The sequence below is a fragment of the Ovis aries genome, chromosome 25, assembly GCF_016772045.2.
Source record: "Ovis aries strain OAR_USU_Benz2616 breed Rambouillet chromosome 25, ARS-UI_Ramb_v3.0, whole genome shotgun sequence".
Lineage (NCBI taxonomy): Eukaryota > Metazoa > Chordata > Mammalia > Artiodactyla > Bovidae > Ovis > Ovis aries.
The window spans coordinates 26,011,956-26,155,383 of record NC_056078.1 but is presented as its reverse complement, the minus strand read 5'-3'; the positions used below and the strand labels follow the sequence as shown (position 1 = coordinate 26,155,383).

Here is a 143,428-nt window from a genome sequence, read left to right as displayed (position 1 = left end):
AAAAACCTCAGCTCTGGGAGTCAGGAGCCTGGATTCCAGTCCCCAGCTGCCTCTAGGTTTCTGTGTGAGCCTTTCCCTTCTAGGGACCTTAGTTCTATCATTTAGTCAAACTGGAAGAACAGGTGTTTTATCATAAGGTCTGGCCCCACGGAGATGCTTGATAAGTTAAGGAAGGGGGAGCCACAGCAGCGGAATGAGAAGCATGGAGGTGGAGGTCTGCCTGGAGGTGGAGGCCCTGCCTGGTACATCCTCACCACACCCAGCGGGTTCCCCCCGCAGTCTGCAAGGCTGGTCCCAGCCAGGTCCCCACACTCTGGAGGAGTCTGGTCTGTGCTGGAATAAAGCATAAAGACCCCTCCTCTGTGTCTGAGTTTCCCATTAGGGCCTGGAAGGCATGCAGGACTCATGCCAGTGAGCAAGGCAGTGCGAGTCCCTGTGCAGAGGTGCACGTGTTCTCCAGCAGAGGCCAGACTGTGGCGGCATCTTGACACCTGCCCCGTGACCAGCGCTTTAAAGCACGCGGTCCCCTTGGAGCCTTACAACAGCTCATGGAACAGACAGAGCAGATAGGGCAGGGATCCCCACTCCACAGATGAGGAGGCTGAAGCCCTGCCGGGTGATGGCCTATGGCCCAGGTCCCCGGAGAAGGAGCAGCCTAGCAGGGGCTCAAACACAGTGCTTTCTCCACCATAGGGCGGCCTCACCTTGCCTGGAAGTAGGTTCTCAGGTCCTATGGGGAGGGGGCACAGGGCAGGTAAGTTGGATGTGGAGAATGGAGGAGGGCCCCAGGCCGATGGGGGGTGGGGGTCACCTCAGCAAGCGGGTTCCCTGGGGGAGAGGGGAGGCAGCCTAGCAAGCGGAGGCCTGGGGCAAGGCCTGGCCCAGTTTCCACTCTGCCAGGGACGTGGCAGACCTGGGGAGACTGGCTGCCAAACACTGAGGGGACCCCACTTTCCTAGGACTCCAGGAGCTCCACCACCCACCGCAGGCCCTGGCTCTACATGGCCGCCGCCACCGTCAGCAGCCCGCCCTAGGGAGCCCCCGTAGCCCTCCTCAGACAGGCCTGGATCTCCTGCCGCTGACCCTTTACTGGAGGACGCAGTGGGGAAAGGGTCCTGAAGTAGCAAAGATGTGGGAGGTTGAGTGGGCTGAGAAGGACCCTGGGAGTGAAGACAGCCCAGCCCTGGGCGGGAAGGGGCTGCCAACTAAGCAGTGCACAGAACCAGCTGGCTCCACCCCTCAAGCTGTCCACAGGGATCAGCTCACCTCCTTGCTAACATCTCCAGACTCTGAGCTTGGGCGCTTCAGGGAGGGGAGGCCCGCGAGGTCCCTGAAATTCCCACACCAAGGACCCAGGCATTCGGAACTCGGTGCGTCTCTGAGGAGCTGACAGCTAGCTCTGACCTCACCTTTCCAGTGAGGGACCTTGGGGTACAACCACACAGGGCTCAGGGATGAGGGGTCCAAGAAACTGACTCCGAGGCTTCGATTTGCCGCAGCATGTCTGCCAGGTGGCCTCCTCAGATCCCTCATCTGTCCAGGAAGGGGGTGAAGAACCTTCCTCCAGGGCTGTTGGCAGAGAAAGCTTTCTACAAAGTGTGAAGTCCATGCAGAGGGTAGGCAGGGACTGCAGAGGGTAGGCAGGGACCGTCGTGGGGGCCAGTCTAGCCACGGACGTGGGGAGAGAACACTTTATGGGGAGGGGCTGTGCTGCCGGCTAGAATGTGCTGTCCGGCCATGCTGACCGAGGCCTGTCCTCCTGTCCACAGATACTGGAACTGCTTTCGCAAATTCTGCAGACAGACTCCTTGAATGCTATCCAGTTTTGGCTACTCTACGCGCCCACCAAGGGTGAGGACGTCATCCTGGGCCCAGGTCCTCATCTGAGTGGAGGCTGCTGAGGGCCGTGTCCTCTGGTTCTGCAGGACTCAGAAGTCACTCGGCTCCCGTCCCATGGCCTTACACGGGGGCTGCTCCTCCTTTTTGGAACCACAAACTAATCTTTTCCAGCTAGACAACATCACTGCCCTCTCCTCCACAGGGTTTCCACGACACTGCTTCTTAGAACGAACCCTCCTGTATGCTGACCACAGGATTTGGCCCCTGGGAGGGAGACAGACAGTCCTTAATCCACCTCTGTGGGAAACACACATACACAGAGATGCAAATACACACACGTAAGAGCACACACGTGTGTGTACACGTTAACGGACACACGCATTCATGCTAATATACGTACATAAGAGCACACGTATGTGTACACAGAAATAGGTATACGCATTCATGCAAACACACACTCATAGCAGCACACACATGTGTACGTGTGAATAGACGTACACATGCACACTGGGATGGTGAGTGGAAAGTGTATCTAAGTAGAGGGGTGAGGGACAATGAGAGCCAGAGAACTGGTTGGACGAGAGAGTGGAGGAGGAAGGGGAGGGAGGCTGGTCCCCAGCAGCCTTCCCAGAGGGCCAGGGGGCATGATGGCAGGTACACCAAGAATAAGGTGCACACGAGCAGGTGTATAAAGGTGTGGACGGCTGAGGCATGCTGCACATATAGGGGCCGGAGAGATGCATGGCCCTCCCCATGGACTCCTGTGGGGCAGAAGAGCTGGAGGCCCTGCTGCTGCCTGTCCCATCCCACAGCAGGACGGGGCCCGAGGTCTTGCCCCTGAGCGTCCTCCCCCCACCTCGGCTGTGCTTACAGAGAAAGACACGGCACTAGGGCTCCTGCAGACCGCGGTGGCTCAGCTCCTTCCCCAGCCCCTGGTGTCCATCCCAGCAGAAAAACTCCTGAACCAGCTCCTGGAAGTTCAAGACTCACTTCAAGAGAGGCACCAGCTACCCTACAGGTGGGTGTCATACCCCTCACCTGCCCCTCTGTTCCTGGAACTGCTCCCCCATATTCAGCCACCTGTCCGCCCAGGTGTGGCCCGAGGAGGCCCAGGGAAGGAGGCCAGAGCCTGGGCTGCCTGTGCCTGCACTGGAGGAAGAGGCCCCACTCTCCCCGGGACCCCTGGTGCCACCTGACGGCTCAGAGGCTTTCTCTGCCAGACCAGACTCCAGAGGCCTGCTGTGGAGGATATCGAGGGGAGGAGCAGGGGAGGTGGTGACCTGCGTCACTTGTAGCAAAACAGAGCTGGATAAGCCACACCCATCAAGCTCTCCAGGAGCTCCTGGGCCTTGGGAAGACATAGCAGAGAAGGAAGGGTCACATACGGCAGGCAGAAGTAACTTTGTGCTGGTACTAAGTCATCCAGATGGCTGAAAGAAGGATTAATGACAAGCTGGGGAAGGGGAAGATGAGGGCAGGCTGCACGCAGCAGGGCCTGAGTGTCAGCCATGGGGCCAGCGATCCTGAGTGTCCAATGTATGTACCTGACACGGCTGGGTGTTTAACACATTTCTAGTCCATGCAGCCACCCATGGAGGCAGTATGGCTTCCCATTTTACAGATGAAAAGACTGAGGCTCAGGACAGTTGAATGACAGCCCAAAGTCACCCGGGTGGGCAGCAGAAAAGCTGGGACTCATATTCAGGCTTGGGCTTCTCAGATGGCGCTAGTGGTAAAGAACCCACCGGGCAATGCAGGAGACGTAAGAGACAAGGGTTCGATCCCTGGGTTGGGAAGATCCCCTGGGGAAGGGAAATGACAACCCACTCCAGTATTCTTGCCTGGAGAATCCCATGGACGGAGGAGCCTGGCAGGCCATAGTCTATGGGGTCACAGTCAGACAAGACTGACACTTCTTAGCATGCATGCAGGCTCAGGCTTACCTAACTTGCCAGCCCAGCAGCACTCAGTCACCTAGGAGCTGGATGGAAAGGCAGATGCCCAGAGACTGCCACACAGTGGAGTCGGGGTGAACATGGAGATGTGTATCTTGAACAAGCAAATGCAAGAGTAGGGCGAGTCAGGAGTGAGGAGGGCTGGGAAAGCCAGGAACTTGAAGCGATAGGTAATGTGAAATTTGGGAGCGGCTGGAGACTCGGCAGACTGAGAAGGAGGCGGCGGGATGCAGTGCTGGCTTGAATGTGTTAAAGGTATAGGTGCTTGCTCTGGCCCCATACTTGGTTTTCTTGTTTAGCTTGAGACCAGTGGAGACACAGTGGTAAAGCAAGCCACCTCCCAACTGTGAGCCTCAGTTTCACTCTTTCAAAAACCCCCTCTCCTAAAGTCATAGAGAAGAAACATTTACATCGGGTGCATCAGAAGGCTTGCAGAGCCTATACAAGATAGGAGCATTACCCATGCTTGTCAGTAATTCACTAGGGTTCCCACCTACAGGAAAGCAGCAGGCCAAGGGAGGGCCAGTGCAGGGGCCTCTCTTACAGCCCCCTAGAGAAGGGCCTTGGTTCCTTGTGGCCACAGTAAGCGACGGTGCTGCAGTTGTTGGGGTCCTGCTCAGGGTGGGGCCATCCCTGGACAGATACCTGCTGGCTCTTCTGCCTTTCCCAGGGGCACCTTTCCTACCTCCCCGCCCGCCCTGTCACTCAGCTGGCTGTCTGGCTCCAGCCTGACCTTCCTAGCTTTCCTTGTGTTGGTTTTAGCCAATCCCCGAAGAAGATGAAGACACCACCTCTATCAAAAAGCGAAAAACCAGGTAAGAGTCCCCACAGCAGGGCACTGGTGGGGGCTCACTGAAGCCCACCACGGCTAGATCCCTTGGGGGATTCAAGGACCCCTCTAGAGATGGGCCCCTGCCCAAAGAAGCTGCTCATTGTATCCATCCATCCATCCACTCAGCAGATCCTTAGTACCCAGGTGCCAGCCTCTGGGAATCACTAGGGGAGAACTCAGAGATGGGTTCTGCTGCCTTGGAGCTTACATCCTAGGGAGAGATGTGCAGACCACAAAGACACCTGAGGGAGACGGTGCCATAAGGGAAATAACAGGGCAATAGGAGAGTCAGAAGGATTGAGTGGGGGGTGGCGGGGGCATGGAGAAGGGTCCATTGAGCCGAGAGGCAGAAAGGATCCAACCCTCTGTCGCAGGGAAAGCCTGCGACAGGCTTCCACTGCCAGGTGTGTGGGTGAAAGAGCAGGCGGGCAGGCCAGGGTGGCTGGACCCTCGTGGGTTGGGAACAGCAGGAGGAAGTGGGACACGTAGGCAGAGCCAGCCCACAGGCTGCGGCCCTCCCCGCAGGGAAGGTCAGGTGTGTGGTCTCATGCAGGCTGCATGGGGTTCACTGGAGGGTTATCAGGGCATGGGGGGGACCCCTCGGGCGGCCATGTGGAGAATGAACTGTGGAGGTCCAGAGGGGATGAGGGAGTAGGGGGCGCCTTAGACCAGGGCAGGAGGGCAAAGGGAGGAAGGTTGCAGGGAGAGAAGACAGGTATTCTTGACGTACACTGCTCTCCCCCCAGACTGTAAGAGGTCCTGTGTGCCAGGGCGAGTGTCTGACATAGAGTAGGCACTGTGCAGACATCTGTGACCTGGATATCGTAGTGACACCCAGATGTAGTAGAGGGTGGAGGTGAGGCTGGGGGAAGGGAGTCAGTCCCTCCCAGGTGACTGGGGAGCCTGAGCAGAAGCCTGGCCTGACCTGGGCACCGGGGCCTGGAGCGGGGAGCAGGGGTCTCCCCAGATCTCCTAGGCAGCTCCCTCACACTCTCCTGCCTGCCGTGTCCCCCCGCCCCATCCCAGAGAACATTGGAAAAGCTCAAGTTCTTCGAGTGCATTCCAGCCAGAACCCAGAAGAGAAAGCGGCAAAGGCAGAGGGCTGAGGAGTTTGCGCCTCGCTCAAGAAAAGCGCCTGAGTTCGAAGACTCCGTCCCTAAGTCCTCATCAGCAGTACTGGTTTTCCTATCACGTGGAGCCCATTAAACTACTGTCTTCCCCTTAAGAGGACAGTTCCACTCTCCCATCAGCAGGAGGTCTCTGTGCTTATGTAGTTTGCTCCGGGAAGGGGGACGAGCTGAACCAAACCATCCCGACTCCCTTGGAGAAAGCCTCCCTGTGTGGGGCTTCCTTGCTTCGGTTTGCTTCCAGAGAGTCAAAGGGCAAGGGGTAGACAGGTCTGCGCTCATCCCTGAGCCAAGGCTCACCGGGCTCTGGGTAGATTAGCGCAGAAGTGGGGAACTCACAGGCCACTTTAGAAGACTCACCCATAGCAACGATTGAATTCCTACCAGACACTGGGACAGGACTAAGGCACTAGCTACTGATGAACACTCTGAATTATTGTGCGCACTTTATATGTGGTACTGTATCTGATGCTCACCCAAAACCCCAGGAGACAGAGATCACTCTCATTTTCTAGATAAATAAACTGACTGTCAGAAAGGTGAATCAGCTTGCCCAAGGCCACATAATAAAGTGAGAACCCAGGAGCCAAACACAACACGTCTGCTTCTAGAATTCCTGCTTCTAGAATTCCTGCTGGACTCTGCTGCCTTGTGAACAGTTCAGTTCAGTTCAGTCACTCAGTCATGTCCGACTCTTTGTGACCCCATGAATCGCAGCACGCCAGGCCTCCCTGTCCATCACCAACTCCCGGAGTTCACTCAAACTCACGTCCATCAAGTCGGTGATGCCATCCAGCCATCTCATCCTCTGTGAACAGTAACTCCCCCAAAAGTTGGGCTTACATTCAGGATGAGCATAGAGTTAGCACAATGGTGGTTGACAAAATCGAAAAGGAAAGGGATATCACATAAATATGACCCAGATGCAGCTGGGGTATCTCTATCCTTTAAGATATAAAGAAGATGGCCCTGACTCTCTGGGAATCCAATGTCTTCCTCGAGATTTCTGCAGGTTTCTTGGTTGGGGCTGGGGGACTGGCATTGAGTATTTACAATGCCGTGGTTACGATGGCTCTGAGCTCCTGCTTCTACTGACTTGGTTCCGTCCACAGGTTGTGGCTCCATTCTACACCCCCAGCACTGCTGCCATTCTCCCTGTGTTAATCCAGGGAGCCCCTTTCACACAAAACTTGCGCTCACCAGGCTTCAATCAAGAAGAGGGACTGGGTGGGGATTTGCTGTAAATCCAGCAAAAAGCTTCATGGCCAGTGTAAAATTGTCCTGTTTTTAAAAGGTCCTTGGCTGCTAGGGATGTTTCCCTGGTGGCAGCATCATATGTGACAACTATGCCCTGGGACTTCCCTGGCAGTCCAGTGGTTAGAACTCCATGATTCCACTGCAGAGGGCACAGGTTCGATCCCTGGTCGGGGAACTAAGATCCCATATGCCCAGTGGCACAGCCAAAAACAAAACATACAGACGAAACCAAAAACTATGCCGTCTCTCTGACTTCCTTCTGCTCTGTCCTCAACCCTTGCCACCAGTTTGCCCCCAGAAAGCCCACAAAAATTTTCCAATTTTTTTTCTTATAAAAATATACACGACATAAAATGAACCATTTAAACCACTTTGAAGTGTACAGTTCAGTGTTTTTTATCTATATTCACACCACTTGCAACTATCACCATCAGCCATCGCCAGAGCTCTTTACATCTTGCAAAGCTGAAATTCTGAAACCCGTTAACAACTCCCTATTTCCCCGTTTTCCCAAGACCTGGCGCTCTACTCTCTGCCTGAGTCTGACTACTCTAGATACACCGTATTAGTATTAGTAGAATCATACATCTGCCCCTGCAGAGTATCATAATTTTCTTATTCTCTGGAGGGTACCTCCCCTTTTAAGTTTCCTAGGGGATTTCCCAGGTGGGTCCAGTAGCTAAGATTCCTCACTCCCAATGCGGGGGTCCTGGGTCCAATCCCTGGTCAGGGAACTAGATTCCGCAGGCTGCAACTAAGAGTTCACAAGCCACAAGGAAGATCAAAGACCCCTCATGCCACAGCTAAGACCTGGTGCAGCCAAATTAAAAAATATATATAATTGAAATATGCAGAATTGAAAACACATATGTAATTTTTAAATGTACAACTATATAATGGAGACACTTGCTATTTAAAAAAATCTCAAGGTATAGCCTCTAAAGAAAAAACTAAGTTTCTTAGCCCATCCTTCATATCTATTTATTTTGCTTTCTCCATCTTGTGTTTGCTTTTACAACTCCCTGCAGAATGCTTGTGTCACTGTATTTAAAGAGAAGACATTCTGGGTCTGGCTTCTTACCTGTGTATTTTGAGGGTAGACTGTGAACAGATGAGATCTTTCTCAGCAGCTCTGCAATCTGTTAGGAGAAAGATAAGGGAACCGAACTGAACCAAGCGCACATAGAAACACTGTGGAAATAAACACACGACATGCTGCTCTGTTGCAAAATCACAGATGGCCAACCTCTGGTTGCCTGGGATGATCTGATCTCACTCAGGGCTCACAGCAACCCGTAGGCAGCTTTCACAGGTAGAAAAATCCAAGGCTCAGAGCAACAGTAACATCAAAATTCACACAGCCAATAAGTAGTGGATTCAAACCCAGGGCTGTGGGCTTCTCAGTCAGTGCCCCTTACTTCCTGCCAGCTGCCATCTCTCAGGCTCACCCCAAGGCCCACTCGTCTCCAAAGAGAGAAGTGGACCCACCCCTTACTTCCAGTCACTTCACTCCTCTTCCTCCTGGTCCCTCTTCCTCCATCTCTGGAATATGGAGCTCAGCAGGGTTTGCTGACTTCCTGGCCCTCTTTAAAGTCCTCCAACAGGCTTGCCTACTTTCTCCATGTTTTAAGGGAGTCGCTGCTGACTGCCCAAGGGGCAGCCAGCTGGGGGAATTGGAAGGTTCCAGACATCTCACAAAGCACAGTTGTCACTGGCCTTTCTGGAAATGCAAGTGGCATCAGGCCGGCCTGCATTATCACTTGCACAGAGCGCGCTCTAGACCTAAGCTCCTGGGCAGGTTGGAGGCCGGGCTGGTTACTGGGCTGTGGTATTTAAGCGCAACTTGGCTTTGCAGAGCTTCTGTGCTCTGCTTAGCAATGCTCTCTGTCTGAGCCCCTGTTTGGTCATCAAGGGGACTTCTGCTGGGTGTCAGTACCCCATGGCCACTTCTGAGTCACTTCTGAATTTTCCTTGGCTCCTGCCGCCCTGGAATTTCTCCTCTCCCTACCTTCTGCTGCTCTGACTGAAGCAAGAAGACAGATTTTCCCTTCCAGTGTTCTCTGCTATTAGGTCCTCCTTGGGATCCAGTCTTCTTACCCACTGTGGAAGCCCCTGTTGGGGTGCCCAGATGTCCCCTGCCCTCCTTCCAGGTGGGCCTGAAACTTAGCTCCATCCAACCGGAGTATCGCATCCCTGGGCACACGGACTGGTTCAAGGACTGGATAAGCATCTGACCCAAACTGGAAGAGACACCGTCTGCTCTTGGGACCTTTTTGCTGAGTGGGAAGGAATGTCGGCTTTTGAGATGACACCGTCAGTGGTCATCATTATTCCCAGAGACAGGGCCAGGGACTCAGGCACACTTGATGAGTCTGACCCTCCCCCATTCTTTCCCATTGCTTGAGAATAAAATTCCTTCTTCATAGAATTGATCGTTATGTACTTTTTTTAAAATTTTTATTTTTACTTTATTTTACCTTACAATACTGTATTGGTTTTGGCATACATTGACATGAATCCATCACAGGTGTACATGCGATCCCAAACATGAACTCCCCTCCCACCTCCCTCCCCACAACATCCCTCTGGGTCATCCCCGTGCACCAGCCCCAAGCATCCTGTATCCTGCATCGTACATAGACTGGCGATTCGATTCTTACATGATAGTATACATGTTTCAGTGCCATTCTCCCAAATCATCCCACCCTCTCCCTTTCCCTCTGAGTCCAAAAGTCCGCTATACACATCTGTGTCTTTTTTGCTGTTTTGCATACAGGGTCATCATTGCCATCTTTCTAAATTCCATATATATCTGTTAGTATACTGTATTGGTGTTTTCTTTCTGGCTTACTTCACTCTGTATAATCGGCTCCAGTTTCATCCCTCTCATCAGAACTAATTCAAATGTATTCTTTCTAACGGCTGAGTAATACTCCATTGTGTATATGTACCACAGCTTTCTTATCCATTCATCTGCTGATGGACATCTAGGTTGTTTCCATGTCCTGGCTATTATAAACAGTGCTGTGATGAACATTGGGGTACATGTGTCTCTGTTACGTACTTTTAATATAAACTTACCATTTTAACCATTTATAAGATACAGTTCAGTAATATCGCTCATGCTCAGTGACTCAGCATCTGACTCTGCAACCCTGCGGACTGCAGCCCACCAGGCTTCTCTGTCCATGGGATTTTCCAGGCAAGAGTACTGAAGCAACCTCCCATTTCTTTCTCCAGGGATCAAACTTGCAACTCCTGCGTCTCCTGAATTGGCAGGTTTCTTTACCACCAAGCCATCTGGGAAGTGATATTAAAGACATGCATATTGTTGGGTCACCATCATCACCAACCACCCACAGAACCCTTTTCATCTTGCAAAACTGAAACTCTATACCTGTTAAACCATAAGTCCCCATTCCCTCCTCCCTGAGACCCTGGCAACCTCCCTTCTACTTTTGGTCTCTATGTATCTGACTGGTCTAGGTATCTCGTATAAGTAGAACCATGCGGTATTTGGCATCTTGTGACTAGCTTACTTCACTTACCATAGTGTCCTCAAGATTCATCCATGCTGTAGCAAGTCCCAGAATTTCCTTCCTTTTTTAGGTTGAATAATATTTCATTGTATGTAATACTCCATTGTATTTATCGATCCATCCCTTGATGAACATTTGGGTCCTTTTGCCTTTTGGCTGTTGTGGACAATGCTGCTAAGAACATGAGTGTCCAGTGGGTACAGTGTTCCTGGGAGGTGTGTTGGCTTCAGTGGCACAGCCAAGACTCAGGTCCCAGGTACGACCTACTGCAGGCTCTTATTCACTAAGACCATCACAATCACTCACTGATTCATTCATACATGCTGCTGCTGCTGCTAAGTCACTTCAGTCGTGTCCGACTCTGTCCAACCCCATAGACGGCAGCCCACCAGGCTCCACCGTCCCTGGGATTCTCCAGGCAAGAACACTGGAGTGGGTTGCCATTTCCTTCTCCAATGCATGAAAGTGAAAAGTGAAAGTGAAGTCGCTCAGTCGTGTCCGACTCTTGGCGACCCCATGGACTGCAGCCCACCAGGCTCCTCCATCCATGGGATTTTCCAGGCAAGAGCATTGGAGTGGGGTGCCACTGCCTTCTCCGTCATTCATACACACATTTATTCAAAACACAGTCTTAGTTTCTGCCCTACACCAGGTACTTCCTGTGACCATCTGTTCTCAAGGACTTCTCTGCTCTTCCCCCCGACCAGGTGGACACACTATATGCAGACAAAGCCGGCAGCCCCCAGACTCTGGATCCGGCCAGCCTCCGTCAGATGCAGCTCTAGTCTGAGACAGCACTGGGGCAAGGGTCAGGAGAGGTCAGCAACACCACATGGCCCCCTGCCTGCCTGCCGCCCAGGAGATGCTCTGCCGCCCTTGGCAGAGATGGGAGCCACAGAAGAAGGTAACCTCACACACTCTGCCCTCTCACAAGAGTCCTCAGATATAAATGGAGGAGCTGGGCCAGATGATTTTGAAGTCTTCTGAGAGCTCCTGTTCTCAAAAGCGCTAGGCTCTCCTGAGCTAAAAGTTCTAGGCTGCTTCACCTCTCTGGGAAGGTTGGTTTCTTTTTCCCAAGATTCTACAAGTGCCAGACTTTTATGTTTTGGCAACTGATTTAAAAATCTTATGCTTCAATATTTTTGCATATCAGGGGGAAAAAGGGCTGCCCCTAACAAGAGGACATCACTAGCCTCCACTCAAGTTGCAAGAGTGTACTGCCTCTGGTGATAAGAGGCAGAGTGCTATCTTTACATGTTGCTATTTTTCATTTTCAAAATAACCCACGCTCATTGCAAATATTTGGAAAACAGAGAAAACTGGGAAAAGTAAAAATAGAGTCAAAACACTAAGGAAAAGTACTAGTGTATTTTTAATGTCTTTTTTCATTCTCTAAGTCATAACGGTAAATAAAAGAGCATCATGGATTAAAATGTGTTTTAAAATCTTACACTCCAGTTATTTCCAGAATCCCAGTACCAAGTATTTCTGGGATTCTATGATTCAAACACCCTAAGATTTCACAATCTTAAGATTCCCTGGCTTCAGGGAGACCAGAGTCCTCTTTTCATGCCCTTGTGAGCTTCCACGTGGGCAGAAGGGGTAGAGAAAGGGTCATCCCATCCTCACAGCTCCCAAGGACCTGGTCAGGTTGTCTAAGCATCTCGTCCATGCCCACACCATCCCTCTAAGGGCCCCTGCCTCCTCTGCACCCTTCCCCGCAACTCACTGAGGGTGGGGCTCTTGTGTTTGCCTCTCATAAAGTGCTGGGGGTGCCAGCTGCTCTGGCGCCTCAGCCACCATGGCCTTGGCAGAGCCTGACCCGTGAAGTGCTGGCTCAGGAGGACCACACTCTTTCGAAACTTCACTCACCCGTGGGAGCTAGACACCTCCAGGTGGGTGCTGCCCACCAGAAGCAAAGGTCTAGATTAGGCTGGCGGGGCAGGGGCTCTGGGCAGACCGAGAGGACTCACCCAGGAGCTCAGCAATTGGGCCTTCCCGAGGTGGGGGTCAGAGGACTGATGGTGGAGGAGGGGGCTCTGCAGGCTGCGACCCACCTCCCCATGAAAGCATGTCATCCTCTGCTAACAGTTAGGGTGGTAGAGCTGGGCCTGGGGACTGTGGGTGCCTTCTCTCTGCTGTTCTCTGTCCAGGCAACACCTGGAGCTTGTCTCTTTATCTGCGGCCAGCTCAGTCAGGCACCTCCAGGCAGAGCATGCAGGAAGCCCTGGCAGCGACTGGGCAGCTCTCCCCTACCGCCACCACCAGCCAGGCACGACAGGCCCAGCCGCCTTCCCACCCCTAGTCTACCTTTCCTGTCCCTGCCACTCCAGCCTATCCCTCACTCTGGGTTAGCAGCCACCCAGCTCTGCCACTGGATGACTCCTGAGAGTGTACATACCTCCTCCCTGGGCCCATCACCCCATCGGCAAAGTTGAGGGTCCAGACAATTTTCAGTCTCCCTCCAGCTACACAAATGCTTGCCCTGGCTCCACGGGACAGGAGTGGGATCTGCTTGCAGGGAGGCCCTACTCCAACTATCCCAGCACAAATACTTGCCTCGTCAACAAAGCTGCTAAAGCAGAGGTGACTTCTCTACTGCAACTCAGGTGTCAGAGTGTGGTTCCCGCTCCTTGAGCTCCTCACCGCCTAGAATCTCTGCGCAGTTTGGGGCACTCCTCAGAATTTCTGTGACTTCCTGGAGTGTGTGGAGGGTGGGGGGTGGCCTGCTCAGCACCTCAGTCTCTGCCCTGCCCCTCTCCTGCTTTCCAGGGCTATGCTCACTATTTTATCTTCAGCTGTGCATCGTTTCATTTTTCTCAATTTCTACCAAAATAAACACAAATCCTGACTCCTGCAAAGTCCTCAGTGTGGGGGTGGACATTCCCCAAGGATTGAGGGGACAATGCCAAAAAATAAACTATTAGACCCATTAAGCAAACTGTATCCCCCAAAGTCCCCACCCAGCCATTCCTCCCTGTCCCCGCTGCCATCTCGGTCTGTGGTTCCCCCACCCCTTCTCTACAACCATTTTTTCTCCCCATTAAGGGTGCTCCCCATGGTTGCAAAGGGCCCCTTCTCCAGCCTCACTTTCCCCAGTGCCCCCAGCAGCACAGCGCTACTTACTCTGTGGTATAAACTCTGCTGCTCCCCTAGAAGGCAAAAGTTGTTGCAGTCATTTGCTTTCAGGACCTTGTTCTCTTCTTTTGGTCAGTGGTGATTGCTTTATCAAAGCCTCTCAAGATTTCCTTAGTGAGCTCCCCTAGCTACATTTAGAACAGCATGAGATTTTCATACATTTGAATTCCAAAGAGTTTTTCCTTTCCTGCAGCACCACACTGAGATAAAGCGCAATCCTGCAATTCGGGCCTCAGGGAAGAGTGAGATTTATTAACCTGCAACCTGATGGAAGCCTCATGCCAGCCTGGCAGTGCCCAGCATGGGTGGGAAGGTCGAGGGGCCACAGGAGGAATAATCTACCCAGGACAGTGAGCTGAGACCAGTACACCCTGAAGCCCCAGCCGTCCCAAACTTGGGTGCGAGGCTGCCTCCAGCACCCCTCTTCTCCCTGCTGCAGTTCCAGCACACCCCCTCCCCACCCCAGCAGAGGCTGCCAGGTGGCTCCTCTATTCAGGAGCCTACGGAACTGGAGGGGCCCCCTCTCCTCACTGCTTACCCAGCAAATGCCCCTCACCTGTCTCGGCCTGACCCAGGAGACTTGGTCCCGTCCCTTCACTCACCGGCCTCCTGGGGGTATGGTCCAGATGCTCCAGGGCAGAATCCCCACCTGGGCTCACATTCCAGCTCTGGATGCCTTCCTTGGGCAGGTCTCTTGACTCAGTGCATCTGTGTCCATGTCTGTAAAGCAGAAGCAAACAAAGAGGTTACTTAGAGAAAGCACCTTACAAACTGGCCCTCTGCCGGTGTCAGACCCAAGCACAGTATCAGCAAAGGATCATCCCAGCTCCTGGCTCAGTCTCCTGCTCAGTATTTAGTCCTTGGGACTCTGGGACCCTCTCCCCCTGCCCATGGCTTCTAGGTGAGAAATCCTTGAACTGTCTCCGTTACCATTGTCTAAAGATTTCTGGGGCTCCTGGAGACATAGAGACTTGGGGGGCTTTCTGCCTTTGACCTCAGCTCTGCCCCCTCATATCAACCCAGAAGCAGAATTTGGCTCCTGCACAAATCACCAGGAGGAATCCAGTCACAATGAGCATTGGGGATTTCTGGAGATTTTGCAGTTTTGTGGGTCCTAGGGAAGAGCTCTGCTGTTAGCCCCTGGCATTCTACCACTAGGTGCCCCCCTCATCTCTCTTCTCCCATTGCCAGAAGCCCCCAGATAATACCCTCACTTACAAACCATCATTCCCAGCCTTCAGCAGTCTTCATGCTAGGGGACCCTTCCCTTGAATTAGCATCCTCCCAATGGATGTTACCAAGGGTTCTCCCTGAAAGGCACCTCCCTCCACCTAACTGCCCAGAAATAGACGAACCACTCCCCCCAGTTCCCTCTGCCCAGGAGGGGACCCCAACCAGCATCCCTGTGTGGCTGAAAGCCTCTTTCACCTGTGCCCTCCTTCCACCTTCTCAGCCCCCACAGTGTGGCCTGGCCCGTGCACACCCCCACCCCTTCTTAAGCTACCTCTGCTCAGGGTCACCCTGGCCACACAGGAAGTTCCTGGATGTCAGCAGCCCGCAGCAGGATAGCCTGCTGGAGACGGACGTTCCTGTGCCCCCGGCCATCCCCAGACCCCCTGAATCTGCAGCATGGGACCCTCACCACCACTCTCCCCTCAGGAGGCTGGGGCAGGGGGAGTGAGGCTGAAAATGGCAGCTAACACTCACACAGCACTTACCGTGTGCAAACACTGTTCTAAGGGCTTTGCATGGACCACAACTATGCATTCAACACAGGCAAAAATAAGCCATTTAATCCTCACTCCAACCCTGTGAACGGAGAAGGCAGTGGCACCCCACTCCAGTACTCTTGCCTGGAAAATCCCATCGGCGGAGGAGCCTGGTAGGCTGCAGTCCGTGGGGTCGCTAAGAGTCGGACACGACTGAGCAACTTCCCTTTCACTTTTCACTTTCATGCATTGGAGAAGGAAATGGTAACCCACTCCAGTATTCTTGCCTGGAGAATCCCAGGGATGGGGGAGCCTGGTGGGCTGCCATCTATGGGGTCGCACAGAGTTGGACACGACTGAAGCGACTTAGCAGCAACAGCAGCAACCCCTGTGAAATACGTATTATTATCCCCATTTTATAGATGAAGAAACTGAGGCTCAGAAAGCTTAAATAACTCGCCAAAGGTCACACAATGAGTGACGGAGTTGGAACTAGAACCCAGGGACTTTTCCGATGGTCCAGTGGTTAAGACTCATGCTTCCAATGCAGGAGGTGTGGGTTTCATCCTTGGTCCGGAAACTAAGATTCCACATGACTCACAGCCAAAAAAAAAACAAAACATAAACAGCAGAACAATGTTGTAACAAATTCAATAAAGACTTTAAAAATGGCCCACATTAAAAAAAATTTTTTTTTAAAGAGGTAATCACAGTAATGTCTCTGTTTAAAAAACAAAGAACCTAGTAATCTGGTCTCTGCTCTTTTCCACAGGAGACTCCTGAGGCCACACCTCTATCACCTCCCCAGGCCTACGCTCTGCCTCAGACAGCACTTAGACCTTTGATGGGACAAAGGGTGGGAAACCACCAGCCCAAGAGACTTGAGATCTGTCAGGAACATACTGCTTGACCATAGGCAAAGCTTGACTCTTGGCCTGGACCCTGCCACCTGGCGTGGTTTGGGAATAGCCATTTGCTCTCTCTGGGCCTCAGTTTACACATTTGTATAGGTGGATCAGACATCTGTACACTGTCTCCTGCTGATAATCCTATATACATGGAAGGCCTAAGCTTCCTCTCACTGATCCAGCCAGTGACAGTCTCCTCCAAGGAGACATAACCTCCAGCTGCAAGACCCAGTGGGCTCCCCACCCCCACCCCTGGCTTCCAGCTGCCTCTTGGTTTCCAGGGCCTGGCTCCTAGGGAGAAGCTCGGGAGCCCTGTGGGGCCCTGCAGGGAGGCAGAGAACCCACCACCTCTGTGCATCCCCTGTTTCCTTATCCTGCAAATACTGCATTTATTAAAAGCAAGTCCCACTGTCACGGGCTTATGGTCTAGGGGGAGGACAGGCCTTATTCAGTCACCACAGAGATCAACGCATAAGTGCACCAAGTTTTCTAAAGCAGAGGCGGAGAAACATTCCCTGAGGAAGACCACCAGGGCCTCAGCAGCCAGAGGAAGGACTTTGGTCTCCTCCCTAAGGGCGATGAGAGCCACCAAATGGCTTTAGTGGGGGCCTCTGTGAGGCAGAACTGAACCAGGCCCCAGCCCAACTCCAGGCTCCCTGCGGGTCTCTTTTATGTTACTATCCATCACCAGAATTTTAGGAGTAACCATAATCCCTCACTGGCTAAACACTTTCATAGACACTGTCTCCTTTGCTCTAAACCAACCTGTGAGTCATTTCATATTCCCTTTTTGCAAATAAGGGAGCTGAGGCTGGAAGGGGGGTGGTGACTGGGCAGCCTGCACGTGAAGCCAAGTGCTGGTGTGGAGCCTGAGCTTGTCCTGGGGCTCTGAGCTGAGGCGGGTGCCCTCTTGCCGCCACTTCTCTGGGATGAGGCGCTGCCAGCACTGGGTGGTCACCTGCTCCCAGGGAGTCCTAGCAGCAGGAACAAGTCCTCCGCCTAGGAGCTGAGGACTTGGCCTGGGTGCCTCTGGCTGTCCTTACAAATCTCTTGCAGCATCATGCAGCCAGGAGTCCCAGAGGCCTCTATTGAGGCCTGTTGGGAGGCAGGGGGTGGAGGGAGAAGGACACAAATAAGAAAAGAAGCGTTCCTCTCCTCCAGCAGCCTACCTCCTAGGTAAGCAGAGACCCAGCACTCAGCACCTCAAAGAGTGATGAGCAATCCTGATAGAAAGAAGTATGCTCATTTTACAGATGAGAATCTAAGGCTCAGAAAGGTAAAATAACCTTTCCAATTCCACCCAGGTGATAAATGGTGATGCTGAGAGTCAAATGGGAGAGGGGAGCGGATGTTTTCTGCAGGAAAACAGTACAGTGTATTTGCAGAGATCTTTCAGAGATGTCTCCCATTACCTTCATTATGTGATTTAATATTTTCTACTGATGCATAGTTTGCATATAGGAGAGTTCACTTTAAAATGAGTGGGACCACCGCAATCCAGGCACCTCTGCGTGTCTAGTCCTCCACAAAGTCCTCCCATGCCCACTCACAGTCCTCCCTCCCACTCCCAGCGCTGGCAACCAGTGGTCTGTTTTATCTCTTCCAAAGTCTCCTATGAAGGGACTCACCTGGTGTGTAGTCTCTGGGGCCTGCCTTCTTCCCTCAGCAGAACGCTCTGCAGACCTGTGCACGTTGATGTGTGCACGTCCATATGAGCGGTTCACGCCTTTTTGTTCTTGAGTAGTATTCCCTTGTATGGATACGTCACAGTTTATCTATCCATCCACTATTTGGTAAATATTTGGGTTGTTTCCAGTCGAGGTCTATTTTGAATAAAATTGCTAAGGGACATCTGCATACAAATTGTTTTGTGGACAAATGTTTCATTTCCCTCATGTGAATACATAAGGCAGTCATCACTGAGTTGTAGGTAAATATATGTTCAACTTTATAGGAAGCATCTGAATGTTCTCCTAAGTGGATGTACCACTTTGCATTCCTACCTAAAAGAATGAGAGTTCCAGATGCCCAACATCCTCCCAACACTTGATGTGGCCATTCTTGTTAATGGTAGCTGTTCTGTGATGTGCTTAGTTGCTCAATTGTGTCTGACTCTTTGCGACCCCATGGACCATAGCCTGTCAGGTTCCTTTGTCCATGGGGATTCTCCAGGCAAGAATACTGGAGCGGGTAGCCATGCCCTCCCCCAGGGATCTTCCCAACCCAAGGATCGAACCCAGGTCTCCCACATCGCAGGCAGATTCTTTACCATCTGAGCCACCAGGGAAGTGCTTAGCTGTTCTAATGGTTATGAAATAGAAACTCTTTCCCATTTAAATTCCCCTTTCCCTAACAATCAGTGATGTTGCATATCTTTTCCTGTACCTATTTGTCATTGTACATTTTCAGTAAAGTGTCCAAATCTTTTGCCCATTTTGTGTGTGTGTGGGGGGCATTGTTTAAGAACTCTTTATACATTTTGGATACAAGCCCAGTATCAGATATATTATGTGAAAATATCTTCTCCCAGCTTGCGTTGTTGGTTGGTTTTTTCCATTGTCATTTTTGGGGTTTTTTGGTTTGCTTTTTGTTTCTTGCTTATTTTTTTTGCCTTTTCATTTTCTTATCACTGTTTTTTGAAAAGTAGAAGTTTTAGTTTCAATCCAGTTCAATCTGTCAACATTTTCTTGTATGGTTTGTGCATTTAGTGCCATCTTGGTCTAACCCAAGATCACAAAGATTTTTTACAAATGTTTTTCCTCTGCAGGGTTTTGGTTTCAGCTCTTACCTTTAAGCTGATCACCCATTTTGACTGAGTCAATTTTCACATATGATATGAGGTGAAAGTTGAGCTTTCTTTCTTTCTATGCAGAGCTTCCACTTTTCTAACATCATTTATTGGAAAGACTATCATATCCTGACTCAATTACTTTGGCATCTTGTCAAGAACTTATGGTTGTGGGGGTCTATTTCTGGATTTTCGATTCTGTTCCATTGTTTTGTGTATCTATTACACCAATGCCAAACCATCTTAGTTAATTTAGCTTCACAGTCAGTCTAGAAATCAGGTAGTATAAATTCTCCCACTTTGTTCTTTTTCAGAATTGTTTTGGATATCCTAGGTCCCCTTTATTTCCATAAAAATTTTATGATCAGTTTGCAATTTCCAAAGAACACCCAGCCTGCTGGAATCCTGAGTGGACTAGCATTACATTTATAGGTCTTTTTGAGAACTTGACCATACTGAGACTTCCTTTAGCTATTCTTACACTGCTCTGAGCGAGGCTTTCTAATTTCCCGTGTACAAGTAGCCTGCATCCTGATGCACTGTGAATCAGAATTGCTTTCTTAATCTGCACTCTCAGACTTGGTCAGAGCCTCAGAGGGTGCTCTCGAGGCTCACCTGTCCTGCCCCAGATCTTCCTCGTGTGCATCCAGCTGAGGACCATGGACAAGAGTGGATGAGTAGGTGCAGGCTCCCCTTGTGCACGGAGCTCCCAAAGATTCCAAACTGTCACCCTAACCTTTAAAAGTGTGTTAAAATTTCAGTTGCATTTTATCTGCTTCTCTGTTGACCACTTCCTTCCATGCTCTGTCTAAGGTAGATGAGCATGTGGAGCCTCTCTCTCCCCAGAGGGACTTGTCACCCTCTGAAATTTAACCCACCTGCTTACCTTGAAAACTCAGCCCCGTTAACAGGCTGAAAGAGGCATGACACTGCAGCTTATCAGCTTCTTCTTATTGTAAGGGTAGGACTGATGTCTTCCTGCAGCTTTCTACATCCTAAGCAGGGTGTGGGTAACTTTTGGTCAGGGCCGTGGCCTGGGTTTCAAGAGCAACAGTCCCCACAGGGATGAAAGGGCTTCAGGGAGACTGGGAAAGCGGCAGGATTCCACAGGGGGAGGCTGGGGAGTTAGAGGAGCCCAAGCCCTGACTCTGGTCTCCTCCTGTGGCACAGCAACAGCTCATCCACCCTCCACGCTGACTGGATCCCTCAAGCCCCATTCCAGGAATAACCCAGGGACCAATGCCACGCCCAGGAGACCCCTCATCCACCATCTCTTGCACTTTCTGGTCACACTGTTTTCACAGGTGAGCAAGGCAAATGCTTTCACTGACATTTCTTCAGATGAGCAGAAGGGCTGAGGGTCCCACAGAACCTTAGAGCCCACAGGCTCCCTAGAGCTGTCTCATCCACACACAGGACTCTGCGGGGTCCTCGAGGCCAGAGGGTCGTCGGGGCTGGTTTCTTGGTCCCTCTTCCTCCACTTGGGCCACTGCAGTCCTGCTTTGAGATGCTGAGCCCGAACAAAGGTTCCCAGTGGTGTAAAAGTTTAAATTCACTGACCCAGTCTAACATCGCTGTTTCTTGTCCTGGCCATGGCAACTGACCAGAGGTCGGTACCTGGAGCACTATGTGAAGGCCTCCGGGGGACGTCTGGGCTCAGTGGGGAAGAGTGCAGTGATGGATTGGCAATATCCGCCATGGGCACAAGGCAGGGCAGCATTGGCATGTTTCCATGGGCTATCCCTGCCCCACGAAATGTGCCAGTACTGCTGTTAGAGCTGGGGTGTTGGAGATCTTAGAGGGCCCCACTCCACCCATACTACCCACCACGGGAAGGCGGCTTGCACCAAGGTCAGGTACCGTCCCCCGAGGCCCATGAGTCCCCTCCTGCAGGCTACACTCGGAGCACACTGGCCTGCAGTATTTCTTACCCCAACAGTCCTGAGTGCAGTTCTGGGGCCTGTGGTGGCATCTCCCTAGGTACCCTGCTACGTGTGACTGGGTCACCACGTACGCACCCCTAGGTCCAAGTGACAGAGTGTTTAGAAGGGCTAGTTTCCAAGGGGAAGCTGTTTGCACAGGGATATAAATGGAGCTTGGACTTGAAAACTAGACACACGTGGGCATGTGAGGTCCCTGGAGGGGGCCTCTGTGCCCTTGCCCTGGGCCCCACAACTGTCAGGGAGGGGCCTATGGTACACTCATTGAAAGGGTGTGGTAATGGATTAGTGATGTCTGTCATGGGCAAGGAGTAAGATGTGGATCCACAGTTTTAAATTATACAGCAACTTCCACATCAGCCCTCCCTGCCCAATAAGACACATCATGTTCCTTCCACCTCCTGTCCGACACCCATGTCCCGTGTGGACTTTTCCAGAGAAAGAGTGCTCACCACCTTGCAAAGAAGCCACCCTCTGTGTGTTTGAACAGCTCTGCTCATGAGCATGTCCTCCATATGCAGACCCCCAAAATCCTCCCAGGTGCTTCCACCCTTTGGACCAAATTCTGAACAGTGACTTGCCTAAGACCACACAGCTACTTGGTGGAACAGCCTAAGTGGGACCCCCAGGCCCCCAGCCCTGCTCTCGCCTCTCCACCAAGGTGATGTCCAGAGGAACCCCTGAATAAGTGTGACCAAGGTGAGGAGGCTGGAGGCCAAGTCTTCCTGTGGCTCTGACCCCTCCCTGTCCACCCGCAACCCCAATCATCTTACCAGGCCAGGACAGTAGAGCTCTGGCCTTGCTGTCCCTTTTTTGCTAAAACGGAGAGAAAAAGAAAAACACACCACAACTTTCTCGGGTCCAAAACAAACACCAAGGACAATGTTAATAAATACATAAAAATTTAAAGATCTCGATCTCAAAGGCACTTGATACAGGTGGGCTGGGTCGCACAGGAATGGTTTCAGTGTGTATCCCAGCTGCCCTGGGAGGGGGTAGGCAGCAGGTGGACAGGGCACCTGGGGAGCTCCTCTAGGGCCTCCATTCTCCAGGGGGTTTCAGGCCGGGGCCCACTGTCCCTATTCCTCTAGCCTGGCTCAGAATGGCCCCTTTGCCCTGGGAACAGAAGAACTGGCCAGCACCTTACGGCCTGCTGAGGGGTCTGGGGGTCCTCAGAGTGCATGCCTCAGATTGAGGACCCTTGGGAAAGGTCCTGGGAACTGGGTGGCTTCCAGAGAGCCAGAGGGTCCAGGGAAGTTACCTGCCATTGGAGGTAACGTGGGGGGCGGGTGCAGCTAAGGCCCTACAGCACAGTGGGCCAGCGTCCCCATGAGGCAGAGGCTCACGTCCTGCCCTGGGGCACCTGGCCCTTGTCAACCGCAGAGTCTGGCTATGGGTGGACTCTGGTCCTCAGCCTTGGAGTCTGGTCACCCTCCTACCCCTACCCAGCACCACAAATACACCTCTGGCCCAGCTTAAGCCAGGGGAGAGAAGACCCCTGACTCTAGCAGGAGTGGTCTTTGATAGAGGGCAACAGCGGATGGGGCTCAGCCTGAGAACTCACATCTCTGCGTGCCCCACCAAGTCACCTTCCAGGCCGCGCTCCCTTCATGCACCAAAGCGATGACCACAGTTGCCATTCCTGGTCCAGCCAGGGGTCTAGCACCAGTTGGGAATCCCCTGGATGGTGAGGACACATACTCGAGGCTGTCCAGAGCTCACTTCTCGGGGGTGGGGGCTGGGGTGAGGTTAGGAGCCCACCTGTAACCTGGAGGCACCAGGGGTCACAGGACATGCCTCCTGCAGTCCAGAGGTGGCCCCCGACACTGCCCTCCCACCAGCACACTCAAGCTGGACTCTGCTCCTTGGCCTTGGCCGGAGGAGCTGTGTGGAGCTCTTGCTACAAAGAGCTGAGTCCGAGATGAACTTGCACGCTAGTCCTGTAGCTGAATTCCCCCAGCCCGCTTCCTCTCAGACACCTGCGAGTGTTCCCTCCACCTTTGCCTCTCTGGGCAGAGGGGCCCAGCAGACAGGGTCTCCACCGGGGTCCTCATAAGTCCTGGCAAACAGATCCAGTGTGGGGCCCGGTGGCCGGGGGTGAGCAAGGGGTGGTAGCAGGCCCTCAGTCCCTGCAGGAGAGACAGACAGGAGCCCCTGAGAGGTTCGGTGCAGTCACCTGGGCTGCTTGCTGAGGTATCTCCGGTTAGGACTTTCCCTGATCTTTTTCTTCCTCATACACCCATTTCACAGGGTGAAAAGTGTCACAGCCCCAAACTAGAACGACAAGAAGGCAAATAATTTAAAAGGCAGTCCGTGCAGGCCCCCGCCCCGCTGTGTGTCCTCTGAGCCAGGGGTCTTGGGGCAGCACAGAGATTGTAAACTTGACTGGTGGGAAGGGCGAGGCGGGGCTCATGTCACTGGGGCTGTGGAGGGAAGGCTGGTGCCTGGGTGCTTCGGGTCTTCCCTGAGCAGCCCTTTGTTTTCAGAGGCTGGGGTAGGGGCCCCGGTCCAGCCCCAGGGGGCACTCGGGGAAGTGCCCCGGAATGCTGTAGGGGTTGGTTTCTGGGGAGCAAAGTAGCTTCGGGTCACGGGGGCGCTTGTGCCCAGAGGTCCTGGGAGCAGTGTGGGTTGGTCTCGCTGACGGTGGTCTGTTCCCGTTGGCCCCACAGAGGGTTCCACAGCATCTGGAGGGGCCACGGGTGCTGAGAAGGGGCTCCCAGGAGTGGAGAAGGGTGGTGGTGAGGCCAGGCCAGGGTCTAGGCTCAAGGCCTTCTTGGTGCAGGACTCGCAGCACAGCCGGTGGAAGCCAGGGATGGAGCAGTAGCGATCGAGCTCTTCTGTCCGGCAGAAGATGGACCTGTCCCGCACGCAGAGCTCCGCTGCACACACAGCACAGGACTGATGCTGGAGGTGCCCATCCGCCAGGCCCCACCGCCTACTCAGTCCCTCATCTCCCACCCTCACCATCTCCCAGTCAACCCAGAGGAATTTGATCCACTCCAGCCAGGACCAGGCAGCTGGGAACGCAGTGTGACAAGCAGCCTAAACGTCCTGCCAGCAGTCAGCACACATGTAAAACACGAAGCCCCCTTACCACTAACTGTGGAATCTAGCAAATCTAGGTTCCATTCAAGGCTCTACCACTTAAAAGCTGCGAGGCCTTAAACTCTTCAACCCTCAGTTTCTTCTGTAAAATTGGAGTTAATGCTGACATTTACCGAATGATAATAATATTATTACTGAAAATAGCATTTTAAAAGTTTCCAGCATAGAGGGCTGCTCACTATATTAGTTTTGTTTGCTTTGGCTTAAATGTCATCTAAAAACGTTTTTGCATTTCTGTGATAACTTCAGGTAGGTCTTTCCAGACAATGTGAAGTCAGGAGCTTAGCTACTTATTTTTGCCAGGGAAAGAGAAAAGGAGGAGAAGGAAGGAGAGAGGGAGGGGACAAGGAAGAAGAGGGGAGGGGGAAGGAGAAAAAGCGAGGAGAGGAAAGGTAGGGTGCAGGCTAAGGGGAACGAGGAAGATTAGAGAAAATGGAAAACAAGTGGCCTCTAGATGGCGCCAGAGTTCTAGGACCAGAGTAAGAGGTCCCCTTCGTTCCAGAGTGAAAGGAAAGGAAACCAGACTCTTGCACCACTTGAGCCTCAGCACAGGAGCAGAGCAGCAGCAAGACTAGAGCCAGGAGGTAACCTGAAGACATCTAATCAGACCCCTTTGTTTTACAGATCAGGTTGCTGCGCTCAGAGAGGTTCACAGATGTGCACGAGGTCACACAGCCAACCAACTGGTCCTCTCATTAGCAGTCAGGGTCTGGGATCTTCCTGCTACTCATCTTGACAGACCCTGGTCCTTGGGACAGTGAGAAAGGGAAACAGAGAAGAAACCTAGGAAGGAGCACCGAACCTAAAGCCTGGTAGGTTCTTGGTCAATGTTTATTAACAGATAGATAGGCAGATAGATGGATGGGCGGGCAGATAGATGGAAAGAGAGGGTGATCTGATGGGCTCAGGATCATGAAGCAGAGAGAAATGACTGCTACTGTTTTTGTTGCTGTTAGCTGACAGCTAGGCAGGAGTGCATACATTATCTCATTTAATTCTCTCAAAAGCCCTATAAAGACAGCTCAGAACTACCACTGCCATCCCCAAACCTTGGAACCAGATATGATTCACAGTTCAGAACTTTGGAAGTTAGAAAAGTAATCTTCACCGTATTCATATTATATAACATCCCCAGTGGGCCTGAGAGGTCACCTTGTAATCCAATATGGCAATGTTTCTGTAACAAAAGAATAACTAATCTCTTGTTAGTTCAGTTCCGATTTTGCTGCCCAATGAGTCTGCACCAGATTCAGGGAGACATTTGCAGCTTTCAGTTACTTTGGAACAGCAGATAAGGAACCATGGACCATTACAAGCTTCACCCCCCGCTCACAGCTGAGGAATCCAAGGCTGTGAGGTGGTGACAGTCACCTCAGGAGGCTAAGGCCACACGGACAGACTGGAAGCTGGGTCTGCTCCACTGTACGACCCATGCTCGTGATGCCAGACACCACGAGGCTGGAAAGGGATAGGGTCCAGAGATATACTTACTGGATGATATCTTGTTGATGGGATCCAGAGGCCCAGACTGTGGCACCCACTGCCCCTCTGGGGTCACAAGTTCCCGGACGTCAGCCTTCACTGTAGAGTTCTGGAGATTTCCTGGGAGGGGCGGGGAAGAAGCTCTAGTACTGGGGGGTACCAGTGGGCTGGGAAGCCAGTCAGGCTGGGCCTCAGGTCTAGGCCAGAGAAGCTGGCCAACCCCCATCCTACCTGGCTCACCTCCGCAGGCGGGCAGGCTGCAGGCCTGGATCGTATCCGGCTTGGCCCCCTCACACTGCCCCAGACTGTTGGCATTGGTCCGGCACACCACCTGCCGCTGCTGGATGCCCTCTCCGCAGGTGACAGAGCACTGTCGTGGGGGGCGGGCAGGCCAGGGTGGGGTGGAGGGGGGGCAAGGTGGGGCGGGCAGGCCGGGGTGGGCAGAGAGACAGAGGAAGGAGGCGGTGAGCTCCAGCCAACGTGCAGGACAGAAAGGGTACAGAGGAGGGTGCCAAGCCTCTGCTTGACTTGATCCTTGACCAGGATGCACAAGGACAGCACTCAACAGCCTCTCCAGGTCAGTGCAGCAACTTCAAATACCCCGCTGCTGCTGCTGCTTAGACACTCAGTCATGTCCGACTCTTTGTGACCCTGTGGACTGTAGCCCGCCAGGCTCCTCTGTCCTTGGAATTCTCCAGGCAAGAATACTGGAGTGGGTTGCCATGCCCTCCTCCAGGGGATCTTCCTGATCCAGGGATTGAACCCGGGTCTCCCACATTGCAGGTAGACTCTTTACTATCTGAGCCACCAGGGAAGCCCAAATATTCCTCAGCTAGGTGGGAAAGAGCCACTGTCCTGATCTCAGAACCCCCGAACCTCCCCACCTCCTGGAGGGGGCCTATGGGACCCCCTTCCGGCACTACCGCTTATGTCCACTGTGTCTAGTTTGTGCCTGGGTCCTCAAATAATTTGTGTATCACCCTGGCACACTCCCTGTTGCCATCCACCAGTCCAAGAGACCTGGGGCAGGTCTATGCACTTGATGATACCTTGTCAAGGGGATGCAGGAACCCAGACTGTAACACCAGCTAAGCCAAGAGAGCTAGATGTCGGGGTCCCCACGGACCCCTCTATCTCTGACATTCATTGACTTTGCTTTCCAAAACCCAGCATGCAGAGACATGCTCAAAAGTATCCTGGCATGGGTGCTAGGAGCAAAAGAACATTGGTGAGGACCACCACACACACCATCTCCAGGACCCACCCCCATGCTCTAATAGATGGGTAGGGTCACTTCAGGAAAAGCAAGGGAGGGGGCCGCATGTGACCAGGCCACTGGGCTTGTTTGTTTTGGGCTTTCTTTTGGCCACTGCACACGGCATGCAGAACTCCCCCAACCAGGGATCAAACCCATGCCCCCTGAGGTCACTGGGTTTTGCGAGCACTGACCACAGCCTCTCCTAGTGGGATGCGAAGGACTTGCTAAGGTCCACTTCGCATACGGGGGCAGGTGACAACCCAGGGAGACGCAGGGGTCACACACCACACAGAACCACGGGACAAAGACAGCTCATCTTCCCAGGATGAAGAGTTACAACACAATAGCTCTGGAATGTTTCCACCAGTCTTACGGGGGCAATGATCTTCCACCAGCTGTCACCTGTTTTCTGTAAGGGGTCCCTTATGGACCAGCAATCTGTCTGTTTTATATTCAAACAAAGCTATATGTTACGGAGAAGAATGTACAATCTGCATGGGTTGTGTGGGGATTTTTAGTTACTTAAGACACGCTGTTTTGGACTCCTCTGGTGGCGCAGTGGATAAGAGCCCACCTGCCAATGCAAGAGACACGGGTTCGATCCCTGGTCCGGGAAGATCCCACACGCCTCGGAGCAGCTAAGCCCGTGGGCCACAGCTACTGACACTGAGCTCTAGAGCCTGACAGCTGCAGCTACTGAGCCCTCGTGCCCTGGAGCCTATGCTCTGCAACGAGAGAAGCCATCGCAATGAGTAGCCCCCGCTCACAACAACTAGAGAAAGCCTGCTGCTAAATCACTTCAGTCGTGTCCGGCTCTGTGTGAGCCCATAGACGGCAGCCTACCAGGTCCCCCCGTTCCTGGGATTCTCCAGCGAACACCCGGTGCAAGCCCCCAAAATTAATAACAAGAAAAACCAAATACTCTGTATTGTGCCCTACTTCAAGTCTACAGAAAGGTATGAGGAAGCTGGTCATGAATGCCTGTTCAAACAGCCCACTAGCAAAGTTAATAAATCAGCATTCTGGCATATTTTCAAATATTGTGCTGTGTCTTTTTAAACTGTACATAAATAGTAGCCCTGTTGGAAGTCTTTTTGTCCTTCATACGTCAGTGCTTTTTCTCACCTTTTTTTCTGAGGTTTATCTATGTTGATAAGCACAGTTCAAGCTTATTTATTTTTCTTGCTGTATAGTATTTTATTACGTGAACAGACCATGGGGGGTTTTTTGGTATAATTTCCTATGGATGGATATATATATATATATATATATATAATATTTCCTGGTATTTTTCTATTATAATAAGCATTATTGTGCTTATCTCTGTGATCAGTTGAGGTTTCAAAAATTATAGTCAAATATACAGACCTTACAATTTACATTGTGACCATTTTTAAGTGCATGGTTCAGTGGCATTGAGTATATTTACACTATTGTGAAACTCTCACCACCCAGCTCCAGAACTGATTCTTCTTCCCAAGCTGAAACTCTGCGCCCATCAAACATTAACTTCCCAGCCCCTCTCCCCCAGCCCTCTGGCAATCACCCTTCTATTTTCTGTCTCTATGGATTTCACTGTTATGGGTACCTCACGTTAAGTAATCATACAGTATTCGTCATTTTGTGTCTGGCTTATTTCACTCTACGTCATGTCTTCAAAGCTCAAACCCGATGAATTTTCAAGAAAACACAAGACCCTGTGGTCCCTGGACCCTTCCCCAGCCTTCTTATTGTCTGCCTTCTCTTTCGCTGACCTGCCAACAATGAACTTGCTATAGAGCTGCCAGAGTGATCTTTAAACCTGAAATCAGAGCTCGTGATACATGTCAAAACCTTTCAAGGTTCCCACTGCTCTTAGAATTACTGCTAAGTTGCTTCAGTCGTGTCCGACTCTGTGCGACCCCATAGACGGCAGCCCACCAGGCTCTACCATCCCTGGGATTCTCCAGGCAAGAACACTGGAGTGGGTTGCCATTTCCTTCTCCAATGCACGAAAGTGAAAAGTGAAAGGGAAGTCGCTCAGTCATGTCCGACCCTTAGCATGGACTGCAGCCTACCAGGCTCCTCCATCCATGGGATTTTCCAGGCAAGAGTACTGGAGTGGGGCGCCATTGCCTTCTCTGAAAATAGCCTCTGGGTATATTAAAAAAATTTTTTTAGAATAACTAACTCCTCATAAAGCCCTGCAGCGTCTGACCCCTGCCCACCTCTCCAAAGCCACCCTACAACCCCTGCCCCTCCCATTCAGCCCTAGTCCCTTTCTGTTTCTGGAATGTAACAAGGTCGTTCCTGCCTCGGGGTCTTCCTATGGCTCATGCCTCAGGTCACAGCTCTGATGTCACCGCCTCAAAGAGGCCCTCCCTGATATGTTATCCTGTTTACTTCTGCTCAGACCCAACTGCAACTTGTACACGCTTTTGTTTCTGGTACTTGTCTCATGTCTCCCTCACTGGACTGGAAGCACCACAAGGACAAGAATCAGGTCTGTTGGAAATGGGTTCTAGGCATTCTTAGCACAGTGTGCCTGGAATGTAGTTGGCGCTCAGGAAATATTCCCTGAATGCAAGAATGTGCTTCAGGGACTTCCCTAGAGGTCCAGGGGCTAAGATTGTGTTCTCCCAATGCGGGGGGCCCAGCTTCCATCCCTGGTCAGGGAACTAGATCCCACATGCCACAGTGAAGATGGAGGATCCTGGTGAGACCCAGCACAGCCAAATACACATAAATACTAAAAAGAATGTGCTTCAATCCGCATATCTAAAACACAGGGATATTAGCCCAGGCCTCCTAGCTCTCAGTGAAGGTCAAAGCAGATACTGAATAATATAGAGGCCAAGAGCAAACCCATGTTCCAGCATACATGGGAGCTGTTGGACTTAGTTTTGAGAAAAATCAAATCAGATGTGGGGAGAGAAATTCAACCAGAAACTCTGCCTGCATGGACAACCAGAACTCTCGGCAGCTCCCCCTCCCAGACCCACCTCTTTCTGGACTTTCCAGGGTAAGCGCCTATTAGCCCAGCCCCTTGCACCCTCTGAGAACAGCTCACCTGGGACCAGGCTCCTGTCCGCCACTGGAGTGGACAGGGCACGCGGAGGCAGGGCCGACGGGCCTCAGGCCGCTCCCCGGGGCAGGCCTTGGCCGGCATGGCCTTGTGAGTACCGTTGGTGAGGGGCAGCAGGCACTGCACCCCCCGAGTCTGCACCCCGAGCTTCCCACAGCTCCGGCTGCAGGCGCCCCACTCCTCCGTCACCCACCTGGAGACAGACAGGGAGAAAGGTAGAGGGAAGGCAGGACTATGGCATACTTTCTCCCAGAGATGCTCCCACCCTCTGAGCCACAGGAGGCAGGAGCCAGAGAGGTCTGGGCTTCAGAATGCTTGGGGGCCAAGCCATCCACCTGACTCTGCAGCCACCAGGTGTGCGGCCTTAGGGAGGTCATTTATTCCCTCCTCAGTTTCCTCGTCTAAAAAACAGGTATGCTGCTGCTGCTGCTAAGTCGCTTCAGTCATGTCCGACTCTGTGTGACCCCATAGACGGCAGCCCACGAGGCTCCCCCATCCCTGGGATCCTCTAAGCAAGAACACTGGATTGGGTTGCCATTTCCTTCTCCAATGCATGAAAGTGAAAAGTGAAAGTGAAGTTGCCCAGTCGTGTCCGACTCTGCAACCCCATGGACTGCAGCCTACCAGGCTCCTCCATCCATGGGATTTTCTAGGCAAGAGTACTGGAGTGGGTTGCCATTGCCTTTTCCGAAAAAACGGGTATAATGCCTATTTAAATCCTGCCACCCTGCATGTCCTTGCACCCTGCAAGCTCTTGACCGCTCTAAGCCACAGTCAGCCCACCTTTACATCAGGATTCTTTCAACACTCCGGATTTTCCTGGTGGCCGAATGGTTAAGACTTTGCCTTCCAATGCAGGGGACACGGGTTCAATCTTTAGTTGGGGGACTAAGATCCCACATGCTGCAGGGCAACTAAGCCCGTGTGCTGCAAACCACAGAGCTCATGAGCTCTGGAGCCCACACTGCAGCTAGAGAGTCCGTGTGCCACAACAGAAGCAGAAGTACCCCAGCCCCCAGGGGGCTCTCGGGACAGTCAGAGGACACGTGTACGTACAGCATGTGGCAGAGTGCATGGCACACGGCAGGTGTGTCATAGATGCAGGCACTGCCACCGTCACTGCCAGTGCCGGCAGAGCTTTGGCTGATCAGCCAAGCTGGTGGTCTCCAAGCATCTTTTAGCTTCAGCCACAGAGCAACTTCCCAGTGGCATCTTAAGCAGATGCCCACTGGAAGAGTTAGACCAAAGCAAAACTGCTCTTGTCTAGAAAGAGAAAATGCAAGACTCCTGTGGCAGGATGGAGGGAGGGCAGCCCCCAAATGCCACCTCTCTGTTTCCTGAGGCATCGTTTCAGCCAACCCTTTCCTTTAGAAAACGACACAGAAAGCCCTCAAACTTCACTTGGCATTTAACACATGAAGAGACAAGCCATGTTTCTGGCGGGGGACCTGCTGAGGGTCACAAAGGCATTAGCCCCACATATTCTGTGACCACCAGGGTCTATGGGGAAAGTGGCCGGAATAAAAAGTGATGCGTCAAAGAAAAGCATGGAGGGCTAGGGGCTGGGGACCATGGCCTGGGGCTGGACACAGGGAGGCCATGGCAGGCTCGAGCACCAGCCACCACCTCCCACCCTGGCTCCAGGCCCCTCCACCCTACAGGGGCAGAGCTATGGGTCAGCAAGGATGAATCGGAATCCCCTTCCTAACCCTGAGAGGACTCCAGGAAGGCAGCAGGGCGGACTTGGTTCTCTGTGATTTCCTGCTGGCCCACTACCCTCGGCCCTGCCTGAGGGTCCCTAGAGAAGCCTGCTAGGGGATGAGGGGGTGCTGGGCAACAGGCTCAGAGGCCAGATCTCGATCCTACACCAATCACGGCTCTTTTCTCCCCTAAGCCCCAAGAGAAGAGAAAAAAAAGCCTCTCTTTTCTCCAAATACCCCCAAGAACATGACCCTGTGCTCAAAAGAGCCAGGGAATCCCAACCAGGGGCTAGACCAGGGCTGGGAGCTGGCAGGCCAGGCCGCGTCCCTGGGCCCCAGATGACTGGCCAGAGGAACTGCTGGATGTGCCCCAGCCTAGGCCCTGGAAGCACTGAGCTCCTCTTCCATGGAGAGAAAGTTGGGTCCACAGATCAGGCCTCAGCCTCCCCACCTGTAAAAGGATGCTGGGAGGGACAGAACAAAGGTGGCATCTTCCTCTTTCTGGGAGTGAAAGCTAATCTAGAAACCTCAGAGGGGATGGATAGGCAAGGAGGGCAGTGCTGGCCATGGGCGGAGGCTGGTGTGTGGGTTCTCTCTGCTCAGAGTCCCGGCTGCAGGGTCTGTGCGCCCCCACGCTCCAGCGCTGGAGGAGCACCCCTCATCCTGAGGTCTGGGCTGCGGGACGTTTGTGTTCAGCCTCCTCGTCCCTCCTCTGGAAGCACTCACCCTGGCTGGGCGCACGGGTGCTGGTTGCAGCGCCGGCGGATCGGCTTGGGCCTCTTCCTGTGGTCGCACAGGTGCCGCTGGACCATGTGGTGATCTCGTCGGCGCCGGCAGCCGTATTTGGTGAACTGGATCCCTGGAAGGAGGGCAGCCAGCTGTGGGGGCTCGGTTCTGCCAGGCCCCCCACTATCCTGGCCCAGAGCCTCAGGGACTGTGAGCTCTGAGTCCCACCTCCCTCTGGGCCTTTGCAACATCTCCTCCCCAAGTCACTGTCTAAGGAAGCCCCCTGACCAGCCCATCTCAGGTGTCCCTGCCACGGTGCAGGTGGGGACGTGGCTCTGCACCACAGCCTCTCCGCACAGAGGCAGAGCCCTTGCTGGGCAGAGACCCCGCCGCAGGTTTGTCTCTAGCACTCCCAGCCCAGCCCCAAGGCCCTGCCCAGGCAGGCTGTCACACCCCAGAGACCTTTATGGAGAAACTGAGGCATGAGCTGGGGACACGGTAAGTGGAGACAGTTTCAGGACCCTGACCCCTCCCGCTCCTCCCCTGAGAGGCCCTGGGTTGCCCCACAGTCAGGCAGGCTGGTACCTCCTCCGCAGGCCTTGGTGCAGGGCGCCCAGCTCTTGAGTGCCCACTCGTAGGTGTCTGTCTCCTCCAGGAGCACGTTGTTGCTCCCGATGAGGGGCAGCAGGTCCTCGTGGATGATGTACTTGTAGGCCAGACTGCTGCGGGGGCCGCTTTCAGCTGGGGGGAGCACCTGAGGGGAGACGGAGGAGGTGGCACAGGACTGGAGGGGGGGAAGCAAGGCCAGCATAGAGAGACCAGAGAGGAGGCGTCACCAGGGAGGATGTGGGGTCAGAAGCAAAACCAGTGGAAGCCAGGAGGGGGCAGCACTGAGTAGGGCCTGGGGAGGACTTTCCGACCCGTAGCCGCAGGGAAACTCAGGCCAAGCACCTACTGTGTGCCTGGCCTGAACAGGCTGTGTGCCCATCGGTGATTCTCCCTCCCACACACCTAAGTTCCAGCAAGGGCAGAAGCCATGTCTGCTGGTCTGTCCTGCTCACGAGAGCACTCACACTGCCTGTCTCCAGAAGATGGTCTATGACAGAGACTCTTATCAGATATATGGCTGCAAATACTTTCCCCCATTCTGTTCAGGTTATCTTCTCACGTTCCTGAAAATGTCTTTCCATGTACGAAAGCTTTCAGTTTCCGTGAAGACCAGTTTATCTCTCTCTCTTTTTTTTTTCTTTCATTGCTCATGCTTTTGGTATCGTATCTAGGAATCCAATCATGAATCTAATCATGATCTATCCCTCTATCTTCTCCAAGGGTTCTAGGGCCTTAGCTCTTATTCCTGGGGCTTCGATCTATCTTGAGCTGATTTGGGTATATGGTGTGAGGCCGGGGTTCGACTTCATGCTTCTGCCTGTGGATATCCCGTTGTGCCAGCATCATTAGTTGCAGAGATTCTTCTTTCCCCATCGAATGTTCTTGGCATTCTTGCTGGAAATCAACTGGCCATAGGTGTATGCGTGGGCAGTAAACACAGGGTGAACAGGAAGCCCATGTTGGATTGAGCTGATATACTGACACCGACTGGCTTCCGACCCTGTCCTCTAGGACCTCCCCAACTAGCGAGTGTCTCACCAGAAACAAAGCATGTCCAGGGTCTCCAGTCAGTGACGACAGAGGCTCTCCTAACCTGCTCTCCTAAGTTAACGATCCCTGATCCACAAGCTCTGGCTTATGGTCTAGGAAGAGGAGGTGTGGGCAGAGGTGGGTCCCAGCTGGGACAGTAGCTGGCAGTGTCAGACAGCACCCGTGAGCCACAGGCCACTGGACGCACTCCCTGGCAGAGTCACAATGCAAGCGGACACCAGAAGACGGCAGAATAACAGGGGGAACTGACCCAGGTCCTCCAGCTCCTCCTGGGCCCTATCTCTGAGCCTGCATTATGGAGGACAGGCTCCCTGAAGCGGGTGCCTCTGATCGGACAGTGAGACAACAGTTTCTTTTTCCCTTCTCACTTCCCATTCTACCAGCCTGGAAATACAGAGGGCACCTTGGCCTTGCGCAGGCTCCCAAAGACACCTGAAGAGGGACAGGAGTGTTGGCTCGGCAGCAGAGATGATGGGTTAGGGGACTGAGCTGGGGCAGCAAGGGGAGCGGGCAGGGTCCACTGCACAGGGCGAGGGCTCACCAGGACAGTGACGGCTTCGGGCAGGGGCCCGCTGGTCTTGAGGCTCTCCTTGGCATCCTCCACCGCGTACTCCCACTCCAGGCCCATTGCGGTGAAGGTCCGGCTCGTGGTTTCCTTGCCCTTGGGGTTGAGGATGAAGCTGCCTGTGACCTGGTTCTTCACCGCTGGCCATGGGGAGAGGGTCACACAGATTTCTATTCCCCTCCACAGGAGCACAAGCCACACCTCGGGGCTTCAAGGCCGTCCCCATGGGCCCCTTGGGGCTCTCTGCCTACCTGTCACTCCGTCCCCACCTGAGCCTTTCCGCACTCAGATGGGTCATCCACTGCCCCCCAGCAGCACCCCTGCCTCTGGACCCTGGTGCACACCATTCCTCTCACCTGGCCTCCCCTTCTTCCTGCTGACAGATCTCCACCCACATTTAAGGTTCAGCACCGTAACAACCTCTATGCTGCTGCTGCTGCTGCTGCTGCTGCGACACTTCAGTCGTGTCCGACTCTGTGCAACCCCATAGACGGCAGCCCACCAGGCTCCTCTGTCCTTGGGATTCTCCAGGCAAGAACACTGGAGTGGGTTGCCATTTCCTTCTCCAAACAATCTCTATAGCAGAGCATAAAGGCTAAGAGTATAGGCTCTGGAGTCAGACTGATCTGGGAAAGTTACTTAGAGTCCTTGTGCTGCCTCAGTTTTACCATCTATAAATTGCGAATGCCCTTTGAGGATAATCACAGTATCCCATACTCACCTACCCTGCCAAGGGGCTCTTGGGACAATTAAAGTTCATATATGTAAAGAACGAGGCAGAGTGCATGGCATGCAGTTGGCACATAATAAATGGTAGGCACTGCTACTGTCATCAAAGCGGCGTCTGAGTTATAGTTGCCATTACAGACATCCTGTCTCTTCCACAGCCTGTCAGGATATCTCCTCTACCTCGGTGTCCCTGGCCCAGAACAGGGCTGAGCATAGAGTGGGTGGATAAAAAATATATATATCTGCAAATATCTACCCCTTACAGTCCCAGCCAGTGAGTAACTCACAACCTATAACCAGAACTGGCTGGCAGACAGGAGGTGTGTAGGCTGCAGACACCCCAGCAAAGGCCCCGGTTCACAGCCTTATTCACCCTGGAAACACCAGGGGTCAGAGAAAGGCTGCACCCTGGGACCCGACCCCCCAGCCAGGTAGGGAGGACAAAGCCTCTGGAGCCCTGGGGTGTCCCTACCTGGTGTAATTATAATATAAGAGCCAGGGATGCAGGGCACCAACCACAGGCTGGTCACTCTGCTCACTGCCAAAGTGCAATCCTCACATGCATTCTGAGGTTGGTGCTGTTATTAATCCAGATGGGGAGTCAGAGGCTCCAAGATGGGCAGGGGTGTGTCCTGGACACGCAGAGGCTGCTGGTCCAGCCCTTGGGAGAGCCAGCCTCTTTGGTGAGCAGGAGGAGAGACGCCCCTGCCCCCCACAACCTCATCTCGCCCAGCTCCAGAATGGCGAGACCCTCTGGGCTAGCACCGAGCATCGCCTTAGGCAGGGCCCTTGTCTGTCCCCATAGCCCACGGCTACCGCTGTCCCCCAGCCCCTGGCTGTCCACCCCACCTGCCAGGGGGTGGTGGGCTGGACTCTCCACCATCCAGGTCCTACCAGCCCTGAGCCCAGGCCCTACGACTGACCTGCTCCATATTTCCAGCAATTCTCTTAACCTCTCAGGGCCTCAGTTTCCTCAACTGCAAAACGGGGTAACAAGAAGGTTGTCACGAGGCTCCAGCAAATGAAGAGTGCCAGCTTCAGGCCCCGCACACAGTGGGTGTTACCAGCCCGGCTTCTCTCCCTTCACTTCCTTTCAGAGACCATGCCCCTGAATTCCAGGAGTGCCAAACGTGTTTGGACAGGGCCTTGGCCTTCACTGCCAAGGCGGCCACCTGTCCCAGGCTTCTCCAGAGAGCACACACCCTGTCAGCACACATGTGCACACACGGACACATGCGCACACACTCACACATATATATTCTGCACATTTTTGCCAGGGTCACTGCGGATCTCACACACACAATGGTCACACAATCTGTGCCAACGACAGGTCTCAGTTCTGCTTCCTTCCCACCCAAGCTCCTGGAGAGCTCTAACCCTCAGGGACTCACCCCACAAATACATAGTGAGCCTGCCCTGGATGCCAGGAGCCTCTACCCCAACCTCCACAGAAGTGCATCTGCTACCTACAAGCCCATCGAGCTAGCTCCCTGGGAAGGCTAGACATCCGCACACGGTAGGGATGGATGGGAGGAGCTGGGCAGGCAGCCCAAGGGGCTGCCGACAGTATGGGACCATCCATAGGGCTGCAGTAAGAGAAGCATTTGTAACCACCTTCTTTCAAGGGTAAACGACCTTCTCTCCCTGCCCCTGTCCCTCCCCAGCCCCTGTGCTGGCACAATTCCCCAGAGCCAGGCAGGCAGGTGTGCAGGGAGATGGCCCAGCCAAAGCCGTCCCATCTCGCAGCCAGAGGTGTGGCTGGCAGGGGCACGCAGCTGGGAGATCGGACACCAGGGTCCAGACTGGCTCATCCTACAGGTGAATGAGGATGCACAAATCACCCACAACCCACTTAGGGCCTCAGTTTCCCCTTCTGCCTACTTCAACTCCATTCAGGTGCCCTCCAGAGCAGGTGAGGAATTTCTACAGCTAGGCTAATGTAGACGCACAGGGAGCGCAAGTTCTCCGGGAGACTTGTTAAATGTTTTCTATTATTTTAATCATAACCTAAAAATAAGAATGTTGGCATTTTTGTAATATATGAACTTTCCCAGAGATGTTACATTTTGTGTTTGTGTTCATGATGAGCTGGTAACAAGCAGTGAGACTTGGTGGCTGTAGTAAGTAAGAGGGGGCTCTGGGACACGCCATGGCCCAGGGATCACAACCATGCACCCTCCGTAAGGAGTCTGAACATAGACAAGTGTGGGGAATCCAGCAGTGCCCAGCGTGTGGGCAGCAGCCTTCTGCCCACCTGCTCACCAGGAGCCTGCTCCAAACCATACTAATGTGCTTTCAATTGAGAAAAAATTTACATTGGTGTGATTCTGTGACTGTGTAATCATCACCACTATCTAATTCCAGAACATTTCATCACCCCTGAAAGTAATCTGAGACCCATTTATAGTCACTCACCATTCCTCCCTCTCTCCAGCCCCTGACAACCATTACCATACTTCCCGTCTCTGTGGATTTGCCTATTCTGTGCATGCTCATTTTTTGATGCCAATTTTAGTTTCAGCAAAAACAGAACGAAGCACAGAAACACACAAAAACCTCCCCTTCTTACATTCATGGGCTTAATTTTAATTCTACTGATTGATTTGGGGGGCTGTCATTTTTAATGTCTTGGTTTTTTAGCTGTATAACTGCTGTACGCATAAAGGGTAGGCATCTAGCTTAGAGATTATATGTTTAAGCATCATTATAATAAGGATAATTGAAGGGTCCCTCTGGTAGACTGCAAAAACAGCCACAGATGCCTCCTATTCCTGTGGGTTCACCTCTTTGCACTGTGAGGTACCACATCTCCCGTTAGGAGATACTCTGCTTCTGCTTCTTGAGCCTGGGTTTGGCCATGGACCTTGTTTAGACCACTCGGCCATGAGAAAGCAGGACGCAAGCAGGACGCTTGCACACCGGGGTTTGCCCGCTCTTGCCACTCCTGAGGACCGTGCAACAGATCCCACGTGCATAATCCCAGGCTAGCCAGCTGGGGACATGACCCTGTCACCCCTGTAACCCCAGCTGACAGCCAGTACCAACCAGGTCCCTACACACCCACCAGCTGACTGCACTTGGGTGAGTGAGTTTCCAGGAGGATGAGTTAGAAGAAGCACCCAGCTGAGCCCAGCCCAAACTGGGGATCCACGGAGCTGATGCTAATAAACACTTGCTGCATGAAGCTGCTAAGTTTGGGGATGATATATTATACAGCAGACATGAACTAATACATTCTATGAAAATGGGTTACCTTTAAAAGGTACCTATGTGCACAAGAAATGAACAGTGGTTGCCCCTGGGGAAAGTGCTCCTGGGGTAGAGGGTGGAAGGAATCTCCCCTGGATCCCCTTTCATACCTTCTGAAATCTGAAGCATGGAGCCTTTTTCCAATTCAACACAAACGAAGAATCAATCAATCAACAAAAAAGCATTCTCTCACATTATTCAAATTCAAGAAATGTCTCCCCTACATTAGAATCTTCTCTTCCATTCTCCCAGCTCCCCCACACCCGAGGGCAGGTCCCAGGGACTGGCTGCCCATCACTTGGCACCCTGTACTCACCAATGTGGTGGGGGACCTTCTCCAGCTCCTCAATCTGGATGTGCCTGGCACCTGCTGGGATCTGCACCAGCTTGAGAGCCCCTGCCACAGAAGAAGTTCCAGAAAAACCATGAGCATCCTGAACTGGGAGCATCATGCCCAGCATCTCCCATCACCCCCGCTCCTCATAGGTACCCAGGAAGCTGTTTCCTTATCTGTAAATAGGAATGGGCCCTTCTTTACAAAGTGCTGAGAGGATCACAGTTTATGCAGCTTAAAATGCTCTATAAAAACTATGGATTCAGTGTGTGTGTCACTTGCTACTATTTCCCACTGTCTTGACCCTCCTCTTCTCTCCTGAGTTTCCCCTTTCCCCTTTCTTCTCATACTTAAAGCCACTCTAGGGATTTAGATGAAACAAGCTGTGAAGACCCAGCATTAGGGGGTCCCCATGATCCTCCCAATCCAATGCCTGAAAACTAACCTTTCTCAGAACCATCAACTTTCCCCCAACAAGGAGAGATAAGGCAAAGCTGAAACACTCCCAAAGGGGAAATGAATCTAATTCAAACTAAAGTGTAAAGGACTAATATCTGGCCCTTTTCAATAGAGGTATGGAGAGAAGTCAAGGAACTTAAAGGACCAGGAGTTCAAAGCAGGAAGCACTTCAGTTAAAAAACAACAACAAATGAAAAAAACAAGGAAAAGATGAGGATAAAAAGGAAAATTGCTAGTCCAGCCTGGGCCTCATCTTTAGACCTATCTCACCCTCACTCCCACCAACAGGTCCAGGCCAAGCAGAGTTCCTATGACCCACAGTGCTGAGCAGGAAATGCTTCTGAGCTCCTGAGCCCAGAAGAGGCACAGCCCACCTGGATGGTGAGGGACCACAGTCAGGGCAGAGGCTCCAGGGTCCCCTCTCCCTGCCTGAACTGTGGCCTGGCTCAAGCAAGGAAGGGCTCAACTAGGGACGGCTCATTCTCTAGGGCCCTGGCTGGACCAGAACCCCACTGCTCCTGGTCATCCGCCACCACTACCTGCTCACCTGCCTGCTTGGAGGCCTTGCCCAGTGTCCCCTTCACAGTCCTGCAGTGGGAGTTGTCGCCACCACAGACCCCACACTTGTCATCGGCCTTCATGGACCCCACTTCCTTGTCACAGCCGACGGGCTGAAATCAGAGATGGGGTCAGCAAAAGGAGGCTTCCACATCCGCACTGCTGCGTGCGGGTTGGCAGCCCCTGGCCCCCTCTCCAGTCCCCAGACATGTAAGGACTGTAGACTGAGAGGCATTCCTGGATGGGACTCTGCCACAAACATGCTATGTGACGCAGTCAAGCTCTGAAACCTAGCCGCGCCTCTCTCCTTGAATGAGGCTGGGCAGTGACCCCTTTCCAGCAGCATCCCAGAGTTACGCTGAGGACGAGACGTGTCATGGGTGGAGAAGGTGAGGTGATGCCTGTCTTCCCAGGGAACAGAAGGAGGAGGAGGCACTGCAGCCCTCCAGTCTCCTGGGGCAGGCAGACGGTGGGTGGTCCAGAGGGGGCCACCTACCACACACTCGCCGCGGGCACAGACACTGTACAGGTCCCGGTAGCTGCAGCGAGTCCCATCATGGACCACCTGGTTCATGAAGACCACGTCCCCTGTGTCCTCTGACTGGCAGATCAGTTCACACTTCTGGGCGTCTGTGGGGAAACGGAACACACTGAGCCGGCGGGGCTCCCAGAAAGTGGGCTGGCCTAGGCCGACACTAGCACGTGGCCGGAACAGGAAGTCCCAGGGGCCAGCTCTGGGCAACGCAGGGGGAACTAGGTGTGGAGCTGGGCATAAAATCCTGCTCTGGCACTTAGGAGCCATGTGACTTTGGGTAACTTATCTGACCTCTCTGAATCTCAGTTCCTTATTACCCCCATCAGTGAAATGCCACATCACGCTGTTAAGAAACAGCAAGAGATAAAACAATAACACCAATTAGCCAACACTTAATGAAAGCTTACTATGTGCCAGACTTCGAAAACCTTTATACATTCTTGATGTACAACGTTAAATGCTTTTTGTGAATTAGCTAATTTAAACCTCTTAATACTCCCCAGGAAGTATGTTCTAGCATTACAGAGGAGGAAACCAAGGACCAAAGAGGTTAAGGAATTTGCTCATGGCCATTCAGCCAGCCAGGAAGTGGCAGAGCCAGGATTCTAACCCAGGCTGTCTGGTTTGGGCCAGACTCTGCTCTGATCTCTACATACACATCACCAGTCACACATATGATAGTGAATCTCAACATGTCTGTGAACAGTGGTCTGGGCTTGGGCTTACAAAATGGAGCAGCAGCGATGGAAGGAAGGAGGTCCTTTCTGGAGCTCCTTTCTAGTTTTAACAATCAAATGTTCTCTGTCTAGGCTATTAATGTCCTATAAAAGTAGGTTCCGGAGAACATATAAACATTTGCTGTGTTTCTTAGAAAAAGGGAGATTGGGGTTTAGCTAACTTCCTGGAATTTGTGTAAAAGTCCTGGGAAAACCCAAAGTCCAACTGTCTCATTGACCTTGCAGCCCTTCTCCACCCCGTGATATAGCAGCCTGTGTGGGTTCTGGATGGATCTGCAAAGCTTCCAAAGCAAAATTTGTCAGGAACCATCTGGCTCCTGGCTCCTCAACCCTAAGGTCCCTGTTGCGCAGTGACATCACATCCCAGCACTCAGGACTTGAGTCTAGAGTCCTAACATCCAGTATCATTTTGGATCTCACACACAGGAGCAGCCATACTTCCAGTGGGACCTGGGCCAGGGGCCGAGGGGTAGGGAGCTTTCACCCTCCCAAAGGCAAGACCCTTACCAGTACACCTCAAGCAAGGGGGTTTCCAGGCAGCCCCGAAAGCCAGCCAGCAGTGGCATGGAGGTGGGAAGCTCCCCAGACTAGGGGGAGTCTAAGCAGGGAGGAGACACTCCCTGCAAGCATGTCCTGGAGGAGTCTGCGCACTGGCAGGCAACACACAGGCCCTCTGAGGTCCCTTCCAACTTGAAGACTCCCATTCTAAATGAGAGCTGAAGGAGGGAGGGTCTTGCAATGGATACTTAGAAACCAGGGCTACGAGGAGGAGGCCCTGGGCTCAGGAGAGCAAAGGCCATTCTGATCAGTACTGCCTGAGGCCGAGGGCTGGCTGGTAGGGAGTGAGCATCAGGTCATGGAAGGATCATGGAGAGGCTGGCCAAGCAAGGGAGATTCAGAGGACAGCTGAAGGTCCTTCCAGCCTGAAGGCACTAAGCTGGCGTGAGTCCCAACCCTTCACTGGCTTCTCTCTGCCGCCATGAGTTACTGTTGTTCAATCACTAAGTCATGTCCAATTCTTTGAGATTCCGTGGACTGCAGCACACCAGGCTTCCCTGTCCCTTCACTCTCTCAGTTTGCTCAAATTCACGCCGAGTCAGTAATGCTATCTAACCATCTCATCCTCTGCCACTACAAGAGACATCACTAAAAAAGCTCCAGAATAGATAGGCACTAGCTTAGCCCCAAAATTCTGACCCTCTGCATGAGTCCCATGGCTTGTGTCCAGGGAAATTTGGAGGGGCTCACAGGTCCCACTGACCTGACTTTCCAATCATTTTCATTAACGCCTGAAACAGTAGTACAATCAGTAAAAACCCAAAAACATGGTCAGTAATAGCATTGAGCTTCTCCGGACACTGGTGATGCAAGGTGAGGAATGCCTGCACCTGTATAGGGCCTTCCGCACACGGCAGGACATGTTTGAAAGCACCCACCCCGCCACCAGCACTGCCTCCAGCCTCAATGGTACTTCTGGGCCAAGTGATCCCTGCTCAAGACATTGCCCTCACATCAGCCAAGAAACAGCATAAGAATTCAAATCCAGGATGATTTTCATGACGATGGTGGGCCCACAATGTATACAGTGCAAAGGTCTGCACAAAGGCATGGGGCAAACCTGGCAACTGCAATGCCCCTTTGGGTGCCGCCACTGCCCCTCCATCTCTATTGGTAGGCCAGGCATAGAAGGCCCTGCCTGGGAACATAAGGACCCAGCAGATGCCCAAGGCCACGGGGCGGGAGGTGGAGGGAACAGGGCCCCACTCACCATCGTCCGGCTCATAGGGGATCCAGCTGTGCTTGGTGTTCTCGTGGACATAGTAGGAGTTGCGCTTGGCACACTGCTGGGCCCGGAAGTCCTCATAGGGCCCCGGACACTCCTCGCTGTTGCAGATCTGGTACTGGAACATGGGCCCTGAGCACATGCGGCCTCCGTAAGCTGGGCTGGGACAGGCATAAAGAGACTGTGCTGACTGGAAAGGCTGGACGGGTGACAGGCTTTCCCATAGCCACCTGGGTGGCTCAGCCCTTTAGAGGAGCATAAAAAGGGGCCCCACTAACTTGGAAATTAGGGGGAAACCTCACTGTGAGGGCTGCTGAGCTCAGAGTCTTTTGGTCCCTTCAGGCATATGCCACCTAATTGTGTGTTTGTGTGATCAGAAGAAGAGAGAATGAAAGAAAGAAATGGGGCAAGAGATGGGGTGGAGAGGAGGAAGACAAGAGGGAAAGACTGACCGCTCCAGCTGGCCTGGAAGAGAAATCAGTCTTCCTCATCTGCGCATATTCTTTCACCCGTTACACAGGACTGACACACAGTAGGCCCCCAACACACGACTCAACCGCTCTCATTTGCAGCCACTTCCATTTAATATCACCATAAACTAAGGAGTGGTAAAGGAGACTTGGGTTTGGAGTGAAAAGATCTAGCTGAATCTACACCCAAGTCCTGCTATGCCTTAATTTCCCCTTTCAAGGAGGGACCATAACACCTCTTATTTTATCTACCTCCTGGTGTGTCTGTGAAGAATAAATTTTAAAAAGGTATCCTTAAGCAATCTGTGCTCTCGTCCCCATTAAATTAAAAGGATTCGGTAAAATTATGGGTACAAAGTATTCAAGGGAACGGGGTTACTGGAACTCTGTACAGAGGTGCTGGGAGGGTTATGTGGGTTTATGCACAGGAGTGCTGAGCACCCCACCTGGCGCAGAGAAAGCGGTCCATACCCTGGAATAATTAGAACAGAGGCCATCCTTCATTAGCGCTTAAACTGTGCTGGGGAGAGTACACATAATATTTCACTTAAGCCTCATAAAAAAAAAAAATAGTTATTTCAGAGCAGTTTAATAAACAGGAGCTTCAATCAAGGGAGTAACTATGTGCCATGACCGGGAGGTGGTTTATCCAGAGTGGGCACCGCTGGCCCTTTCTCTAACCTAGCTTTCATACCCCCAACAGCCTGAAGTTACAAGGCTGTTCTCTTTGGCTCCTACTTGTAAAGGGTCAGTACAGCCATCTGACATGGGAACAGGCTGATCCAGGAGGCACTGAGAGCCCCATCCCTGGAGGTATACACACAGCAGAGTAGGAAGGACTGCTCCTGAAGATGCTGGAGAGAAAATGACCACCACTGAGCCTCTGTGATCCTAGGACCCTACTGTTCTGAGGTCCCCATCACATCACTCATTGCTGTGAGGGCTAGGCTGGCCCTGCCACACAGAGGTTCTGTATCTCTGGTTCCTGGGACCAGCAGACCCACAGGGCCAGACTGGGCAGCCCTCAGCTCCCACGAAGCTGTTCTAAGCAGGCTGCATCAGCTTGGGAGATGGAGGCCATAAAGAGCTGGTGCTCAGAGGTACTGAAACCACTGGAGGGGAACCCCATGGAGAGGATAAAAGGGAGAAATAGATTGCTCCCCCAGGATGCTGAAAAATGGAGGGGGGGAGGTAAGGAGAGGATTTGACATTAGAAAGAGATAAGAAAAATTGAAGAAGTTTTGCCTCATGTAGTAGGAAACAGACTCAGGGAATTTATTCTCCTAAAGCATGGCTAGTGAACAGTGTTTTTTTCAAAGTTTAGCTAGAGGATCAGGGTCACAGAAGGGCTTGTTAAACTGACCAAGCCTTGGGCCCACCCAGACTCTCTGCACATGAGATACTGAGAATCACCGGCTCAGACCCGTTCTCAGATGTCAGACCCAATGGGAGATCTCTGACCGAGGTAGAAGTGATTTGGTGCCTGCAACAATTTTGGTTCCTCATCTACCGGAATATGTGGCCACCTGCAGGGGACCTCTTCTTGGGCCCTGCCCCCCAGTGCCCCCCCACCAAGCCCCTCAGGCCCCTGCCCTGCCCACCTCAGCCAAGTGCACTCACGGGGGATTGTCACAGCTCCGGCTACGGGATCGAACCCCGCCCCCACAGGACCGTGAACACGACCCGAACTTGGTCCAGGAGCTCCAGCCTCCATCCTGGCCATACGTCTGCTCCGGTGACTTCCAGATGCAGTGACCTTTGAAGCACCACTGGGATGGAGCAGAGGGTGTGAGGTCACCCGGGAGCCACTGCCATAGAAAGTGCCCAACTGGGTATTGTGGGTGAGCCCAGAGAAAGGGATGCTAAGAGCACCAGCCTCGGGGTTACACGGAATCCAACGCCTACTGTGCGCTGAATGACCCTCAGCAAAGAATATCCCTCTCAGAGCCCACTCCTCAGCTGGACAATGGGGATAACAGCACTCGCCCCCAGGGCTGCCGTGAGCACTCACACACGGCCCTCCACTAACAGCAGGTGATATAACAATGATGACAGGAGCTGCAATTATTTGGTTTACCACCCCTAGAGGCACAAAGAGCTGATAAGGAAGAGAAGACATAATCTTTCCACACAATCTAGAGTTGGTCTTGGCTCTGGACCTCGAAATCACCATCTGGGACCCCAAGCAGGTATGTTCATAGGAGGGAAGCCAGCTACCCAGGAGGTCCAGCCACACAGCGGAGGGGGTATGCCTCAAGTTCAAGAAGCCCGCGTTTGAATCCCGGCTTGGCCATTACTAGCTGTGTGTGGCTTTGGCAGAGCTTCACCTTGCTGAACCTTAGTGTACTTGCCTGGTAAATGGGACTGTTCTCAGAACTGAAGGCAACCACACTCACAAAGGCCTCAGCACAAGGCCAGGTGCAAAGGAGAGCTCAGTACAGGTTAACTCCCTTCCCTCTTCTTGTTGGGCCATAGGTAAGAAATACAGTAAAGCCGTCCAGGCCATTTGCAAGAGAGAACTCAGTGTTTCTCAGCCTCAGAGTCACTAGGGGAACTTTTAAAACTCCGGATGTCTCAGCTTCACCCCCAGACTGAGTCAGACTCTGTAGGGATAGAGATTTTTAAAAGAAGCTCCACCCATCTGTGAAGGGGCAGGCCATTTACAGATGCGAGTCTGCTGAGGGCCGAGGGTGAAGGGCAGAGGACAGGCCGGTGGGGGCAGCACCCTGCTTCTTCCCAGTGCCCTCATTTGCTTTGACAGGACTCCAAACTTCACAAGAAGCCTAGGAGAGGGATGTGCTTGGTTAGAGGATGGCCCAAGATCACCACACAGAGCTGCGGGGAGAAGCAGGGCCAGCGAAAGAGCAGAGGCGGGGTTTCAGACCTCAGCTCAAGACTCTCAGACCTGGGGACCCCCTGAACAACTGCCCCACCCCCCTACCCCCCCGCTAATCACCCTCTGTTTGAGCTCCACAAGTTCCCTAATCAGCCTCAGCCTCACTCTCCTCATCTATAAAATGGGAGTAAGCATGCCTGCTGATGCACCATGAGACAAGGCCAAACTTGGTCTCTGTAGAAGCTAAAGACTGTGGTCCCAGGGAGGAGAGGGGGTGTGTGTGAGTTCACGTGAGGACTCCACACCCATCTGCCTGCACACAAGGCTCACCCTTGTCCCACACTCCCACGCTGCCCTGGCCACCATGCATTCACATCCACACTGGGTGGAGGGGCAGGTTCCCCTGGGGGCCGGCACCCAGGAAGGCACTGTGCCTGCAGCCCCAGCCCACAGCTACCTTGCCTGGCGCGCACTCAGTCCCGTCCAGCGGGGGCCCCTTCTTGGTCTTGCAGAAGTACGGGTTGTCGGGGTGACTGCACCAGAGCTGCTTGCAGGCCTCGAAGGTCCTGAACTGCGTGGCAAGGGGGACAGGGTCACCAGGCTGGATTGGCCCTCCAGCTCTGGCAAGTGGTCCAGGGGAAGCAACAGTGACAGAGAGGGGGCAGGGTGTGGGTGGGCGCTGAAGCCAAACACTGCCAGGGAGGCAGGAGGGGCCCATCCAACCAGAGCCCCGCACGCCCACCAGCTCAACCCCACCCCAAGTGCCAGCGGCCTCCAGCAACCCCACCGAGAAGAAGGCGCCAGCCACAGCCCACACGCCTCTGCTCTCCCCTCCAAGGCCTCCCTCCTTGCCTCGCAGAGGCCAGTCTGTCACCGAGCGGGGACCAGGGTTTGAGGCTGTGGGGAGGCTGAGTCTGCTGATGCCCCCTGAGCTCTGTGCCTGTGGGGGGCTTGGAGGGAGCTGCCAGTCTAGCCCAGATCCTGCAGCACCCAGACAAGGTCAGGACTCCCATCTCCCTCTCATATAAGGTTGGGTGGTGGTTTAGTCGCTAAGTCATGTCCAGTTCTTGTGATCCCATGGACTATAGCCTGCCATACTCCTTTGTCCATGGGATTTCCCAGGCAGGAATACTGGATGAGGTTGCCATTTCCTCATATAAGGCTGGTAACCTTACATTTTGCATTGTCTAGGGAAGCCTCAATCTCCTTTTCTCTATCATTCTCTGCCAGCCAGACTCATGTCCTACAAACACAGCCTCTGGGCATTGAAACCCCATTTCCCAGATGCTTCTCCACCCTCAAAGCGGAGACCAGGTGTCCCAGCGTGGCCTGGGCCATGCACAAGATTGCCACATACAGGGCCTTCAGGTCCTGCAGAGCTGAGGAGGGGGCTGCGTTCCTGCATGCGGGAGGTATGATGTACTCAACGCACCAGGGCCTGACCCCTTGGGACATCCCCCTTGCCCTGGGATGTCCCCTTCTCTGCGCCTCTGCCTGGGCCCTGCTCAGTGGCTATTTGATTCTCCCCTGGGGGGCTCAGCTGATTGCCAGGCTCCAGGCTCTCCCTGCCTTGTTCTGCAGGGGAGGACAGGGCTCTGCTCCCTTTAATCTATCATCTCAGGCACAGGGCAGAGGATGGAGGGAGCATGCAACTGACCCCCTGGAGAGAGATTACGTGGGACAGAGGAGAACTTCACCAGGGTGGGAAGTCTGCCCCAAACATCCTGCCAAACATCCAGACAGCTGCTGCTGCTACTGCTAAGTCACTTCAGTCACGTCTGACTGTGTGTGACCCCATAGACGGCAGCCCACCAGGCTCCCCCATCCCTGGGATTCTGCAGGCAAGAACACTGGAGTGGGTTGCCATTTCCTTCTCCAGTGCAGGAAAGTGAAAAGTGAAAGTGAAGTCACTCAGTAGTGTCCGACTCTTCGTGACCCCATGGACTGCAGCCTAGCAGGCTCCTCTGTCCATGGGATTTTCCAGGCAAGAGTACTGGAGTGGGGTGCCATCGCCTTCTCCACCAGACAGCAGAGGGTGGCAACTATTTCTCTACCAGCCCAGAGCTAGTACCTGATCTGACACACGGGCCACCTGGCAGATAAACGCCCCCAGTGACCAGCCTGGCCTGCCAAGACCCCCTCGGTGCCCCACCCTGTCCCCATCCTTCCAGGCATTTTCTAGCCCCTGCACACACTGTCTCCCCACCCTTCCATGGGACTAGGTGCGGTGGGGACATAGCAGAAGGTGGCAGGGCCTAGACCCTGGTCATCCTGTATCCCCCTACGGTGGCTCCGTGAATGACCAGCCTGGGACCCAGGAGGCTGGTCTGGCATCCTGGCTAGCAGAGGCCATGGGAACTCACCGCCGAGCAGGTGTGGTACCCGGTGCCAAAGTCGAAGCGACACTGCTCATCCATTGAGTAGTCAATGCCAGGCAGCTCCGGGGGCTGGGGCCAGGCAGGCGCAAAGGGATCGTCAAGGAGACAGTCGTAGGAGCTGCGGGCAGAGGCAGGGAGTGAGCCGGGTAGGGCAGGAAGGCCCCATCTCTCCCTTCACAGAGGAGGGTGCGGGAACCAAGCTGGGAAGGCCTGCAGGGGTGCGCCTGCTGCTCTGCGCTGGTTGCTGCGCTCTCCAGGGAAAATGGACCACCCCACAGGTGCCCCTGCTTCCACTCACAACCATGTCTGGGCTCCGAGGCAAGGCCACCAGGACCAGCCTTAGGCATGCAGCCTGTGGCTTTCTTAGAGGGCCCATTCACCCACCTTACAGAGTTCACGCCATGGCCCAGAATAAGGGCTGGCTCCCAGACAGCTTGAGGGCTCACTGCACTGAGAGACGAAGACAAATCAGCCCACCGTGTGGGACATACGCTGGGCCCCAGCCGATCGCTGCAGAGTTTAGTGACAGTATCTCTGCCGGCACCCACCCAACCCAAACCCACTCTGCGCCCATCCATGGCCTTGAGCTCCCAAATCCAACACTCGTCTTGGGCCTCCACGCCCCCGGAGGCCCAGGAACTGACCAGCAAAGCTGGACTGGAGCGTGCGTCAGGGGCGGGATGGTGCTCTGAGGGGAGATGATGGGGGAGGCGCAGAGGCAGAGGGCGGAGGTGACCTACGGGAGGTAGCGGCTGAGCTCCAGCTTGCTGCAGCGAGACCAGTGGAAGCGGTGGAAGGCGGCCTGCACCAGGGGCGCCATGACACTGCCCAGGCTGGTCTCATCCGCACAGCCGTTGGCCTGGCCGTCATGCTCCATGCCGAGCCTGGAGGTGGGGGAGCAGAGAGGGCAGTCCTGAGTCACACCCCGGAGCCCACCCCTGGGAAGACGAGCAGGTGGGCTGGAGACTGCCCTCACCAGGCTTCAGACTGCGCCTTTTGGCCTCAGTTTCCCCACTGTGCAGTGGGGAGAGCCACCCCACTGGATGGAAGCTGAGGTTCACATTGCCCCTCAGTCGGGCTGAGCTCATTCTGCCTTCCAGCCCCCTCCTCAAACCCTCCCTAACGTCCTCACAGTGTCTGAAACCAGCTCAAGCCCCACTCTGGCCCCGGGACACCCTTCCTGGCCACCCTGCCCAGGGGCGGTCTGCCCACAGCAGGGCCTCCTGCACCGTGGTTAACAACTTTCACACCATGCACTGTCTTCCCTCCAAACCTGGGGCCTCGTGTGCAAGGACCAGTTTCATTCTGTTCAGTATGACTTGGCTTACAGTGCCCTCCCTGTGTACCAGCCTCTTTAGCTTCTTCTAGACCTGGCCTTACAGAGCTACGTGTGTGGTACCCACCTGCCATAAAGATAGTTTAAATGTAAACGTTTGCTCTTTATAGTTAGTGTGCATGCTAAGTCGCATCAGTCATGTCTGATTCTTTATGACCCCATGGACTGAAGCCCGCCAGGCTCCTCTGCCCAAAGGATGCTCCAGGCAAGAATACTGGAGTGGGTTGCTGTGCCTTCCTCCAGGGGATTTTCCCAACCCAGGGATCGAACCTGCCTCGCTTACATGTCCTGCACGGGCAGGTGCGTTCTTTACCACTAGCACCATCTGAGAAGCCCTTTAGAGTTAGTATGTAACACCGAAGCCCAAAGGTTCTACATTCTTACACGTTCCCAGACGTCTGCATCTGGCCTTGACCACTAGACAGACACGTGGGCCTCTAAGCTTGACCTTGTCTCTCTGTAGGCAGTGGCTCTGTGAGTGAGGAGTGCCTCCTGCATACAGGAAGACAAACTTCTGGCTCTAGAATAGGTGGAAGTATTGGCTGCCAGGGCAGGAAGGGCCCTCGGAGATTTCCCCAGTGCCAGCCTCTGTGCTGCAGCTGAGGAAATGAAGGCCCCAGAGAGGAGGTGCCACCCGCTCGGCGAAGGGCAGGGCTGGGGTGAAACCGCAGGGGTAGGCAGATGCGGAGAGGGGCACGGCTGACTGTGGGCAGCAGGCTTGCCCTCGCAGCTGGCCCACTCCTTCCCATGTCCTTCCAGCTGCAAAAAATGGCCCTTCCTCTATGCCTTGGCTGGGAACAGGCAAGTTGGGGGCGCATCCCTTAGCTCTGCCCTGTGGCCAGACAAGGCCAGGAGGCGTGACTGTGACAGCTGTGCGTCATCGCTGGACACTGGATGGTGGATTAATTGTTTTCTCCCAGCACATAGCGTCTTGCATGCTTTTGCGTCCCGTTCTCCACGGAAGCCCTATTTCTAGAACAGGGCCTGGCACACAACAGGTGTTCAAGAAATACTGGTTGACTGAATGAATGAATACACTCTAAACCAAATCCAGGTCCGAGGATCACGTAAGCCAGCCACCAGCCTGGCCCGAGTCCTGGATCTACATGCACCTGTTTAAGATGGACTCTGGCCAGCCCTCCACACGTGAGCATCAGGGAGGGCCTCGAGGGGTGACTGGATGGAGGGACAGAGGCCACCCAGAGAGCACAGAGCTGCCTCTGAGGGGACACTGCCACTGAGCTGCCAAAGGCAGGGCCCCGTCTGGTCTCCCACAGCCCTGGGATTTGGGGGCTGGGCCCAAGGCAGACCCAGAACTGCTCTCTGGGCCCTGGGGCTCCCTCCCCCTCAGGGCAGCTCCTCTGGCATCTCCCAGGAGCCTGGGATGGGACTCAGAACTAGGACAAAACCTCCCATTCCCACAGACCTCCTTGGAGCTCAAGGCACAGTCCACCCTCCCGGGGCCACTTACACGTGGCCGGTCTCATGGGCCACCACAAAGGCCGAGGAGAAACCGTCTTCGTGGTTGAGGGCACAGCTTCTCAGGGGGTGGCACATGCCGGTGACAGGCGCGTACCCTGCCGGGGATGGGGAGAGAGGGCAGAGAGAGGTCACACACAGGTGAGGCAGGACGCAATGAGGTCTGTGCTGAGCCAGCCACTGCAGGCACGTCTGGATCGGATCACTGCCAGAGGGTTCCAGGAGGAAGGAGGATTCTTGCAACGTCTTGCCCTGTATGTATGCAGCTGCAGTATGGCACCTGGTCCAAGCTGCCCCCGCATCCTTCCCTCCTGGCCTGCGGCTCCCTGCGCATGTCAGCCCCTCCTCTAAACAAGGCAGCGTGCCCAAGCCTGCACACACCCAACTTCCAAGCTGCAGCCAGCCAGTCAGTCAGTTGACAAGCTCCACACATCTGTGCAGTGTGACAACTGGCAGTGTGTTAGACACTATGGGGAGAACAGAGGAATCAGGTGCCAGCCCACACCCCCTTCCTACAGCACATCCACACCCGTGAGGGGCAGACACTTTTGCAGGCAGACCAGGGTCAGGAGGTTACTTAGGGGTGGGCCTGGAGGGCTGGAGTTCCAGGAGCTCAGAGGGATGTGTGGGGATGACTGGGAGTCCTCCAGGGAGTGGGTCTAATGGAAGGGGTTGCGGGGACCAGGGAATGGCTTATGAGGGGCCTAGAGCTGGGACTGGGGGAGAGGTGAGAGACTCTGGGGAGGTGGAGGTGGACACGTGGAGTGGAGGACATGGGCAGAGTGAAGACACGACTGTGCAGGCCTCAGGAGACACGGGCAGTGCAGGGGGCCAGCGCACCGTAGCCACGGCGAGGCCAGCACTGGCTGAGCGGCTCTGTGTGAGAGGCTTATGATCCAGGGGGCTTCGTGCCTGCCTCCCCAGCCAGTAATCAGCTGGGAGGGCAGCCTGGGCTGGGGAAGACCTCTGAAGAGGGGGCAATGGTAGAGAACGCTCCATACCCTGGGCTTTCAGCCAGCCAGGACCAGACAGCTATCCTCTGTCTTCAGAACTGCCAAAACCCTTTCCTGAGATGGTCCTTGGGGTATAGAGGTTTCTGGGGTCCTGCCTGTCCTGGAGGTCTGGATGTGCTCAACAGCACACGCGAGTACACACGTGTGGGTGTCGGTGTGCACGTGTCTGGGCAGAAGTGCACATTTGTCTGTACATGTGTGTGTCAATCTGTGTGTGTATAAGCTCACCTTGGGGATTCCAGGGGTTCAGATAAACAGCCCTTTGGGTACAGGCTGACCCTCTTCTAGCACCAGACCAGAAAACACTAAGAAGCCTTCAACTTGGTGCCTGCAGATCCAGTCTGAGTTTCAGCTCTGTCCCCTCTCTGCAGTGGGGCCTGGGCAAACCTTGTTGCCACTCTGGGCCTCGGTTTCCCCTTACAAAAAGCTAGGGGTGGGGGTGGTGATCCAAGCTTCCTGAGTTTGCAGAGGGCACTCAGCCAGCCTCCATCACAGATACTGCATGCATCCCTCAGGCCTTTTAGCAGCCTGGGAACAGAGGACAGCAAGTATACTCCTATTTCCTCCACTCCACAGTGGGGAGAGTCCTGGGGATGAGTAAGCTCAGCTCACTGGGCTGCGGACTCATGGATCAGCAGAGACAGCAGGGCCTTCCTTCCAGAAGTCCAAACTGGCCCTGTTGCAGGTTCCCCATGGCCAGCTTCTGAAGACGGAAGGATACAGTGTGGGCAGGAGCATCTTGAAGGTCACTGAGACCCTCAAGCAGCCAGGTCCCAGGATGGTGAGCACAGGGCCAGAGCCTGATGCCCAGCCAACTGCAGTTTCAACCAAAGCAGCAGGGACCAGAGCAGGACCCCTTCACTCTCCCTGGTCCCTAAGAAACCACTGCAAAGCTTGCCCACCGGTCCCGCCAGGTCCTGCTCCCAAGTCCCAAGGATCTTTTTGTTGAAACAAACCCCTCCAGTCCTCCTAGGGTGGCCCCAGAGACAGCCTCGGCCCCTGCCCTGCAGCTGCACACACCTGGCCATGGCAAATACAGTACCTTGCATACCTGAGGGTCCGAAGTCCTGCCGAGTGAGGAAGACGACGTGATCATGGTGCTCTGCGTGGCCAGGGTCCTGGCGCTGCTGAGAGTGGGCCCAGCGACACACCTGCTCCAGGCTGCGAGAGGGGTTCCCACGCTCGATCAGGCTCAGCGACTGTGGGGCCACAGAGCAGGATGGTTGGTCAGATCCCACAGACCACAACGAGGCTCCCATCAGCAGGGGACACCGAGGCCAGACTGATAGCAGTGCCTTCCCCAGGGTCACTGATTCTGGCTGCCGCAGGCACATAGTCCCACCCTGCTTTGGGGAACGTTCCTTGTGCCAAGCCCGTGTCAGGACCCCTATCTGCTGAGAACTGATGGTCTCTAATCCCTCGACAGTCAGGTGCTGTTCTGAGCCTTTCCTCCCTACATTCATTGTCACTTAATTTTCACAGTAGCCTTTAGAGGAAAACTCTGTTTTTACTCCCACATGCGGGAGAACAAGCAACAGAGCCTGGGGCCCAACCCTCGCAGGGCTTATCTTGGTCACTGTCGCCTCTCCAAGCCCCACTTTCCCCATCGATTCAAGGAGTGGGACCTCCAGGTATAGGGACCAAGGATTGTCCATTTATCTCACTGGAGGGAAATTGTAAGTCCCACTTATCAACCCCAGATGCCTCTGCCACTGAGACCTCATGGTCTCTGGGCTCTGATTCTGGAAATAAAATGTTTCCTAGACACTGCTCCCCCTTCCCAACACCCTAGCCTGTCTGATGCTCTTGCCTCACACTCCATCTCCCTCCCAATTCTGCCTGCTGACAAAGAAGTTTACCTGTCGGTAGCCAACCATGATCAAGCGGACAAGGGCGATGTTTATGTGGACCCCCAGGGACTCATCGTGGTAAATCTCATCCACCTGCAAGAAGAGACGAGTGTATGGTGTTGGGAAAAGCCAGTGTTCGTTAAAGGCCCACTGAATGCCAGGTACCTGACATGTTATCCTACTTCATCCTGATCATGGCCTTATCCAGCAGGCATTTCCACCCTCAGATGAAGAAACTGAAGCAGAGGGAGGCAAGAGAAGCTGCCCAAGGACACACAGCTAATGAGCTGCAGAGCTGGGATTCAAATCCTGGCTGGCTGTATTCTAACACTGAGCTCTCCCCATAAAGCCAAAGTGGGAGGCGACCTGTTCTCAAACCCAGCAACTCAGACTCTCATCTTTTTATATCTCTGAAGAGGCCTTTCAGAAATGCCAGTTAGCTCAGGTCACTCCTCCTCACAGCCTTGTTTACCTTTCCCGTGACCCTTGGCATCATCTGTTTGCTCTGAAATACCTGGGCACTCCTCTAGAGCAAATCCAGAGGGAAAGTGCTCCAGGGCCTTGGACCAGAAGCTTTAGCATCACTTGGAACTCATTCAAAATGCAGTCTTGGGCCCACCTTCTGAATCAGAGTCAGAGCTGGAACGAGCTCCCCAGTGATTCTCAGGGGAATCACTGATTCTCAGGCATTGTCAAGTGTGAGAAGAGCAGCAGTGCATGGGATTACTCCCTTATCCCACAGGCTCAGGGACCTGTGGGGCAGTCCTGGCACAGTTCATCAAAGAACACAGCCCCCGTCCACTCACCTGTTCAGGAAGTCCTGGAACCATGTCCATGACAGATGGACACCACCTCTGCTTGTCCATCTTCAAGGACAGGCAGCTCACCCACTCCTAAAGTTGTCCATCTCCTGAGTGGTCCCACTAGACTACTCCAGCTTTTTTGTTTTAAATAACTTTTATTCCTGGATATAAAATATTTCACTCTAAAAACTTTGAAAAGCAACTACCCTCCCCCTAAAAAAAAAAAAAGGAAAAGCAAAAAGTCAGAGGTGATCAGAGATGGAATAGTAACATGAAGGTCACCTCCTCCCATGTACATCAAAAATCCATCTACATGTGGAATGATTCTCACAGAATATCTACCAAATGTTGGCAGAAGACTCCCAGCCTCTGAAGAGCAAGACAGTCTCATGGAACTGGGAAGGACAAAAAAGAAAGAAAGAAAAAAAAAAAAACTGAGGAAGGAAGCAGAACTGGACCTGTGCCCCCTGGAGGAAGCTATTAAAGAGGGAAGTTTCCTGCACCTGGGAAGTCCCCTCACCAGCAGGGAAGTCAGCTGGGACAGCGGGGAAGCTTTGGAGCCTTGGAAGAGAATGTAGCAACTGGTTTGAAGCAGCTAGAATGGAAAGAAACCTGTACATACGGTCAGTACCATCACTCTGCACTCCGCAGCGTGAGACACGTGGCCACCAGTGTGGACAGGGGCTGGGTGCAGAAGCTTAGGCTTTGGAGATCGGACCTGGGGAGGGGCCTGAGGTGGACTATGAGCAAAGGGGCTAGAGTTTGGTGTGAACCCATCTGAGGGTTTATGCAGAGGAGGCCTGGGCTGCCTTAGAGACCAGGTGCCAGTGTATGGGCAGTGCACAAGAAGAGGGGCAACACTCACCATTATAGCCTTTTTCCCTACATGCGCTCTCAGATGGCAGGACATTACCTACAGGAGCTCCAGGCGTGCGTGTGAGCTGCCATTATTGCTCCCCTCCACTCCTAGACTTCAGGCACAGTCACATGCCTCTACCATCCTCCCCAACACCTTGCCCCAGGCTTCAGGAGCTGTCTCGAGCTACTGCTTTCATCTTCCAGGCTCCAGAAGTGGTCACAGACTCCCTCTGCTCCCATGGCGTGCTCCAGGGGTGCATGTGAGCCGCCACTGCCACAGAGAACCCCATGACCAGGCACCAACTGCTACATCTGCACATCCCCATCAAGGAGATAATGGCCAGCGCACACTGAGGAAAGAGGCAACAGGCATCCCTACTAAAAACAACCCTTGCACCAAAAACAGTAAACCCACACAAGCTACACAGGGATGTTCCCACATATAAACACCCCTCTGAGACCACAGTAGATAATTGTTTCTCCTAAACTTGCAGAATAAGAGAAATATAAGCAAGATGAAGACGCAGAAGAACCATTCCCAGCTAGACCAAGATAATTCCCCTGAAAGAACAAACAATAAAACAGATCTCTTGAGTCTAATAAACATTGATTTCAAAAAAGAAATACTAAATGAATTAAGAAAGGCTACTGACAGAAATTCAGAGTACTGTAAATAGGAACTAGAAACTACAGAGAGGAACCAAGAAAAATAAAGCTCATTTGCTGAGATGAAAGTGAACTAAAGGCAATGAATAGCAGAATAAATAATGCAGAATAACAAATAACTGAGCTAGAAGACAGAATGATGGAAATCACCCAACAAGGACAGTAGACAGCAAAATGAAAAAAAAAATGAAAGCAATATAAAACAACTATGAGATAAAATAAAACATGCCAACTGATACATAATTGGGATTCTAGAAGGGTAAGAAAGAGAAAAGGGGATTAAAAATGTGCTTGAAGAAATTATGGCTGAAAACCTGCAAACCAAAAGACAGAAACAGATATCCAGGTATAGGAAGCACAGAGGGTCCCAAACAAGGTAAACCCAAACATACCTATACAAAGATATAATTAAAATGGAAAAAGTTAAAGAGGATTCTAAATGCAGCAAGAGAAAAGCATAGAGTTAATTACAAGGGAATCCCCATTAAGCTATCACTTGATCTTTCTACAGAAATATTGCAGACCAGAAGGGAGAGGTAAGATATATGCAAAGTCCTGAAAGGGAAAAAAATCTGCAATCTATAATACTCTACCCAACAATATTATCATTTAGAATAGAAGAGAGAAAAATTTTCCAAGATAAGCAAAAACTAAAAGAATATAGCAACACTAAACTTATTCCAAAGGAAATATTAATAAGTCTCTAAATAGAAAAGAAGTAAGAATATACAGGAAAGATGGGACTTCCCTGGTGGTCCAGTGGCTAAGACTCTATGCTCCCAAAGCAGGGAACCTGGGTTCAATCCCTGGTCAGGGAACTAGATCCCATATGCTGCAACTAAGTCCCAGTGCAGCCAAATAAATAAGTAAATAAATATTTCTTTTTTAAAAAAAGAATATATAGGAAAGAGAAAATCACAATTGGAAAGCAAATCACCTAAATAAGACAGTACACAAATTTAAAAAAGAAAAAAATTTCTGTGGAAGCAATGATAACCACAATTAACAGCAAAAGGATGAACATGAAGATGTAAAAAAGGTCATCAAAATCATAAAATGTGGGGGAGGAGAGTTAGAAATGTTGATTTTTTTCATTTCTTAGAATGTGTTTAAGCCTATAAGACTAGCAGTCTAAGGCAAGTAGACATAGGATGGAGTTAATATACTTGAAGAAAAGGGTAACCACAAATCAAAAACATGCAATAGACTCACAAAAACTAAAAGGAAGAGAACATAAGTATAATACAAAAGAAAATCAACAACCCACAAAAGGAAAAACAAACAAACAAAGGGATCGACAAGAAATATAAAATCAACAGGAAAACAAGACTTAAATGGCAATAAATACATATCTATTAATTCAAATGTCAATGGACTAAATGCTCCAGTCAAAAAATACAGACTGACAGACTGGATAAAAAAACAAGCGCTACAATATGCTGCCCACAAGAGACCTCACTCAGGGCAAAGGACACACATAGATTGAAAGTGAAGGGATAGAAAAACGTATTTTTTGCAAACAGAAAATAAAAGAAAGTGGGGGTCACAATAGTCATATCAGACAAAATAGACTCTAAAGCACAGACTATAAAGAAGGGCAGTATATAATGATAAAAGAATCAATACAAGGAGAGGATCTTACACTGGTCAACATATACGCACTTAACATCCAAGCTTGTAAATGTGTAAAACAAATAGTAACAGACCTAAATGGTCAAATGTGTGAAACAAATACTAACAGGCATAAATGGAAAAAAAAAGACAAGAATATGAAAACGGTAGGAGACTCTAACACCCTATTCACATCAATGGACAGATCTTCCAGACAAAAAATCAGTAAGACAGCACATATCCTAAATGATACAATAAAACACACTTAATGGATATTTTCAGGATATTACATTCCAAAAAAAGCACAGAATACAGATTCTTTTCAAGTGCATATGGAACATTCTCTAGGATTGACCACATAAAAGGACACAAAGCAAGCCTCAACAAATTTAAGGATATAGAAGTTATCTCAGGCATCTCTTCTGACCACAATGGCATGAAACTAGAAATCAATCACAGAAAAAAAAAGTGAGGAAAAAACAATTACATGGAGACTAAACAATATGCTACTAAAAAAAACAATGGGTCAACGATGAAGTCAAGGAGGAAAGTTTAAAATATCTTGAGACAAAGAACAAGGAAAACACAACCACACAGAATCTGTGGTATGCAGCAAAAGCAGTTCTAGATGGAAGTTCATAGTGATATAAGCTTTCCTCAAAAGAACGAGAAAAACCTCAAATAAACAAGCTAATCTACCACTTATAAGAATTAGAAAAAGCAAAACAAACGAAACCTAAAGTCAGGAGAAAGGAGGAGTAATAAAGATCAGAGAGGAAACAGAGAGAAAGGAAAACAATCAAACCAAGGGGCAGTTCTTTGAAAGGATAAACAAGATTGACAAACCTCTGACCAGGCTCATCAAGAAGAAAACAGAGAACTCAAATAAACAAAGAAGAAATGAAACAGGAAACTAACAACCAACCTTGCAGAAACACACAAAAGGCCATGAGAATACTATAAACAATTTTATGTCAACAAATTCAATAACCCAGAAGAAATGGACAAGTATCTAGAAACATACAGCCCGCCAAAATTGAATCAAGAAGAAATATATAATTTTAAAAGACCAATCACTAGAGGTGAAATAGAATTTTAAAACTCTCTACAAACAAAAGTCCAGGACCAGATGGCTTCAAGGCAAATTATACCTAACATTCAAAGAAGAATCTATACTGATCCTTCTCAAACTCTTCCCACAAAGTTGAGGAGGAGAGAAAACTCCCAAAGACATTCTATGAAGCAACCACTGCTATGATATCAAAACCACAAAAGACGCCACCAAAAGATTAAATTATGGGCTGGTATCATTGATGAATATAGATGCAAAAATTCTCAACAAAATATTAATACGCTGAATCCAGCAACATATAAAAAATCATATACTACAAGCAAGCGGGATTCATCATCCCAAGTTCACAAGGATGGTTCCATATATACATATTAATCAATGTGTTACACCACTTAAACAATAGACAAAAACCACATGATCATCTCATGATCTCTCTCTACATGGAAAAAACTATTTATGATGAACCCCCAGTGAAAAGCTGATAGTCTTGCTACTAAAATTTGGAACAAGATAAGGCTGCCCACTCTCACCTCTTCCACTCAACATAGTATTAGAAGTCCTATCCACAGTTATAAGAAAAGAAAAATAAATAAAAGATATCCAAATTGGAAGGCAAGAGGTAAAACTGTCATTACATGCAGATGACATGATTCTATATACTCTAAAGACTCCACACAAAAGCTACTAAACCTGATAACTGAATTCAGTAAGGTAGCAAGATACAAGATTAACATACAGAAACTGGCTGCATTTCTTTACATTAATAATTAAATATCAGAAAGGGAATGTAAAAAAAACCAATAACTTTCAAAATCACACCCCCAAAAATAAAATACTTAGGAATAAATCTGACCAAGGAGGTGAAATAATTATATGCTGAGAACTCTAAATCATTAACAAAGGAAACTGAAGATGATTCAAAGAAATGGAAAGATACAAAATGCTCTTGGATTGAAATAATTACTATTGTTAAAATGGCCACACTACCCAATGCAAACAACAGATTCCATGCAATCCTTATTAAACTACCTATGACATTTTTCATAGAACTAAAACAAATAATCCAAATTAAACTTACATGGAACCATAAAAGACCCGGAACTGCCAAAGTAATCCTAAAGATAAAGAGCAAAACAGGAGACAAAACCCTCCCAGACATCAGATAATACTATAGATTTATATTAATCAAAACAGCATGGTATTGGCACAAAAAAGACACACAGATCAGTGAAACAGAATCGAGACCCCAGAAACAAACCCACATACCTACTGTCAATTAATATTGAACAAAGGAGGGTCCTAATCAAGTTTACAAGCTTTTGCACAGCAAAGTATACTATTAAAAAAAAAAAAAGAAAAGAAAAGACAACCTACAGAATAGGAGAAAATATTTGTAAACAATGAGATTGACAAAGGCTTAATTTTCAAAATATACAAACAACTTATACAACTCAACAACAAAAAAACTATTAAAAAAAATGGGCAGAAGACCTAAACAGACATTTCTCCAAAGAAAAAATACAAATAATCAACACACCCATGAAAAGATGCTCAACACTGCTAATTATTAGAGAAACGCAAATCAAAACTACAACGAGGTACCACCTCACAATAGTCAGAATGCCCGTCAATAAAAAGTCTACAAATAACAAATGGTGGAGAGGATGTGGTGAAAAGGGAACCCTCTACACTGTTGGTTGGAATGTAAGTTGGTACAGCCACTATGAAAACAGCATGGAGGTCTTTCAGAAAACTAAAAATAGAATGACCACATGATACAGCAATCATTTCACTCCTGGGCATATATGTGGACAAAACTATAATCCCAAAGATACATGCACCACACTATGTTCATGGCAACACTAATCGCAATAGCCAAGACATGGAAACAATCTAAATGTCCATCAACAGATGAATGGATAAAGAAGATGTGGTATGCACACACACACACACACATACATACACACACATGCATGCACGCACACAGTGGAATACTACTCAGCCATTAAAAATGAAATAATGCCATGTGCAGCAACATGGATGGATCTGGAGATTATCATTTTAAATTAAGTCAGACAAAGACAAATACCATATGATATCACTTACATGTGAAGTCTAAAATATAACACAAATGAATTTATCTATGAAACAGAAACAGACTCAGAGACTTAGAGAACTGGTAGGTTGGTGTTAGTAGATATAGTTCAGTTCAGTCACTCAGTCGTGTCTGACTCTTTGCAACCCCATGAATCGCAGGATGCCAGGCCTCCCTGTCCATCACCAACTCCCAGAGTTCACTCACTCACATCCATCGAGTCAATGATGCCATCCAGCCATCTCATCCTCTCTCGTCCTCTTCTCCTCCTGCCTCCAATCCCTCCCAGCATCAGAGTCTTTTCCAATGAATCAACTCTTCGCATGAGGTCGCCAAAGTACTGGAGTTTCAGCTTTAGCATCATTCCTTCCAAAGAAATCCCAGGGTTGATCTACTTCAGAATGGACTGGTTGGATCTCCTTGCAGTCCAAAGGACTCTCAAGAGTCTTCTCCAACACCACAGTTCAAAAGCATTAATTCTTTGGTGCTCAGCCTTCTTCACAGTCCAACTCTCACATCCATACATGACCACAGGAAAAACCATAGCCTTGACTAGACAGACCTTAGTCAACAAAGTAATGTCTCTGCTTTTGAATATGCTATCTAGGTTGGTCATAACTTTCCTTCCAAGGAGTAAGCATCTTTTAATTTCATGGCTGCAGTCACCATCTGCAGTGATTTTGGAGCCCAAAAAAATAAAGTCTGACACTGTTTTCACTGTTCCCCATCTATTTCCCATGAAGTGATGGGACCAGATGCCATGATCTTCGTTTTCTGAATGTTGAGCTTTAAGCCAACTTTTTCACTCTCCTCTTTCACTTTCATCAAGAGGCTTTTTAGTTCCTCTTCACTTTCTGCCATAAGGGTGGTGTCATCTGCATATCTGAGGTTATTGATATTTCTCCCGGCAATCTTGATTCCAGCTTGTGTTTCTTCCAGTCCAGCGTTTCTCATGATGTACTCTGCATAGCAGTTAAATAAGCAGGGTGACAATATACAGCCTTGACGTACTCCTTTTCCTATTCGGAAATAGTCTGTCGTTCCATGGCCAGTTCTAACTGTTGCTTCTTGACCTGCATACAGATTTCTCAAGAGGCAGGTCAGGTGGTCTGGTATTCCCATCTCTTGAAGAATTTTCCACAGTTTATTGTGATCCACACAGTCAAAGGCTTTGGCACAGTCAATCAAGCAGAAATAGAGGTTTTTCTGGAATTCTCTTGTTTTTTCCATGATCCAGTGGATATTGGCAATTTGATCTCTGGTTCCTCTGCCTTTTCTAAAACCAGCTTGAACATCTGGAAGTTCACGGTTCACGTATTGCTGAAGCCTGGCTTGGAGAATTTTGAGCATTACTTTACTAGCATGTGAGATGAGTGCAATTGTGCAGTAGTTTGAGCATTCTTTGGCATTGGCTTTCTTTGGGATTGGAATGAAAACTGACCTTTTCCAGTCCTGCGGCCACTGCTGAGCTTTCCAAATTTGCTGGCATACTGAGTGCAGCACTTTCACAGCATCATCTTTCAGGATTTGAAATAGCTCAACTCAAATTCCATCACCTCCACTAGCTTTGTTCATAGTGATGCTTTCTAAGGCCCACTTGACTTCACATTCCAGGATGTCTGGCTCTGGATGAGTGTTCACATCATCGTGATTATCTGGATCATGAAGATCTTTTTTGTATAGTTCTGTGTATTCTTGCCACCTCTTCTTAATATCTTCTGCTTCTGTTAGATCCATACCATTTCTGTCCTTTATTGAGCCCATCTTTGCATGAAATGTTCCCTTGGTATCTCTAATTTTCTTGAAGAGATCTCTAATCTTTCCTATTCTGTTGTTTTCCTCTATTTCTTTGCATTGATTGCTGAGGAAGGCTTTCTTATCTCTTCTTGCTATTCTTTGGAACTCTGCATTCAGATGCTTCTATCTTTCCTTTCTCCTTTGCTTTTTGCCTCTCTTTTCACAGCTATTTGTAAGGCCTCCTCAGACAGCCATTTTGCTTTTTTGCATTTCCTTTTCATGGGGATGGTCTTGATCCCTGTCTCCTGTACAATGTCACGAACCTCCATCCATAGTTCATCAGGCACTCTATCTATCAGATCTAGGCCCTTAAATCTATTTCTCACTTCCACTGTATAATCATAAGGGATTTGATTTATGTCATACCTGAATGGTCTAGCGGTTTTCCCTACTTTCTTCAATTTAAGTCGGAATTTGGCAATAAGGAGATCATGATCTGAGCCACAGTCAGCTCCTGGTCTTGTTTTTGTTGACTGTATAGAGCTTCTCAATCTTTGGCTGCAAAGAATATAATCAATCTGATTTCGGTGTTGACCATCTGGTGATGTCCATGTGTAGAGTCTTCTCTTGTGTTGTTGGAAGAGGGTGTTTGCTATGACCAGTGCATTTTCTTGGCAAAACTCTATTAGTCTTTGCCCTGCTTCATTCTGCATTCCAAGGCCCAATTTGCCTGTTAGTCCAGGTGTTTCTTGACTTCCTACTTTTGCATTCCAGTCCCCTATAATGAAAAGGACATCTTTTTTGGGTGTTAGTTCTAAAAGGTCTTGTAGGTCTTCATAGAACCGTTCAACTTCAGCTTCTTCAGCATTACTCGTTGGGGCCTAGATTTGGATTACTGTGATACTGAATGGTTTGCCTTGGAAACGAACAGAGATCAATCTGTCGTTTTTGAGATTGCATCCAAGTACTGCATTTTGGACTCTTTTGTTGACCATGATGGCTAGTAGATATAAGCTATTATATATGGAATGATAGACAAGATCCTACTGTACAGCACAGAGAAGTATATTTAATATCCTATGATAAATCATAATAGAAGAGAATATTTTTAAAAAAGAATATATATATTTGTGTGTATGTGTATAACTGAACCACTTTGCCATACAGCAAAATACAACACTGTAAATCATCTATACTTCAATTAAAAAAAGAAACTCCCAAGTTATAAAAAATAAGAAAAATAGTGAAGTCTATTAGCATCAAGCAGATATATAATAAGTACCATTAACACCGCTTCCTGCCACACATGGGTATGCATGTGTGTCTTTACAAAATTAGAATAATACTGAATATACTTCTTGCAATTTTCTTACTTCACAAAACATCATTCTGTGGATGTAAAAGCACCATCTCTAATGCCTACATGTGATGAACCATCACTTATGTAACTACTCCCTAGAAGAAGCGGCTTCTCCAGGAGGAGAAATGATGTGTTCACTGAGTCAGTGTCAGTACCCAGCAGTGCAGCTACCAGGAGTCAGAGTCCTGGGTTTAATCCCCAGCACTGCCCCTTAGCAGCTGGTTGGCCTGGGGCATGTCAGCTGACTCCTTCAGTTCAGCTCAGTTGCTCAGTCATGTCTGACTCTTTGCAACCCCATGAATTGCCGCACGCCAGGCCTCCCTGTCCATCACAAACTCCCAGAGTTCACTCAAACTCATGTGCATCAAGTCGGTGAAGCCATCCAGCCACCTCATCCTCTGTTGTCCCCTTCTCCTCCTGCCTCCAATCCCTCCTAGCATCAGGGTCTTTTCCAATGAGTCAACTCTTCGCATGAGGTGGCCAAAGTATTGGAGTTTCAGCTTTAACATCAGTCCTTCCAATGAACACCCAGGACCAATCTCCTTTAGGATGTACTGGTTGGATCTCCTTGCAATCCAAGGGACTCTCAAGAGTCTTCTCCAACACCACACTTCAAAAGCATCAATTCTTTGGCGCTCAGCTTTCTTCACAGTCCAACTCTCACATCCATACATGACCACTGGAAAATCCATAGCCTTGACTAGACAGACCTTTGTTGGCAAAGTAAGAATCTCTGTTTCTGTAGAATGGGGACCATAATGGCTGTCATGGGGCTGGCATGTGGATGCTCATGCCAACTCAATATCTGGGGATGATGAGTGAGCACCACAGGCAGAGAGGCCTATGGGTATGGTCAGTGATGGAGCAGAAGTGGAACCCAGCTTCTGACTCTTGCCGGCACGGCTTCCTGGGAGTGAGGATGGAGATTTGTGCCTGACCCTGTTCTCACCACTTTACCCCACCATGCCCTTCAGCTCACGAGCAAAGAACCAGCCTAAAATCCACAAAGGGATTGCTGTCCAGCAGATGGAGGAGTAACGGCATGGCCAACCCTACACATGAGAGTCCCACGGGGATGGGAAGGTTGGGGCGGGGACCAGAGATCTGTTCCTGCGCTGACGCACCCCTCCTGAGCCAGGAAGGACAGAGCCTGGGAGCACAGAGCTGCAGCAGCAGAAGCCCGGGCACCATGGAGCCCCAGCCCACTCTCCCAACCATAAATGCGTGGACTCCAGAGGGGCCAGCATCAGGCTTCCCCCCTGCCCGGCACCCATGTCGGGACCCAATTAAGACCAGAGACAGTGCCTGCTGCAGGACAGCAAGCCTCCCAACCCCCAGCACACATAACAGTGGACAGTGTGATGGGCAGGGGGACCTCCCTCCACCCTCCTCCCCTCTCTGGCAGGAGCAGAGACATCATAGGAGCCAAGTGCTCAAATGCATAAACAAACAGATGACATCCTTTTCCACTGCCTGCCCATGACTCATCCTAGGAGACCATGAACATGTATTCTACCTCACAGGATTCCAACCTGAGGACTCTGATGACTCACTGAAATGATATTCAAGCAGCAGTAGGATGATACAAAGAACCCCAACATCTCAGCCCCTCCAACACTGCTACAGGGCCTTCCTACCACACAAGGGCATGGCTGGTGTCTCAGACCCCAATGATGTGTGCTGTAAGAGTGCAGCCAAGGATGGGGTGATAAGCAATGCACGCTCCACACAGCCACATCTGCACACCTCGTATACACATGTAAATCCACCAGTGACCCCAGGACAGGGAAAGAGCAACTAAGATCCCGCATGCTTCATGCATCATGGCCAAAGGAAAAAAAACTAGAGTACCCAGGCCACTACCTTCCTGCCCTCCTGTCTCTACAAAGTGGACCAGGCAGAGTGCTGCCAGAATCCTGCCACGTGACTCATTTGTGTCCCTCACTCAGCAGGCCAAGCTCGCCAATCAAAGGCTGCAGTGAGCCCTGTTCTAACACTGCATCTCCAGGCTGGCATGCTGAGAGAGAGGGGGCTGCTGTTCTCTGTGCAGGAGGGAGAATGAGAGCCAAGTGTTTGATACAGGTGGGAGGTTGAATGGCACTTCCTGACACAAACTCCCAGTCCCAGGTTACTGTCCTAAATGCAAATACAGAGCAAGCAGGAAGGGACATGCTATCTGGAGAGACCCCCTCAGTGCTCTGGAATAATCTGGACACTAAAGGAACAGACAGGTGTACCAAGCCCTTGGCGCAGACCCCTCATGCTCCTCCTCAGGGGTCAGGAGAGAGGAAGACAGTGAGTGTGGGAAGGAGAGGTCAGACAGGTCTTACCATAGGAGCCAGAATGATCCTTGACTGAGAAGGTCATCAACTCTTCACAGGAGATGGGCAGAGGCTTGATGTAGGGGCGGGGAAGTCAGGAACCACATGAAGCCACCATGAGAGTCCCGAAGTTATTGGCAATCAAGGTAACTGAGGCCACCTCCACATGACGGGGTTTCTTTCTAGCCCATCAAGGCACTCTTGGCCCTTAGAAAGTTCCCCATGCCATGAGACTCACTCAGTCTTCCCGTGCACCTCCCCCACTGGCCTCAAGTCTCCCTCTTGAGTGCATCGGCTCCACTCCTGGGGACAGACAGTGACCACAGTCTCTCAGGAATTTCCCTCCAAGCTCACATCAGTCAAAGAGAATGTCTTACAGGCAGCAAGAGAGAAAGAAGACAAGTCACTCACCAAGGAAGGACCACTGTGTTGGGAGTAGGTTTTCAACAGTAACAAGGGAGACCCTGAAGTAACACCATCAAAGCACCAAGAAACCATCAACCTAGGATCCTGGACCCAGCAAACCATCTTCTAAGAACCATGATGAAATGAAGACATTAGCAAGTAAAAGAAAACTGAGACAGGCTCATGGACCCTACTAAAGGATCCATAGGAAAGGAAGATGGAAAATGAACCCCGTCTCCGAAGACAGCGTAAGTACAAGACTGGATGAAGAGTTCTGAGGCTGTGATAGGTGCATGGTTCAGCAATGAGAGACAGTCTGATCATTTCTTAGATTAAGTAAGGATAATGAAAAGAAAGCAGCTAAATTTTCTCTCTTATCCCCCCTTCCAAAAGTAGGGTTGGCCTTGCCATTTCAGGTCCCCCAGTCCAACTGTCTCTGGGGCTCTGGCTCATCTATACACAACCCTCTTGACCCTTGAGTGGGACCTCAATGGCTTTGATTCAGCTGGAGCTACGCTGACACTCTGCACAGGACAAGGAGGTGGCTGGACATGACTGCCATGCTCAGCAGAACTGCAGAGGCTGCCAGGCACATGGGTTCCACCCATAGCCCTGAGCTGGTGCTGGAGCCCCAGAGAGAGGGTGAGGCTGCCTGAGTGGCCCAGGACCCCAGCCTTCTGGCACACACACAGGGCTGCTCCCCAGCAGGCTCTGGCCTGGCTGTGCACTCAAGGCCTGGCTCTGTCAGCCTCTGCCCCTCACGACTACTCAAATGCCAGAGGTGAGGCCAATGAGCCAGCTCAGGGGAGCTCAGGAATTGCTTCCCATGGTTGTATACACAAGCATGATTGCTCCAAGACACACCCATGGAGCAGAAAACAACACTGTATCTGGTCTCCCTGCTCCCCACACCTGGGCCAAATTCAAGGTCTTCTGCCAAGACTCCCCCAGGTTAGAGTTCCACATAACATATTGATCTGGGATGGCATTGGTTGTGTACCTGAAAAACAAGGAAAGGTCAAGACTCTTTCTGATCAAGGGGAGACAAAACCACAGGAGGGAGACAATGGCTAGAGAGCACTAGGGTTGGAGGGCAACTCTGGTCACTCAACACATACAATGTATCAGGCATCATGCTGAGGGCACTCTTCCAGGGGCAGGAATTATTCTTGTTTCACATGTGAGAAATCCAAGGCTCCAAGAGGTTAAGTAAGTAACTTGCCCAAGGTCACCCAGCTAGAAAGTGGGAGGGCTGGGATCAAATCTTTGTGGCTCTTAGCCACTATACACAGTGGCTATCCAGAACCAGTTTCAGTGGCAGGCTGGCTGGGGTGGTGGTGGAGATGAAGGGAGGAGGTTTCTATGTCCAGTGAACAGTCAGGGATTGTTATAAAAACCCTTTCTCTGCTCTCCTGTTAACCCTGCATGGCCAGGCCTCCCAAGGGCCTTGTAGTCAAGCCCAGGGAGCAGGAAGAAGGGAAGGAGGGTTTACTGGATGGGAGCTCTGCCTGAAGGCAGGGTCAGACTCAGGGTGCCTGCGGCACAAATGCCCATGTTTCAGCCCACGGTTGGATGGGGAGAGCTAAGCCCTGGGGAGCCCATGTGAGTAGGCCTTCCCTTCTGGATCAAGCTGGCAGCTGGCAGCCTTCCCTTCTGGACCAAGCTAAGATGGGCTTCTCCTTCTTGCTTCCAGCAGAGACAGTTCCTGGCCAACCTCATTCCTAGGGACCATTGCTTCTGAGGGGCTACAGAGCACAGTGCCCACCTACTGCTGGGCAGCTAGATCCAGCAGGGCTCCACAGGGAGGGGCAACATGGAAAAAGCCAGTCCCTAGAGTCTCAGGGCCGCCCTGTGCTCAAACAGAAGAGGGCACACACTGCCACCCAAGGGCTGACACAGCCCATACTTCCCAGCATCATCTCCACAAACCCTCCCAGCAACCTGCCTGGAAAGAAGTCATAACCCTTCTTTCCTTTTAAATCAATATACTTCAAACTTTAGAATAGCTTCAGATTTTCAGAAAAGCAGCATGGAGAGTTCAGAGTTCCCTGTGATTAATATCTGCCATGAGTAAGACACATTTGTCACAATGCACAAACCAATACTGACACACTCTGTGTGTGTGTGCGATAATCGTTCAGTCGTGTCCAACTCTTTGTGACCCCATGGACTGTACTCCACCAGGCTCCTCTGTCCATGGGATTTTCCAAGCAAGAATACTGGAGTAGGTTGCCATTCCCTTCTCCAGTGGATCTTTCTAACCCAGGGATCGAACCCAGGTCTCCTACATTGCAGGCAGATTCTTTACCACCTGAGCTACCAGGGAATTACTTACTAACATCCATATTTTTTTCAATGTTCCTAATTTAGGGGTGTTGTCCCTTTTTTGGGCTCCAGGATCCCATCCAGGTCAGCGCATTGCATTTAGTCATTTTAGCTCCTTCTCAGACAGCAAGGAGATCAAACCAATCAATCCTAAAGGAAACCAACCCTGAATATTCATTGGAAGGACTGATACTGAAGTTCCAATACTTTGGCCACCAGATGGGAAGAGTCAACTCATTGGAAAAGCCCCTGATGCTGGGAAAGATTAAAGGCAAGAGGAGAAGGGGATGACAGAGGATGAGATGGCTGGATGGCATCACCAATTCAATAGACATGAGTTTGGGCAAGCTCTGGGAGATGGTGACGGACAGGGAAACCTGGCATACTGCGGTCCATGGGGTGGCAGAGCTGGACACAATTTGGCCACTGAACAACGACTATTAACATCTTCTTTGGCTGCTCCAGGCTGTTTCTCCTTTCGGATGTCCCTCAGAGTTTCCTGGTTTTTGATGGCCTAAATGGTTTCTAGGAATATTGGTTAACTATTTTACAGCCACTCCTTCAATTTGGGTATGTATGATATTCTTTTCATGGTTAGACTGAGGATATGGATTCAGGGAAGAAGACCACAGAGGTGAGCACCCTCGTCACATTATGTCACAAGTACACGCAATGGGACCTGCCTGGTGGTCCAGGGGTTAAGACTCTGTGCTTCCACTGCAGGGGGCACAGGTTCGGTCTTGGTGGGGGAACTAAGATACCACATGCCACATGGCATGGCAAAAAAAAAAAAGAATGTGTACTTCAAACATGACATCACTGTGGATGTGGACCTTGACCATCTGCAGAGAAGCTGCTTGCCAGCTTTGCAGTCACTACCTCCCGTGCCATCAGCCCGGCTTCCATACTCTGCTCTTCAGAAGGAAGTCACTATGCACCATCCACACTTGAGGAGCAGGGAGTTAAAATCCACCTCCTCAAGGGCAGAGGATCTATGTCAGTTATTTGAAATTCCTCTGCAGAGATTTGTTTCTTCTTCTCCATTTATTTATATATTCAATCATTCATTTATCAGTATGGACTTGTGGATATTTATTTTATACTCTGGGTTGTAATTCAACACCTCATTGCTTATTTTATTGCTGGAATTGTCCTAGCTTTAGCTATCAGGAGCTCTTTCTCTTGGCTCCTGTCCTTTTAACACACGCCCATCATTTTTGGCTTGGGGGTCTTGAGGAGTACTTCCTTACTTTCTGGTATTACAAGATGCTCATCTTGGGTATTCTCTGCCTTAATTCTAGAGTCAGCCATTCCTCCAAGGTGCTCCAAGGAACAAGGTATGTTATCCATGTTCTCATGGCCAGAAAAGCAAGCCCAAAGTGATGGAGGCACTTGTCTATGGGCAGCAACCGTAGACAACACACAACTGTAGCAACCACAGTTGAAATTCAAGGCCAGCCCCCGCTCATGTGCCTACCCAGGCCCCTCAGTGCCTCTGAACCTGAAGAAATGCAAGCAGCATTGCTTAAAGGCAGGGGAATAGTGACAGTAACACTTCTGGCCCTTTCTCAATCCTGGGCCCTGGGGCCAGCCCTACTGTCCCTCAAGCTCTAACCTTTCTAGCAAAAGGGCATGTGGTAACTTGCATGAGGCTAGGATGCTTGTCCGCCCTGTTTATGGCTGTAGAAGGCCAAATGGCAGTTTTGGTGTATTGCTACTGCCTGTTCTAGCAAGAGTCTCTTGTTATTCCTGGTGGCTTCATAGGATACTGCAATCCATCAGCATTTCAGATAATGAACTGTTCAGGGACTATCTGAGAAAGGTATGTGAACCATAGTTGTCTGAAAACTTGCTTTGCCACCGTCCAGTAGGATCAAGAAAACACCATGTGGATTCATCTCTGGGCTTTCTATTTTGTTCCATTGATCTATATTTCTGTCTTTGTGCCAGTACCATACTGTCTTGATGACTGTGGCTTTGTAGTAGAGCCTGAAGTCAGGCAGGTTGATTCCTCCAGTTCCATTCTTCTTTCTCAAGATTGCTTTGGCTATTCGAGGTTTTTTGTTTATCCATACAAATTGTGAGACTATTTGTTCTAGTTCTATGAAAAATACCATTGGTAGCTTGATAGGGATTGCATTGAATCTATAGATTGCTTTGGGTAGTATACTCATTTTTACTGTATTGAATCTTCCAATCCATGAGTATGGTATATTTCTCCATCTATTTGTGTCATCTCTGATTTCTTTCATCAGTGTTTTATAGTTTTCTATGTATAGGTCTTTTGTTTCTTTAGGTAGATATATTCCTAAGTATTTTATTCTTTTTGTTGCAATGGTGAATGGAATGGTTTCCTTAATTTCTCTGTTTTCTCATTTTTAGTGTATAGGAATGCAAGGGATTTCTGTGTGTTAATTTTATATCCTGCAACTTTACTATATTCATTGATCAGCTCTAGTAATTTTCTGGTGGTGTATTTAGGGTTTTCTATGTAGAGGATCATGTCATCAGCAAACAGTGAGAGTTTTACTTCTTTTCCAATCTGGATTCCTTTTATTTCTTTTTCTTCTCTAATTGCTGTGGCTAAAACTTCCAAAACTATGCTGAATAGCAGTGGTAAGAGTGGGCATCCTTGTCTTGTTCCTGACTATAGGGGAAATGCTTTCAATTTTTCACCACTGAGAATAATGTTTGCTGTGGGTTTAGCATATACGGCTTTTATTATGTTGAAGTATATTCCTTCTATGCCTGCATTCTGGAGGGTTTTTATCATAAATGGATGTTGAATTGTGTCAAAGGCTTTCTCTGCATCTATTGAGATAATCATATGATTTTTATCTTTCAATTTGATAATGTGGTGTATCACGTTAACAAATCACATTGATTGATTTGCAAATATTGAAGAATCCTGCATCCCTGGGATAAAGCCCACTTGGTCATGATGTATGATCTTTGTAGTATGTTGTTGGATTCTGTTTGCTAGAAGTTTGTTGAGGATTTCTGCATCTATGTTTATCAGTGATACTGCCCTATAGTTTTCTCTTTTTGTAGCATCTTTGTCTGGTTTTGGTATTAGGGTGATGGCGGCCTCATAGAATGAGTTTGGCAGTTTACCTTCCTCTGCAATTTTCTGGAAGTTTGAGTAGGATAGGTGTTAGCTCTTCTCTAAGTTTTTGGTAGAATTCACCTGTGAACCCAGATAAATTCACGCACCTATAGACACCTTATCTTTGACAAAGGAGGCAAGAATATACAATGGAGAAAAAACAATCTCTTTAACAAGTGGTGCTGGGAAAACTGGTCAACCACTTGTAAAAGAATGAAACTAGAACACTTTCTAACACCATACACAAAAATAAACTTAAAATGGATTAAAGATCTAAATGTAAGACCAGAAACTATAAAACTCCTACAAGAAAAATAGGCAAAACACTCTCTGACATAAATCTCTGCACGATCCTCTATGACCCACCTCACAGAGTAATGGAAATAAAAGCAAAAATAAACAAATGGCACCTAATTAAACTTAAAAGCTTTTGCACAATGAAGGAAACTATAAGCAAGGTGAAAAGACAGCCTTCAGAATGGGAGAAAATAATAGCAAATGAAGTAACTGACAAAGAACTAATCTCAAAATATACAAGCAGCTCATGCAGCTCGATACCAGAAAAATAAATGACCCAATCAAAAAATGGGCCAAAGAACTAAATAGACATTTCTCCAAAGAAGACATACAGATGGTTAACAAACACATGAAAAGATGCTCAACACCACTCATTATCAGAGAAATTCAAATCAAAACCACAATGAGGTACCATTTCACACCAGTCAAAATGGCTGCTATCCAAAAATCTACAAGCAATAAATGCTGGAGAGGGTGTGGAGAAAAGGGAACCCTCTTACACTGTTGGTGGGAATGCAAACTAGTACAACCACAGTGTGGAGATTCCTTTAAAAACTGGAAATATAACTGCCATATGACCCAGCAATCCCACTGCTGGGCATACACACCAAGGAAAGCAGAATTGAAACAGACACATGTAACCCAATGTTCATCACAGCACTGTTTATAATAGCCAGGACATGGAAACAACCTAGATGTCCATCAGCAGACGAATGGATAAGAAAGCTGTGGTACATATACACAATAGAGTATTACTCAGCCATTAAAAAGAATACATTTGAATCAGTTCTAATGAGGTGGATGAAACTGGAACCTTTTATACAGAGTGAAGTAAGTCAGAAAGAAAAACACCAATACAGTATATTAATGCATACATATGGAATTTAGAAAGATGGTAACAATGACCTTATATGCAAGACAGCAAAAGAGATACAGAGACAAAGAACAGACTTTTGGACTCTGTGGGAGAAGGTGAGGGTAGGATAATTTGAGAGAATAGCATTGAAACATGTATATTACCATATGTGAAATAGATTGCCAGTCCAGGTTTGATGCATGAGACAGGGCACTCAGGGCTGGTGCACTGAGTCGACCCTGAGGAATGGGATGGGATGGGGAGGGAGGTGGAAGGGGGGTTCAGGATAGGGGGAGACATGTACACTCATGGCTGATTAGTGTCGATGTATGGCAAAAGCCACTACAATATTGTAAAGTAATTAGCTTCCAATTAAAATAAATAATTTAAATTTTTAAAAAACACACTTGAAGCTTGAAGAACGGGTGTTGGTGCCTTGGATGACATCGCAGAGGAAGAGTGGAGTGCTTCTCCCTCATCAGCAGTGCTCCTGACGGCCCAGGGGACGATACTGTGCTGAAAAGCACAGATTTTGATGACCGTACACTGAAAGTGACTTGGACAAGTAATACTCTAAATGTGAGGAAGTTATGGGAAAACTTGACTTCCCCATATTGTCACATCTATGTACGTACAAGAGTAATGTATGATCAAGGGGACTTCCCTGGTGGTCCAGTGGCTAAGACTCCATGATCCCAACATAGGGGGTCGGGTTCAATCTCTGGTCAGGGAAGTAGATCCCACATGCTGCAACTAAGAGCTCCCATACCGTAGGCCACAAGATCCCACGTGCCATATGAAGACAGATGATCTCAGTGCCACAATGAGGACACAGTACAGCCAGGTAAATACTCAAAGTATTAAAAAATGAGTAACATATGATCAAAACCTAAGGCTAAATAAGGGTAAAGAGCTCTTCCAATAAGTACAAATACAAATGCCAAGTGATAAGAAAGCACTGTGTCTGTGTATCGTGTGTTAGTTGCTCAGTCATGTCCGACTTTGCGACCCCATGGACTGTAGCCCACCCGGCTCCTCTGTCCATGGAAATCTCCAGACAACAATATCGGAGTAGGTTTCCATGCCCTTCTCCAGGGGATCTTCCCAAGCCAGGGATCGAACCCAAGTCTTCCGCATTGCAGGCAGACTCTTTACCATCTGAGCCACCCAGGAAACCCAAGAAAGCATTATATCAGAATTTAATTGGTAGTATTTTCCCCCTTCCTCAAGTTCATAAAATAACAGAGGACCTGACAACTGATGGGGTCTTTGATTTCATCAAATATGGTAATAGGGATGTGTTTACACAGATGTCTAAACTCATCTGTGTATGCACATGTGCATGCATCCGTGTCACACACATAGACGCGGGCACATGTATATGCACGTGTGTAAACACTTGTACTGTACACGTGCCTGCATGCATACACGTGTATGTATGCCAGTGATACACTGCCGCCCACAGCCTGAGGTCCCTGTTCTCCCCCAGCCCTCAGACGCTGACTCACTCAGGCAGGAGCCAGAGCTGGGCCCTGCTGTGCCCTGGGCTAGCACTGAGACCTCACAGGGGAGTCACGCTGACTCATATGCCATGTTGGCAGGCCCTGCCTTAGAGGTCACCAGTGAGATCTCAGAGATGGAAGGTGGGAAGAGGGTGCTTAATCTCCTGTTCCTTTCTCAGCTGCTCTATCCCCACCCCACAAGTTCATGATCACGGGCTGGTATGGACTACAACAAGCCTGCACTTTAAGCTACCATCTAACCAGCACACCTCTTCAGGTGCAGCTATCCCTGGGGTTCCCAGTGCCTCCTGGACCCAGCCATTCAGGCCACTTCATGCCTGAGCTGTTTGTGCAGACTGATTCCAGAGTGCCTAGAGCCTGGCCTCCCAGCCCAACAGAGGCCCTGTTATGAGTCCACAATACTCAGCATTTCTCTCCCATGACTTCTCTCCAAAATGCCTTATCTCCATTTTGGCCTTGGTTGGCCTGCCTGTGAGTGAAGAGGGGCCATGAGGGGTCCTGGAAAGAGCCACACTCTGGGTGTGTGGAGGCCTGAGGACGGAAGGTGAGGCAGAAGTCAAGTGTTTGGAACAGCGCCTGGTGCACAGCATGGGCTCAAGCAACAGCATCTGCTACTTAGTTTAAAATGGCTACCTCACACTTTGAGGGCCAAGAAGCGGCCTAGGAGATGAGACCAGAATCGGGATTTCAGGAGTCTGGCCTCCAGAGTGTCCCATACTTGCAAAGGAGAAGCTGGACATGACGAGAGCCCTTGGTGAGCTGTCAGGCTCTCTTCACACAGGAGCAGTCCTCTTCATTACCACGTCTCTCCTGCCAGGAATGCCTGCCAGAAATTACAGCACTGGGCCTCTGGCAGGCGCTGTTTACCCAGTGGACTTCTTGTGTGGGGCAACTAGAGATCATAATACCCCCCCTTCTTTTTTTTTCGCTTGCACCATGTGGCTTATGGGATCTTAGCTCCCTGACCAGAGATCGAACCCAGGTCCTCGGCAGTGAAAGTGTAAGCCCTAACCACTGGACCACCAGGGAACTCCAGATTTATACTGTAAGGCTGGCGGGGGGGCGGAGGGGAGGGGGTCACACGTGGTCACTAAGGTCACTCTGATGCTGACGATTCTCTCTTGTGGGGCATCCTGTGCACTGGAGGGTGTTTGGCAGCATCCCCGAGCCCCTCCCATCAGATGCCAGGAACACCCCACCTGCTCCAGCTGTGACATTCAAAACATTTCTCCAAACCCTCCCAAGTGTCCCCTGGGATGCAAAATTGCCTCCAGTCAAGAACCACTATCTTAAAGTGAATGAATTTTTGCTTTGTGGGGAAGTGGTCTCTGAGTGCTGTCCAAGCACTGGGAAGCTCCGTGGGGAGAGACAAAAGAAGAGGAAGGACATAAAGCGAGGGAGGAGGGGGATTTGCATCCTCCCAGTGAGCAGGGAGGTTGAGCTGCTCACATACCCTTGAAGGGAAGAGGTCTGGTAGAGCAACACTCTGTCAGCAGGAAAGAGGTCTTTGTGTTGTTCTGAACCAGCTGGTATGATGAATATCTAACACAGTTAGGGACAATAGAAAGCCATGCTCCTGGGTGAGGCACCTAGATCTAGGCCTGAGAGCCAAACCTCCAGGATCTGGAAGGGGTGCCAAGCTTCTCCAAGCAGGGCATCTGAGAGGCCTTGGTGTTCTGCATCTTTGTAGTAAGAGCCGAGTGGGGCAGGTAGGGATTGAGGTGGGCAGGGGGCCTATCACCCAGACAGGATGGATACCAAGAGGGGTCCAGCCACAGACTGGCTTGGGGAGGACTGATGAAAGGGCTTCTCTGCCTTCTCACCTGCCTCTGCTCTGGCTCCAGGCCTGAGGAGTATCTCTGAAACACATATCCACATAATTCTTCATCCCAGAGAGGATTTGGTGCATCACCGCAGGCAATGAGAGGGTACCTGACTGCACCAGCCAGTCCGGCCACAGCCAGGAGTCAAGATCAAGAATGTCTCACAGTGAAGCTCATGATCCTGACTCTGCCAGGGAGACCCATCTCAGGAAGCGGCTCCTTCTGCAAAGGGGCAGCGTGCTTCCCACCTCCAGAGCTGGGAGCCCAGCAACCCTCCCACCTCAAGTCCTGCCTCAGCAGCAGTGGGACAAAAGAGCTAACTTTGGAATCAGACAGTGAAGAGTCTGAATCCCAGTGTTGCCATTTGTCACTCGGCTTCTGAGACCTGCAGAACATCACTTGCACAAGGCATCAGTGAGGAGGCAAGGAGCCTGCCCTTCAAGTCCTCAGCCCTGCGTCTGACATGCGGTAGGAACCGGAATGACACTGTGATATTTGAGATACTTGCAATAGCCTGGAGTCCTGGAGTCCTGGTTCTTTCTGCTGCCCCATCACAGCCTCAGCTGGCCTCTGGCATCCATCTGTCCCTGTCATATATCCACCTGTGTGCTGCCATCAGGCACTATTCTTCATGCATTCTCTCCATCTGAGAGTCCATGCTACTGCCTGATGAACCATCCTGCCAGAGCTGCCCTCCCAAGAGTTCTCTGCAGGCATTTGCCACCTCCCCTTCACACTGCTGCCACCGTTCTTGGCCTGCACACTCTTCATCTACCAGACCTCTCCCTGCCAAGGCGGGCTCAGCACCAAATGCCTCCAGAAAGCCTTCCTGTTTCCAGAAGTCCACAGGGACACCATCTCCTTCTGCACTGCCCTCAAAGGTCCCCTAGGACAGGAGTCCATATGTAATACTATGTACACACCAGACACTCACTAAATGCTGAAAACTGCCCCTTACATTTCAAGTGGTTCCCTTGGTCAAACAAATCCTAAGAAAGAAAAACAGCTGAAAGAAATCAGGCTCCTTGACTTCAGACTATACTACAAAGCTACAGTAATCAAAACAGTATGGTACTGGCACAAAAAGAGAAATATAGATCAATGGAACAGGCTAAAAAACCCACGCATTTGTGGTCAATTAAGGAGGCAAGAATACACAATGGAGAAAAGATAGTCTATCCAATAAGCAGTGTTGGGAAAACCAGACAGATACATGTAAAAGAATAAAATTAGAACATTCTCTAACACCATACACACAAATTCAAAATGGATCAAAGACCTAAATGTAAGGCCAGACACTATAAACCTCTTAAGGGGAAAACACTCCTTGACATAAATCACATCAATATCTTTTTTGATCCACCTTCTACAGAAGTGAAAGTAAAAATAAACAAATGGGACCTAATTAAATTTAAAAGCTTTTGCACAACAAAGGAAAACATAAACAAAGTAAAAAGACAACATCCAGAATGGGAGAAAATATTTGCAAACACACCAACTGACAAGAGATTAATCTCCAAAACACACAAACAGCACATGCAGCTCCATGTGGGCAGCTCTAATGGGGAGAAGATCTAAATAGACATCTCTCAGGAAAAGCAGAGACATCACTTTGTTGACAAAGATCCACATGGTCAAAGCTATGGTTTTTCCAGGAGTCATGTACGGATGTGAGAGTTGGACCATAAAGAAGGCTGAGCACCAAAGACTAGATGTTTCTGAATGGTGGTGCTGGAGAAGACTCTTGAGAGTCCCTTGGACTGCAAGGACATCAAACCAGTCCATCCTAAAGGAAATCAACTCTGAATATCCTTTGGAAGGACTGATGCTGAAGCTGAAGCTCCAATACTTCGGCCACCTGATGCGAAGAGCTGATTGGAAAAGATCCTGATGCTGGGAAAGACTGAAGACAGAAGGAGAAAGGGACAACAGAGGACAAGATGGTTGAATGGCATCATCGACTCAATAGACATGAGGCTGAGCAAACTGAGAGAGTAGGAGAGGGAATCTGGCATGCTGCAGTCCATGGGGTCGCAAAGAGTCAGACATGACCAAGTGACTAAACAACAAGAAAGGAATTCCCTGGCAGCTCAGTAGTTAGGACTACATGCTTCCACTCAAGGGACATGGGCTCCCTCCCTGGTTAGAGAACTAAGATCCCACAAGCCCTGTGGTGTGGCCAAAATGAAGACATAAAGATCGCCAAAAAACCACATGAAAAGATGTCACACCATCACTAATTATCAGAGAAATACAAACCAAAACTACAAGGTGTTATCACCTCACACAGGTCAGAATGGCCATCATCAAAAAGTCTATAAACAATAAAGGCTGGAGAGGGTAGGAATGTAATTTTATATAACCACTATGGAGAACAGTGTGGAGGTTCCCTAAACAACTAAACATAGAACTATCGTATGACCCAGCCATCCCACTCTTGGGTGTATATCCAGAGAAAACCATAATTCAAAAAGATACATGCACCTCAATGTTCATCGCAGCACCATCTACAATAGCCAAGACATGGAAGCAACCTAGATGTCCATCAACAGAGAAATGGATGAAGATGTGGTAACTATATACAATGGAATATTACTCAGTCACAAAAAAAGAATGAAATAATGCCATTTGCAGCAACATGGATAGATCTAGGGATTATCATACTAGGTCAGACAGAAAAGGAAAATATAGAGAAAATATCACCTGATATCACTCATACGTCAAATCTAATTAAAAATTATATACACGAACTTATTTACAAAATAGGAACAGACTCACAGATTTTGAAAACAAATTTATGGTTACCAAAGGGGAAACATCGGGTGCTAGGGTGGGATAAATTAGGAACTTGGAATTAAACAAACATACTTTACTATATAACAAACGAGATAACCAACAAGGACCTACTGTATAGCACATGGAACTCTACTCAATATTCTGTAGTAATCTATATAGGAAAAGAACCTGAAGAAGAGTGAATATATTGGGAGCTTCCCAAGTGGCTCAGTGGTAAAGAATCCACCTGCCAACGCAGGAGACAGGGTTTGATCCTTGGGTCAGGAAGAACCCCCGGAGAAGGAAATGGCAACCCTCTCCAGTACTCTTGCCTGAGAAATCCCATGGACAGAGGAGCCTGGGAGACTACAATCCATGTGGTCACAAAAGAGTCGGACAGAACTCAGTGACGGAACAACAACGAATAACTGAGTCACTATGCCGACACCTAAAACTAACACAACATTGTAAATCAACTATATTCTAATAAAATGTTTTAAACATGATCCCTTGCCCTGAGATTTAAGAAGCCTTAAGGAAACATTCTCTACACAGATGGGTAAACCGAGGCACAGAGAAAGCCAAGTCCATCCAGGGCACAGCAGAATGTGAGGGAAGGCTGAGGAGTCGTTGCCCAACATCTGAAGCTCTATGAATATTTATGGTACATCCCCAGGTTAACACAAAAGATAAGTGAGAAGCAAGAAGCCCCTGAGAGCCGCAGTGACTGGGACCTGATCAGATCATTCTGAGTTCCACAAAGGGCTCTGCCCCTCCCATCCACCCTGGGAACCATATCTCTTCTCTCTGATCCCACCAGGCCACCCCTGGCCCTGGAAACCAGGATCAGAAATGGTCACAGGCAGGCAGGTGCCGTGAGGGAAGAGCAAAGGGGCACCCTTTTTCCTGGCTTCATGAGATCCCGAAAGGAAGCGGGGCTTCAAGCATCCCAGCCAAATACAGGTTTCCACACAATGGATAGGATGAGCTGCTGATCTCTGGGGAGTGACAGGTTGTCTGGGCCCCTCCACTCATGGTCACAGGTGGGATTCTGGCTGGCTGGCTGCTGTCCCCCAGAAAAGTCAGAACCCCAAACCTCACTTTCCCCCTGTGGCAGCTGGAGGTCTGCAAGGCAGCAGCTCCTGAAGCGAGGTCCATCTCAGTGCCCTAAGCCTTTCTCCCGAGAGGAAGGAGCCCTTGTGGGAAGCTGCACCCCTCTGTTCCCACACCCACAAGGACAAGGCAGCAGTGAGCAAGGAACCAGCCTCCAACAGCACTCCAGAACCTCTGAGAAGACACAGAACCGAGACCATGGAAACAGGCTCCATAGCAGGCCCCCCTGCAGGGTCTTCAGTGCCCGTGTGTCTGGTGGGGGCCTTCCCAAGGGCACACAGTGGTGCAAAACCTACAACACGTGAGTTTCCACCCCAAGCAGGGATCTCACGAACTGGCCATGCTCCCTCCAGGACACGCACACATCCACTCACTCACTTCCTGGGGTCACTCCCAGGGTCCCACTCCTGGCCTGGGTGGGGACCCACTCAGAACTCAGAGTTGGTATAAATATTATTTTAAGCTGAAGACACTTGAGATTCAACAGATGCAGAAATAAAGCATCTCAGAAATTCCCGGGAGGGAGTTTCAAAAAGGAGGGGATATATGTATACCTATGGCTAATTCGTGATGAGGTTTAACAGAAAACAACAAAATTCTGTAAAGCAATTATCCTTCAATTAAAACAATAAATTTTGTATACATATAAAAGAAATTCCATCCTTTGACAAAGCAGCAACTCCCGAGAAAATGAGCTGCTATAAATCCTCTCCCCAGGGGAATTTCATGGCCATTAAAAAAAAAGAAAGACCACTTGCACCTGAATAAACATGTATCATCACAAACTTTCTTATTTCCTACTTGTTCTCCTAAAGTCCACTTGTCTTTCCTAAAGAAACCTATCTGCCCTTCCCATGGAGCCTCTTCTCCCCTCTCTTTCCTTTATTAAGTTAAACATCAGTTCGGTTCAGTCACTCAGTCGTGTCTGACTCTTTGCAACCCCATGGACTGCAGCACACCAGGCTTCCCTGTCCAACACCAACTCCCAGAGCTTGCTCAAACTCATGTCCATTGAGTCAGTGACGCCATCCAACCATCTCATCCTCTGTTGTCCCCTTCTCCTTCTGCCTTCAATCTTTCCCAGCATTAGGGTGTTTTCAAATGAGTCAGTTCTCTGCCAAAGTCTTGGTGGCCAAAGTATTGGAGTTTCAGCTTCAGCATCGGTCCTTCCAATGAATAGTCAGAACTGATTTCCTTTAGGATTGACTGGTTGGACTCCTTCCAAATTGGGAAAGGAGTACCTCAAGGCTGTATATTGTCACCCTGCTTATTTAACTTATATGCAGAGTGAAAGTGAAAGTGAATTTGCTCAGTCGTGTCCAACTCTTTGTGACACCATGGACTGTAGCCTACCAGGCTCCTCTGTCCATGGGCATTTTCCAGGCAAGAGTACTGGAGTGGGTTGCCATTTTCTTCTCCAGGGGATCTTTCTGACCCAGGGACTGAACCCAGGTCTTCCGCCTTGTAGGCAGACGCTTTACCGTCTGCGCCACCAGAGTACACCATGCGAAATGCCAGGCTAAATGAAGTACAAGCTGGAATCAAGATTGCCGGGAGAAATATCAATAACCTCAGATATGCAGATGACACCACCTTTATGGCAGAAAGTGAAGAACTAAAGAGCCTCTTGATTAAAGTGAAGGAGAGTGAAAAACTTAGCTTAAAACTCAACATTCAGAAAATGAAGATCATGGCATCAGGTCCCATCACTTCATGGCAAATGGATGGGGAAATAATGGAAACAGTGACAGACTTTATTTTGGGGGGCTCCAAAATCACAGCAGATGGTGACTGCAGCCCTGAAATTAAAAGATATTTGCTCCCTGGAAGAAAAGCTATGACAAGCCATATTAAAAAGCAGAGACATTACTTTGCCGACAAAAGTCCGTCTAGTCAAAGCTATGGTATTTCCAGTAGTCACGTATGGATGTGAGAGTTGGACTGCAAAGAAAGCTGAGTGCCGAAGAATTGATGCTTTTGAACTGTGGTGTTGGAGAAGACTGTTGAGAGTCCCTTGGACTGCAAGGAGATCCAACCAGTCTATCCTAAAAGAAATCAGTCCTGAATATTCATTGGAAGGACCGATGCTGAAGCTGAAACTCCAATACTTTGGCCACCAACACTTTAGCAAAGAACTGACTCATTTGAAAAGATCCTGATGCTGGGAATGATTGAAGGTGGGAAGAGAAGGGGATGACAGAGGATGAGATGGTTGGATGGCATCAGTGACTCAATGGGTATGGGTTTGAGCAAGCTCTGGGAGTTACTGATGGACAGGGAAGCCTGGTGTGCTGCAGTCCATGGGGTCACAAAGAGTCAGACGTGACTGAACTGAACTGAAAACCTTTCACACAACACCTGTTTTTATTTTTGTATGAAAGTCATGATTTTGCTTTTTTTTTTCTGAAAATTATCTTTTTAGCAAACTCTGGGGCTATGAATAGAGCCCATTCATACTCCTGGGGTCTTCACGATCCAGGACCAAGGGTCCTAACACTCAGGGCTTCCTAAGGGCTCCCCTGGCCCCTTCCCCACTCCCCCCCCCCCACCCTCCACCCCGTTCCTGTTCTCCACCTGCTGGCTCCAGGGGCCAACTTGGCTCTCTGACTAATGGGATTAGTATTCAGCTGTGTGGTCTTAGGTCAGACTAGCAATTTACAGAGTCTGGATGGGTGGTCAAGTGCTCCAGTGAGGTGGGTGTGTTCATACACATAGTTACCCTCCCTCTCTTTCTCAAATGGCAGCAAGTGGTAGCCTTTGCTCTCTGAGTTGCAAACCACAGGCTGTGTATGTGTGTGTGTGTTATTTGCTCAGTCATGTCCGTCTTTTGAGGCCCTATGAACTGTAGCCGCCAGGCTCCTCAGGCCGTGGGATTCTCCAGGTAAGAATACTGGAGCGGGTAGCCATTCCCTTCTCCAGGGAATCCAGGGATCGAATCCCAGTCCCCAAGAATAACAGAATTAGTATTCAAACAAAGAAGTGGCAAGGGGCAGGCTTCCTGGCACTCCTCCCCTCCGTGGGGCTCCTGTAATTGGAGCGGATCTCTACCCTTGCCCTTTTCTTCACAGTGGCATTGCAGACAGACGTATACTGTTTCCCCCTTTTCCCATGCTGGCTCCCTGCTTCTCCCATTGACACCATTCACTTCTACATTTACTGATCACCTATCAGGTGTTGCACTAAATATCCATGCTGTGTGCTCTTGGGGGGTTCAAAAAAAGTCTAAGTCAAAGTTCTCATCCTCAAGGACTCCACCTTCAGAGACTCAGACAAAGAACCACACAAACACACAAAGACAATACAGCTATAAGAATGCAGAACACATTGCTTGAGCATTCCCTAAGCGCCAGGTGTGCGCTAAAGACCTCATACACATTCAACCCACAAGCAGACAATATTATGAAAAATGGAGGCTTTCAGGGATTAAATATTATTATAACAGACAGAGATTGGGGTGCCTGGTGAGCTCAGAACAATTTCTGCAGGGCCCATGCCTGTGTCCAGTCCCTCTTGTCCTTTGGGAAACTCTGTCCTTCTCCAACATATAGTGATTGGTCCAAAGAGTGGTCGTGTGACTCAAATTTTAGAGTCCTGCTCCAGGAACTTTTGCCTGGGAACTCAAGGGGAAACTTCTTTTGTCTCTGGTCAGGGAGATATCACAGTAAGAATCAGCTTCACTGAAAAGATCGTCAACATTGCTAATTATTAGAGAAAAGCAAATCAAAACTACAGTGAGGTACCACCTCACACCAGTCAGAATGGTCATCATTAAAAAGTCAGCAAATGACAAATGCTGGGAAGGGTGTGGAGGAAAGGAAACCCTCCTACACTGCTGATGGGAATGTAAGTTGGTGCAGCCACTGTGAAGAACAGTAGGGAGGTTCCTTGGTAAACTAAAAACAGAATTACCATATGATCCAGCAATCTCACTCCTGGGCATATATCCAGACAATACTATCTATATAATTGTAAAAGATACATATGCCTCTATGTTCATAGCAGCACTATTCACAAGAGCCAAGACGTGGAGACAACCTCAATATTCATCAATGGATGAAGGGATAAAGATGAGGTGGTAAATACAGACAATGGAATATAACTCAGCCATAAAAAAGAAAGACAGACTGCCTTTGCTGCTGCTGCTGCTGCTAACTTGCTTCAGTCATGTCTGACTCTGTGTGACCCCATAGACGGCAGCCCACCAGGCTCTGCCATCCCTGGGATTCTCCAGGCAAGAACACTGGAGTGGGTTGCCATTTCTTTCTCCAATGCATGAAAGTGAAAAGTGAAAGTGAAGTCGCTCAGTCGTGTCCAACTCTCAGCGACCCCATGGACTGCAACCCACCAGGCTCCTCCATCCATGGGGTTTTCCAGGCAAGAGTACTGGAGTGTGGTGCCATCGCCTTCTCCAGAATGGCTTTGCAGCAACATGCAACTAGAGATTACCATACTGTCAGAAAGAGAAAGACAAATGTCATGATATCACGTATATATGGAATGTAAAATATGATACTGATTCGTATGTAGAATGTAAACTATGACACAAGCGAAGGTATCTCTGAAACAGAAAGAGAATCACAGACATAGAGGACAGATGAGGGGTTGCCAAAGGGTAGAGAGTTGAGGGCGAGATGGAGTGGGAGGCTGGGGTTAGCAGATGCAAGCGTTCATGTACAGAGTGGACAAACAACGAGGCCTACAGTACAGCACAGAGAACTATGTTCAATATTCTGATAAACCATAATGGAAAAGAATATTTAAAAAATAATGTGTGTGTATATATACATATATAATGGAATCACTTTGCCATACAACAGAAATTAACACAACATTGCAAATTAACCACAATTTTTAAAAATTGGAGAGAAAAAAAGTCAGCTTCATAATGCTTATAGCCAGAATCCATCTTTTTGAGAAGTTGGTCAAGAGAATTAGAATGCCAAGAGGACTTGAAGAGTCCATGTCAGCCTCTAGTACCGATTACACTTAAAACAGTTCCATCTTGTTCTCCCACAACCTGGCCCATATTTTTAGCCCTGTTTTCCTTAATCTAGTTCGAGTTTGTTTTCCATCATTTGCAAGTTACAGAGTCGGAAGAATACAGGTCCCTTGCCTGAGGTCACACAGCTAACAAGGGGCTGGCCGCATGCCCTCCCAACAGCTACCTCACCTCCCGTGCGGCTGGACAGCAGACAGCACAGGCAGCATCATGCTATTTTATTTTGCTATAAATGTTGCCGGGGGGTTGGCATGACCGTGGGGTTGACACTTTTGCTCGTCAACAGTTCCATTCCCAGAAATGCGCTACCACTCCCCTCATGAAGGTCACATTATCATCAACGTCCACGGTTGGCCCCACTTGCACCTAGACTGGTCCCCGTCCTCCCAGAGCCGCAGCCACAGGCACTTCCGACAAAGGCCTCTTGTCAGAAGAGAACCAGTGCAGAGCCCACCTCTGATGTTTTCCACCTCCCTTCCTTTCTGGTCTCCCTCATCTCTGCGCCTTTAGGTCAGAGCTGCCCATCTGTAGCCCAGAGGCCAAATGTGACATGTAGATAGGTTTTATTCAGCATTCACAGCATTTTTATTTTAGCATTTTAAAAATTAGGAGTTTCACTTAGACATCACAATTTAAATTTTCCATATAAAAAGTTAAAAAAAAAAAAAAACTCTCTGCACTTCTGACTTTTCTTAAAAAAAAAGAAAAAAAAAACAAACACTGGCCTATCCATGACAAGAGCCATGCATCTCTGCATGAGCACCTCTGGCAACAAGTGAGCAGTAACCACTCACTGAGGACAGTGCACGGCCTCTCTGCTTCACCTGTCTCAAAATGTACCCAGAACCCTCATTTTCCCTGCCTGTCCGATCTCAGTGAACACCCAGGGCCACGCACTGGGGGGCTGGGATCTCTGCTAACATGACAGCCCAGCGGCCAGTCTCTCTAGCCTAGGACTGGACATTTTCCCCAGATGATGAATCTCAGGGAAACCCCTTCAACTCTAAAACAAGTGGGACCCCTAGCCTCACCTGACCCAGGCTCTGAATATGTCCAAGCCCAGAAACCACTGACCACAAGCTCCAGTTTGCCTGTAGGTACCTCAGCATAGTCACATGCTGCTGATACAGGCCAAGGCCCAGGATGGACACCAGGCCAGCTCAGGCTCATCTCAACATGGAAACTGTTCAGCTGGACATGGGAGCAGGCAGTGACTTCCCTGAGCCCACCTGGAAAACCAGCACCACCAAACCATCAGACGAGCGCCAGGGGCCCCCAGCCCAGCCCCGGCACCCAGCCCCAGGCCCTGGGCACACTCACGATATTCATGAGGGTGAGGACGTAGTTCTGCACGTGCTCCTTGCCGTGGAAGCGCACCACCGAGTCGTCCACCGCCAGCAGCACCTCGATGCTGTAGCTGCCCGGCGTGGCGTGTCGCCGCTTCCGCTCTGCTTCTCCTAGCCGGTCTCCCACCAGGCCCAGCAGATTAGGAAGGTCACCCAGGCCAAAAGCTGGAACCAGGACGAGAAGAGACAGAAGTTCAAATCCACATAAGGAACTGTCACCATGATGCTGCCCACTGATCGACCCGTCCCCATCACGTGCACCGCTTCCCCTGCCTCGGACAGCAAGAGGGTTTGTGCCAGGCCACGTAATGGGTGGGCATGAGCCCTCTCCCTGACGTGAGGGTGTGTCAAATCTCTGAGGCAGTGAGGAGCGGAGAGGTGAGAACCAGCCCAGGCTCCAGTTCCTGCTCAGTTCTACCTCCCTGTCACATCCCAGCCCAAGCCCCTCCACCTCTCTGGGCTCCCCTCCCGTCCTGTGACGTGGGAAGGAATAATCCTTGATATCCTGCCAGACATGTGTGCTGTAAAAATCAAAGATGGCAGTGGGTAGAAACATCATCATACAGGGAAAAATGTTTTGTGGTATTACCGTGGCCTATGGAGGGCATTTTAGGGAACCCTGGAGGATGCCCCATGCCCCTCAAATCCCTCTCAATCATTGCCAGCAACTCCAAAGTTCCCCATCACAGCTTTGACCTTTGCTAAGGTTATTTATTTAACCAGCATTTATTAACTTGTATGACCTAATCTAGGACCTTTTCTGTAAAGGATCAGATAGTAAACATTTTAGGATTTGTGGTTCATCTGGTCCATCTCAGCTCTTCAATTTGACTACTGAAATATAAAAGCAGCTACAGACAATATATAAACAAATGAGTGTCTCTGGGTTTCAATAAAACTTTATTTACAAAACAAGTGGTAGGCCTCATTTAGCTCATGGACTTTAGTTGGCTGACTCCTAATCAAATCCAATCTAATCCTTAAAGACAATGCTGTCAGAATAGTGACTCTTTTATACAAGTAAACAAGCTAAGCTTCAAAGTAGCATGTCCAGGTCTATCTGAATCAAAAGGTCATGCTTTGAAACATATGGCCATTTAGAAAGGTAACATCTCAAGCAGTTATCAGTCAATTACACCATAGCCCAAATAAGGACCGGAGCAACACTTGTTGGGGCAGCGGAGTGAGGAGTACATGAGGACACCATAGGAAGCAGGATAGGAGGCAAGGGTCTCTCAGGAAAGCTTCAAATGTCTTAATGACTCTCCTGCCATCCCACCCTGAAGCTCTGATTCTTGTGCACTGATTTCTAAGAATATTCATTTATCCACAGTTATTTCAAAACCCCTCCGCCTGCAAGATGGGGCTGAGGCTCTAAAGAATGCACCACTACAGTCCCAGCACATCTCCAGAGGTGTGGCTGCAGAAGGGGCCCCACCCTACTAGCAGGGTGGACGGTGGTGGGTGAGGAAGGCAGGACCCTGTCCTTGAGCTGCCCTGCCTAATGCAGGTGGCAGATAAGAGACTGGGCAGTAACAATAGAGTACCATCAGGTACCAGCCAGTAGCACTGACTAGGGCAGGCTTCCACACCGAGACCCGAACCGGGACGGGGGAGCCGGGAGAGGCTTCTGGAGGAGGGCACAGCTGAGCCGGCCAGAGTGGGAGCGGGAGACCTGCTGGAGCATGGGGACCACAGGACCCACTGTGGCTGAGGGTAAGGAGCTACCATCCACAGTGTGGTGGCCCTCAGGGAGGACTCGATGGGCACCCAAGTTCTGCCTCTAAGCCTCCATGCACATGGGTACTCCAGAGATTGAAGGCTGAGTGCGGAGCAAGGAAATCACAGTGCTCCATGCTATTTCTATTTCCCCTTTGGTTAGTGGCACTGCCATGCAAAGGAATCTACCATGCCCTAGATTTAAGAGTTTGGGAATGCATGGCCACTGTGCCTAGAGGAGAGCCCAGAAATGGGCAGCTGGCCCTCTGAGCAATGCACAGGCTGGCGAGCAGGGCTTAGGCCGGGGTCCGCCCTCACTGCCCCTGAGGCCATGCGTCTCGCTTTGCAGGTGACACTACACAGAGCTCCTGGCAGCCCTACTATCTGAGCCCAACAGTGAGCACAGCAGCCCAGAGACAAACTCCTGGTGGAGAGGGAAAGAGACCCCCAGCAGGGGAGGAGGAAGGTCAAAGGCTCTCTCCCTGGAGTGAGTTAAATGATAATAGCCACTCCCAACACAGGAGCAGTGCCTGGAGGTTTCAGCACAGCAAGGGAAAAGGGTAACTGACTCTTCACAGCTCTCCTTGCCAGGTCCATCAAAGGGAGGCTCAGAGAGCTCACCTGACTCATCGCAGGTCACACAGCAAGTTCATGGTAAACATCCAGAATGTAAACCCAGGCCTGCCACTCCCCATTATCACACCCTAACATGGCCCACCCAGATTTCCCTCTCAAAAAACAGTGAGAGGCATTGCGGAGGGCCTGCTGACATCAGCCACATACCTTGGAGCGGATCCATTCACACCCCCTTCTATGTGTCTCTCATCCTTCAGGCCACATATAGGAAATTCTCAAAGCATATAGGGAAGGGTGGGGGCAGCAGGTCACCAGAAACTTTCAGTGAGCCCACCCAAGAAGCCCCGAGAAAATGTAAAACAGTGCAGCTGCTTTGGAAAACAGTTTGGCAGTTCCCCCAAAAGTTAAACACAGTATTTCCATAGGACCTACATCTTTATAGCATCTTACATATACACTGAAAACAATGGAAAACATATGTTTACATGAAAACTTGTACATGAATGTTCACAGCAGCATTATCATAATAGCCACCAAATGGAAACAACCCAAATGTCCACCAACAGATGAACAGATAGACGAAACGTAGTTTCTCCACGGGGTGGAATATTACTCTGCCATGAAAAGGAGTGAAGTACTGCAACACACACCAGCAGAGATTGACTTGCACACTCAGTGACAGAAAGCCCGTCTCAAAAGGCCATAGACTGTATGATTCCATCTATAGGGGACGTCCGAAAGAGACAAAGCTCTAGAGAGAGAGGGTCAATTAGTGGCTGCCAGGGAGCTGAGAAGGGGAAAACGGGAGTGACAGCTGATTCATGGGCACGCAGTATTTTTATGGGAGTGATGGAAATGTTCTAGGATTAGATAACGGTGATGCTGATCCCATTAATGTGGGATGTAATTGTGATGGTGAGCACAATAATGGTGGTCCCACAAAATTGTGAATATAGTTTAAAAAAAAAACTGAATTGTATACATTTAAGTGGATTTTCTCTCAATTGAAAAAAGGCAGCAACGGCAGCCTTAAGCCCCAGGCTGACTGGCTGCCCTTGAGGGGATGAACTGCCCCAAACCCCAGCCAAGGAGCCAGAATTCTGGCCACGGGCACACAAGCATCCAGGTTCCAGTGACCTAGATGGCGGGAAGAGGGCTACAGAGCAGGACTGTGGGTTGAGGGGGGACAGGACATTAGGAGCATGGGAACGTGCAAGGCACAGCCTTCGAGGTCAAACCTTTCATCTTAACCAAGAATGTTAAGTGGAGACAGGCACACCCAAAAGAACTTCACATACCAGGCTCAGACCCGCTGCTCGCCTTAAAATAACAGAGTGAGTCACAGGTTTCCAAGAAAGTCCCCTATCACCCTTGTCTTCCTAAGGAAGAACCCAGGTGGGCCCAGGGCACAACAACCCCCGCAGGAGGAACAGCCAGGCAACCCGACGAGGGGGAGACAGGGCAGTGTTCAAGGCGTGAACCCCACCCGGAGCTCAGTGGTCTCAGCCTCCCCGTCGTTGATCACGGTGGCCGACTAGGGCTGGTTCCAGGCTCACAGCCCTGGAACTTCCCCAAGGTCTCTCTCAAAAGGGAGGATTTGTGGTCTTTTGATTCAGAGCTGGCCTCAGATAAAACAGACCCCAAGGGAGACTCGTCATTCCCTCCAGCAGTGGTGGAGGTAACAGTTTGGGTCACCACTGAGCTCCTGAAACCCTGCCCAGCCACCCGAGGCTCCTCCCAAGCCCTCCCATCATAACATAACTGCAGAGCCCTCCACCGTCAAAACATAAGTGTGGCGTCACTTAAGAGCAACACAGGGAGAGCAGCTGAGGCTTCAAAGGATGCATTGTACATGGGGCCTACTGGTTTCCAGGCATTCCTTCACGCTGGGCCCAATTCTGCCAGGGCCCAGGCAGGAGGGGGTGTCGTTCATGGCCAGACTCCACCCAGGAATGAGGGTGGAATCCATGCATGTCCTCATGGCCAAAGGGGCTTTGAGACAAAGCTCAGTGGGACTATGAAGTTGGCATAGGCCTAGGACCAGCACACAACACATTCACCACTTCACTCGCTCAACCATGGGTCCTGAGTACTGCTGGTGGGCAGGCTCTGGTGCTGCTCACTGGCTACACAGAGGCCCCTCTCAGAGACTCTCACCCCAACATGGCAGCAGTTACCTTACTAACAAAGCCTTAACAAGAGCAACCATTCATCAAACATCTACCACGTGCCAAGCTCCATGCTGAGAGTTCTATACACATTACAACATTTATAACATTATAACACATAAAACCTCAGAGTTAGCAATGACCATCCCACTTTACAGATTAGAAAAATAGGTTCAGAGATGTTAAGTAACTTGCTTAAGGTCACATAGTAAACAATATTGGAGGTAGGATATCTTTTTTTTCACATTTAGGCTTTTTTAAAAAGTTATTGATCCATTTATTTTGGGCGGCACTGGGTCTTTGTTGCTGCTCATGGTCTTTCCTCTCGTTACAGCAGGTGGGGGCTACTATCTAGCTGTGGCGCACGGGCTTCTCATTGCAGTGCCTTCTCTTGTTGGAGAGCTCAGCCTCTAGGGCGTGCAGGCTTTAGCAGTTGGGGCACATGGGCTTAGTTGCCCCCTGGCATGTGGAATCTTCCTGGACCAACAATTGAATCCGTGACCCCTACACTGGCAGGCAGATTCTCAACCACTGGACCACAGGGAAGTCCCTGGAGGTAGGATTTTTAAATGGTCTTTTGGACACAGAGCTGACTCTGATGGCCTGACCCCAGGCAGTCTCCCTACGAGTGCCCTAAAAGCCTCCTTCCTGTGGTTCCCAGAGGTGGAGATGATTTCCAGGGGGAGAAGCTAACTGCAGTCATTCCACCTTCTGTCCTGGCAGAAGAATAGCCTTGCAAAGCAACGCTGAGCTGCTCCCAGACTCAAGGACCTCTGTTCAGGGGACTCAGGTAGCTCCTCTGGCCCCCACTCCAGCCTGCTATCACAGCCCCTAAAACAGAGGGCAGTTTCCCTGCGGGTGCAATAGATCCATACGGGCCAGAGCCATTACACCAATGAGAAGACTGAGGCCAGGAGTTAAAAAGCGCAGGCCAGAAGTTACCTGGAAACATCCCTGCGATGTGGAGGGAGGCAGACCTGGCACCCCGACCACAGCCTACCTTCATTGTGAAGGTCCCCGAGCGGCTCTGTCCGTGGCTGCCTGACGACTTCCCGCCGGTACACCACGTGCTTCCTCCCGCCGGCCTCCATCTCCCGCTGCCCGCGCTCGAAGGGCTCGATGAAGTAGTCAGTGCTGTCCGTACGGATGAGGCCGGCCTGAACCAGGGATGCGGCAAGCAGGGGGGGAGGGGGAGAGAGCAGAGATGTGAACACACAGCAGGACAGTTGTGCGTGTGTGTGCAGATGAGTGTAACCACGCGAGAGCAGGCTCTTCCTCTAGGGGCTCGGATGCCAGCAGGGAAGTGGGAAGAGGGTGTTAGGCGGCCAAGCAAGGGCCCGCATGCCCATCACAAGCAAAGCAGAGCCACTTTTTTTTCTTTATTTCTAATTGAAGGATAACTGCCTTATAATATTGTGCTGGTTTCTGCCATACATCAACATGAATCAGCCATACGTATACATATGCCCCCTCCCTCTTGAACCTCCCGCCCACCTCCCTCCCCATCTCACCCCTCTAGGTTGTCACAGAGCCCTGGCTTGAGTCCCCTGAGTCATACAGCAAATTTCCACTGGCTATCTACTTTACCTAAGGGAGTGTAGATGTTTCCACGCTACTCTCTCCGTTCATCCCACTCTCTCCTTCCCTCTCTCCCTCCCTCCCATCGTGTCCATAACAGATCCACTTTCACTGTGCTGTGCACTCATGGGGTTCCACGTCACATTTCCTCTAAACAAAGGTGCATGCATGCTAAGTCGCTTCAGTCACGTCCAACTCTTTGCAACCCCATAGACTGTAGCCTGCCAGGCTCCTCTGTCCATGGGATTCTCCAGGCAAGAATACTGGAGTGGGTTGCCATGCCCTGCTCCAGGGGACCTTCCCGACCCAGGGACTGAACCTGCATCTCTTACGTCTCCTGTATTGGAAGGCGGGTTCTTTACCATCGGTGCCACCTGGGAAGTCCCCCTAAGGTGGGCACTGATCCCTAATTCCAGCAAAGAGTGCTGTTATTTCAGATTTAAAGCATGTGTGTGTGCAGCTTGTGTTTGCTGACAATAAACGAGCGAGGACAGTGCCCCAGGAGTGTGTGCTCCATGTTTTCATCTGACTTTTCACCTGCATCAAAAGAGTTCCTTAAAAATATCAAGTGCTGGCTTTGGAAATAAAAAAAAAAATAAAAATAAAAATATAACCTTGGCCGAGCCCAGCCAACATGTTATTAGGTCCCAAATGAAGGCAATCTTCACAGGGGTAAATGAAACATACAATAAAATGTGTGTGAATACATGCGTAGCTACATAGCCTCCCGCCCCCACGCACACGTCAGCTCTATAAAGCAGTGAGGGACACCCGCCACGGTGCCTGGAAAATAGGAGGCAATGCTTAATAAATACCTACTTGTTGAATTCCTTCACTCATTCCACAAACACCTATGGAGTGCCTACTACATCCCAGCCCTGTGCCAGACACTGGGAATGCAGCTGTGAACACAAAACAGGGAATGAAGGAAACTATTTTTATAAATCGATTGGGCCTTCCTGTTTGAATAGGAGCTGCCTCTTTTTAAAGCAGTCATTACTTTACGCAACTAAATTCCACCAGTTTTCCCACCTCAGCCCGTTTTGAGCTTGCTTCTTAGGGAACTCCCTTCAAGGCTCCCTGCACACACGACATCGAACCTCCTGGAGCAGCCCATCTTCCTCCTGTCCTTGCCAGCTATGTCTCTTCATCAAACTGCCAACACCATCTTGGATCAAAACCAAGATAGCTGCCTTCTGCACCAATCAGGAGGCCAAAAAGTCTTCTAGGGAAATTAGCAGCATTACCGGAGTAAGTCTGGAGCTCCTCAGGGTAACCATTTTATCAGGGGATGCTCAACTGTCTGCAAAAGCTCCAGTCTGCTTATTAAAATGTCAGCGTCAAACTCTATATTAAGCAGGCATCCTTTCTTTTAAAGTGCTTTCTCTTTTTAACTTCTGCACCTGCCACGTGCCCAGGGCACTGAAAAACAGATAATGAGGCCCAGACTTCGGCTGTGAGTTGTTCATCATCTGAAGGGAGGAGACCACAGAGAAGAAGATGGCCAAACACCTGCTCTGGCAGGTGTACCTGATGGGCAGGGATCCATCAGGCTCATGGTTGCAAGGGGCAGAAATTCAGCTTGCACCCTCTTGGACCAAAGGGGAGCATACAGGTCATTGGATAAACCATGGCAGGTGCAGGCGCTGGAAATGAGGGGCCCAATGCCTTGGCTCTCTCCACACCCTCCTCATGGGCCCTCTGCATCAGCTTCACTCTCCCAGACAAGGTATGTTCTCACAGCTACATCTCTGCTCTGACCCAGAGACAAGAAGGCTTTCCTGGCATAGTCCCATCTGATACAGCCCAGGAGACCTGTGGTCAGTCTGGCCTGACTCACACGGTCACCCAGGGATTGGTAGTTCTTGCTCGATCCCCATGGCCAGCAGGAGGGTAATTATTATAGTGAAAGAAGGGAGAAACTGACAGGGTGGCAAAAGAAACCCACAGGAGCTGGAAAGGACACAGCGGGTAAGGGACCTGGATGCAGATGAAGGAGCAGGAGGGCCCATGTGGGGTTGGGGAGGCATTCAGGCTCATGGGCAGAGGCTATGCCAAACCTGCACAGAAAGTGTGCTAGTCAGTCAGTCGTGTCTGACTCTATGCGACCCCATGGACAGTAGCCTGCCCAGCTCCTCTGTCCATGGAATTCTCCAGGCAAGAATACTGGACTGGGTAGCCATTCCTTCTCCAAGGGATCTTCCCGACCCAGGGATCAAACCTGGGTCTCCTGCACTGCAGGTGGACTCTTTACCATCTGAGCCACCAGGGAAGCCCTGCGTAAGTGATGGCCAAGTCGAAGAGCCTCTGCCACTGAGGATATGCACAGGCCCTGAAGGAAGCCAGTCTTCCGGGTACACAGGGCGACAGGGCTCAGGGCTTTCCACCCAAAGCTACTGTAGCTCAGCTGCCAAGAGACACTCTCCACCAAGGCCCCTGCCCATCCACCCCATCCCACCTCTGTACGCCTGTCTAATCCCCAAGGTCAGTGCTCCCACCCCACTGAAGCCCCCCTGCACCAAGCAAAGCAAGAGACCCTTACAGCAGAAGTCAGATGACCTGTGCTTCATCCAGGCCAAACCCACACAAGCCCAGGCTCACCGAGGGTTGCAGCTGCTCTCTCTCTGCCCATCACACCTCTCCTCTAGCAGAGAAGAGTTCTCTAGACCAAGGGGCAGAAGACTCCATTCAGCGACCCCCCACAAACACACACACACACACTGGGTCACTTCACCGTAGCCTCCCCTGTTCTGGAACTTGGTTAACCCACTGCCCCAGAGGATCCTTCAGAATCTGGCATTCCCTGCGCCCCACCACCCACTGAGTCACCATGGCCACCAGACCTCACGGCCTCCCATGAGGGTTGCAGGGCACAGAAAGATGCGGGCAGAATGGGCTGGGCTACAAGGCACTCCCTTCCAGCTCACGCCCCCCTTCCAAGATCACCATGTCTGCCCCAGTCTCAGGCTTCAATACCCTAGTCAGGGGACCTCTGATATTTGCTTGGATGCCTCTACTGACAGAGAGCTCCCCCTCTCAAGATGTAACCTGGTCTCTGCAGGGACACTCTTACTGTCTTACTGAGCTGAACACACTTCCCTGCATTCTGCCCTTTGTGAAGTCTTATTACCATCGCTAGTAATAAGTTAGATAGCATCACTGACTCAACGGACACGAATCTGAGCAAACTCCGGGAGACAGTGAAGGACGGAGGAGCCTGGTGTGCTACAGTCCATGGGGTCGCAGAGTCGGACGTGACTTATCGACTCAATAACAACACTAAGAGTGTCTGCCGCTCACATTTACACATCTTAATGCATCCTTACAACAGCCCTATGAGGTAGGCACTGATATTAGACCCATCGCGTGGATGAGGAGACAGAGGTACGGAATGGTTAAATAACTTGCCCAGGGTCACTCATCAAGTCAGGGACAGCACTAGAGCAGAGCTCAGCTCCGGGTGGCTCTTCGTCACTATGCTCCATTACCTCGGGCCATCCCGGGGCCGCTCCTGACCTGGGGGCCCATTTGGAGCAAAGAGACATTCCTCTCATAGGCCCATCTGCAGGTCCCTGGGCCTCTGGTTCCCACCTTGCAGAGCAAGCAGGTTTTTCACTTCCCACCTCTGGGCAAAAACACTCGATGAAAATCTGTCCACCTTCTACCACTGCCATGACGATGAGCAAAAGCTTCAGTATTCAGCCCTAAAGGGAGCCAACCCCATCCACTGCCCAGGTGGCCTCTCCCCTGAAAGGGCTCCCAGCTCACACAGCAGCTCTGCTCCAGCAGACAAGGAAGCCCGTGGATTCCTGGGATTAGCCTAGCCCCCCAGCACGTCCTCGGGCCTCTCCCCAGGGAATAGCTAGAAGAATCCTTATTCTCCAACCCCAGTGAACTGTTTAGGGAAAAGACCCAAGGCCCTGACACGCAACCTGGAAAAATGAGCTTCAAACCTCTTTGTAACTGAGGATCTCACCAGCCCTCCCTGGCACTGAAGGCAGGACCTCCCTAGCGATCATCTTCATGTATTTTGGGCATCACGCCCAGGTCTTGACAGGCAGTTCCAATCCAGGTCTGGGCTCTCTTATAGTGTCTAAGACCCTCCTCCTGGAGAAGGGATGGGAAGGCAGGCCCAGCCACCAGATCAGGAGGCAGCCTGGGCTGGTCCCTTCCAAAGGCCCTCGGTTTCCCTGTCTGCACCAGGAGAGGTTTGGCCCACCCTCCCCTTCAGCACTGCCCTGGCCAGGAAACCAGGCACCACTCAGGGCAGACAGACTGGCAACAGGAACTCTCTGGCTCTCCTCCTCCTCTCCAAATTACTCCTGTCTCTCAATTTATGAGATGTTTATATTTCTGAAAAGTGGTAGCTAATTTTAAGACACTAAAATCAAATCAAATTTCTGTATAAGAAATCAAGAATCAGGGAGAAAATAAATCCTGGTAGAATGGAAAATAAATGTCAGCCATATCTGTTTTCACCCATCACTTATTCTTCTGGAAACAGTAAGCAGGAAATATACACTGGAAAGGCTCTTTATGCAATAAAAACAACAACAACAAATAGCTGATTCTATCCAGTTGGGCCACACATTGTACAGGCCCTCAGGCAATTTCTCCAAATAGAAGCCCACCAGTGGGCAGGCCTGGCCCCCTCTGCCCTGGTCTGGACCCTTTAACACAGCTGCTTCCTGGAAGGTGCATGGCTGATGCAGGGGCCGGTTTGAATTTTCTAATATGGCTGCGACATTGTTTTTGGTTGCAAAGGTGACACCTGCTGCTGCAATCCTTCATGCAGAGGCCTTCAGGTCATGCTAACTGTGGTTTTCCGGTCCGGTTTCCCCTCAGAAAAAAACCCAGGTACAAAGCATAATTCCAGGTCATCTGAAGGAGACAGCTGATGACTGGGTAGGTGACTACTGTGGGTCATAAATGAGTTCACTTGGTTACCAGCAGCTATCTGTCATCAGGGTGAGGTCCCAGATATTTTAGCAGATAATTGAAGTCACATGATTTTGAAATTAGTATGTACATGTTAGAATAACATGTTTATTCTAAAACTGCACCTATTAGCATGTAAACTAGGAGGGGAGGGTACAATGAGCCAACAGACAGATCTCTAGGGAGGCCACAGAAAGAGATTCCCAAGGGATGCCTTGGACAAGGGCAAGGGTCCATCTGTGCTGAGTCAGGTGCAGAGACAGTGAGCAAGGGTCAGCGGGGGTCCAGACAGAGCCAGTGACTTGGCTCTGAGAGGACAGCTGCAGGTCCTCTGGGAAAAGGGAATCCTAAGGTCCCTTGCTGCACCCTCAGATTGGCTAACATGTGTCAAATGCCCAGAAGGAGGGCCCATTTCAAGACGGAGTAGTGGGCCAGTCTCCCCTTCCTTCTCCTTCCAAAGGCAGTCTCTGTGGGGCCTCCCCAGAAGGGAATCAAGCAGTGCAGGCCACCCCCAACCCAAGCATCCTGCCACCTCCCAAGGAGAGTGTGTTCTCAGGCTTGAACTTGTCCTGGAAATTCCATCACGAGGCTTTTATTGCCAACTGTGCTGTCTTAGGTTCTAGGCTTCCAGCAAATTTAACCTGAAACTATGCCACTGGAGGAGACAAAAGATAACCCAGCAAGTGGAGGCTGGGGCGATGCACACAACTAGGAGTGGCGTGAGAATCAGAAGCGGCTTCCACCAGATTCTCCCCCAGTATAGCCACCTGCTTCTATCCCCAGCCACTGCCCGCCAGGCTCCCCATAAGACCACATCATCTGCTACAACCTCAGGAACTTTGACTGTGGGTATCTCCTTCTCTCCCTCAGGAACTTCAACATGCTGGCTCCAGCTACCATTAAACTTCACTAAGACTTCCAACACATGACCCCACCATTCCACCGCTGTCAATCTCCCCTCCAAGTCCTTACCCCCCTCTCATCACCTTGGACTTCTCCATCATGATACGTAATAGTTCTGCAGACACTCATAACTCTCTCCTGCCCTTCCCTCCATCCTGCTCTCCCAGAGAAGCCTCTGTCCTGGTTCAGCCCGTCTCCACCCACTCCATGTCTGCACACTGACAGAGGAAATGCTCATGGTTCCCACAGGTCTCCTTGAAATCAGGGGCCAGAGCTCTCAGGTGAACCTGACGCTGACTGGGGAATCCGCAGCACCGCCCCGTTACACTGGTGTTCTCACTTTCCCTTGGGCTTGGACGTCTAGCATCCACCCTCCCCTCCCCTCCTGTTTTCAAGGAGAGAACAGGCACCATCAAGCACGCTTTCCCATCACAGCATGAACTCCCATAGCCGCACCCTCCCTCTCCTCCCACCAAACCCTGAGCTTAGGACCAGCCCCATCTCACCTCCTCAAGACTTAACTCCTGCAATTAGCATCCCTCTTTACAGCATCACCAGGCCCTGTCTGTCTCCTGGATCATTTTGCTGACACATGAATGCACTTGATCTCTGTGAAATTCCCTCCCAGCCCTGCCCAGCTATGGCCAGGGTCTCTTTTTCCCTCCACAGCACAGCTGTCCACACTTCTCACTGCCTCCACTTCTGTGCCTTGTACCTCTCCTCCATTCACCCCACAGGGGCTTCTAGAACCACTACTTCCTGGAAACTGCCCTCATGAGTCACCTGAGATCTCAAGTGTTCAGAGCCAGACATCGTTTCTTTGTCCTGGTCTCTCTCAGCTCCTCCAGCCACACACATACTCCCTGGGGACTTTCCCTGATCCCATAGCTTTACATACCATGTATTTGCAGATACCTCCCAAATTACATCCTCAGCCCTGACCCCTTCCAGAAGTCCACGGAGGAATGTCCAACAGCCTCCTTGATAGAGACCCTGGGCTTCCACTGGGCACCTCAACCTTTAAAGCAGACTTATTCCTCCCCTTGCCTTCCCCATCTCAGCAAATGACACTCTTTTCCCTAGCTGCTCAAGTCAAAAATCAAGAGGATGGGTGGACCCAGGGATTAGGTGTTTGTAAGTCTTCCAACCTCCCTCACGGTTTTGTTAAGTCAGTTGGATGAAAGATGCATCCAACATAGCCTGCAGGGACCAGCCCCTCTGAAAGATCATCCTGGGCCATTGTCTCTGATTCATCAAGTGATGGGGGGCAGCCCTACCCACAAACCCCTACACCCTGAGGCCATCCTTTCCTCCCTCAATAGGTCCTCATGTTTTCATGAAGCATCTACCGCATGCTGGGCTTGATGGTGGGGTACAAAAACATAAGAAACCAGCCTCAGCTCTCCTTATGAGTGAGATATCTAACATATATAAAGAACACTTACTGCTCAATAATAAAAAGACAGCCCAATTTAAAAATGGGGATAGAGGGACCTTACTGGTGGTCCAGTGGCTAAGATGCCATGCTCCCAACGGAGGGGGGCCCAGGTTCAATCCCACAAGCCATACTGAATTCCTGCTTGCTGCAACTAAGACCCGGCACAGTCAAATAAATAAATTAATGAATAAGTAAATTTAGAAAAAAAAAAAAGAAATTAAAATGGGGAAAGAATCTGAGCATTTCTCTAAGGAAGATATACAAATGGCCAGTAAGCACATGAAAAGATGCTCAGCATCATTAGTCATTATGGAAATACACATCATAAGCACCGTGAGATACTACACACCCACAAGGATGGCTAGAATCAAAAAGTCAGACACTAACAAGTGTTGACAGGATGTGGAGAAACTGTAACCCCCACACATTGTTAGTGAGAATGTAAAATGATGTGGCCACTTTGGAAAACAGTCCGGCAGTTCACAAAATATTAAACAGAGCTTCCACATGAGCCAGCACTTCTACTCAGTATAAACTCAAGAGAAATGAAAACATAAGTCTACACAAACCTTTACACAAACGTCCACTGCAGCCAAGATGTGAAACAACCCAAATGCCCATCAGCAGATGAATGGATAAGCAAAATGTGGTGTATCTGTACAATGGAATGTTATTCAGCCATAAAAAAGAAAGAAATGCTGAAAAATTCAACAACATGGATGAATCTTGAAAACATTACGCTAAGTGAAAGAAAGTGAAAGTGAAGCCGCTCAGTCGTGTCCGACTCTTTGCGACCCCATGGACAGTAGGCTGCACCAGGCTCCTCCATCCGTGGGATTTTCTAGGCAAGAGTACTGGAGTGGGTTGCCATTTCCTTCTCCAAAGTGAAAGTCGTCAGTCACAAAAAGTCACGTATTATACAGTTCCATTCATGTAAAAGCCTAAAACAGGGAAATCTAGAGAGACAGAAAATAGATTAGTGGCTGCTTGAGGCTGAGGTAATGAATTTGGGGTGATGGGTGCTGATAAAAGACACAGAGCTTCTTTTTGAGATAGTGAAAATGTTCTAAAATCGAACATGGTAATAATTACATGGGCTTCCCAGGTGGTGCAGCGGTAAAGAATCTGTTTGCCAATGCAGGAGATTCAGGAGACGCAGGTTCGATCCCTGGGTCAGAAAGATCCCCTGGAGGAGGAAATGGCAACCCACCCCAGTACTCTTGCCTGGAAAATCCCATAGAGAGAGGAGCCTGGTGGGCTACAGTCCATGGGGTCGCAGAGTCAGACAAGACTGAGCGCACATACACAATAGTTACATGGCTCTGTGCGTTTAATAAAAATCCACTGAACTGTACACATTAAACGGGTGATTTGCATGGTGTGTAGATTGTATCTCAATAAAGCCGTTAATAAGGCCGGTATACACAGATACGAGACAGGCAGAGAAATGACATATACACACGGAAACAAGGGACACGCAGCACCCAGAGCACAGAAAGCGACAATACACACAGAGACACAACACACGAGCAGGCAAACACCACACACGCCCTCAGCCGACTCACACGCAGGAGGCATGCAGGCTGCCTGCTACCACGGAAGCGTGACTCAGCACAGCCAGGATGAAAGCCTGCGGACGCTGAGATTCCACATAATTCAAACCTGATGTGAAGCCCCAAGCCGCAGGAGCTCTGCTGGACGCTGGGCTGCCAAGGCCTGGGCCCAAGCCAAGGAGAGTCTGAAAGCTGATTCACGCCGAGCTGCAGCCCTGGGGACAGGCCGGAGGAAGGCACCCTCGGAGGATGGAGCAGGGAGCCACCAGGCTTGGTCCCAAAGAGCAACACACACCTAACACGGGCGGCATCAGAGCTCCCAGAACCGCCGGAGGCTCGGAAGAGACACAGGAAGCAGAGAGCCTCCACCAGCTGGAGGCAGTTATCTGGGATGAACGCTTGCGGGCTCGGCCCACTCCCAGGGTCATGACCTCTGCAGGCCCCATACCATGGGAGCTGCCGGGTGAAAGGCTAGGGAAGCTGGGGTGGGCCCAGGCCATTGGCAGCAAAGATCCTTCTCAAGGAGAAGCAATGTGGTGGGTGTGCTGGGTCAATGCAAGGACCCTAGAGCCAGGATCCCTGGGGCCTGTCATGGTTCAAACCATGGAGTCTTGGACAAGTTACCAAACATCCCTGTGCTTCACGACTATAAGGGTACTGATCTTATGAGCTGCTTGGAGAAACACACATGGAAAATCTAGAACGGTCCGAGCCAGCAGCACAGCTGTCTAAGTGTTAGAGTCTGCTGCTGTGATCAGCACGACTGAGATTCAAAGTGAGCCTGAGAGTACCAGTGGCTCATGAAGGAAGCAACATTCTGGAACTACCGATGGTTCACCCCTAAGTCCTGGCTCCACGGCACCCTGGCTTTGACCTGCTCAGATCCCCTGTCTGCACACGGGAAGAAATCCCTGAGAAAAAATACCAGTGGTTAAGCATCCTTAAGGAAAGAGTCCTTACTAAGAAGAGGCTGGTTCACAGGAATTGTAAACGTGAGAGAGAACATGGGCAGACAAATAGAGTCACAGATGGAGAGAACAAACTTACGGTTACCAGGGTGGGGAGTAGAGGGTGGGATGGACTGGGAGATTGGAAACATATAAAATAGATAAATAATGAGGGCCTAGTATACAGCACAGGGGACTCAGTGCTCTACGGTGATCTAAATGGGAAGGAAACCTAAAAAAGAGTGGATATATGTATAGTAGATCAGATTCACTCTGCTGTGCAGCAGAAACTAACACACCATTGCTAGGCAACTATACTCCAACAAAAAATTTTTAAAAGGAACACAGGCTGACAAAAGGTTAGTGGAAATGCACCACCTAAGTGTGAAGCTGTAGGCAATTTCCTTCTCTATAAATGCTTAGGTGTCTTCTAACTTTTCTGATTCCCCTGTCTAAACAGGAAAGCTGATTCCGCACAGAATGCTACAGTGAGCAGCTAAAAATTACATGACAATGATTTTAAAACAAAGCGTAAAAGGAAATAAACCCAGTGTCACCCCTGTCTTCTATCACCCAACCTCCTTGTAAAGGGGGTAGCAGCTACACCTGGAAGTGAAGCACCCGTGGCTGGGACCCAGCCAGCACCCTTCCCAGCTGGGTGGTTGGTGTTCAGTCGCTAGGTCGGGTCTGACTCTCTGAGACCCCACGGACTGCAGCACACCAGGCTTCCCTGTCCTTAACTATCTCCCAGAGTTTGCGCCAACTCAAGCTGCTGGGTGATGCTTTCCAAGCCTCAGTTTCCACTCCTGAAACTAAAGGGAATGACGTAATGAGGGGGAAATGTCCCCTCCTGAGGCCCAACCTAACAGCAGGCAAGGCAGCCTTTCCCTTCCCTTTCTTCTTCAGCCTGGCTCTCCTGATTCCCCATCTTTTCCATCAAACACAAAGCAGACTTTCCCAGAACGCTATTGCAGTGGGTCTGACCCCTTGATGCCCACTGGTATCACCTGCGGAATCTGCAGAACGCCCTTTGCCCAGGCCACACCCCAGACAAATGAATTACATCTGTGGTGGGGTCGGGGAAGCAAGCATCAGTAGTCTCAAACCTGCATAGGTGATTCTAATGTGCAGCCAGGGCCTGGAACCCCTGGCCTCAATTCTGGAAGCTTCCAAATGGTGTAATGGTATGAAATGGGTATTTAAGTGATCATCCATGTTTCACAAAGAGAGCAGTAGCAGCAGGGAGTGTTTGACCAGAATTAGTTTGCCATTATACAGGAAATGGGCGAGAAAGACAGAGAGGGGACAAAGGACGATGAGTACACGCCCTGACCGAATGGGATGCGGGGAAGGGAAGTCCAGACAGGCCAGGTGACTGCACGCCTGTTACACCTTGAGCATCTCCCTGGGCTGAGCATGGCCAAGGATGACCTGGATCACATGTGATCTTTGCCTTAGGTGCTGTCTCAGAACCTCACCATCCTCTCCTCTCAAGGTGCCACTCCACTGTGAGTGAAGAGTCCCTGAGCTGAGTGTGTCCGGGAAGCAGGGAGGGAATCTGTAACCTGCTGGTGTGGCCAGTGGCCAATGATGTCACAATCCCCTGGCTAGGAGCCCACGGTGCAGAGACTGAGGACAATTAGTAACAATATCTTTTCTATGATGCTGCTGCTGCTGCTGAAAGCAGTGAGTGATTCTGTCCTCTGGCCCCGTGGAGAACAGAGTTGCTTAGATCTTCTTGCAACTTCTTCCAGCTTGGCAAATGTGCTTAAAGGGAGGGCGCTCGCTTTTTATGATGCCCCTCCTCCCAGCAGCAGGGGTCCTGGCCCAGCGGCAGGGCAGGGCCTCACCTGCAGGTGCTCAGAGAGTCCCCTTGTGCGGCAAACCCCCACCCTGGAGCCCAGCCAGGGTCCAGGGCAGACCTTGCCAGGTTGGCAGCCGCCACCAGTTTCCATTCCCCATGCCCAGGAGCCACGTGGCTCTGAGGCTTACCCTTCTATCACCACCATGGATGGCCCACCAAGCTTGGGCTGGGAGCTCTGCCTGGCCCCCTGGTTGGCCCAGAGTCCTGGCAGTGGTGGGGGCTTCAAGACGAGGAGACAGGAACCAGCCCTTAAATGCCAGGAGGCAGTGTGGCTGCCAGGCCCTGAACTGGGGAATGGTTCCCCGCATCAAGGCCTGAACCCTACAGCTCAGAGGCAAGCCAGAGGCTGGCAGGGTGGCGCCAGGAAAAGGTGTGGCTGCAGCTAAGGGCTGGGGCCCAGCAGGTCACTTGTCCCAGCCAGGGCTCCCCTCTGATCCACCCTGACATCAGCCTACTCCAGAGGGCCCTACAGAAGGCACGAGAGCACAGGATAATGGAAAGATGAGTGGACCTAGATGCCTGAACTCTTGACAGGCTCCTGACAACATTTAGGCATCAGTGACTTCCTCTACCGGAGAAGGCAATGGCAACCCACTCTGGTACTCTTGCCTGAAAAAATCCCATGGACAGAGGAGCCTGGTAGGCTGCAGTCCACGGGGTCACAAAGAGTCGGATACGACTGAGCGACGTCTCTTTCACTTTTCACTTTCATGCATTGGAGAAGGAAATGGCAACCCACTCCAGTGTTCTTGCCTGGAGAATCCCAGGGACAGGGGAGCCTGGTGGGCTGCTGTCTATGGGGTCGCACAGGGTCAGACACGACTGAAGTGACTTAGCAGCAGCAGCCTTCCTCTATAGAGAGGACAAGTGGACAAAACCACATTAGCTAGAAAGCACCATCAAATGAGGCCTATTGTTATCTTTAACCCTGCCCAGGGCCCGGCACCATTAGCATGTTTTCCAAATTTTTTAGAACTCTGACACTTCCCCAGAGCTTGTTTGTTAACCCCTATTACTAGCAGTTCAAATGCCCACGTTCCAGTCACACAGGCCACTCACCAGGTTCCCCACTCACTCTACATGTTCACTTACTTACATCTCTGCAGTTTACTTCTCCTAAACCCCTGTCTGTAATACTACTCATTCATTCCTCAGATGATTGCTGAGCAGACCCCATTCCAGGTATGCAGGGGACACAGCCAAAAATCCCTCCTCACCTGGGGCCGACCTTCACCAGAGGACAGGTGAGACTAGGTGATCCATAAGAACATGGGACACCAGTGGAGAAACAGGAAGCAGAGCAGAGAACTGGAGTTTGAAATTTTAAATAAGGGAGTCAGGGAAGATGTCGCTAAGAGGGGACCCTGGAGGACAACCAACGGGTGAGATGAGGGGTGGGCGCACGCAGCATCTGGGGAGGGAGTAGAGTGGAGGGGGCCGTGGAGGGATGACAGGGGTGTCGCAGGCAGCCTGGAAGGAGGGAGGCTGCCCAGGGCCTGCTTGGCTTCTCTGGGAGGAGTATCATGGGGAGGACTTGGCTCCAACAAGACTGCTCTGGCTGCTGATGGTAAAGAGATGGCCAGGGGCATGGATGGAAGCGGGGAGCGCCATTAGGGAGGACACTGCCATTACCCTTGGACCACCCCACCACTTGTTATTCTTGTCAAGCCCTGTTTGTTTCCCTTTGGGGATTATTAGAGACAAAAATCCCCCCCGCTTAAGCCTAACAGGGCCTGTTTTGTACCGGGAGCCATGCCTGTCCACGCTGGTCTCATGCCTGTGCCCTGCAGACAGCTCTGTGGATCCCTTCCGGCCCAGCTCAAATGCACCCATCACTGCCCCCTCCAGTGGTTCCTGGCAGATGCTCTATCCCTCCCAGATAAGTCTGTCTATCCCTCTTCTAGATGTGAGCTTCTCCACAGGGGGACAAATAAAGATCCACCACACAGGACCAACTTCGGAACAAAATCACCTTCAGCAGACATCCTCGAATCCAAGTTTCCAAAATGAACCCTCTTGGGCCCTTAATGAGAGAGACCTCTCTCACAAAATGTGGTTGTGGCTCAGGGGACAGCCTCGGGACTGTGAATTATGAGGTGACGAAACATCAAGGGCTCAACGAGGTTTCTCTGGGCTGGAGGAGCTAATTCAGTGTGGGTTCCTGCCAACCTCAAGGGACGGAAATGAACTGCTGCTGCGGGGTGGGGCAGCCTGGGGGTACAAGTGTCTTCTGGACAGATCAAAGGTACAAATATTTGGCTGGCTTAAAAGCAAAAACTGACAAAGGGCTTTAAGTAACCTGTTGGGAATAAGGTTTGCATTCAGAATGACTGTGCCCTAGCAAACACGAGACGCTTCTCTAAAAGGGCCTGTTGTACTGACCTCTCCACCATGTTATAGAAAGCAGAAGAAAAGGAGACCGAAAGGGTTTTCATGTTCCACCACAAGCAGTGTGTACAGAACAGCAGCCCACTGCCCTCCGAAATTATGAAAACGGACACAGCAGTGGCAAAGGCCACTGGGAGCTGACAAGCACCAGGAGGTTTCATCATTCTTCAAATCCTGCTCACAGGGAGGCTGGCTTTTTTTTTTTTTTTTCCCTTAAGGGGCTTCCCAGTCTTCAGGACAACGACTTGAAGAAGTTGAGCCACTCACATTTACAGTGGGAGCCTTACAAACACCCCCACTCAGAACCCAGGCACAAGAACTCCCAGGATGCCCCCCCCCATGGGGCAACTGATGAACCAGTCCCTTAAGCATCTGTGTTCTGAAGTCATCATGGCCACCGAGTCCTGGCCTTACAGGGTTTGACCTTGAGGAGCAATTCCTATTCACTAACTCAGGAGAGGCCCCCCGGGATCGTGGCAGGGTGGGTGGAAAGCACTGGACTGGGACTCAAGGGCCTGAACCCCACTGGCCCTGATGGTAACCCACTGTGTGACCCTGGAGGAGTCTCCCTTCCCTGAGCCTCAGTTTCCTTGTCTGTAAAGTGAGGAGGGGACCGAGAGGCCCCCAAAGTCTCTTCCAGTTACAGCTGCCCACACTCAGGCCAAAGTTAGGGTAAACTCTGGCAATGAAGCTGAGCTGGAGGTGTTCATAACATGAGGGTTATTTGTGCTGATAGGGAGCTCCTTGGAGCTGCCCGAGATGAGGCAGTCCACAAATATTACCATTGTTCTTCCTCTTGCTGTTGTTCTTGTTGTTTCTAAGGCTTTAAAGGCAGGGGAAGGCCTGCATGCTGAAGATAGAAGGCCAGGCCTGGCAGATGGTTTGGGAACTTTCCACTGCAGGGTCCAGGGAATGCGGAAATTCCCCAAGTCCTCACCAAAAGCCCACCCCTGGGCCTGGACCGCACTGAGGCTGGAAGGCAGATGGAAAGCAAGCGCAGCCCCCCCAACACTCACCAGCCCACAGAGCAGCCCAGAAGCCACCCTCCCTCCAGCCAACCTGAAGATGCCAGGGAGGAAAAATAAAACCACCCCCCAGACCAACCCTCCCTAAGAATGGGAGGCCGGCTCTGCTTAGAAGGAGCGGCAGTGAGCTGATGTCTGGCTTCTACTCCATATCCTACATACATTATTAACCCAGGGCAGACAGCAAGGCACACCCATGGGGAGACTAGAAAGGTGAGACTATATGATCTGATGCCTTGAGAAGTGGAAAACCACCCAAGACCCAGGCCCTGGGCCACTCAGACAGAGACCCCACTGGCCTTCTGGGAAGCAAGAGCACTAGAATGAGCATCCAGGGGTCTGGAAATAAACCCACTGTGGAACCTGCCACAGTTTCTGTATTTATCCCAAGAGACCCACAATAATAGTAGCAAATGCTACCACTTACTGTTCTGGGCACTGTGGCACCACTTTTAAGTGCCTGATTTCTAATCAACAAAACTACAAGGTAGGGATAGCCACTTTACAGATACAGAAACTGAGGCTCAGAGAGATCAACCCACTTGCCTAGGGTCTGTATGGGAAAACGACTGCAAAGATGGGTACACTATTACTCCTGTCCTTGAGCCTAGGCACGCTGTTCCTCCCTCTCTGGCACGGGGGAGAAGATGCCAACGTGAGCTTCATGCTGCTTCTGAAAGCAAGACATCCATGTTCCCTCTACCCATCTGTCGGCTCACACAGCATCCACTGAAGGTCTACCCTGTGGCAGGTGCTGAGGTCGTACAGACACACCCATCACTAGGCTCAGACCCTGGCCTTCAGGAGACTAATGCGAATGTTCCAGGGGAAGAATGCAAACTGGGACAAGGAGCAAGCTGCAGCCTGAGAAAAACAGAACAGGCCTAGGCAAGCCTGGGAGCAATGGGCTCTGCCCTCCCAGATGAAGGCCCAGAGACCCCTCTGGGGGTGTCACACAGAAAACTCGGGTACTCTTGACTTCCTCTCCTCTTCTTTCCTACACCCAATCCCTCAGACTGGTAGACTCAACCAATACATCTACATCATTCAATAGCAAGGGCTGAAACCTATCAGGTACTAAAAGAGCTGAAAGAGCCCTTCGCACACGTGACAACTCTTACAGAGTGACTAATATCATCCTCACTTTACAGATGAGGAAACGGAGGCATAGAGAGGCTCAGTAACTGCCCAAGGCCACACAGCAGGAGAAAGGTAAGGCTGGGATTTCAACCAAGGCAGTCTGGTTGCAGGGGTCATGCTCTCATCCCCTGCATGTACAGCTCACTGGCCAACCCCCCCCCCCACCCCACCCCAAACCTGCCATATTGTTATACTGGGCCCACACCCTGTCTTAAAATATAGAATACTTTGCTTAAAGATCTCTATTTCTGATTTCCCCTTAAAATACTCAAATGTGATACCAGACTGCCACTCCCTTCAAACAGGAGTTGGCCGCAGCCCTACCTCTCCCCTAGCGCTTGGCCCTCTTCTCTTTCTAGTGTTACGCCCTGCTCCTGAAGTCATGACCTCCCTTGTATCATGAGCCCAGCCCCGTGCTCAGCATGCAGAGAAATCAGACAGTTCCTGACTTCTGGGAAGCGGGTGGCCAAGATGGCAGATGCCTCAGCAGAGGGAAGGGGAAAGCCCTGGGGGAGGTGTGAGCAGAATGAGCAGAGGCAGGGTCTGCAAAGAGAGGTGACCACACACCAGCCCGGCTAGGAAGGGCCGGGGGTCTGCAGAGCAGGTGCCACCACCAAGGCTGGAGGGGCACATGGAGCAAGAAGACAATCTCCGCATCAGTGTGGGGCCAGATTTCCTCTGCCCCTCCCAAGGCTGTTGGCACAGACGTGTAGAGATAGGCAGCCCACAGGTCAAGATGTATGGGGACAGGCATGCTGAACGGTTGGATGAGGGCATCTCTGAAACTCCAAGCCTCATACTCCACATCCCAGGACAGGCACAGACAGCAAGCCAGGGCCAGGGGCTTCCCAAGGAGCTGTCAGGAAAGCCCACTTACTCCCTAACCAGCAAGGAGCAAACCCAGGGCAAGGATGGATATTGACACAAAGACACTGATGAGTCACAGGCAAACCTGCTACAATGGCATTGTGCTGGGATGCAGCTGGAAAGATTAGCATCGTCCCCAAATACAAACGTGACTTCTGCTTACAAACCTCCCATGACTCCCTATGGGCACAGGGGCAAGGCTAAGCTCCACACTGAGGCACAGCTTCTCTAAACTACATTTTCATCACTCCCTTCTTCCATGGAGAGCTGTGAAGATTTACCATTTCCTGAATCCTATGAAGACACAGGATTTCCCTCCCTATGAATGCCTACAGTTCCTACCTCTTAGCTTTAAAAGCTCTTATTGATGCTTTTATGCCTTTATACTTGGCCCAAAAGTACTCTCCACTGTGAAGCCTTCCCTGAGTTGAGTTAGTCACTCAGTTGTGCCCGACTCTTTGCGTCCCTAGGGACAGCAGCTCACAAGACTCCTCTGTCCATGGGATTTCCCTGGCAAGAATACTGGAGTGGTTTGCCATTTCCTTCTCCAGGGGATCTTCCCGACCCAGGGGTCGAACCCAGGTCTCAGCTCAGTTGGTAAAGAAGCCTTCCCTGAGCACCATTCTTTAGTACTCACCTGCAGGACACCTACCAAGTACCTTATGCAGAACTTGTTTTATGCTGTCTGCTGTGCATACTTGTCTTCTCTTGAAATTGTGGGTCCGGAGCATAGGGAGAAAGGGGTGAGTTTCAACCCTGCATCACCAGAGCCTGGTCAAGGACCTGGCTGGGGGAAGGGGCCCGGAGATCGTTAACAGAATGCTTCGCTTGGCACCTCCCAGTATCCGCCTGCCCTGGAAAGTATTTGTCCAGGGGCTATTACAGACCAGTCGTTATATACTCCCATGCACTGAACAAGCACCATTTGACTCATTCTGCAGAAAAAGTAGCTGTAGCAGAGGGGAGGCAGGGCTTGGTCAACCTGGGAACCAGAGGTAGCTTAGGGCTCACATCAGAGAGCACTGATAATCTACATACTGTTGCTGTACAAGGGACTTTAACAATATTTACAGTTATTTCTCATCATTAATGATAACTGTAATTATTGTAGCAATTACTATAAAAACAACAAATGTTACTATTAACAATCCCCATATTTTAAGGCTGCACCATATATCAGACACTTCGCTTTTTTACTTATCTAATTTATCCTCTGAACAACCCTACAGATGACTGTTCTCCTTGCCTCCTTAAAGATGAGGAATACCAAGCACAGAGAGATTTAGATATTTATTTAAGGTCACACAGCTAATCTGTGCTAGAGTAGAGCGACCCCACAATTTCTGCCACCCTAATGACTAAAAATCATTCTTTCCTCTTAATGACTAAAAAATGCCTGTTATAGGGCTTTCTATAGGCCAAGTACTACTGGTAACAGCTTTATTGAACCATAATTCATGTACCATACAATTCACCCATTTAAAGCACAGAATGTGATCATTTTTAGTATCCGCATAAAGTTGTGCAACCACCACCACAAGTTTAGGACATCTCATCACCTCATTAAGAAACCCTGGACCGTTTAAACTGTCAATCCCCAATATACACTCCCTCCACCAGGCACTGTGATTCCATTTTAAAGACAAAGGACTGAGGCTCAGAATGCTGCTTGGATTTGCACATTAGGCAGGGGCAGGAAGCAGAGCCGGCATCAGCCTCCCCTGCCCTCTCCCCACACTGCCTGCCAGGGGTCTGTCTCCTCTATAACCCGTTAAAAATGCACGTTCTACAGAGGGTGGAAAACAGAGCCAGATGGTGACAAACCTCCCACGTGCGGCTGCTTCCGCGCCAGGCCCGTGACTCATGGACCACTGAGGGCAAAGGGAGGACATGAGGCAGTCTGGCCCCCATCAACCCAGTGCAGAGGTGGCGAGGCTCAACCCCAGAAGGCAGAGACAGCAGTGGGGTAAGTGGCCTTCAGGAGGCTGGCAGCCTGGATTCCAGATGGTTCACAGGGGCACCACTCTGCTGACCCCATTCCTGCAACCCACAATCCCTCCAGGACTCACAAAGTGGCCCCCACCCCAGGCTTTCATGTGCTTCCCAGGACTTCAGAGCCACAGTTGCTAGCAGAGGGTCTATTTTGCATCTGCCCCCAGCCAGGGGTCCTGAGATGACCCAGGTCCTCCCTGCCCAGAGACCCTGAGGTTTAGGGTCACAGGAGTATTGAGGGGACTGCCGCTTTGACTGCTCAGGCTCCCCAAGGGAAGCCCTGCAGAGTGGTCCCGCAGGTTGCTGCCACTACCCGGGCCCACTCCCAATCTGGGACCCCAATGTCTGACAGCTGCCCCCAACCCCAGAGGAAGCCTTCTACAGGTACGACTGGGCCTCGCCACATCCCTTATTCCCCTCACCTACACATCCTCAAGAATGCCCTGGATCAGCAGTTCTCTCTTGCTGACCAAGGGCTTGACATTTTCTTTTGTGTTTATGTCTGAACAGTCTTGAGCCAATGCCACCTCCTCTAGGAGTCTTCCTTGATGACCTAATCAAGACAAATGGGTCTTCCCCCTGCTGCCTCACAAAAGATTGCAGTCTGTCTGCTTTTATGTCTGGGTCCCATTACCCTCCAGATTCATCCAGGGCAGGGATCCTAGCTTCCTCATTCTTGGGTTCCTCCTCTGAGCCCCTCCTGACTCTGACACACTAGGTCTTCCAGCAGAGCCAGTAGGAAGTAAGCTAAAGGGCCTGCTCCTCAGTTTCAGGTCTGAATTTAACTGCAGTGCACAAAAGCCACCTATGTCTGTCCCGGTGCCCATGGTGAGTGACTCTTGGATGACAGGAGAAGTAGAAGAGGTCATGTCACTGCCTCCCACTGCAGATTCCAGCTGGAAATGAGGATTGAGTCACCCATTTAGACACAGCGCTTCTTACCAGAACAGCTCAAGTCCGAATGGCTGCAAGTCTGTCCACACAAAGGAGGGTTTGTTCAGACCATTTACAACTGGAAGGTCTGCCCGGCCATGAGGGCCAAGCTCAGGACTAATGTCCTTCATCTCCACACCTGCTGCCCTCGTAAGTCCTGGTAAGAACAGGTCCCAGACCCCGCCAGGAAGGGGCAGTCAACTGTAGACTTACAGCAGCCTTGCTTCAAGCTTCTCCAGCAAGGCCTGCCCTGTGTCACAAAGTACCAATGCCAGAGGCAGAAGGGCTCTGAGCTTATCCAGTCCAGGCTCCAGGATACACCCGGGAGGCAAGGGAAGCCCAGAGGGTGGTAGCTTGCCTGGGATCACACAGCCATGTCTCCCAACACGTGGCCCAGACTCTTCTCAGATGACAGATGGCCACATCGCTGCTCTGGGCCCCCTCTCCCTTCCTGTGCTTCCTTCAAGGTCAGAGCAGGGCCCACCTGCCCAGTGTGTCTTCCAGGATCCCCTCCCTGGCCCCACCAGCATGCTGGCAAGCTCTTTCCTCTGCCCAGAATGCCCTCCTCACCCACTGGCCTTAACAGACTTCTATTCATCCCTCAAGGCCCAGTTCAAATATCATCTTTGCTAAGACAACAATAATAATCACTCCTACTTGCCAAGTACCCATCCCCACTATGTTATGGGAAACCAAAAAGTTAATGCTGATGCTATTTGTGGGGTATCCCAAGTTCCCTAAGGGCAGGGACCTAACTCTGCAAGGCAGGGCAACAATGCTATATGCACATGTAACTCGTACAACTGAAAGTTTTACAAACTGTGAAATCCTGCGCCAACAGAAGCCACCTGTGTTATCTCCGTATCTCCTCCCCGTGACTCAGGGTCCCCACCTAGGTAACGGGTGAGCTTAGCGAAGGCACGTGACAGTGTGTGTGCTGCGCCTAGGCTACGGCTGCGGCTCGTGACTGTCGCTGTTCTTATTTGTGTCCCTTGCACTTTCTTCAGTCTCCCTGTGGACCCTGCCTGAGGCCAGCTCTCATTACATATTTTTCCGGAATGAATGACTGTATTCAGTATTTAAGATATGGAGGAAGATGGGGTTAAAATCCAGAGGGCACATAAAGATGGAGAGTTAAATCTGATCATCAGATGGGCTGCACTGTGGACTCTGAACCCCAAGGTGGCTCAGCTGGGTGAGAGTGAAGAGCATCTGATCTCATGGGACACAGGGCAATTTGTTGGAGGGGACTGGAAGTGAGGAAATTCTTTCCTGGGCAGGGGGCCTCTGTGCTGGACCATGATCCCTGTCAGGGAACTGGTCGGGGAGATTCCCAAGAGCTGGACTTAGGAACTGGTCTCTGGGGACAGCTGAGGGTACAAGCAGGGGCCCAGCCCATGACATCCACTTCCTCCCACCAAAGGTGAGGGGACCAGGCAAGCCACTCCTGGAGCCTCAGTTCTACTGCGGAACAGGCCTATCTCTGGATAGCCTCCGACACCGGATCCAACTTCTGCAAATGTCACACAGAATAGATTTCCATCTGCCAGCAAGCAGCGAGGGCAGCCCCTCTTCGGACAAATGAGAGGAATAAGCCCAGAGAGGGGGAGTGGCCTACCCAGGTCACACAGCCAATGAGAACATTTACTCAGAGGCCACCACGAGTCATCAATGTCAGCTAAGCATCCAGGGCCCACTTGTCAACACCTGCTGAGCTGGTTCAATGACAAGGTTTCCAGAGTGCAAAGAGGGTGGGTAGCTATCTATTACTGGCAACAATCACCACTCACGCCTTTGTTCAGATCCCCATAGACATTAATGGAGGTGGTCAAGGAGACCATCTCTGTCACCAAACAGCTTACAGCCCATGTGACTGATGACTTCAGGTAACCCTGACATTCAGCCCAAGCCACCAACATGCTCTGGTGCTTTTTGTCTATAAAGACACTGCTTCTCTGGGTGACTTCCCATGTCACTCTGGATTTTCAAACAAAACCAGTGGCCACAGCACAGCGCTAGCCAAGGCCGACTGAGGGCTCCTGCTGAGGAGAATCCCTGGACTGCTGAGCCAGGGTGGGCTGGCAGCCAAGGCTCACCCTGGCAGCAGGACAAGGTCTCAGCCTCCTCCAGCTGGCCTTCCCGTCTGGGTTCCTCCAAGTCTGCTCCACAGAACCCTCACATCCCAGGTGATTCTGGTATACACTCCACTCTAAGAAACAACCGCTGCCTAGACCATGCCTTTCAGTGGGGGCTCTGGTGTCTCCAATGGGCAAAAACTGATTCTTTGGGAAGCAAAAAAATTCACTCATCTCATACATAAAACATAGATAAACAGAGAGTTTAAAGACATATTCAATATAGTTATGGTCTTAGGGTTTCATCGGGGAGCAATTAGAGGAAACGTATCTAAAAGGCTCCTCCGGGGGATGATAATAAAAAAAAGATTGAGAAACACTGATCTAGATGAAGGAGCCATGACATTGAGCAGGAAGACACTTCTTGAGAACGGGAAAATGGCAAGAAGTGCTCCCAGCCCTGCCAGTGAGGAAAGAACCCCCCTTACAATTGCACCATCTGACTCATCCCTCTCGTAAAGCCGAAAGGCAGAGGGGCGAGCAGGTCCTTTCCTGGACACATCAGCCTGTGCTTGGTAAAGCAGAGACCATGAAAACAGCCCCCATCCAGGCCCTGGGGCTGCTATGGAGGCTTATGAGGGCCTGACACACAGCAGATGGAGCAGCGAGGGAAATGGGATCCAGCAGGAGTTGAGTGTGAGGAGGACAGAAGCCACCTGTGGCTTTCTGGTTTGCAACATGGAACCAACTAGCAGGAGGTTCCCTGTGCCTGGGAGGATGGAGTCCTAAGAGAGAAAACTCAGGGCAGAGAGCCACGGAAGAGCAGGCTGGCTTTGGGGCCAGAGACAGTGGGGCATGAGAAAGGACACAGTAGTAAAGATAGTAACAGCAGCTGGTACCGACAGCCTTGACCATGTGCCAAGCAGGTGCCAACCACTGGCCATGCTGCCTGGTGAGGCCGGTCATATTGTCATCACCAGCACATCAGGTCCGGGAGGGCAGGGGCCATGTCTGTCTTAGGCAGTGCCATATCCGCCAGGCTGGACACAGGAGCACGTGCGGTAAATACGTGCAGATTAAACACTGCTCCACATGTAAGGGAAAGGACCACCAGAGGGCAAGTAACATATCCAAAGCACTGTGGCTCATGAGTGGCGCAGCCAGGACCCAACCCCAGCAAAGCCCACCTGCCTCACACCTGCATGCATCTGTACTCAGATTCCTGACAGGTGAGCTGCAGTCCCGGTGGGTCAGTAGATGGTGGGGGATCAACAGGATAAGTTGCCATCCTATCTCGGCCACTTTAAAGCCGACAGAGTGTGAACCTTGTGGCCAGTGGGGCATGTGGGGTTCTCTCTGGAAAGCAGCGCAGCCCCTGACTTGGCCCAGACTTCAGGCCATGCCCACAGGAATCCCAAACACATAGGAGCCAAGGAGAAAACCACATTGGTCTGGCTCATGGGCGGAGGGCAGGGGGGACAGTGGGAAGTGAAGGAGAGGATGGGGGAGTGGAACTTGATGAGAGGCTTGTCCCTTACCAATCCATCACAGTTGCTGATGGCGACAGCTGCCCCTGGCATGCCTGTGACACCCCCGGTGTAGACACACTCTCTCTGCAAGGGCTGCCGGAACAGCTCCTGAAAATCCTCCTGCCACTCCACCGAGGCTCCAGGCACAACCAGCCGCCGGTTGGGCCGCAGGTGTAAGTGCAGTTCCTCCCCGAACACAGTGACATTGAAGTACAGGGAGGAGCGCCCCACCCTGCCAGGCTGCAGGGTCACGCCTTCAGGACGCAGTGGGCTTCGAGCCACCCGCAGGCGACCGGAGTGTGACAGTGGTGAGGGCGGCCCGTCCCCCTTCATACTCCCTGCGGAGACTGCTGCTGGTCCAGACACCACATGGGAGAGGAAGCGTCCCTGAGAATCTGTGCTGCAGGGCACTGTCACGCCATAGTCACTGAGTTTTCTTGAGAAGCGCAGCTCTGTTGGAAATAAAGAAAGAGTTACTGGATGGCTTGGCAGGTAAAGAATCAGCCTGCAATGCAGAAGACACGGGAGATGCAGGTTCAGTCCCTTGGTCAGGAAGATCCCCTGGAGAAGGGAATGGCTACCTACTCCAGTATTCTTGCCTGAAAAATCCCATGGACAGAGGAGCCTGGCAGGCACAGTCCATAGGGTTGCAAAGCTGGAAACCCCACAGGGACAGGAAAGGATCTGCAACCTTGACTGCCACTTTGGAGGGACCCCCTTAGTCCAAATTCATCCATTTCTCACCCAGTGCTTCCTCAGCTCTTGGATCTCTGCACTCAGATGATCGGTGTTCAAGTTCATAAACTGCTAGACACAAATTGCTCGCAATAATCCCCAGGTCTTTGTTACACTTAGCAGAGGAAAATAAATGATGCCAAACAGAATCCTGTCACTCTAGCAACAAACCTTCCAACTTTGGGCACTATAAAGGAAATTCCCCGAAAGCCCCTGGGCAAAGAGAGGGGTGGCAGGATGTGCCCAAACTCCCCAGGGAACTGAAGTCACCAGCCCAGCCTGGGGTAGGGCCCTCCTCGCTGAGCTCCTGGAACACAGCTGGCAAAACAAACACACCTAGAAACTCAGGGCATCCTGGGCACACGTCAGGGAGAAAAGAGGAGCTGGAGAGGGAAGGGAAGGAATACAGGTTCTACGTTTTTCCAAGTTTAGAAAGGAAACTTTTTTAAGCAGCACAGTGGCTGCCGAAATTGCTACATGGCCCAGCTCCAAGCTGGGTAAATATAGATCTTCAAAAATAAAAGGAGACGCACGGGTGACCTGCCCACTCGAACTGAATTAAGTGTGAGGTCATGGCCCCATGCTCCAGGCTACATGCCAGCAGCCCGTCCTTACACAGCTCTCGCTAAGCCCAGCCAGGCTGGGCAGGAATGACAGCTCCCTGGCTTCCAGGCCGAGTGATTCATGGATAGGAGCTTGGGAGGAATTTTCATTTCCACACGGCTCTATCTCTTGCCTCCCAGCCCCCTTCACGACACTGATAAAAACCTAGAAAATGATGTGTCCTGAAAATCCCTTGTGCCCAAGGCAGTTATGAGGGGTGGGGGACAACGAACTCTCCTCTGGTTCTATCCAGCCCAGCAGAAGACCCCCAAGACTTCAGCCAGAGGGATCCTGCTTCCTACATGAGCAGAGCTTAGACAAGCAGGCACTCTGCGGGGGAAAGACCAGAGCCCCCTCCCCATGCTCAGCGACACCAGAAGCGCACCGCATACTGCACCGGTGACGGTGGAGTGTGTCTGGTGTCTCTGACAGTGTGTCTGCAAGGCACAGGGTGACAGTACTGGGGGAGAGAGATATGTGTGTGTTTGTGCAGGAGTGTGAGTGCCTGGTGTTCACTTGACACACACCTACACGCACTTATCTGTACACAGATGCATACAAGCTGGAGACAGAGAAGGCAGTGAAAGAGGAGAGAGAGGAGAGTGCGAAACACCGAGACGAAGAGACAGACACACAGCCCCTCAGAAAAGGCGTCTATCCCCCAATCCTCTCCTGGGGTCTCTTCGGAGTTTCGCACCAGAAAAGGAGAGAAATCCCCGACAGCTTCGGCGGCACTGGGGAGAAGAAAAGAGAGCACAGCCAGAGTGGGCGCACAGCCTCCCACCCACTTCAACGCTGCCGGGCACCTCGGGCACCTCGGGGCATCCCGACCCTCGAGCATACCGAACCAGTGCGCCCCCGCGCACCCAACCCGCACGCACCTTCAGTCCCGCTGCCCGCGGCGGCGCAGAGCGCACAGTGCAGGAGCAACAGGCAGGACAGCCGCGCGCAGAGAGGAGCCATGTGGCTGTGGGCCGGGCGGGCGCCGAGCCCCGAGCTCTGGGCTGCAAGCGAGGCTGGGGCGCGATCGGGGCTCCGGCCGGCCTCCGCCTCCTCCGCCGCCGCCGACTCCCGCCTCGCAGCCTCCTGCCGCCCGATCCCGGCCCCCTGCGCGGCGCCGCCGCCTGGACCGCTGGCTCCAGGCGCCCGAGGCTGCCGGCGGGAGAGCGAAGCGACCGACGCGCCAGCGTCCCCAGTGCCAACTGCCGGCGGGTCGGTCCGCCAGCGCCTCGACGCTCCGGGACGGCCCGGGAGCCAGGCGAGGGGACTACGGGGCGGGCCGGGGGTGGGCACACTGGCGGGGCGGGGCCGGGCGCGGGTCGGAGCAGGGGGCGCAGAGCGCCCGTGGGCGGGGCACAGGGCGCGGATCGGAAGTGCCACGCGGAGCCAGAGCTGGGGCTCCGGGCGCCCTGGGAGCCTGTCCCCTCAGCCTCTTTGGCTCCCCCGGAGTGACGGCCCTTACTTTCCTAGGCTCCTCCGCCGCGCTTTACTTGACGGCCCCCCTTACTTTACTTGTTTCCAGAGCCACTGGGCCGATGGGATGTCCCACTGCCTTTGGATGGGAGATAGTGAACACCCCGCCCCAACCCCCCGCCCCGAGAGGGTCTCCTTTCTCTCCTAGTGGCCTTGATGGCCCCAGTATTCTTCCACCGTTTGAATCTATCCATTGTGGAGTCTAGTCACCTGCCCCCAAGTGCAGTGACTAATCTGTGTCCTAGTCCAGAGCGGGGCTGAGCAAGGTGGGCAGAGCCCGGCCTTTACAGTCAAACAGCCCTGATTGCAATCCCAGCTCTGCACCTCAGCTTCCTCATCTGCGAAACGGGTGTTAATTACAGCACATAGTTAGGTTTCAGTAAATGATAACCATCCTCTGCTTCCAAACGTACCACCCATGTACCCGCCAAACAGCCTTCCGTGGGAAAAAATAATAATAATAAGTCTAAGAGATGAGAATGCGTGCTGGTTTTGCAATGTTGCTGAGACCCATTCAGTAGCAGGCAAAAAGCCCAACTCCTGCTCTTTCCTGCTTCACTCTATAAATGTGCTCCTAACAATTTGTAAATGCACTGTGAATCCAGAGATGGGAATTGGAGAAAGCAGGTTTGTCTTTTTGTTTTGTTTTTAAGAATTGCCAAATAAAAAAATCTTTCTGTAAAGTGTATAAAGACCCCTAATCTTTCTGCTTCTGAGCTCAGACATTTTGTCATAGGGCTTTTTTAAAGGGAGGCCTATGCGTGGATGGAAATTCTCTGAGCTGACTTCTCTTAGGAATTTCTGGGTCCCCTGAAAGAGGACTTGGGTTCCTGCTGTTTTCTCCCCCACTTGAGGTTTCCTAGTCTATACCCTCCCTGGGCTCTGGATATGTTCCTGCTTGTGGGCAGAGAGCTAGAAAACTCATCCTCACAGCTCCAAGACCTGACTCAGGGCCTCCTCAGAGGCAGCACTCATGGAATGAATGAAATGCCATCAGGATTTTGGAGGGCCAGTACATTCATGAAGCAGGTTCAGAGAGCTGAAATGACATGTCTCAGGTCACACAGCTCATTTGCAGCTGAGCTGGCATCAGAACCCAGAATCTAGTGCTGAGTGGGAGAGAGAGACAAGGGTAGGGGTCAGAAGACTGTTCTGGGCTAGACTCTGCCCAACACAAAGTGACCAAGGGCAAGTCATTTTTCTCTGTATTGTACTATCTCATCTGTCAAAGGTGAGGTCAAAGAGTGAAGATGCTGGGAGCCACAGATGTAAACTCCGGAGTCCTGTGGAAATGCAATGTGTGTTCTTGTCCACGCAACTTCAGAGCATCCAGTTATTTGAAATGGCATTACCAAACTGATCTATATTAAGTTTGGGAAGAATAGAGTTCTCTTTCTCCTCTTTCTGGTTCTTTAAGATCTGTGAAGTCAAGGGCCCGAGTGTGGTTTTGTGTGTGAAGGCTAATGAAGCAAGAGTGTGAGGGGGACCCATATGTTAATGGGAACTTGCCTGGAAAATCCCATGGACAGAGGAGCCTGGTAGGCTGCAGTCCATGGGGTCGCTAAGAGTCAGACATGACTGAGGGACTTCACTTTCACTTTTCCTTTCATGCATTGGAGAAGGAAATAGCAACGCACTCCAGTGCTCTTGCCTGGAGAATCCCAGGGACGGGGGAGCCTGGTGGGCTGCCATCTATGGGGTCGCACAGAGTCAGACACGACTGAAGCGACTTAGCAGCAGCAGCAGCAGGAGAGGCAGTGAATTGTCTCCATTTTGGCCCTCCATGAACTCAGCAGGGGAGCTCAGGATAAAATGGCTTGCCTCCCTTCTCAGGGGATCAGTTTTCCCAGCTGCAGAGTGGGGGGCCCTGTGGTGACAGAAGGGAAAATTCATAGTATGTGATTGATAATTTTCTCCCTCTTTGAGGCCATCCCAGAGAAGCTTGCCTAGAAACCTCAGGGGCCCAAGTCTCCTCCCTGGACTCCACCCCCTGCTTCCTGCCTTAGACTTGGTTAAATCAAGAGGGAGAGACTACAGCTGGGACCCCAGCAGCCTGACTCATGAACTGTGGGCTGGGGCCTTCCCTGGAGCCAGTCTTGGCAAGCAGAGAGCAAAACCTCACCCTGGCTCTCTACCCCAGTCCCCTTCCCTGGGGCTACAATGGTTGCTTGTGTTGGCAAACAATGTATGTCCAAGCTCCTTTCTAGTGAGGACGCCTTTGTTGGAAAGAGGGGACAAGGGAGCACAGTGCAGAGTCTGGGCCAGAAGGTGGGGGAAGTGGCTGGGTGGCCGGCCCTGTTTCTGGAGAAGATCAGAGCCAGAGCAAAGCAATCGACAGGCATCTGCTGGCACCCCCCATGGAAGGCAAGTTCTGGGTCCCCAGTCTCTCACCTGAGATCCTACACGGGTGGGGAAATGGCTTGGATGTTTCTTGTGCTCAGGGCCCTCCGACACTTGCTCAACACTCCTCCCATCCCAGGCCCTGGTAGGGAAAGAGGAGATGCAAACAGCTTGCACTGCAGTCAGCGACCCCCTGGAAGATGTGACAGGTGTGTGAGAAAGCCTGATGATTAGGGGAGATGGGGATGGCAAAGCAGCCTGTGGATGAAGGAGCAGCATCCCCTGTGAGCACCCCCTGGGGAGGAAGGCAGCCTGTTCTCTGGGCACAGGCAAAACCCCAGAGACTTGAGCCGGAGATGCCCAGAGACAGTCTCCAAGCCAGTGCTCCACCCTCCATTTCACAGGTGCCCTCTAGAGAGGGAGGGGACCTGCCTCTACCCGCCCAGCAAGAGCAAGAATGGACCCCAGCTTCAGAACCCAGGCACTTGCTCAGTCACTAGCAGGAGCACAGCCTCTCTCCTCCAGGCACTGGTTCTTTCCCTCCCCTGCTCCACCTTCCAAAGGGAAGAGGAAGTGGTCTGCAGTTGAAACAAAAAAATCTCCCCTCACAGGGGGAGTCACAGATGCTCCCTAAAGCAGTAAGAGTCTCAGCCTGAGACAGGGGGGTGGGGGGGGGGGGGTGGGGGTGGGTACGGGGACATGAGCAAGACACAGCGGTGGTGCAGTGTTGTCCCAGTTCAGGGGCACAGCAGGTGGCTGTCGGCTGTTACGTGCCAGCTGCTGTGCTTTAGATGTTACCCTGAAACACACACACAGCATCCCTTTCTTATAACTGCTGGTGTAGCCAGTGACCCACTGGGCTCTGACACACTCAGGTGAGGAGAGAGGAAATCCTGCCCTAGTTCAGTGAGAGCCGCCATCATCCACCCAGTTAGGAAGCCGACTGCCAGGCCACCCTAGTCACCAACTCGACTCCAAGCCCTGTGTAATCTACTCCAAAGGACCCCCAAATACAGCCACTTCCATCTCAAACGTGCCCCCCAACCCCAGTAGGTCACTAGCAGCCCTACAGTGGCCACTGCTGTAAGTTTGCCCTAACAGATCCTTCTCCCCCCAGCTCTGCCCCCTGAGACCTCTACTCCACCTACATCCGAGAACATATTTAAAACACACCACAGGTCACGTAACTGCCTCTGCTATAAACCTCCAGAGGTTCTCTTACTCTGGGGATGAAGACTAGACACCCTAACACAGCCTCTGAGGCTCTGCTCAGAGTGGTCCTGCTGACCCTCCTGCTTCTATGTCCCCCCTAAATTCAGATAGAAATGATGGTTGCACAATTCTGTGAATATAATAAAAACGCTGAACTGTACACTTTGGGAGAATTAATTTTATGCATGTGGATTATATCTCAATAAATCTGTTTTAAAAAGAAGGAAAATTTGGAGAGGTTAGTATTTCTCAGAATAATCATTCCAGGGAGAAACCCGAGACATACATTCGCAGCCCTCCAGCCAAGCTCCAGGTATGCACCATGCTCGTCTTGCCTCAGGGCCTTTGCACAGGCTGTCTCCTCTGTCCTGGATGCTCTATCCTGCCTCTGCCCAGACAATCCCTGTCGTCACTGTCTGAAGCCTGCCCTCCCCTCCCCACTAGGTCACATCCCGTTGTGATGTGACCTTCACAGCGCTTCTCACTGTTAAGTTTTACCTATTCGGTGTGATTCACAGGCAACATCTGCTTCCCCCCCTAGATCATGAGTTCCACAGGGAGCAGGGAGCTTGCCTGGATTTTTTTCCATCTTGCATCCTCAGTGTCTGTCCTGTGTTTGGCACCTAATGGACCCTCAATAAATGTTAAATAATCAAATGAAGGGGAGCTGGAGAAGGAACAGTTCATAGAAAATTTGGGGAGATATAAGGAAATGGCAACCCACACCAGTACTCTTGCCTAGAAAATCCTAAGGACAGAGGAGCTTGGTGCAGGCTACTGTCCATGGGGTCGCAAAGAGTCAGGCATGACTGAGCGACTTCACTTCACTTCACTTCATATGAAAACTGGCTAGAACAGATAAATCTATATAGAGATACTAAGTAGGTTATCTGCTGCCAGGGGTTGAGGAGGAAAAGAATAGGGAGTGACTGCTAATGGCGATTTGGGGCTTCCATCTAAGTTCAGATAGAAATGATGGTTGCACGATTCCGTGAATATAATAAAAACACTGAATTGTACACTTTGGAAGAATGAATTTTATGGTGTGTGAATTATATCTCAATAAAGCTGTTTTAAAAAAGAAAGAAAATTTGGAGGGTTTAGTATTTCCCAGAATAATCATTCCAGGGGGAAACCTGAGACATATACTCGCAAGTTCTGATTCTATCATCAACATGAATGTCACTAGGCTCCAGGAAGAGATGGCAGAGAAGAGTTGCCTTTGTGTCTCCCCCCAGCCTTGAAAACATATTAAAAATAACAAAGTAGTCATCACAGCTGCCACTTACTGACCAGGCACTTTGCATACTTGCCTCCATTCTCACAACTGCTGTGGAGTCTAAACCCTCAACCCCCTCGAAAACTATAACACATACAGAAAAGAGCCATCTTCTCATTTTATAAAGCACTAAACTGAGGCCCAGGGAGCAAACATGATCTTTTCAAGTCACACAGCGAAATGACTCAGAAGCAAAATAACACCCCAAGATTCCTGGTTCCTGGTCAGATGATTTTAGAGCATCACCACTCTAGGCTCCTCCCACCCTGGATGAGCCTTCTCTGGCCATTTATCATTGGTTCCCACCTCATCCCAAAGTGACGACAAACAAAAGTTTGACTGTCTTCTTCCTGATACCTGAGATCCACTGTCCTGCCAAGAAGTTCTAGGCCAGTGATTCTCAAATCAGGCTTCCCCAGAGCAACAGAAAAGGCATCACTTCAGAGTCCATCATCAATGCAGATTCTCAGGCCCTGGGCCTGTTCAGTCAGAAGCTCAGAAGGTGGGTGGGCCCAGATAATCTGTGTTTTAACAAGTCCTTCAGGGGATTCTGATGATCCTCATTAAGAATCACTGTTGAGGGCATTCCCTGATGCTTCAGTAGCTAAGATGCCACACTCCCAGTGCAGGGAACCCTGGATCAACCCCAGGTCAGGTACATGCCACAAATAAGACTTCAAATGCTACAGCTAAAAGACCTCGTGTGCTGCAACCAAGACTCGGCACTGCCCAATACATGCATATATATAAATATTACACACACACACACACACACACACATGAGAAGACTCTTGAGAGTCCCTTAGACAGCAAGGAGATGCAACCAGTCAATCCAAAAGGAAATCAGTCCTGAATATTCACTGGAAGGACTGATGCTGAAGCTGAAGCTCCAACACTTTAGCCACCCAATGCAAACAGCCATCTCACTGGAAAAGACCCTGATGATGGTAAAGATTGAAGGCAGGAGAAGAGGGAGACAGAGGATGAGATGGTTGGATGGCATCACTGACTCAATGGACATGAACTTAGACAAACTTAGGGAGATGGTGAGGGACAGGGAAGTCTGGCGTGCTGCAGTCCATGGTATCTCAAAGGGTTGCTACAGTCCATGGACTCACAAAGAGGTGGACACAACTGAGTGACTGAACAACAAGATGTGTGTGTGTGTGTGTGTGTGTGTGTGTGTGTACGTGTGCTTAGTCGCTCAGTCATGTCTGACTCTTTGCAACCCCATAGACTGTAGCCCGCCAGGTTCCTCTGTCCATGGGGATTCTCCAGGCAAGAATACTGGACTGAGTAACCTATCCCTTCTCCAGGGGATCTTCCTAACCCAGGGATCAAACCAGTGTCTCCTGCATTGCAGGCAGATTCTTTACCAGCTGAGCTACCAAGGAAGCCTATAGTCACTGTTGTAAGCAAAGCCTTGAAAATCAGGGCCAAATTTGGACTGAAAACAGACTCACTGAGGATTTGGGACCTGTTCCTTATAGAAGGCTGCCCCCCTTACCTCCCATCCCATCTCCAAAGCCTGGGCTTGAGTTTATGTGACCTCTGAGTCCTGGGCAGAGCTCCAGGGCATCCAGAGGAACCAGACACCATGGCCTGTGGCCCTTCCCCACATCACCTTCTCCTTTTATCCCCCAGCATTCCCTTTGCACATTTTTTGGCAAATGTCTAATGACCATATCTAGGAGACCCGGATGGGTTAAGTTAACCACAGTGATTTGTCATACATTACAGAGCAGCTGATACCCTTGAGACCAGCTGAACCATGAGATCAGTTAGAAACAACGCTGTTTGTGCTCTGTGTGTGGACGTTGTATGGTTATGGTTACTGTGTGTTGAGGGTTCACGGAGAAGAGCTCTCTCTGTCCTTGTAGGGAAGGATGCCAGAAAGGCCAGCTGTCCTTCGGTAACTCTGCTTCTGCCATTTCCTCTCCAAAAACTGGCAGTCTATGATTGCAATATTAGCATCCCATCCTTCTAGCCAAAGCCCAGTGCAGCCTGACATTGGCCCTTTGGGGTTCAAGAGAGGTAGGTCACAAGCAGGGACTGCTCCCATTTCCTGGAGCCACTTGTATCTGCTAGAAGGACTCAGAGTTTTGGCAAGGACCCACTTCTCACAAACCTTTCTTACAACCCTGGTGTCCCCTTAGATGCCATGGTGGCATCCTGCAGCAGAGAGGAGTCAGGCCTCCATTCTGTTCCCATTTCTAGATCAGTGGAGTTACATGTAAAAACAACAGCAAAATTAAATATAGTTTAATGTATTACCCCACATAATATGGAATACTGAAGCAGGCACATTCTGGGCTGGTTAATCTGGAAACCCAAGAGAACCATCCAGCACCCAGTTCCTTCCTTTTTTGACTTTGCCAAGCCTGGCATTAATCTCGTCCTCCGGCTTGTTCCCTCTTAGTCACAAGAGAGCTGCATTAGCGCCAGTAACATATGCTCACCAGATGCGATGATCACCGGAGGCAATGGAAGAGCGAGTTCTTTCTTGTCCCAACTTTTAAAACATTTTACTACTCAAATTTTCAAACACAGGCCGAAGAAGATAAAATAGTGTGCAGATCCCCACCCTATTACCTATAACCCAGCTTCAATCATTATCAGCACATAGATGGTCTTGTTTTCTTTACTCCCTCCCTTCCACACCCTAGAAGGTGGTTGGAACTCAGGCATAATCTCCCACTTAGTATCAGTAGTTAATGTGATAAACACTCTCTCTTCTTTTCTTCCAAGGAGCAAGCGTCCTTTAATTTCATGGCTGCAGTCACCATCTGCAGTGATTTTGGAGCCCAAGAAAATAAAGTCTGACACAGTTTCCACTTTTTCCCCATCTTGGAAGAAAAGCTATGACAAACCTAGACAGCATATTAAAAAGCAGAGACATCACTTTGCCAACAAAGGTCCATATAGTCAAAGCTATGATCTTCCCAGTAGTCATGTATGGATGTGAGAGTTGGACCATAAAGAAGGCTGAGTGCCGAAGAACCGACGCTTTCAAATCGTGGTTCTGGAGAAGACTCTTGGGAGTCCCTTGGACAGTAAGGAGATCAAACCAGTCAATCCTAAAGGAAATCAGTCCTCAATATTCATTGGAAGGACTGATGCTGAAGCTCCAATTCTTTGGCCACCTTATACAAAGAGCCGCCAGCTCGTTGGAAAAGACCCTGGTGCTGGGAAAGGTTGAGGGCAAGAAGAGAAAGCGGCGACAGAGGATGAGATGGTTGGATAGCATCACTGACTCAATGGATATAAGTTTGAGCAAGCCCCAGGAGACAGTAAAGGACAGGGAAGCCTGGCCTTCTGCAGTTCATGGGGTCCCAAAGAGTTGGACTCGACTTAGTGACTGAACAACTCTCTTCTTTAAAAACAAAAACAAAACAATGTCAACAACAAAAACCATGTCTCTGTCACACCTAACAAAATCAACCACAATTCCTTAAAATCATCCTATATCCAATCATTGTGCAAATTTCCCCAACTGTCACAGAATTCTTGTTTTGTTTAGTTTTACTTTTAAGACTTGGTTTGTTCAAATCAGGGTCCAGACAAAGTCCACACAGGCATTTGGCTGATGAGTCACAGAAGAGTCTTTTCTTCTCAACCAGGGGCAGGCAAACTACACCTGTGGCCAAATCCCCACCACCGCCTGTTTTGTAAACACTCCCAGCCACCTCCCCTTGTTTACATGTTCTTGGGATCATTTCAAGCTACAAAAGTGGAGGGGACTGGTTTCTCCAGAGCCGGCATGACCCACAAAGACTAAAATATTTATTTCTTGGTCTTTCCAGAGAAGTTTTGCATATCCCTTATCTAAACAATTTCCTTCTCCTTTTGTCCTCTCCATTTTTTCAATTGAAGAAACCAGCACATTTGTCCTGCAGAATTCTGCATTTTCTTGTGTCCCTTTTGAAGAACAAGGTAATGGCTTCCAGAGGCCCCCTTGGCCCTCAGGGTCCAGAATTTCCTTAAGCCTGTTCTTCAGCCAGTCCCCAACAAGGGCCAAGGCCCTCCTTGGAAGACACAGCTGCTCTGATGAAGATGGACAAATCAGGTTTCTATGAGAAGGAGGGAGGGGAGCAAATGGTTACTAAGGGGGGAACTCAGGATGATTCCAACCTTCCAAAATGGGCCAGCTGAGCAAAGTACCACAGCTGGTCCCATGTCCCTCTGTGGCTCAGGGCAACCTCCCTCACTCCCAGGACGTGGATTCTCGCTGCTGCAGCTTCCAACTCGTGGCCAACATCTAACCTCCCCCTGGCATGCCCACATCCCAGCTCTGTGCTGGGCACCGGGGGTCCAGAAGTGACCGTGGCAAACCAGTCTGGGTGTTTTGTGCTCACCGTTGAGTGAGGGTCAGACAGACAAGGGGTGACCCCAGGTTGACCTGGACAGTCCAGGTCGGGGGTGGGGGGGGGGCGGTGACCTACTTAGAGAGGCGTGGACACGAATGCTTGAGGGCACACAGCGGGGACTCCAAACCTACAGGTGAGCCTTTAGAAGATGCTTCCAGGAGGAAGTGCTGTGGCTGGTGGAGAGAGGTGAGTGGATCTGACCTCGAGGGGCCTGAAAGGTCGTGTTCAGGGATCTGGCCCATCCGGAGGGCTCTCAGTGGCCTCTAGAAAGCTTTTATGAGTGGACAGGGGGCAGTGTTAGGATTTAGAAAGCTAGCGAGACTTAAAAACTGCTCTCAAATTCCTCGTTCACATGGTGGCACTGAGTACTTGAGGGTTTAGAGCCCAAAGGGATTAAAACGTTAAGATACAGTGGAAGGGGGTGCTTATCTCTTTCTGAAATATAGCAGATAAATATATATATATATATATTAAGGTATAGATCTTTATGTTATAGTTTATATTTTAATATATAATTTATATAATATATACTATAAAATGGGAGATGGTGAAGGTCTGGGAAGCCTAGTGTGCTGCAGTCCATGGGATCGCAAAGAACGGGACACAACTGAGTGACTGAACAACAACAATAAATATTATATAAATATGGCACTTCCCTGGTGGCTCAGAGGTTAAAGCGTCTGCCTCCAATGCAAGTAGACCCGGGTTCAATCCCTGGGTTGGGAAGATCCCCTGGATAAGGAAATGGTAACCCACTCCGGTATTCTTGCCTGGAGAATCCCACGGATGGAGAAGCCTGGTAGGCTACAGTCCATGGGGTCACAAAGAGTTGGACACGACTGAGCGACTTCACCTTCACCTTATATAAATATAAATTTATAATATTATATCATAAGCTATGATATTAAATGCAGAGCTTATATTTAATGTATAATTTAATAACTATGTGTTGTATAATTATATATCAATATAAACTATAACATAAAGATATACACTTTGGTTCGTATATTTGATACATTTCAGAAAGAGAATATGAGTCAGTTTTTATATGTTATCAAAACAGTGGAATAGGACTTCCCTGGTGGCTCAGACGGTAAAACATCTGTCTACAATGTGGGAGACCCAGGTTCAAGCCCTGAGTTGGGAAGATCCCCTGGAGAAGGAAGTGGCAACCCACTCCAGTACTCTTGCCTGGAAAATCCCATGGACAGAGGAGCCTGGTAGGCTACAGTCTATGGGGTCGCAAAGAGTCAGACACAATTGAGCGACTTCACTTTCACTTTAAAACAGTGGAATAGCAGTCTGATGGTAAAATTGTCTGAAACACAATTTAGGCAATGGTGATTTCCCTCTCTTTACCCAAGGCCAACTTTGCTTCAATAGCTTACCCTGGGTTGTAGCGCTTCTGAGTTTCAGTTTTCTAAACCTGGACAATGAGACTACAAATGTCTATCTCCCATAAGAATGGACACACACCACACCAGTCATGTCTGAAAGCTCTTTAAGAACAAGGACAGCGAAAGCATAATATTATTGGCACTTCTGCTTCCTTCTTAGGCCCTAAAACTGAAAGCCCTGAGTAACTGAGAAGGCCTTACTCCCTACACCACTCAAAGGGCAGAGCAGCTGGAGGTGCATCTATGTTCTTTCATTTCCAGGATGACCTGCCCCCTTTCAAACTGAGAGCAACTCAAGTGCTCATGCTTAGCCTGTGAAATTCTTGCCTTCGAGCGCACAGAGCTTTCCCAAGCCCTAGCTTCAAGCCATCATGAGTTGAAAACTGGTATCATGTGCCCTCCAAAAGAGGGAGAGGCTGTCACCCACCATCTAGCCATGGAGAAGCCCTCAGACATTTACTGAGCACCAACTCTGCACCAAAAAATTGAGGGCAAGAGGAGAAGGGGGCAACGGAGGATGAGAAGGTTGGATAGCATCATCGACTCAATGAACGAGAGTTTGAACAAACTACAGGAGATGGTGGACAGGGAAGCCTGGTGTGCTGCAGTTTATGCGGTCACAAAAAGTCAGACGTGACTGAGTGACTGAACAACACCTCTGTACAAGGTACCGTGGAAAGCACTGCCCAGACCCTGGTAAATGTCAGCCCCTCTAGTTCTGCTCTATAAACTTTGAACTAAATTCAGATGACCTGAGTGTATACCCGCTCATGATTCAAGTCAGGAAGACGATGTTTTGTACAAAGCCTAGTGTTTGCTCAGCAAGAGGAAATACTTGGCAAGAAAGTTAGGAGCCCAGATTCAGAACACAGCTGCTGATTGGCTGGGTGGCTCTGAGCAGTCCGTGAAGCTTCTGCACCAGGAGTGGGGGGATGAGGTCGCCTTTGTGGTGCCTCTGAGCCCCGACTGTCCATGATTCAGCCCCTAGGCCTTTGCATGGGCCATTTCCTCAGCCGGGGGCGGGGGGGGGGACTTCTGGCCCATGCTTCCAGCCTGCAGGCCAAGACTCTTCCTTCAAATCCTGTATCAGCAGTCACCTCCTCCATGAAATGCTCCCAGACACAAAACTACTCCCACTCTCCCAGCTAGCAAAACATCCGATCACTCCCTCTTCTGCTCCACATTTTATCTTGGAAAGTCCCTATGCTGAAAGCACTTATCAGTTTAATAACTATGAACTAAAGGTCTCATCCCACCTTTACTTACTACCTAGCACATAGTCTGAAACACGATAAATACTTTGTAAATGTCTGACGAATCAATGAATGAATGCATCAATTAGTCATTAGTGCTTTCTGAAGTCTGGTGTGGTGTTAGGAGATTCCTGTCGTGGTCTGGAAAAAGACGCATATTTCTTATTGAATCATTTCTTATCAAGTTCTTAAGGATGGAGCCATTCTTGGCTCAGGTGTTGTCTCAGCAGGGGGCTTGGCACCCAGTAGATGCTCAATGGACGTGTGTTTCATGGACCAGCATCAGGGTCCCCTCCCCTCGGCCCTCCACACTGGGTGAGCTCCACTCTCCACGGGGCTCAGTGATTTCTCTAAGCGTATGAACTCATTGCCATGAAGGGCATGTGGATTCGTATTAGACTAGGATAGAAAACATCCACACTGGCACCAGTGTGGGCAGCTGCAGGCCACGCTCCCGTTGGCAGGGTGGATAACTGCAGAGGAAAACGCACCAGCTTCTACAGCGTGCCCAAAAGGACCATGACCACCATGGTTTATGGACCTGGGCTTAAGTAAAAAGTCCCCAGTGAGAGAGCCTCTCCTATCTCCTGTTACTAAACAACAATGATAATGATACATTGGTGGCCCAAATTGCGGGTACCACAGGCTGCTGTTAAGGGCAGGGCTAGGTCAACTCGGCCTTCAGGCAGGGGGACGTTGGGGGTGGGGGTGGGGTGGTGGCTGCATATTCTAAGTGTGACCCAGCCGGGGATCTCCTTCCCATAGGACCCAATGTCAGGTTAAAATTTATTTTACTATCCTGATTCATGTAATCCCCGTTGGGCAGGGACTGTCCCACTTCCAGATGAGATTTATGTTGAGGACCAGAGAAGTTAATAACCAGCCGAAGTAAGCAACAGTGTTGGGACCTGGAGTCAGCTCTTCAGACTCCACAGTCCACCCTCTCCAAGCTCCTGGGGGGTCTGCAGGCCCACCATTTCTCTCCAGATCGTGAGGGTCACAGTGGCTCGTCCTCGTGCATGCCTTCCTATGGCGCCTAGAGCAGGGCTGCACCCACGCCAGCTCTCAGTGGCTGTGGCTCTGCAGGTCACTGATGAAGTTCTACGCCTGGTTGAGTTCTGTGTGTTGATTAAGCTCTCAGTGGCTTAAGCAACCCCATCTAGAAGTTGAGAAAGGCTATCAGCCTCCAGGGACACTGAGGCCTTGGGAACTGAGTGAGGCGGAATACACATCATCTCACAGCTGACGGCCACAGCCCCAGTGGTCACCATTAGTCACCCCAACACCACCGGCACTTCTGTTCTTTTTATAACTCCTAGCAGCTGAGGCCAGTGAGCTCCGCAGCCAGCCGTGCACATTTACACTCTGCAAGCCTCCAGGATATGTTTTTTGGCAAGGCCTCCAGATCAATTAGCCAAGTCAGCCTGGGAAAGTGGGAGGCTAGTAGGGGTGGGAACCGGGTCAGAAAATCCCTCCCAGGGCCCCTGACTCAGTCACCACATGGTTACTTAGGGCCAGTGGAGCTGTGCCTGGGGCGGAGGGGTAGAGACACAGAGACAAGGTCGTGGAGAAAGCAAAGCACAGGAAGAACTGAGGTACAGGGGGAAAACCCAGATCCAGAATAGGCTAAAAGTGGACCCTAGATTGTACAGGCCAAACTGCAAAAGCCGGGCTCCCGAGCCATGTGCTTCCTTGAGTCTGCTCCAGCTGGCCCAGAGGAGGCTTCTCCCACTCGGAAGTGACTGACCTCCACCGAGTGGTCAGAATACATCCACACATCCTTGTAGCCCCATGGTCCAGAGAACAGCTGAGAAATGAGCCCTCTCTGGAGGCAGCCACACCCTAACTGCCTCACAGAGGGGAGAGCCCTCCCTCTGTTCCGGGGGAGTGGCTTTTGGAAGGTGCACTGCAGTCATAGGGCAAATGGCCCGGGAAGCAGGTGGATTGAGCCATCACCGGGAGAGATGCCCACAGTTGTGGTCCATCCCACACTCTGGGTTTGCAGCAGCGCTGCAGCACCCTGAGCTCAGATAGGATCCAGCCAGCACTGTCTGCCAGCCTCCGGGACTTCTGGCCTCGTTTCCTCCTGGCTGCAGGAGTGTGAACAACAGCCAAAGTGACAGGCAGAGAGCACACTTCCCTCCTCCCTCGAGCCCTATGGCCTCATCAACAGGGAGGACAGTGAAGGACCTTCACTCCCCCAACCAGCTACCAACATTTGGAGAGCCTCTGCTACCACATCCATGGGGTACATCCCCATCTCTGCCTCCATCAGGTGCTTAGCGTTTCCTCTTTGAGAAAGACATGTCTCCATCTTTACTCATCATCACCAAACCTGTGAAGAGCTATGAAGGGTCTGAGATGTCACCCTGCTTGGAGGCTAGTCCCCAGTTTCGTGGCATGCTAAGTCACTTCAGTCATGTCCAACTCTTTGTGACCCCATGGACCATAGCCCGCCAGGCTCCTCTGTCCATGGATTCTCCAGGCAAGAATACTGGCCTGGGTTCCACGCCCTCCTCCAGGGGATCTTCCAGACCAAGGGTTCAAACCCACATCTCTTATGTCTCCTGCATTGGCAGGCGGCTTCTTTACCACTAGCACCACCTGGGAAGCCCCTAAACTCCTGGATTGAAGACCACGAACCTGATTGCTCATGGCATTCTTAGCAGCATGAGCTTCATGTCCCCTCGTCCCCAAGCCCCACCGGGCTGGAGACAGGCCTAGGTGGATACTGGGCCCACAGAGGATTGTTCACAAATGAGGAACCCTGAGTTTAGGAAATTCCAATCTTACAATAAGGGGCTACTAAAAAGTTTGCCTCATCATTGCCCTGGGGGCAGAGCAGCACAGTGGACAAACATGCCCTCTGCCCTGGGAAGAGATAATATCTTCGCCTTGTTATACAAAAATCCTCAAAGATAGTAGCATACAGATACTCAGGGCTTCCCAGATGGCACAAGTGGTAAAGAATCCACCTGTCAATGCAGGGAACTTGAGAGACATGGGTTTGATCCCTGAGTCGGGAAGATCCCCTGGAAGAGGACATGGAACCCACTCCAGTATCCTTGCCTGGAGAATCCCATGGACAGAGGAGCCTGGCGGGCTACAGTCCATAGCGTCACAAAGAGTCGGACACAACCGAAGTGACTTCCTACACACACACACACACACACATTCAGAGACCCACAGGCATCTCCCTAAAGATACTGTGGGGGCTATATAAGACTATAAGCTAAGCGAGAGCGCCTACCTGCCTCATAAGTACAAGGGCAAGCCATGAGCCACATCCTCTTCTTCCCTCGGCTGAGCTCTGCCTTGGACGAGAGCATCTGGAAGCAGAATCGAAGACACTCCAGGTGATAGCCGGTGGTAGAGCCAGGTGACTGCAGTCTAGGAGAGGGAAGGAGCCTAGGGACAGAGTGGGCACTTCTTGGACCACTTCAAGCTGCTAACTCCCCCTGGAGTGCAGCCCCTGACTTAGATATGACTGCCAACAGAGGACTCCTACACTCGGACTTCTTTCTTGCTTGATTCGCATTACTTCCCTGACCCTAGCAAGAGAGAAAGCCCCAAAGGAACCCAGATCTCATCCAACTGGGAGGAACCTGAGGCCTCCACACGTTTAGCCCAGAGGTTAAAGCTTTGGGCTCTGGAATCAAACAAGCCCAGGTTTAAGCCCAGGACACCACTAACCAACCACCCAAGTGACCTAGCACAGGTCACTTCACCTCTGAAGTGTCTCACTTCCCCTATCTGTAAAATGAAAAGTAAAAAGGTACTTACTCATGAGGGATCGTATAAAGATTAATCCGATAACCCACAGGAAATGCTAAGCTGTCACAAAGTAACAGTGCTGCAAACGATGACTACTAGTATGCCAACAGTTTCTGTGGTGGGAAACTGAAGGCAGAACGTGGAGGCGAACTGACCAAAGTCATACCTCAGGAGAACATGAGTCTAATATTCCAACCTGGGTTCCCCCCACATCCTGCCCAGGACACCTGCACTAACTGGAGGCATCTTATCAACCACCTCCACCTCCTTCTTTCCATCTTCTCTCCAACCTCAGCAGCCTGATACTCCCAACTCAGGGAGTAGATGCTGCGGCAGGGGGGATTCTATGGACTATTACTGGTTTGTCCCTGTCAGATGCAGGATCCAGGAAGGCTTAAGGAAAATAAACAATGCTGGCTTGCCACTTACCAGCTCTGTGACTTGGGGGATATTTCCTGAACAATCACCCTAGTATGTTTCAGCTTTTTCATCTAAAGTGGGAAAATCACAGAGCTGATTTGTTGGACCGTCACTGTACGCAAAGTACTTAGCAGAGTGCCTGGCACATCATAAGGACTTGATAAGTGTCTGCGGTTATTCTGACTGCATTTAGTATTTTTGCTCTAAATGAGGATGACAAAATACTCAGATATGTGGGTCTGGGGGCTTTGGTACAGTCTGTGCTCTATAAATGAAAAATTGAGAAATTACCAAATAAAATTGAGCATGGATGTGAAAGCCCCTTTAAATTGTACTAAGCTGTACAGGTGAGAGAGGCAATGATTAAATGGCCCACAAACGTGCTTCCATAAGAAAGGCCTGGAAGCAGAGCAAGTGAACAGAGCTGCAGCAGGGTACGGACATGGTGACTGCAGGCTGGGCTGAGTTTTCTAAGCTCTCCCCACTGAAATGAGAACAGGGCTGAAGATAACCAGAATGCCAGCAGCCACTCATCAGAGGTCCCCACGAGGTCCTTCCACATCCACAATGATCCAGTGTGATTTGCTGGGCAAATCACAGAGGCTCTGGCCCACAGTCACGGAGCCAGAACTGGAACCCATTCAGCACAGCATCCAAGGTCTCAAAGACATAGCGACCACAGTGGGGCCAGAGCCACGTGGGTCTAGAGGGCCTTTGCCCTGTTTCTCACAGATCAAGTGTTGGCTCAGCGGGTGACAAGGGTAAACAACTCCTCCTGGTTTGCCCAGGACTTTCCCAGACACAGAATCAAAGATCCTGTTGGGCAAACTGGGATGGTTGGTCATGAAATTGAGCAAGACCAGTGGTGCCTTCCCAGGACAAACCTCCCCTGTCCCCTGCATCTTGCTTATAGAAAGGCATTCCCCAAGTTCCAGAGAACAAATGTAATGAGTTAATAATTAGAGGCGCACAAAGGAAAGCAGTCAAACAAAGCAAGATAATAATAGCTTAGCCATAAAACAAAGTCAAGGACACTTCGTTCCTCCTAAAGGGCTATAGATATCATCCTAACACATATCCTTGAGTTGTTCTGCAGAACCTAAGACTCACCCCCACCCTCTTGCCAGGCAGAGGAAGTTAACTGCACAATGACAATCAGAACGCAGACCCAAGACTGGTTGGAACTAGAAAATTGATTGAGATTCCTGAAACAACACCATGTCAGCTCTCCACCAATCAATCAGAAGAACGTCCATGAGCTGATCAACATAGCCCGCGACCCTCACCCCTAGTGTGCCTGTGGAAACCCTGGCCTGAAAGCCCTCAGGCAGTTTGGCTGTTTTGTGCGTGAGCTGCCCCTTCTCCTTGCTTGGCACCCTGCAACTCAGGCTGTATTTTCCTTCACCACAACCTAATGTCAGCCGACTGGCTTCATTGCTTGTCGGACGAGCAGACTCAAGTTCAGTTCAGCAACAGTGATCAAGACTCACTGGCTTCAGAATGGGGCCTATTTCCTTCCAGAGGGCCCCTGAGAACACTCAGCAGAGCCACTCTCAGCTCCTGCTTCACACCTGACACTCTGCTCTGCTGTTGCCAAGGAGACCTACCCGTGTTGGAGGTGGAGGTGCTAGAAAGAGGGCAGGTGTGACTGAGTCAGTGGTGCGTGGAGAGGCTGAGGAGGGAGGGAGGTGAGAAGGTGCAGAGACCTGCTCTTATATTTCCTTCTCGGGCTCAGCTCCCCGTGAGCCAGTGCCCCTGACTCCACAGCTCTTTCAGGCACCCACCTCCTGCTGTGACCCTTGGGCCCAGCTTGTGGCTGGTGGGGGAGCACATGGATGTGACCAGCCTCTGACACGTGGGCTCCTTCCTGGAGGACACGCAGCACTTCTTGTGGCCTAGTGACACTTGCACCCTCTGGTCTGATGCCCTGCAGCAGGCTACCCTGCAACACCTGTGTTAGGCCCTCGCCCACTGGTCCACCTCGGGCTCCAGCTCCCAGCATTACCTGGCCAGGGCCAAAACCAGCTCTCCCACTCTCCCAAGAAAGTGACCCAGGGTTTGTCTGATGTTCCAGGACCAGTACAGCGTCTGCACACACTCGGTGGAGTGCCGCTTCTTGCAGAGGTGAGGACTGCTGGGCCAGGGAATGGGCAAGGAGAATGTAATGCTGGGAAGGAAGGAGTAGAGCCATGTTCCGTCTGCAACTAGAAGCATAGAGACAGAGAGGGGGATGAGCAGAGGCCACTTGGGAGGTTTCAAAGGAGCCTTCCTGGGATAGGATTGACCCCGCAGTGCTAGCTTACTAAGAGGGCAGTCAGTGATGTGGTTGGAGATAGAGATGGAGAATTCTGCTGAGAGAGCATTTACTGTGGTGGTTTGAATAATTTTTCTATGCCTTCTAAACTTTTAACATGAGTAAGTATTGCTTTTATAGTCAGAGGGAAACATTAAACAAAATCAAAGCTATGAGCTCATCCATACCCAGTGCCTCTTGCATAAAGTTTTTCTGGCTCCTGGAGGGACAGTGGAAGAACCCCAGTGACCTCTGCCAGTGTGTGTGCCATGGCTTGGTGACCACCAACCAGGACTGCTGTCCCCAGCAGAGGGGCTGGACTGGTTGGAGGTCATGAACTTCCTGATGACAGGTCTGCAGGGAGACTGGTTCAGTGCCACGGATGCCCATCTGAAGGTTTTCTTCAGCGGCCAGGAGCAGAGAACCATCACAGCATGAAACGATAACAACCCCAGGTGGACAACACGGCTAGACTTTGAGGACGTGCTCCTGGCCACGGGATGGAGGGAACCGAGGGTGCAGGACTCTGGCCGGGACAATGCCTGCCTTGGCTCTTGTGACCTCAAACTTACTGCCCAGAAGTCAGAGGTCAAAGACTCCTCTTCCCTCAGTGAAGGGTCTCTGGAGTTCGTACATGAGGTTCCTGGTGCCCCATCCCTGAGAGTAGTGGGTGCCTGTACTCCAGCCCTCAGGAAGTCTAGGGGGAGCTTCCAGGAACCGTGGTGGGGTTTATGGGGAGGGTTCATCCCACGCAACCCAAAGGCTGGGCCTGATGCCTTCCCCAGGAGCAACCAGGGATGCCTCGTTCCCAGGAAGCTCCACTGAGGTCCTCTGTCCAGGAAAGAGAAGGCTAGGAGGTGGCTGACGGGGCAGATCAAGAGCTACTGGGAGGGGGTGGGAAGGGGTTACGACCTCCCTTGCTTTTTATTTTACCAGATGCTCTGTGAAGGTGCCCTGGCTGTGCAATGAATTCATGTATCATTATACAACCCTTAGCTGGCCCCTCCAATGCTCTACCAGGCGCTGAGATCCATGTTGCTGGGCTCTGAGAATGATGACAACCTGCTGTTAAGTACACGGACCCTGTAATGTGGGCTCTGGGTGGCTCTCGGGCCCTACCTGTCCTGCTCAGAGCCCCTTGCTGCACAGGGAGTGAAGGGGCTACAATGAACTTGACTTTGCTCTAGTCCCAAATCTCCTCAGACCACTTAGGGGCCTTGTTTCCATCCTCCTCATCCTGGAATGGGAACCAAACAGGGCTGTCCTAGCCTCCTCCTCACCCTACTCAGTGCTAATCACCTGCCCCAGGTGGTCAATTCATGGGAAAGTTTCAGATACCTCTGAAACCAGTAGAAGTTGCTCTGAGATTCCAAGGAACAACAAACATGCCTGTCATGAGTGTATTTCTTTTGATGGAAATTCTTTTCAAGGAGAAGAAAGAGATGTACCAGTCACTGGGCTGCTGATGCTCAACAAAACCATTTTATAATTCTCCAGAGGGCCTTATGCTGCAGCAAAGACCACTTTCAAACCGACCCTGGGTCTGAAGCCTGTGGATTCTGCTGGCCACCTCTGAGAGGCTCCTGACTTCCTGTCCCTCAGATGTCCTCTGCTTGCTGCCATGCCGTGTGTTGCCCACCCTGGGTGGGACTGGAGACAATCACACTTCCCACCCCACCCCCAGGGGCCAGGCTCTGAAGCCTCCTGTGGGTCTCAGGCAGAGAGAAGACAACTCCATCCCTCACGGCACACCTCAGACCTGGAGGCCTGATCCCAAGGCCCCTCAGAATCTGATCCATTCTCTTCCTCGTTTCCAAAGGCTCATTTTAAAGTGGATTCTCTTTCTAACCAAAGCTCCATCTTTAAGCCAAAGATAAATTCAGTCTTTTAGTTCTTTCCCAAACCAAATGAAGAACAAAAACAGTAAAAGATCTGCCAGTCAGAATGGCCATCGTCAAAAAGTCTAGAAATAATAAGTACTGGAGAGGGTGTGGAGAAGAGGGAACCCTCCTATGCTGTTGGTGGGAACATAAATTGGTGCAGTCACTATGGAAAACAGCATGGAGGTTCCCTTAAAAACTAAAACTAGAGTTAGCATATGATCCTGCAGTCCCACTCCTGGGCATATAGCTCATTGCAGCACTATTTTATAATAGCCAAGATATGGAAGCAACCTAAATGTCCATCAGCAGAGGAGTGAATAAGGAAATGTGGTAAATATTAATATATACAATGGAATATTACTCACTTGTAAAAAAGAATCTAATAATGCCATTTACAGCAACATGGATAGACCTATGGATGATCCAACTAAGAGAAAAACATGATACCGCTTACATGTGGACTCTAAAAAAAATGATACAAGTGAACTTATTTACAAAACAGAAAATAACTCACAGACACAGAAAACAAACTTATGGTTACCAAAGGGGAGAGGGGCAGTGGGGAGATAAATTAGGAGTCTGGGATTAACATATACACACTGCTATTTATAAAATAGATAAAGAACAAGGACCTCCTCTATTGTACAGGGAACTAAGTTCAATATCTCATAATGTAAAAGAATCTGAAATATATATACATGTAAGTATGTTTTTCCTGTGGTCATGTATGGATGTGAGAGTTAGACTGTGAAGAAGGCTGAGCACAGAATTGATGCTTTTGAACTGTGGTGTTGGAGAAGACTCTTGAGAGTCCCTTGGACTGCAAGGAGATCCAACCAGTCCATTCTGAAGGAGATCAGCCCTGGGATTTCTTTGGAAGGAATGATGTTAAAGCTGAAACTCCAGTACTTTGGCCACCTCATGCAAAGAGTTGACTCATTGGAAAAGACTCTGATGCTGGGAGGGATTGGGGGCAGGAGGAGAAGGGGACGACAGAGGATGAGATGGCTGGATGGCATCACTGACTCGATGGACGTGAGTCTGGGTGAACTCCAGGAGTTGGTGATGGACAGGGAGGCCTGGCATGCTGCAATTCATGGGGTCGCAAAGAGTCAGACACGACTGAGCGACTGAACTGAACTGAACTGAAGTATGTATAAATAAATCACTTTGCTGTGTACCTGAAACATTGTAAATCAACTATTCCTCAGTTAAAAGAATCTGCTGGTAAACCTAAAATAGCATTTTCCTCACTCCTTGACAATAAGCTTTCAAACGTAGCAGGGTCTACCCCTAGAACTCTTTTTGCGTTGAGAAGCACAGCCTCTCAGAAAGCTAGAACCTCAATATGAACTGGTCTTGGAACTGAGATGACTCATGTCTTGTCTCCCCCAGGGCACACTCTCCATCAGCTGCTTGCCTCTCCCCAGAGGTGGGAACTCACTACCTCTGCAGGATGCTCATTTCATAACAGGATGATTCTGACTTGTTAAGACAGTCGTTTCTCACCTTAACCTCAAGACTGCCCTGCTCCCTAATGGTCTCATCTTTTCTCCAGGCACCCAGACGCCCCCTTCCCTCAGCATCACTGGACAGCGGTAAAGACCTCTGATGTTTGCTCACCAGCTTGTGTTCACACATAGTGTGTTTCTGCTCCCTGGAGCACTAGACCAGCTCTAGCTCCTTGGGCCTCACAATAGCCCTGGCAGTAGACAGGGCTGGCATGAGAATAGATGAAGAGGTGACACCTTCCTATCACCTCCAGGTTATGCATACATCAGTGCACCAGCCTGGAAGCTGGGCCTCCCTGTTCCTCAATCAGGGCTACCGTCCTCACGTTGGATCCCCTCCCAGGAAGCTCTGAGGTTGGATGTCAGTGTCAGTCCAGCTCCACTTTCTGCTGGCTGAGGGACCTCTGAGTCTTATTTTCCTCATCTGCAAAATGAAAAGCAGGACAAGAAAACATGGGGTAAGAGGATGAGCGACTGTTCAGGCAAGGATCACTCTCCTCCCTGGTATTTCACCCCAACTGCTGTGGTGCAGGACTGGCTGCCCATAACCCTGCACAGAAGCCATCTGGTGGTCAAGTGCAATTCGGGACTGAGCCCATCCAGTCTGGGTTCAGACCCAGCTCTGCTGCTTCCTATGTGACCTTATGTAAAGATTAAATGAGATAATGCACATTAAGGGCTTAACACAGAGTCTGCCCCAATAGATGCTCAAAACAATATTTTTTAACTCGATCTTTAATCCTCCACTATCCACAGTATGCACCCTCCCTCACTGCCAGCTCCTCTACCTCCATGATTCCATCTGATTTGCCTCCAGATGCCTAGCTCCTATTAGGTGCCCCTCCCAAGTTGGATGTTTATCCCTTAGGCGGTAGGGGGCATGGAAGGTGGTTGGATAGGGGAGCAATCTATTCACCAGGAGTGGATCTGAGCACATGATGGGCTGTGCAATAAGCCACAGGCAAGATTTGGAGGCCTGATCTTATTGTCTTTAGGTCTAGCAAAGGGGATGCAAACCTGAGAAGAAGATGAGTGACTATACATTGTTGTTGATGGATTGGAGGGGCGAAAGGAGGAGCAAATGAAGATGATCCCATTGGTTCTTGCCTTGGGGACTGGAAGCCAGTGGGAGTCATCCCCTGAAATGAGGAAGAGAAGTTCAGAAGCGAAAGGGAAGAGTTGGTTGGGACAAAGGTTTGAGGTTTCTGGAACTCAGTCAGGGGAACCCATCCCAGCTTCCTGGGCTGTGGAGAAATGCGAGGCTCATCAGCCTCTGATAGCAACAGAAGCCACAGGAGAGGGTAAGCTGACTCCACTGCCAGTGCACGCAGTCAGAAGAGAAGCTTGATGATGGAATTAAAACACTCCTAGTAACTGGAGGTCTTGCTCTTTGAGAATGCCCTTCATAAGGTTCTTAGGTGTAGCACAAGGATAGACATATATCAATGAAATAAAATTGAAGACCCAAAAATAAATGCATGCTCTTTTTTTTTTTTTTTTTTTTTTGGCCATGCTGTGCGACTTGTGGGATCTTAGTTCCCCAACCAGTGATCAAACCTGCACCCTTGCCAGTGAAAGTGCAGAGTCTTAGCCAATAGACCACCAGGAAAATCTCTAAATACATGCTTTTATAGTCAACTGATTTTCAGCAAGTGTGCCCAGATCAATCAATGGGGGAAAATTAGTCTTTTCAACAAATGGTCTGGAACAACTAGCTATGTGTGCGTGTGTGTTTGTGTTAAGTCATGTCCTATTCTTTGTGACCCTATTGACTGTTGTTGCCTACCAGGCTCCACTGTCCATGGGAACTCTCCAGGTGAGAATACT

General features: G+C 50.6%; 2 protein-coding genes across 8 annotated transcripts in view; one reads left to right on the top strand and one right to left on the bottom strand.

The window, feature by feature from the left end:
- TBATA (thymus, brain and testes associated) overlaps positions 1-9,438 on the top strand; it is an 18,012-nt gene extending 8,574 nt beyond the window's left edge. For all 3 annotated transcript variants that reach the window (XM_042240878.2, XM_042240877.2, XM_042240876.2), the window contains exons 6-9: positions 1,770-1,851; positions 2,713-2,857; positions 4,557-4,609; positions 5,653-9,438. In XM_042240878.2, coding sequence (XP_042096812.1) covers positions 1,770-1,851; positions 2,713-2,857; positions 4,557-4,609; positions 5,653-5,732 — 360 coding nt within the window. In that variant the 3' untranslated portion in view covers positions 5,733-9,438. The remainder of the gene's footprint in view (positions 1-1,769; positions 1,852-2,712; positions 2,858-4,556; positions 4,610-5,652) is intronic.
- A 12,479-nt stretch (positions 9,439-21,917) lies between these two features.
- Positions 21,918-122,366, bottom strand: ADAMTS14 (ADAM metallopeptidase with thrombospondin type 1 motif 14). Of its 5 annotated transcripts, none has more exons than XM_060406590.1 (22): positions 122,264-122,366; positions 117,071-117,513; positions 92,892-93,048; positions 87,403-87,593; positions 54,347-54,430; positions 53,530-53,686; positions 51,467-51,572; positions 49,400-49,543; positions 48,645-48,777; positions 46,739-46,852; positions 45,066-45,214; positions 42,961-43,136; positions 40,417-40,550; positions 39,910-40,033; positions 38,886-38,966; positions 34,568-34,731; positions 32,953-33,121; positions 32,368-32,500; positions 29,927-30,134; positions 25,851-25,989; positions 25,629-25,739; positions 21,918-23,911 (listed from the first exon to the last, which is right to left on the bottom strand). In XM_060406590.1, exons 2-22 carry the CDS (start codon positions 117,392-117,394, stop codon positions 23,442-23,444), a joined length of 3,468 nt encoding a protein of 1,155 aa, XP_060262573.1. In that variant the 5' UTR covers positions 117,395-117,513; positions 122,264-122,366; the 3' UTR covers positions 21,918-23,441. The 5 variants fall into 5 exon arrangements, with proteins under 5 accessions (XP_060262573.1, XP_027818016.1, XP_027818018.1 ...); XM_027962215.3 differs by lacking the exon at positions 122,264-122,366 and adding an exon at positions 119,281-119,603; XM_027962217.3 differs by lacking the exon at positions 122,264-122,366 and adding an exon at positions 119,281-119,603 and having other exon boundaries at positions 25,860-25,989.
- Positions 122,367-143,428: the final 21,062 nt, after the last annotated feature.

Excerpts from the sequence above, each read along its gene's own strand:
- ADAMTS14 (XM_027962215.3), bottom strand. The coding sequence starts at position 119,362 with ATGGCTCCTCTCTGCGCGCGGCTGTCCTGCCTGTTGCTCCTGCACTGT. Across the intron at positions 93,049-117,070 it reads TCAGCAACTGTGATGGATTG|GCCGGCCTCATCCGTACGGA; the intron begins GTAAGGGACAAG and ends TCCCTGGTTCAG. Across the intron at positions 34,732-38,885 it reads GAAGGTCCCCCACCACATTG|CGGTGAAGAACCAGGTCACA; the intron begins GTGAGTACAGGG and ends CCCCATGGCCAG.